The sequence below is a fragment of the Bufo gargarizans genome, chromosome 11 (genome assembly GCF_014858855.1).
Source record: "Bufo gargarizans isolate SCDJY-AF-19 chromosome 11, ASM1485885v1, whole genome shotgun sequence".
NCBI classification, from domain to species: domain Eukaryota; kingdom Metazoa; phylum Chordata; class Amphibia; order Anura; family Bufonidae; genus Bufo; species Bufo gargarizans.
Window position 1 is genome coordinate 27,278,036 of NC_058090.1, and position 144,179 is coordinate 27,422,214.

The 144,179-nt window shown below is 45.5% G+C and overlaps 2 protein-coding genes across 3 annotated transcripts; one reads left to right on the top strand and one right to left on the bottom strand.

The window, feature by feature from the left end:
- Positions 1-3,399: 3,399 nt before the first annotated feature.
- CKB (creatine kinase B) lies at positions 3,400-14,212 on the bottom strand. The gene is made up of 8 exons (XM_044271647.1): positions 14,106-14,212; positions 11,911-12,115; positions 9,860-10,014; positions 9,266-9,398; positions 6,549-6,720; positions 4,609-4,732; positions 4,234-4,423; positions 3,400-3,778 (listed from the first exon to the last, which is right to left on the bottom strand). Exons 2-8 carry the CDS (start codon positions 12,101-12,103, stop codon positions 3,600-3,602), a joined length of 1,146 nt encoding a protein of 381 aa, XP_044127582.1. The 5' UTR covers positions 12,104-12,115; positions 14,106-14,212; the 3' UTR covers positions 3,400-3,599.
- On the top strand, positions 12,359-58,843 carry TRMT61A (tRNA methyltransferase 61A). Of its 2 annotated transcripts, none has more exons than XM_044271649.1 (4): positions 12,359-13,682; positions 32,498-32,843; positions 40,766-41,032; positions 58,401-58,843. In XM_044271649.1, exons 2-4 carry the CDS (start codon positions 32,513-32,515, stop codon positions 58,733-58,735), a joined length of 933 nt encoding a protein of 310 aa, XP_044127584.1. In that variant the 5' UTR covers positions 12,359-13,682; positions 32,498-32,512; the 3' UTR covers positions 58,736-58,843. The 2 variants fall into 2 exon arrangements, with proteins under 2 accessions (XP_044127584.1, XP_044127583.1); XM_044271648.1 differs by lacking the exon at positions 12,359-13,682 and adding an exon at positions 26,159-26,253.
- Positions 58,844-144,179: the final 85,336 nt, after the last annotated feature.

The following is a 144,179-nucleotide window of genomic DNA, read 5'->3' on the forward strand; positions in this document are numbered from 1 at the left end:
AAACTACACCTCTCAGCATGGCCCTTTCACTTCTATGGGAGTTCTGAGAACAGCCAAGCAAAGTGTGCATGCTGGGAGTTGTGGTGTCACCACAGCTGGAGTGCTAGAGGTTGCTGAAATCTCTTCTACACAATGGATGAAGCTACTCGGGAACAGATGATCAGCTTGGGTGCTGAGCGTTGGACGCCGGCCGATCTGATTTTGATGGCCTAAGCTGAGGATAGGCTGTAATTTGTAAAATCCTGGACATCCCTCTAAGATAGGCCATCAATATGGGTTCCGTACATAGCGTCGGGGGCCCCCCACCAATCTGATATTAATGGCCTGCGAGGCGGGAAGGACTGTCATGGACTGCGATCCCTAGGTCAGCTCTGGTTCACTACAGAGCACTAAGCCTGGTCCTCCCCGAAGAGAGCGTTAACCCGTAGACCAGGGGCCCCCTATGCAAATAAAACTGCATGCACTCTCTCTACTGCTAAATGATGAAAGTTGGGGGGGGCTAGCCAAAGCTCACCTAAGGGTCCATTCACACGTCCACTAGTGTTTTTTTGTGGTCCGGGCCAGCCCTGTGATAGAAATGCCTATTCTTGTCCATGGCTGCGGACAATAGGACATGCTCTATCTTTTTTGCGGGGCTACGGAACGGAACTACGGATTCATCTTATGTTCCCCCATTGAAATGAAGAATGCGGACCCAAGACTCCAGATGTGTGAATGGAGCCTTATTCTTAGCAGTCCATGGTGTGCCCATCCATCAGTCACTGAGTGTGTTAGTGTTAAATCTTTTATAGAAAGTATGGAGTAAAAAGGTTTTTTTTTTTTTTTTTTTCATATGGCCCCCATTGCCTTCAGAGGCTCTTTACAGCCATATTGTATATGTTGATATATATATATATATATATATAGGTTTTATAAGGGTAGGGTACAATATGTGAGGCCTGGGCCTAGGGCAGCAAAGACTAAGTAGGGGCAAGACCTCTCCCTAACTCCCAGGGCAGATGTACTTTATCAATATATTGTGTTGTGTGTATACATATATAAAACATGTAAATATAATTCATTATAATGATACATCCACCCTGGGAGAGGATGTATCTTGCCACCATTTAGTCTTTGCCGCCCTAGGCCCAGGCCTTACATATTGTACCCCACCCTTTTAAATTCTATATAATTCCACTAAATCTATGGGCATCATTGGGGTTAAGAGGAGCACCTATTCCCTTAGACGTACAGGATAGAGGTCTGAGCAGTCTCGCCCGCATACTTAGAATCGTGTATATCAACTAAGGTACCGGTAGTTAAATATTAACAGGTAAACAGATGCATATTGAAAGGGATTTCTGACCTTGGGACATTAACATGATTTCCATGGTAACCACCCATGGCAGACAAATTCATTTTATGGAGCAGATATTTTTGCTGTACTGCGTTGTAGAACAGAAGAATTGTGTAATTATTATGTGGGTTTTTAAACAAGGTATTTTATTAGGATTTTGTAAACTTCAATCACAATTAGTGGTTAACACATGTTAATGGAACTTGAAGGAGAGGAACATCCGCCAAGCTGGTGACATAAGCCGGACAGGACTCAGCAGCTAAATTATTGCCATCCTTTATCAAGAGGATGGTGGCATGGACTGAAGCGAGGGACAGGAGGAACCTGGACAGTTAACCAACATGAAGCTACAGTGTAACCTGCACTTGGGTCTTCGATAGTGTCGAACTTGACTTTCCATGGCTCACACTGGTGGAAATGGTGGTGAGGTCCTCCATCTCTACAGAAGATCTGCTCATCTATTTTCTGATTTGCAACCTTTGTTGTAACTATTTCACACTGAAGATGGGGTTGTCTTCTATTGGACCTTTGTGCCCATTATTGTGTCAGTCTGGGCCTAACTTGAGGATCCTCTGGTCAGACAGTCCAACCCTGGTATCTGTTAGAGGACACTTTCCATAGACTGCTCAGTAAGATGGAGTGACATCTTTAGGGCTCTTTTCAGATAGTAACATTTATAGGTGGCCCCAACATTGCCACCCAAGTTATTCCTTCCATCACTTGCTATATTGCAACCCCTATATTGGATATTAAACACAAATTTAATTCTTTATCTTTGGAACTGGAATCTTTATAGATGTCCATGGAAGGACACATTTGTCATTTTCTTTGGACACAAGTCTTCCTTTCCTACCAGCTGTATATGATTTCTGTTCATGTTGGTATTAATTGGTACTGACAACAAAGCCATTCTGGAAGGAGATCTAGGCCAGTGATGGCTAATCTCTGGCACTCCAGTTGTGTGTTGGGGCTACGACTCCCAGCATGCTCCATTAATTTCTATGGAGTTCTGAGAACAGCCAAGCAAGTGTACATCTTGGGAGTCAGTTTTACCACAGCTGGCATGCCAGAGGTTAGCCATCACAGATCTAGGCACTTTAGTGCCAGATCACAGCTAGGTTTGCCACCAGAGCCTTGACTCTTAATAGCCTGACTAGGGCAGCCACAGTGACTCAGTAGGACCATGGGAAGTTCAAGTGTTGTGTTTACATTACGATACATCCATATTTATGAATAGATTGCCAACCTCCCTAACCTCATTCCAATATGACTATCGAGGTACAGTCTGGTGTCCCTGATGCAGGTTTGGAAGAAAGTGGATCATAATAGGAGAAAGAGTATAAAGGGCAAGTGAAATTTTTGAATTCACTCTTGGTTTTGGTGTCCAAAACTGCATTATGAAACCTGACCGTACCCTCATAGTGTTCCTACAGTAGAACGTATGCGTTGAGCCCTGAGAGCTGAAAAAAAACACCACTTGTGACTCCAGCCTTAGTAGAAACTTAGGATTCTAGCTCCTGGGAACCCCACAAATGTAAAGAGGGAGAGGTTCCCATTGATAATTATTCGATCATGGGTTCTTGAGATCCACCATGGCTGCTCATTGCATAGAGACAATCTTTACGTGTCAGGCTAAGAAAATTTCTGCAACTTAAAAGTTCAGACTATCCGTCTGACTAGGATTGTTTATGTAGAATATGCCTCATTTATCTGAAAAGGGTTTTAAGAAAGCCATTGAGATCCAGGTTTCCCTCATGTGAATATGCCTTTACAGGTTTCGATATGCCCGATGCTTGTACATAAGCCACCGATAGAGGTGTCTGCAAGTGGCTTGTTTCGCTCACTTCCTTTCAGAACACATGTATGCTTGGTAGAGTGTGTGTAGGGGCTAGTCCGGAGAGATTGCAGCTGGCCCAAGCAGAATTTGTCCAGCAGCCATCTAAAATGTATGGTCATCTTAAGATGTTGGCACCGATTAATCAGTCCCCATTCTATAGAACCCCTACTCAGGTGCATAGAAAGATTTTTCATGTCATGGTGGACAAAAATAAGACAGAATCAGATCAAGGCAAGACCAATGTTTATTGTCTAGTTTTCAGTAACATTGCAGCCATCAAGAGAAAAAAAAATAAAAAAACTCTAAAACAAATTCCATGAACAGATGGAAGACATTTCTACACTGGTACTAAGCAGGAGTTGGGTCCCAAGATTTCAGTGAGGCTATTGATCCAATAAATTAGAAAGCATGGCCATTAAAGTGCATTCATTTTTGTGCTGGGATGAGGTCATCGATGGACTGGCCTTTCTCCAGCTGCTTTTCCATCTCGATTAGGAGCTTCACACCATCGATCAACATCTGAACCAGTTCTACCTCTGAGAAGCCCAGACGATCAGCATTTGAAACATCGAAGATTCCACCGACAGCTGCTGTGTCCACACCACCTTGTGGGAAGAGAACAGCGAGGGTTAAAAAGGCTCTGTGCCCAGGAAGAGCTGGCCTCTAGAAAAAGTTTAGACACAGAAAATGGGGTGGGGGGCAATGGTATGGTCCAACACCTGCCTCATCATACAGGGTAGGACCAAGCCACTCTGTGTACCCTTGCTCCCTTTTCTTCCTCTGCCAGCCCCTCTCTCCTTTTCATAGTCAGGGGCCGGTTCCTGCATAGTTGTCATGCCCGCCCTTGGTGCTCTTTAGTTTTAATCTATATGCAAATGAGCAGTTCTTTTTCTCCAGAATAAAGCAACAGATCACTAAGTGAAATGTACTATTACATTCATCTTAGCTAGCCCTAAAAGGTATTGGCCTAGATTTACTAATCTTAAAGATGGCATAAGCTTAGACCAGAACAGATTTATCACAGGGACATGTAAAGGAAGACCTGACATAACGTTGTTACCTGTTCCTCTCTTCTGCAGTCTCAGCCTTTTCAAGATTTCACCAAACTTTTCATGCTTGCTTAGATTTGGCAATTTAATGTGGACTCCAGCGCGGAGACCAGTTCCGAGGTTGGAAGGGCAGGTCAAGACGTAGCCAAGGTGCTGATTCCACATGAACTGGTAACCCTTGTTCTTAAACAAAGACTCAATCTGTAAAGAAGAAAGTCAAGCGTGAGACTTGTATGTCATCTAAGAAGAACTCAAGAGGTCTAGTGTTTGTCTACCATTTTTTAAAACGGTTTTCCAGGATTACATCTACTCTCGCTGAATTTAGGCCTATAATAGACCATTAAATGTCCAAGGAAATCTTAAATATATAATGTTTAATCACTTACAGTGGTCAGGCCATCGCAGAACCTCTTGAAGACTTCCTTCATGTTTCCACCCTTCTGCATAGAAATCACACGAAGGTGATCCTCCTCGTTGATCCAGACCAGGAAAGTCTTGTTGTCATTGTGCCTTTTAATAAAACACATTACTTAGAATAAATGCCAAAAAAAAAGGGACTGGACCCTTAAGCTACACCAACCATGAGGTCCAGTAAGTGTAATCCTCCTTGTATACATCACTGCCATTTAATTGCAGGTACTGCCAAGCACTACCTCTGCCATAGCCGAGCAACCATACCACACGTTAAAATGTCCTGACCTCTCCCTGGAAGTTGTGAGGAATCTCAGGTATCTATCTACTACCTGGTTTACTTAATGTTGGCTTCCTTGGATACCTGGGTATCCCAAAGGAAGCCGACTGTTGAGACCCTTAGTGGTTACCAGAATGGGGAACCCCAGTGCGTTGGAGGTCCTACCAGTGGCAAGACCATAGCTAGGAGAATGTTGAATGGAGCAGCATTCAAGCACAGTGGCACCTTCTTTGAATGGCGCATACTCAGCCTCCACTGCATTCAAACCCCTAGACACAGTCAGAGCTTGGAGGACTGGGTGTCCCATTCTGGTGATCGTCAACATTTGGACCCTCACCTATCCAGTGGATAGATGTTAGATGCTTCTGGCCAGAATGGAACACCCCCTTTAACTTGCCTCCATGACTGTGGCATTCCATATTCGGTAGATGCCCTCAATCCCCATTGTCAGACAGAATGGTATTTTAGCTGGCCATAATTGCCTGGAGACATCTGCAAGCTCACCAACACTGACTACTTCTATTAGAGGGGTTTGATATTCATCCCCACAGAACTTTGGTCCAAATAAAGACACCTTAAAGGGATTGTTGTAGATTAGAAAAAAAAAAAAAAAAAGTTCTTCCAAAAACAGCACCGTTCACTTGAGTGGTGCTGACCTGCAATACCAAACAGCCCAGGGACAAGAGTGGTTCAGTTTCTAGAAGAAAGGAGCCATGTTCTTCTCATTTCATACATCCCTCATCCACAGTATAGGGATATGTCTGATTGCAGGGGGTACAAACGCTGTGATCCAGCCAAGTACAAGAATAGCCACAAGCGCTCGTCCATCTCGGTTAGTCCCATAGAGGTGCAGCCACTCCATTTGAAGGGGAACATAGGGTTCCCATTCTCATAAGCGTGGGCCCCAGTGTTTAGACACCAGCCAATTAAGCACTTATCCAATGTTTGTCATAGGACAACCCCTTTAAGCACACCTCAAGACTGCTACTATAGGCTACCCCTTGTTCTGACCGGCTCATCTAATGCCGTTGCTGCTGCCGCCATTTGCCTGTGCAGCTTCTAAGCAGAATGTTTCCGTGTAGGTCAAGGTGCAGGTATGGACAGAAGATCAGATTAGGCCCTTATCCAGGATTTAAGCAGCTTAATGTGACAGCTAGCGAAGAACAAGATGGTAAGACAAGAGACAGCTGATCGGGCATCACCATAACCGACTTGAGAAAATGCACAGCTGTAATCAGACTCCATCCAGGACACAATGGCTGAATGCGGGTCCACCATGCAAGGCGATCATTGTGAAGATAAGCTCTTGGCTCAATGTGGGGGCACAACAGAGGCATGAAACATTTATGCACTTGATAATGGGAAGTGCACACTTACCTACATATATGCCCATGGGTTGAAACTAAAGGGTAATCACTAACCTACAGAACATATTTGCACATTAGTTGAAATTGGGGAGGTACACACCAACCAACATATTTGTCCATGAGTTGAAATTGGAAGGGGGTGCATCCTAACCTACAAACTTCTCCATGGGTGCCCTTGATTGCCATGCTTCTAAAAAGGTATAATTTTGAGTAATGGGCAAGTTATGGGACTGCCCATAATGTTGACACAACCATAGAAGATACCTACCAGATACCCCTGGCATCAGGCCAATCCCGGGCCATTCCAGAGGCCAAAAGAAGAGGAGAGACTGGTTTGTCGAAGAGGAAGTGATCGTCGATGAGCTGCTGCTGCTCTTCATCAGTCATGTTCTTGAGGGCGTAGTATTTGCCTTTCAAGTCACCATCCAGGCTAGCAAGTGCTGAAAAAATAAAAATAAAACAAGTTGACATAAGAGTCAATTTACTTCTCCAGATCTAGAAATACAAGTCTGGGGGGAAAATAAATTGTTCCTTCACTGGTTTATGTCTTGTAACCTCGGTGCCACCCATTGACGAGCCGCGGCCCCATGAGCTTATTCTGCCACCCCCTCTGCTTCCTGCAGGGATACAAGTGTTCATTCAGTCTTACGCCATGCTCCTGGGCCGCAACACACGGCCGACTGTCTAACACACGGCTCATGAGGCTGCTGCCAAAAGACATTTCATACTGAGGTTTTCACTGTTTGCTCTACTAACAGATGCAGGTGAAACCGGCAACAAGGCGAGATCCACGTACACGTGACAGAAGGGGGTTATATGCCAGCCACTAACAAATGACTGTACATTCATGGACACCAGGACTGCCAAGTAGGGATCCCTATGATATCCATGTGCCCTCAAAGAGCAGGGGTTGTACTGATGGGAAAGCCATGAGTATTACAGGCCTGGAGGTACTTCGATACCTCTGTAATGGTCGGTGAGGGCTAACTTGATAACACTACCTTAATTTATAGCCCTTAAAGACCACCCTATTAAACCAGGCTCTCTGTCTGGTAGTGTTATCATGCTGATTAAAATCATACCTCCCTTGTGAAAATCTGTTGCGGTGTTCCTGAGAAGAAAAAAAAAACACCTACTCTTTGTGTAAGTGAGGGCTACACTGCACTGATGGTCGGGGCCTGGTCCCTCAATGCGGCCCAGATTTTACTCCTACAGTCTCTACTCTGAGAAAAATGATGTTTTAATATATGCAAATGAGCCTCTAGGAGCAACAGGGGCGTTGCCGTTACACCTAGAGGCTCTGCTCTCTGCAACTGCCGCTCCCTCTGCACTTTGACAGGGCCAGCCGGCGGTTGCAGAGAGCACATTACGGTTGTGGAGACACATTACGGCTTCAATGCAGTAGATGGGCGCACTGCAATAACTAAAGTATACAGACAAGGCAGAAGGACCTCAATTATGCACCCTCATAAATGGATGGAGCTTCCTAAAGGGCTTTCACTATAGGGGAAATGAGGGATAGCTCTACTCATTTCTATGATGGCAGGATACATGCAGCCCGTTTCACACATGTAGATGTTCAGCAGCACAAGATAGGATCTGACCAGACAAGAAATGTAACTTTCAAAGCTGCAGCATCTAATAAGCCATCCCAATAAAAGCATAGCATGCATTGCCGTTTATATATCATCCAATACACAGGTGGCAGGATAGGGATATTGGTCTGCAGCCCATCTAGTAGTGTGGCCTCCACAGTCTTCTTTCAGAGTACAAAACAATGACATGCCATAAACCTAAAGACCCAGAGGCATGGCTCACTTCATCATAGAGTTGAAAGGGCTTGTCCCACAAAGACAACATATCCCCTATCCACAGGATAGAGGATAGTGTTTGAATGTGGTAGGTCTGACCGCTGGGGCCCACAAAGTCCATAAAGAGCAGACTTAAGTGGGTTAACAGTGGTTGAAACATAGCTGCTTTCTTCCAAAAACCTGTGAGTTGGGGTTGTCCCATGATAACAACTTATCCCCTAGCCAAAGGACAGAGGACAGTGTTTTAACGTGGTGGGTCCGAACGCTGGGGCCCCCACCAATCACTAGAGGTTAGGTTTCCCCCTGTTTGAATGGAGCGGCAGACTCACCTATGTGTCCGTCACGCCATTCAACTCTATGGGGCTGCTGGAGATACAAACCTCATAGGGTTGAATGGAACAGCTCCATTCAAGCAGGGGAACACAGGCCCCCAGCGGTCAGACCCACTTCGTTCAAACATCATCCTCTACCCTGTGGCTGGAGGATAAGTTGTTGACATCTCAACTCACTGGTTTTTGGAAGAAAGCAGCCATGTTTCCTACTACTATTTAACACATTGAAGTCTCCTCTTTATGGACTTCATGGCCCATTCTTAGGAGCTGGTACCATTTCCCTGTGAACCAGTGCTGAAGCACCAAGTACTATGCTGCCTACTATTACTGGTAGAGGGAACAGAAGTTCCAGACATCTTTAAGAAACCTTTGCAGAAGCTTTCAAAGAGAATCCTCTCTTCTGAACTGGATGACAGGGACCTATAGCTACTGCGTTCACCATGTCTGGCTATAGGTTATACTCCTATATTACAGTCAGATGGAAAGAATGCTTTTTTTAGGACGAAGCCATGACGCACTTTGCTCCTTTACCATATACAGCCAGGTATTCAATAGGGTTTGCTTGTAGGAAGACGCCTCCTTAAAAGGTCTGCTGCAGCACACGACACCCGAATCTTGAATCTCCAATGAAACTGAACACTTTCCAACCCTAGAGCCGTCTGCCATTGATACAACGCATCCCGGCATCTCTTACATCCATGACCCGCTTAGTATTGCATTTTGTCTTATTTACAGATTGTGCTCATGGAAACTTTTGTCACTGGGCACGTGGAAGGATCACAGAAGCAGAATGTCTCATTAAAGCAAGGCTCACTATTACTTATTCACAAGTGAAAGTCTACCTTCAACAGAGAGTTTCTCAATGGCTCGTCTTTCCCCGCGGCTACAGTGAGGTGGGAGGCAGAATCCACGAATGCTCCTGCCGGTTCTGACACGTGAGCTGAGAACGTAGTTTGGGTCCAGGTCATCACCACCCTGAAAATAAAAATAAAAAATAAAGTTATGTCATAGTCACTCCAATATATTGGGATCCTAATGAATAACCTGTGCAGACCCTGCTTGGACATGAATGATTTTGGACACCTGCCCAGGAACAGGTCGCAGAGGACCACGATGGACTCCACACTCTGAGACCAGGATGACCGCTTTTTAGGTTATAGATGTGCTGACACCAGTCATCAGCTGTAAACTGTTGAGAATCCTGGCAGCAAGTGTTCTATTTCCCTGCAGCGCCACCACAGGGGAAACTAAGCATTACACAATGACCATTGAAATTTGGGCAGGACGGGTTCTTCAGAGCTAAAGACTCTATGGCCACTGAGGATCCAGCATAGATGATTCTCCTGTACTAACTCACAAATGCATTTCCTCAAGCTAGACATCCTACAGTTTTCTGCTGAACCCCCAATACAAGATGAAAAATGAATACTACTTACCTTTAAATTTTCAGAATTTAGGTCTGTTTTGTGCTGGTCTGTGGGCTTGTAACCCCCATGTCTGTCCTCAATGATGGGGTCAAATAATTCTGGGAACACGTCATAACACTCCTCATCCCCAGCAACACATCCCACTGTCATAATATAAGGATGGCCTACACAAGTACAACAGAAAAGTGTTATGAGGATAAGCTCCCCCCTAGTAAGTCACTAGAAGAAGGTTCCCCCTCATAAAAAGAATGACTTGTACGAGGGCATCCAGAAGAAAGTAGGACAGGTTCACCATTAACGATGAGACCATTTCTACACATTAGATTAGAGAATAAGTAGTAATCATAACTGAAGACCCCAATAAAGGACAGTGTGAAAAGTGTTTCATTAATGTGAAGTTAGAGTATAGGATAGGCCATTAATATCTCATCAGTGGGGGTCCGACACAGCCCATTCCCCGATCAGCTGTTACCTGGTAGCTTCACCATTCCATCCACTGCTGTTCAAAAGGCAGGTGGGGTGTCAAAGCCCCCACCAATGGCATGTTGATGGCCTCAATAGTAAAATCATGGAATACCCCTTTAATTCTAACAAAAGGATCCACAGAAAAATGGGCTTCACACAGACCATCCATTAGTGGACCATTTGTAAATTCATCTGCATTCACCATCCAGAACACATTCGAGTTTCCAGTCATCCGTCTTAAAGAGGCCTAAAGAGTTCCTTTTAAAAAAAAAAAATTTGCTGCTTGGTCTGCACATCCTATTTTGCAAACTTGCAAAAAAGCATTATGATGGACAGTGGCCACCAAATCCATAGGGTTAATTACTTTGAGGGAAAGCAACAATATAGGATGACCATGGGTTGTCTCATCTCTTCCATAAAATGTAAGACAGACAATAGGACAAGCGAGACACTACAGAATATATTCTAAAAACTTTGAATATGGGAAATGCTAGCCACGTGGGCCCAGATAACTTGACTTGTCCAAATGGTTGTAGGCACCACCTAAGCGCCAAGCCTCCCAGAGGATCCAAGTCCATTAGATATCCTACAAGGTGACTAGAATTTTGAAAGTTCTAATGGCCGAGAGGAGGTGTAACTTGGCCCTTGTGTGACTACCTAATCCAAAAGGCAAGTCAAGAGTCAGGAGCAACCTAACATTAAGGACAACCGATCTTAAAGTATAAACTGTATGAAGGGTTCCAGTGCTTCCTTTTGGGGTCTCCAGTCATGATGAGGTCTGCATTTTCCATTACTTGATTGAATATTTAGAAATAAAGGAAAACCATGTTGGATACGTCACATACATACAGAAGATAGAAAGCCATTTCGATAGGGGTTAGTACAGATGTTTACCTCACCTTCATAAACGTATGGCAGAAACATGCTACACTACATTGGAATATAGCGATGGTCACACTCTAGGCCAGCAAAGACCCGTCACGTACGCTATACGGAGGCAGCCATCTTGTTGACTGCACTGAATGCAACCAATAGCTTCACTAGGGACTAGTGACATTTGGCGTCTTATACCTTGACATTGCCAGGTAAGGGCCATCAAATATGGACATAATAGCTGCCTTCCCTGTGCAGAGGTCACGGGTAAAATTTTGAAGTTATGCTGAAAAGGGCATGCATGTTTTTACCAGGATTATCCACCCCAGTCTGTATGAAGTCATCCAGCGTGAAGCCACTGGGGGTCATCCTGCGCCTCAATTTATTGTACATGTCAAAAGTTAACACCTTGGCCATATGATTGTTGTGACCACGGAGGTCAGGGAATTCTTCCTCGGCGGAAAGCCTCACAGTGATGGGCTGGGCCATATTGGGTTTACTAGAGTGAGAATAAACACTGTACAATGGTAACATCTGTTCCCCTGGTCAATAGAAGTGCTGCCACATTTTAAGAAAATGCAAATTACGAAATGCCCGAAGAAAGGTCATGGGATGGTCCTTTTAAGCCTGCAATGATGGGTTTGAGCACTTCCAGTGATGAGAGTGAACAGATGGCAAAGTGAATGAGAGGACAGAAGGAGAGCGAGATAGAAGCTCTTTACCTGGGTTGTCAATCCCAGTCTGAATGATATCATCCACTGTAAATCCACTCGGCGTCTGTCTCTCCCGCAGTTTTCCGTACAGTTCCTTAGTCAGCACCTTGGCCATGTGATTGTTGTGGAGGCTCAAGTCCGGGTACTCATCCTCAACGGAGAACTTCAGCTTCAGCTGGTTGTGGGAGTTGCCGAAAGGCATGATTGTACTCTACTGCAAAAGATTATGGGGAACAAAGGGTAAAACTTTCACAAGTCCGTAACATGACTTTTACAGTGACCTTGGGAGACATTACAATGGACGCCATTTTGACCAAGCAGAGACAATACGGTCAACTTGACACTACCTACCCAGGGTTGGGCTGAGCCACCCGAGTATCAGAGGAACCTCTGGTGGGCCCAGCCTCTGATACAATAGCTCACCCCCCCCCCCCCCCCCAAATAAAAATAAAAATTGGGGATTGCCTTTGGAGATGATCACCTGCCACTGGAGTCTATTTCTTTGACATAAAACCAGAATTTATTGATAATATAGGAGTTAGACCCTAAAAATTAATTCCTCTGGTGGCTCCAAGGAACTTCAGTCTGGCACTGGACCTACTATCGTCCCCCAGCAGGAACCGGAATGCCAAGATTTATGAGGGTCAGCGATTACTAACCATTTTGCTCCCGTCCCTGCCAAATGACTACAAATTCTGTCCTGCTATTCTAATGACAACGGGAAAGCTGGGTGACAATATGGCTGCCATTGCAGCTTGCACAATAGCGGTAGTCCCAGCTTTTCCACAAATACCCTTTCCCTATACAACTGTATATCTATCTTCAGGACTCCTAAGGACAACACTTTCGGAAGCTGTAGTTAAAGCGGCCCCCCGACTTTCCTATGTAGCACAGTTTAAGGTAGGTGGTAGAGAAATTCCATTAAATTTACAGATTGCATGTCAATGCACAGTCTATGGCAGGGATGGCCAACCTGAGGCTCTCCAGCTGTTGCTAAACTACAACTCCCAGTATGCCCACACTGCCTACGGCAGGGAATGGTGGGCGTTGTAGGTCGGCCATCCCTGCTCTATAGTACTTAATCTGCAAGTCCAGGTCTGGTACCGTATATGGAGATTTATAGATGCACAGGCTGGGGAGGGCGAATATTGAGCTGATGCAATAAATGGATTGTGTCACTTTAAATGACTAATTACTGACTGTAGTGTCATACTGAAGGTTCTGCTGTTGGCAGGGTCAGGATGAAGGCAGAAGGTCTTCCAAATACCCCTACAAAATAATGTCACTGCAATAATCAGTCACCCCAAATGCTGCTGGCCCTAAGCCCACTTGCTGCACCACTGATATAAGTAGTACCAGTAGGGGGCAGTGCAGACCTGGGACAGTGGAGAGAAAAAAAAACTTGCATTAACTCTTTCACACAATATTCCATGTATAGACATTTCTGTTTGCACAAAACTCCCTCCCTCCTTATGAGGGTCAGCAGCACATTCCTGCAGCAAGGGAGTGATAGACTGCAGCAATCTTCACCCTGCAGCAAGTCTCAAATCTGTCAATTTACAGAAGGAAAGAAAAAAAAAATGTTGTAAAAAGGCAAAAAGCAGCAACGCCCCAGTCTGGAGAAGGGACACATCTCAAGGGCATGCGCTATGATGCACAGCTTCCCTGTTTGTGAGCCCCAAGAACATCCCATCACAAGCTTCCTAGCACTAGGACCACCCACCCAAAGCATGGAGATCCTGGGGTCCCCTGCTAAGGATCCAAGCTGCTGCTGATGACTTGTAAGTGAATGACTCCTTAGATTTCAGGCTGAAAAGCAAAGGATATGGAAATATCTGACCTCATCATCTTCAAGAAACCATTGCTAGATCAGAACCCAGCGCACTGATACATTGTATCCAGGACAGGACAGCAGGGAATGCACCATAATACATTGTATCCATGTAATATAACAGCATGGGATGCACCATAATACATTGTATCCATGTAATATAACAGCATGGAATGCCTTATAATACATTGTATCCATATAATATAACAGCATGGAATACACAATACATTGTATCCATGTAATATAACAGCATGGAATACACCATAATACATTGTATCCATGTAATAGGACAACAGGGAAGTCAGACTAATGCCCTGCATCGTATGCAGAAGAGGAGCCACAATGATCAGCAAGGGGCAGGATGGTTACTTACCAAGGATTTATGTTACTGGAGGCAAATAATTAAGGACCCTAAATGACTTCAGGACCAGCAACTCCCCAGACCAGAAGGGATGTGTGTGAGAGAGGGCTCCCAAGCCCTTTATATATCAATGCCAGGCCAAGCAGCCATTGGCTGATATTTATATTCCATTCATTGGATTGGTAGGCTGGCAGAGGGAAGTGTCAGCAAGAGCTTCTAATCAATGCTCTTCCATTTTATCAGAGCTGGAGCTGTGCACAGTGCAATGTAAGGAACACTCTGCAGTGTAGCTATAGGGGCGATGCAGATACGTGCAGCCATTATGTACTGTGCACAGTGCAATGTAATGACACTTAGTGCATTATAGCTATAGGGGTGATGCAGATAAGTGTATCCATTATGTACTTTGCACAGTGCAATATAAAGACAGTGCACTACAGCTATAGGGGCGATGCAGATAAGTGTATCCATTATGTACTGTGCACAGTGCAATATAAAGACTCTGCATTGTGGCTATGGGAATGACGCAAATAGATGCACCTGAGATGGGCATCCATGATCTCTATAGAGTATTCACATGATGGACAGAATATTGCACTATGCAAATACTGTGGGTGCGGAAAGGGGGCTCATGTATAAAATGCTCCGATTGTGAATTAGGATTGTTTTACTTAAAAATGGCTCCTCAGAAATTCTGCAAAATCGCAAGCAAATGTCTGTGATGCAATATTGCATGAACTTATAATGCACTTAATGCTTGAGATTTTGTCAGTGTAATGTCATTTTACCAAATCCTACGCATCTATACAAATGACACCTCACTATTTTACTGACAACATGCAGAGAACTAATTGCAACCCTACTAGAAATGCCCTAAAGTTGCATTTTGAATCAATAAAGTGGAGATTCTGTCTAATAGTTGTAGTAGATGTAGGGATTAAATTACCACGGAACTCAGAAAGGAGGATTAGTGCAGTAACATCCAGTGTGGTCCAAGTATGTATTACATGCAGATCGACAGACACTTCTAATTGGATGTTTTGGTCACACAGACCTTTCCTCATAGATTCATAAAAATAACCACAATCATTCCCACCAAAAATGAATAAGTGTAAAGAAACAAAAACACACATAAGGGTACTTTCACACTAGCGTTTTTCTTTTCCGGCAGAGTTTCGTCACAGGGGCTCTATACCGGAAAAGAACTGATCAGTTTTTTCCCCATGCATTCTGAATGGAGAGTAATCCGTTCAGTTTGCGTCAGGATGTCTTCAGTTCAGTCGTTTTGACTGATCAGGCAAAAGAGAAAACCGCAGCATGCTACGGTTTTCTCTCCGGCGAAAAAAACTGAAGACATGCCTGAACGCCGGCATTCAAAATACCGGAATGCCGGATCCGTCCTTCCGATCTGCGCATGCGCAGACCTTTAAAAATGAGAAAAGAAAAAAAAAACGGATCCGTTTTGCCTGATGACACCAAAAAAACGGATCCGGTATTGCAATGCATTTTTCTGACTGATCAGGATCCTGATCAGTCTGAAAAATGCCTGATCAGTCTGAAAAAATGACATACAGTTTGCCTGATCAGGCAGTCAGTTCAGGCAACGGAACTGCCTGCCGGAATCAAACAACGTTACGCAAGTGTGAAAGTACCCTAAAATAAACCACTATTATAAAATCCCATACAAATGAGAATCGAGGGACCGCCATGGGGTCGAAACTTTGCCCCTCCATAGGAAAATGCCTACATGATTTTTTTCCAAGAAAACTTTTGCATATACACCTACATTATTCCAGCAATAGGCTCGGATTTAGCTCAGTTTTATCGATTACATTTTTTGCATATAAGAGGACCCGAATCCTCCATTATGGCTTTCTTCGACTTCATCAACAGTGTATACCCAGAGCTGAGATTGAAGATTGTATTACACATGCCGATTTTTGGGTAGATGATCACTAAAGAGCGTTCACAGTAACTATTATTCACTTTAGCGATCTTCTGATCACATGTCCCATACACCGCAATAGATTACTATTGCATTCCATGAGATTCTCAGACACTGCTGAGCCATGCCTCGCACATGACATTATGGGCCGTTAACCACGGCAGGCCCGGAAACCTTCAGTAAGTGGGGGCTTGCTGCAGGGGCTGCAATCAGAAGGAGCATCCTCACAGATGGCGTGATCGCTATTGACCTCATCAACGCTGATCCGGTCACTGCGGCTGCCGGATGTATTAGACAGGCGACACCCGCCAGATATGGAGAGGGCTCGGTGCAGCAGCCTGCTCCATACAACCCCTGCACGCTAATGACGTACATGTACTGCATTATGTGTTAAGCGGTTAATAGAAAACATTTGCCCACCTGACAGGCTCTAGTTCAGCTAGATTTGCATGTGTGATGACACTATCCCTTTTTACCTAAAATCCATCAAGTCATTTGTAGAAATTGGCCCTGTAGAAATCTCAACAATTGCTTTCAACCCCTACGATAGGTGCATTCCTATGCCTGGGGTGTGCACAGTGTAATCAAAGCGCATCATTTTTTTACACCCATATACAGGACATTTCCATATTAATGGCTATTATACCTGTGCGTCTACATTCCTAGTATACATTTTGAAGTGACCCAAGCGATACGTGAAGTAGATGAGTAAGATTACTTTCACACATGCGGCAGAGTGATCCAGCAAGTAGTTCTGTCGCCGGAACTGCCTGCCGGATCTGGCAAAACGTATGCCAACTGATGGCATTTGTAAGACTGGTCAGGATCCTGATAAAAATGCCTGATCAGTCAGAAAAATGCATTGAAATGCTGGATCAGTCTTTCCGGCATTTCAATGCACAGACCGGAAAGACGCATCCGGCATTTGGGTATTTTGAATGCCGGATCCGGCACTAGTACATTCCTATGGGAAAAAAAATAAATAAAGGATCCGGCATTCAGCCAAGTCTTCCGTTTTTTTGGTCGGAGATAAAACCGTAGCATGTGGCGGTTTTATCTCAGTCCTGATCAGTCAAAAAGACTGAACTGAAGACATCCTGATGCATCCTGAACGGATTGCTCTCCATTCAGAATGCATTAGGATAAAACTGATCAGTTCTTTTCCGGTATAGAGCCCCTAGGACGTTACTCTATGCCGGAAAAGAAAAACCCAAGTGTGAAATTACCCTAAGGCTATGGCTAGGTTTTCCAGTAGCGAATTCCCGGAATGGGCCAGACAATAAAAACGCTGCGTGCATATTTGCTGTGTAGCGGCCGAGCAGGTGGCAGTAACCGGCAATGCCAGATCTGCAGAGCCGGAACTGCCTGCCGGAGAGGCAGCTGGGTGGGGACTAGCCCAAGCTTCCCTTTTCAGGTATTGCCAAGTGGGGGGTTTACTACACCCCCCCCCCCCCCTCCATCTTTATTCTTGCACAACCCCTTTAAGTAACTTAAGACGCTGGACCCGCGATTTACTTGACGGTCCATTGATCATATTTACAGTGAACCACATTCGCTTCCACTATAACCACTTATTGCAGGTAACTCCCCCGGGAGCGATCGCTCATACAGTAATCCTAGGCTATTCTTCTGCTTCTGTTCACATTAGTCTGTTCTGGCGGTGCATAATTTACCGCTTTCTGACTGTTACCATTACATTATGCAGGGTGTGATATCTCGTACTGGTAATAGGTCTGTCCTCCCAAGTTATCATCTCATATGTACTTTACATCTATGGAAAGTTATCAGAGTGCTTTATTTTAATTTTATATGTGTGTGTGCTTTGTTTCTTTACACTTATCATTTTGCTGGGAATGATTGTGGTTCTTTTTACGCATCTAGATCTACGGAGCCGAGGAAGGTCTATATGTATGACCGAAACATTCATTTATAAGTGGCATGTAATATATACTTGGACCACTCTGGATGTTCATATTTCAGTCAAAGGGCATCTGTCAGCAGTTTTGTCCCTATGACACTGGCTGACCTGTCACATGTGCGCTCGGCAGCTGAAGACATCTGTGTTGGTCCCATGGTCATATGTGCCTGCATTGCTGAGAAATATTATGTTTTATTATATGCAGATGAGCCTCCTAGGAGCAACGGGGGCGTTACCATTACACCTAGAGGCTCGGCTCTCTGCAACTGCCGCCCCGTCCGCATATTGCCAGGGCCAGGTATGATGATGTTTTCCCTACCTGGTCCTGTTAATCAAGGTGCAGAGGGGACGGAAGTTGCAGAGAGAGCAGAGCCTTGCAGACGCCTTCAGTTGCCAAGCACACAACAGTTTCATAGGTACAGATCTGCTGACATATGCCCTTTAAACACGTTTGTATTGAGTAAGAATTGCCATGGTACTTTATCCTATGTATATTTGCTGTGCACACCCTCCACAAGCGCCTCTATTTACTTGGAAGCGCAGCGGTCATTTGTAAGAACGTCGTGGTGGACAGCCGATCGCTCATGTCCTTGAAGACTACATGCATCAATACCTTACATGAATGTCTAAGGTCACAGCGTATTGTTACTGCCTTGACTAGCGCATGAAATAAGAGGGATATTGTCCATAGCAACAATTTTACCTTTTATAGGCTCAAGGACCCTATAAGCAAAGCAAAGGGATTCCGGACCCTATGGGCCTGGGACTCCACGTGCTGCCATATGGCACCCCTATGCATCACAGGGTTGTATTCTCACAGATTTATACACATGTATAAAAACAGAGGTACAAGTATGGGTACAACTCTGATCTGTCATATGGCACTGTATATGGGACCTCATCACCCATCAGGGCTCACAATCAAAAATTACAAATTAATCAGTACGTGTTTGGTGGAAACCCATGCAGCTTGTTACCCTTGGTCAAAGTTCACCCAGGACCCCAGCGCTGCCAAACCACTCAGCCTTTATCCTGCCCAGTTATGGGATCATATTAAGAGCAAAGAATGTACTTGGTGAAAGCGCTATTTAAAGAGGATCCCATACATTTCTTATGAAGTGGGATCCTAATGCAATAGTCTATTGACATGCATGACCCTGGAGAAACCGGTAAGATAACTTCCAGGCAGTGTAAAGAGAAGACATCAACTTTGCAAAAGTACAAAGAAGCAGTAACCTTAAAGGGGTTCTGCACTTTGTTTAAACTGATGATCTATCCTCTGGATAGTTAATCAGCATCTAATCGGCGGGGGTCCGACACCCAGGACCCCCGCCGATCAGCTGTTAGAGACGGCAGCAGCGCCGCGGCCTTCTCACTGTTTACCGCCGGCCCAGTGACGTCCCCACTAGTATGACCTAGCCTGGGCACGGCTAAGCTCCATTCAAGTGAACAGAGCTTAGCCGCTCCCAGGCCAGTTGATACTAGTAGTGACGTCACTGGGCCGGTGGTAAACAGTGAGAAGGCCGCAGCGCTACTGCCAGCGCCGCTGCCTTCTCAAACAGCTGATCGGCAGGGGTCCTGGGTGTCGGACCCCCGCCGATCGGATGCTGATCTATCCAGAAGATAGACCATCAGTTAAAACAAAGTGCAGAACCCCCTTTAAGGAGCCTAGGAGGGCATACAGCGCCCAGCGGAATAAAAGTTGTTTTCCTGAGATCTTATCTATTGGATAAATTAGCCAAGGACATCATTGGAAACCAGATGACTTCAGCTATGAGATACTGCTGGCGATTTTGCGGTGACAGGTTCCCTTTACGGTCTCACTACTTTAAAGGGCATCTGTCAGCAGTTTTGTCCCTATGACACTGGCTGACCTGTTACATGTGCGCTTGGCAGCTGAAGGCATCTGTGTTGGTCCCATGTTCATATGTGGCCGCATTGCTCAGAAAATTATATTTTAATATATGCAAGGTTGCCTCTAGTAGGAGGGGCGATGCCGTTGCACCTAGAGGCTCCGCTCTCTCTGCAATTTCATTGACTTCAGGAGAAGTCCGGGCCAGGCGTGAACACATGGAACAGGTCAGCCAAGTCTGCTGACAGATGCCCTTTTAAAGGGGTATTCCCATCTCAAACACTGATGGCATATTCAGTGCTTGATAGGAGCAGGTCAAAGAGGGGCTTTTGATCTTCGGGGGGGGGGGGGGCCTTTCAAGTAGACACCCCCACGTGACCAGACCTTGGAGGAAAGCATACTTATTTGCTACCCACCACTGGGTTCAACTTCTTCGCTTCCATTGTATCAATATCTGGTTTGCCGCCTCTGCCGCCAATGCCTGGCCACTGTGGTCTTCCCAATAGGTCCCCCGAAGATCAAAAACACCATTAATCTCCACTAGTGCAATGTTTGACATGTCTATGTATGACAGTTGCTTTCTACAAGCGGAGGAACACTTTAAGTCACAACTTCCATCTGTTTAAATCATGCTCATCGTGGGCAGAGCTTAGTTCTCACCGATCGAATATCATCTTTATCTGAAACAGTGGCCATATTTCATAACGATGTGCACAATGGAGATAACAGCAATGGTTGCGGCAATGTAGAAACTATACTGTAACGCTGCAGTTTGCAGGGAAGAACTACTGTACATACAAACACTATGAGATACTTTTCTTTACATGTTAAGCATAGTTTTCCTTTAATGACTCATTATAATAAATGTAATCCCACATTGCAGAGGACGGCTCATTACCAGAAGGGACTACTTACCTTTTCCACATATATTAATAGCACGTACATCCAAAACAGCAACTGCCCTATTCCTGTATGAGGTTGGAAAAACTGAGCCGCCAGCTAAAGAGGACGTGATGTGCACAAGTTGCAAACTTTTACACAGTTTGCAAATTACTTTGCAACCATTACAAAAAAAATTACCCATCGGAAAACATTAAAGGGTTTCTGTCACTAGACTTTTCACTATTAAGGGCTCTTTCACACTTGCGTTCTTGTCTTCCGGCATAGAGTTCCGTCGTCGGGGCTCTATGCCGGAAGAATCCTGTTCAGTTTTATCCTAATGCATTCTGAATGGAGTGAAATCCGTTCAGGATGCATCAGGATGTCTTCAGTTCAGGACCGGAACGTTTTTTGGCCGGAGAAAATACCGCAGCATGCTGCGCTTTTTGCTCCGGCCAAAAATCCTGAAGACTTGCCGCAAGGCCGGATCCGGAATTAATGCCCATTGAAAGGCATTAATCCGGATCCGGCCTTAAGCTAAACGTCGTTTCGGCGCATTGCCGGATGCGACGTTTAGCTTTTTCTGAATGGTTACCATGGCTGCCGGGACGCTAAAGTCCTGTTTGCCATGGTAAAGTGTAGCGGGGAGCGGGGGAGCAGCATACTTACCGTCCGTGCGGCTCCCAGGGCGCTTCAGAGTGACATCAGGGCGCCCCTCGCGCATGGATGACGTGATCGCATGGATCACGTCATCCATGCGCATGGGGCGCTCTGACGTCATTCTGGAGCGCCCCGGGAGCCGCACGGACTGTAAGTATACCGCTCCCCACTACTGCTATGGCAACCAGGGCTTTAATAGCGTCCTGGCTGCCATAGTAACACTGAACGCATTTTGAAGACTGATCCGTCTTCAAATGCTTTCAGTTCACTTGCGTTTTTCCGGATCCGGCTTGTAATTCCGGCAAATGGAGTACGCGACGGATCCGGAGAACGCAAGTGTGAAAGAGGCCTTAACTGGCTGACATTAGCGATGTGTTAGTGTCAGCTGCACCTAACGCTGATATTCTTGTGATTATCCGTGCCCCCGTTACTGCAGAATTCTTACTTTTATAATATGCAAATTAGCCTCTAGGAGTGGGGGGGGGGGGGCGTTGCTCCTGCTCCTAGAGGCTCCATCTCCCACCTCATTACACACCCTCCAAGTCTTGATTGACGGGGCCAGGCAGCGTTCGCATCCTCCTGCCATCCCTGTGCGCTGGGGAAATCTCGCGGTGTTCAGTATTCGGTGCAGTGAGGAAAGGACGCTTAGGTGCAGGAGCAACACTGCAGGGGCGTCGCATGTGAGGGCCGGACAAGATGCAGGTGCGTTGCAGGAAAATGCGCGATTTTCAGAGCGAGAGCAAAGCATTTTAATGCGTTTTGCACGCACGAGAGAAAAATCGGCATGTTTGGTACCCAGACTTCTTCACAGAAATTCGGGTTTGGGATTGGTGTTGTGTAGATTTTATTATTTTCTCTTATAACATGGTTATAAGGGAAAATAATAGCATTCTTAATACAGAATACTAAGTAAATTAGGGATGGAGGGGTTAAAAAATAAAAATAAATTAAACTCACCTCATCCACTTGTTCGCGCAGCCCGGCTTGTGGAGCGCAGTGACGTCAAAGGTCCTTTTCCTCCCAGGTCCTCAAAGACAGAAGAGATGCCGGGCTGCGCGAACAAGTGGATGAGGAGAGTTTAATTTATTTTTATTTTTTAACCCCTCCACCCCTATTGTACTATGCATTCTGTATTAAGAATGCTATTATTTTCCCTTATAATCATGTTATAAGGGAAAAATAATAAAGATCAGGTCCTAGCAAGCGTGAAAATCGCACCGCATCCACACTTTCTTGCGGATGCTTGCGATTTTCACGCAGCCCCATTCACTTCTATGGGGCCTGCGTTGCGTGAAAAACAAATAGAGCATGCTACGATTTTCACGCAACGCACAAGTGATGTGTGAAAATCACCGCTCATCTGCACAGCCCCATTGAAATGAATGGGCCCGGGTGCAATGCGTTCACCTCATGCATTGCACCCACGTGGAATTCTCACCTGTGTGAAAGAGGCCCAAGAATTCTGCAGTAACGGGGGCATGAATAATCACAAGAATAGCAGCGTTAGGTGCAGCTGACAGTAGCACATCGCTAATGTCAGGCAGTTTAATAGTGAAAATTCTAAAGGTTGCATAAGACTTAAGGGGGTATTCCGGTCATTAGACTATTCCCTATCCACAGGATAGGGGACACCTATTAGATCGGTGGGGGTCCTACCACTTGTACAACACTCAGCTATTTCCAGAACTCTCAGAGATAAATAGTCAGTTGGCATGCTCGACCTGCTGCCCTGTTCATTTTGGGGGCTCCAAGGGGTACAGAGTACCTATTCATGTGATCAGTGGAGGTCTGGGATGGGGGTCTGAATGAGTTTAGGGGTCTGGTCTTGGGTCTTCCTGAGTGTAGGTGTTTGATCCGGGGTCTGAATGAGTTTAGGGGTCTGGTCTAGGGTATGAGTGGGTTTAGGGGTCTGAATGTGTTTAAGCGTCTTGTCTGGGGTGTGAATGAATTTTGGCGTCTTGTCTGGGATGTGAATGAATTTTGGCGTCTTGTCTGGGATGTGAATGAATTTTGGCGTCTTGTCTGGGATGTGAATGAATTTTGGCGTCTTGTCTGGGATGTGAATGAATTTTGGCGTCTTGTCTGGGATGTGAATGAATTTTGGCGTCTTGTCTGGGGTGTGATAAGACTGAGTTTATGGCTCTTGATTGGGGTCTCACTGAGTTTAGGGGTCTGGAGTCTGAGTGAGTGCGTTTAGGGCTCTTGTCTGGAGTCTGAGTGAGTGCGTTTAGGGCTCTTGTCTGGAGTCTGAGTGAGTGCGTTTAGGGCTCTTGTCTGGAGTCTGAGTGAGTGCGTTTAGGGCTCTTGTCTGGAGTCTGAGTGAGTGCGTTTAGGGCTCTTGTCTGGAGTCTGAGTGAGTGCGTTTAGGGGAGTCTTAAAGTGAGGAGGAATTAAAACTGGAAAACCAGAAAAGCACAGCACCCACCGCCGCTGTGGCACCATCCCAGCTGGCAGCAGGACCCAGCAGCCAAACAGCACCCCTGCTGCCTGACCATGCCATACCTAGCACTGGGCCCCACCAACCAGCCAGCAGAAAACCAGCACAGTGGCCCCCGTGCAGCACCGCACCATGTGAACAGTTGTCAAAGCTCACCTACTCTGAAGCTCACAGGAACTCCAACTGAGAGCATGAGAGGCTGATTTAACCCCTACTAATGGATACTAGGCCAATTAAAATCACCTGGCGTATGTGCTATTTAGTGCTGGCTCCTGCAGCAGTAGCAGAGAGATGAGATCAAAGCATAGAAGTGGATGTGTGGTTTAGGCTATGGTTACATGATGGCAATAAGTTGCGCGGCAGATAGGCCCACACAACACCTTTTAGAATGGCAGTCTATGTTGTTGCACTGCAACATACTGTGACTCAACAGTTGCAGAAAAATCCATCGCAAATTGATTTTCTGTGACTGTTGTGTTGCAGCGTGACACCATAGACTGCCGTTATAAAAATTGTTGTGCGACATTGGTGCAACAAACTGTCGTGTAGACGTAGCCTTAGGCTAGGTCTACACGACGACATTTTGTTGCACCAATGTCGCGCGACAATTTTTATAATGGCAGTCTATGGTGTCGCACTGCAACATGCGACATGCTGCGACTGCGACGCGACAGTCGCAGAAAATCCATTCTTCTGCGACTGTCGCGTCGCAGTCGCAACATGTCGCATGTTGCAGTGCGACACCATAGACTGCCATTATAAAAATTGTCGCGCGACATTAGTGCAACAAAATGTTGCGCGACAACTGTTGCGCCCTATCTGTCGCGCGACAAATGTCGTCGTGTAGACCTAGCCTTATTTCTTGTCTTTTCTCCCTTTGTCACTTGTATAGAAATTCTGTCCCTGGATCAGCGCTCCTTCCATACGCCAGGTGATTTTAATTGGCCTAGTATTCAGTAGTAGGGGTTAAATCAGCCTTCTCATGCTCTCAGTTGGAGTTCCTGTGAGCTTCAGATGAGGTGAGCTTTGACAACTGTTCACATGGTGCGGTGCTGCACGGGGGCCACTGCGCTGGTTTTCTGGTTGGTGGGACCCAGTGCTAGGTATGGCATGGTCAGCCAGCAGGGGAGCAGTTTGGCTGCTGGGTCCTGCCGCCGGCCAGGGATGGCGGTCGCCGTGCAGCGCTGCGCCAATGTTGGGTTAGGACCCACTCATAGAGGCAACCTTGGCGTGGTGAGTGGGCTTATGCCTTTTGATCAAAATGTACACTAATGCCTCATTCACCATGTAGCATAGGAGGCGGTACACATGCGCTATTTAGTGCTGTCTCCTGCGGTAGTAGCAGGGATGAGATCAAAGCACAGCAGCTGGATATGCGATTCATTTCTTGTCTTTTCTCCCTTGATCACTAAATACCCGTCTGCCCTATAGGCTGATTTTCATTAGTATAGCTATAAAGCTGTGGCCTACTCTCCCTGTATGAATTGGAGGCCATTTGGCACCAGGTAAGGTGGAATACAGAGTGGGCTCAGCATGCTAGTGGAACCTGCATTCCTAGAACAAAATGGAGGCTGGCACCAAAGAGGTATCATATAGGGTGGGTTCGGCATGCATGAGGAGCCTGCATCCCCTGAATATAATGTGGGCTCAGCATGCATAGTGGAACCTGAATGTAATGGAGGCCAGTATGGCACCAGTTGATGTGGTATTTAGTGTTAGGTTCCCGTCTTACAGAGATTACCTTGACGTTTGGCAGACGGGCCCAAATAATTTTGTACAAAATGATTTGCCAAGCATCTCAAATTTATTAGCGTAGCATTTGCACCAGAATACTTTCTATTATGTTGGCATTATTGTACTTTATTTGGTTTGCGGAGTGCTGTCGCATTGTGTATTTTTTTGCCTTTGTGCTTTCAGCAACGCGCACCTGTGCACTGGATGTGCTGACTGACCCCCAATTTTTCTTTGCAGTCTATGAAAATGGAATATGCTGTGACTGGTTACATTGAGCAACTGCTTGAGTTTCCTTTTTGCTCCTTTTTTATATAGTGTGTGAACCTCACAGTAGAAAATGAATGCATTCAAAAAGGGCAGTGGTTGTCTGGCCAATCGGAATCCCGCTTTCATTGCAACCAGTCAAGTTGGCGAAATAAAAGAAGCAATCTGATTGGTAGCCATGGCCATTATTACCAGTAATAATCATGGGCGACTGGTGAAGTCTGGCTTAGGGAGCGTACAGTTTGGAGAGCCATTGTCTGTCACATGAGCCGTTCACTCTCATTGCCATCCTTACACACACACATACACACAAGTACTATAGTCTGGCCGCGTCTTCGCAGGCAATGAAGCTGCTTACGTCATCAACACGCGACCCGGAAGCGGCGCCCACGTGGGTGACAGGGAGACAGAAGCTACAGCTGCGGCGCTGGTCACCATCCGTGGCGCTTACATTACGGTGCTGTCTTGCAGGTAAATCATTGGACTGTCGCTGTCTATAGGGAGATTGCTTCTCTTACACCTCTACCTGCAAGCAGCACTTTGGCTCACCCGTTATTGGGGCGCTGCATAGACGTGCCCATTCATTGCAGCGTATTCTTTTCACATATTCTACTCCTCCCTGTTTATAACCTGCAGATGCTGCTTTTCCCGCTATTTCCATTATTATTATGCTGCTTCTTGTGACATTGTTCACGTTTTAGGGACTGAACTTGAACAGGATGGGGATTCATTCAGTCAAGACTGAGCTGATGGGAGTAATCCTCCTCCAGCAGAATCTTCCCATGTAGTTTATGTAACTTTTGACCTGATGGTTTTTATTTTGTAGGAGTGACATACTTTGTCTTATTCGCAACATGGTCTTCTTCAAAACAACCAAGTCAGGCCATTATAGTTGGGGGAGTAGTACTAAAGGGCGTATTTGTTAGGGGGGGGGAACACAAACGACTAACTTCTTCATTGACACCCAACAAAATGACACACGGTTGGTTCCTCAGGTCTTTCTTTACAATCAGCCATCATGTGACCATTGCGGCCAATCCATGGTCACCTGCCGTACTGCTGCCATCATGGCTCCCATCGCAGAGCAGTGTGACTGCTGAGATTGGCTGCAGTGGTCATGTGCTGCCTGCTGGAATAATAAAGACTTGGGGGACCACATGTCCACTGAAATGGTGGACTGTTTTATATATATATTTTTTAATATAGCACTTGCCGCAGTTTTTATTTTTTCAAAAGGTCAAATAATCCCTTTAGGATGGAGCTACATGGCGAATGTTGCCGTGACACATGACTAAAGATCGGAGAGCTGCCAGCAGCGCTATGAATGAATGTGATTGGGGTTCATGTTGTGACCCACAAGTTGACATGATAGTTGCAAAAAATCAAAACCTGCAGGATCCCTGGCAACTGTGGTAGCGGCAAACTGTGGACCCCATTCAATTTCAGCCATTGAGATGAGCGCTACTCTGCAATCTTTGGCTACGTGCCATGTCTCATGCTCAAAGTCGCCATGTAGACCCAGCCTTAAAGGGGTTCTCCAGGAATTGAAAGGGGTTGGCCCATCTCAGACATTGATGGCTATATCTAGGATATGCCATCAGTGTCCGATAGGTGTGGGTCCTACCTCCGGTACAGGCTGCATGGGCACTAACCACTGTTCACTGCAAAGGGCGTTCTGAAAATAGCAGAGTCCTGGTTTGGCTATTTCTGGCAGTCCCATAGTGGTCAATGGACGCACTTTTTTGCAGTGCGCTGTCCATTCATCATTATGGGACTTCCAAAAACAGCCTGGTGCGCCCACTCAGCTATTTGCAGAACGCCCATATCCTTGAATGGAGAACACGTTTTTGCTTGTGTGTTGTGGCCTCCTTCACTTTGGGGGTCCCATTCTGGAGATAGGAGCAGGTCCCAGAGATGGAACCCTGACATTGATGGCATGTCCTAGGGATATGCCATCAGTGTCTGAGATGGGAAAACTCCTTTAACAGTTGATGGCCTATGGCTAGGATAGGCTGTCAATATCTAATTGGCGGGCGGCCGACACTTAATAACCCACGCCGATCAGTTGTTTTGGAGTAGCTCTGATGCTGGAATCTACTGAGCTTTGTTAAAGAGGTTGTCCGGGCTTTTGAATATTGATGACCTATCCTCAGCAGCGGGCAGGAAGAGACGAGGGAGGCAGCACGTGCACTCTGCGCGCGACGTCTCCCCATAAAGCTAATCGGCGGGGGTGCCAGCCGATCTGATATTGATAACCTATCCTAAGGATAGGTCATCAATATTAAAAAGCCAGGACAACCTCTTAAATGGTGTAGTGGACAGAGCTGGTTTACTGCAGCACTGCTGCCATTGATGTGTTTGGAGCGTCAGAGCTACTTCAGAACAGCTGCTCTGTGGAGGTGCGGGGTGTCAGACCCCACCAATCTGACATTGATGGCCTCATCAAGGGTTAGAGATCATCAATTGTTAAATCCTGGCGAACCCCGTTAACACTGTACTAAATTCATCAAGATGTCATGCGTCCTCTTAATAAATTTGGCGTAGGCTAAAGACAAGCCTAGGTCTAGGTGCCGCCTGCCTGTCTATATGCCTTTTGTGGATAAAGGATGCCGGATATCCAGTTCATAAAGTGATGTCAATCATTAGATGTTCTATTTGAGTGATGGTGACAAGTAGAGAAATCTGCAGGGGGTACGAATGGTGACCTCTAGGGTGCAGAGGTCTGTTATCTGTTGGTGTGTGATACATAATAGGGGAAGCAAGTGCTTGCGGCAACTGTCCTCTCCTCCTTATAGCTCTCACTAATGGGCGGCAGCTAGACGGGAAGATGAATTGTTTGCAGCCCTTTTGAATGATGGTTATTTCTGTAGAGAAGACGATTCAGTCTTCATTGAGAATCACATAGAACAGGGATGCCCAACCTGCGGCCCTCCATCTGTTGAAAAACTACAACTCCCAGCATCCCCAGACAGCCTACAGCGATCAGCCTACAGCGATCAGCCTACAGCCGAGCATGGTGGGAGTTGTAGTTTTACAACAGCTGGAGAGCCGCAGGTTGAGCATCCCTGACATAGGACGTATGTGTAGCTGCTCAGTTGTGGCAAAGCTACAACTCCCAACCTGCTATGAAAGCCACGGTACAACATTCTGCCAAATTGAGGAGACCATTGCATGGTCCCTTCACTCCTGTGGGAGTTTCTGAGTTCTTACATTGGGGAGTAGTATTAAAGGGGATATCTCCGCATCGCAGAAAATTTGAAAATGACATCCCCTCCCCCAAAACTACTCGGTTCTTCAATATCCCCCCCGATCCAGCACAGACGCCCAGGTGGTTCCCCAGTCTTTGTTTACAAGCAGCTGTCGTGTGACCATTGCAGCCAATCCGTGGACTCGCGTGACGCACTGCTGCATCATGCTCCCATCAATGTAGTCCGGCATTACTGCGTGCCAATGTGGGCATGCTGGGAGTTGTCATTTTACAACAGCTTCAGTGCCTGAGGTTGCTGACCCCCGGTCAAGGTTGATGGTGACTCGCCAAATTGCCTTTTGTCCCGGTATGAAGTCCCACTACTTTTGCAACGTTTCGGCTCTATGCTTGAGAAAGGCTCCAGCATAGAGCCGAAACGTCGCATGTCCTCTTTGGGTAAATAAAGATTTTTGTACTTTTTTTATATTATGGAGTGCTGCCCACTTTTTTGACTTTTATGCATTGGACTTGCTATATCCTCATTGGGCCAGTTGCACCCCCCTGTATTTTTTGCCCCATAAGACAGACCCCTAATGTTAATCGGACCTCAGATCAGACCCCCAGTGTTAGGGTGCTTTCTCACAACCGTGGTGTTTTGCGGTCCGCAAATTGCAGATCTGCAAAACACTGATACCGGCCCGTGTGCGTTCCGCACAGCCGCCACAATAATAGAAAATGCCTACTCTTGTCCACAATTGCGGACAAGAATAGGACATGTTCTATCTTTTTTGCGGATGGATGCGTACCCGTTTATACAGTCGTGTGAATGGGACCTTAATAAAACCTCAATTCAGACCTCAGATCAGCATTTGTCTTAGGCCTCCTGCACACGACAGTTTTTTTTCACGGTCCGCAAAAACGGGGTCCGTGATCCGTGACCGTTTTTTCGTCCGTGGGTCTTCCTTGATTTTTGGAGGATCCACGGACATGAAAAAAAAGTCGTTTTGGTGTCCGCCTGGCCGTGCGGAGCCAAACGGATCCGTCCTGAATTACAATGCAAGTCAATGGGGACGGATCCGTTTGATGTTGACACAATATGGTGCAATTTCAAACGGATCCGTCCCCATTGACTTTCAATGTAAAGTCTGGAGTTCTTTTATACCATCGGATTGGAGTTTTCTCCAATCCGATGGTATATTTTAACTTGAAGCGTCCCCATCACCATGGGAACGCCTCTGTTAGAATATACTGTCGGATATGAGCTACTTCGTGAACCTCAGATCCGACAGTATATTCTAACACAGAGGCGTTCCCATGGTGATGGGGACGCTTCAGGTTAGAATACACTACAAACTTTGTACAAGACTGCCCCCTGCTGCCTGGCAGCACCCGATCTCTTACAGGGGGATATGATAGCACAATTAACCCCTTCAGGTGCGGCACCTAAAGGGGTTAATTGTACTATCATATTCCCCTGTAAGAGATCAGGGCTGCCAGGCAGCAGGGGGCAGCCCCCCCCTCCCCAGTTTGAATATCGTTGGTGGCACAGTGTGCGCCCCCCATCGGGCCCCCCCTTCCTCCCTCTAATGTAATAAATCGTTGGTGGCACAGTGTGCCCCCACCATCGCCCCCCCTCCCTCTATTGTATTAAATCGTTGGTGGCACAGTGTGCGCCCACCATCGCCCCCCCTCCCTCCCTCTATTGTAATAAATCGTTGGTGGCACAGTGTGCCCCCACCATCGCCCCCCCTCCCTCTATTGTATTAAATCGTTGGTGGCACAGTGTGCCAACCACCATCGCCCCCCCCCCTCCCTCTATAGCAGTAACATTGGTGGCAGTGTGCGGTCTCCCATTCCCCCCCCCCCCCCCCCCCCCCATCATTGGTGGCAGCGGAGTTCCGATCGGAGTCCCAGTTTAATCGCTGGGGCTCCGATCGGTAACCATGGCAACCAGGACGCTACTGCAGCCCTGGTTGCCATGGTTACTTAGCAATAGTACAACAGTAGAAGATTCATACTTACCTGCTTGCTGCTGCGATGTCTGTGTCCGGCCGGGAGCTCCTCCTACTGGTAAGTGAAAGGTCTGTGCGGCGCATTGCTAAAGAACTGTCACTTACCAGTAGGAGGAGCTCCCGGCCGTTCACAGACATCGCAGCAGCAAGCAGGTAAGTATGAATCTTCTACTGTTGTACTATTGCTAAGTAACCATGGCAACCAGGGCTGCAGTAGCTTCCTGGTTGCCATGGTTACTGATCGGAGCCCCAGCGATTAAACTGGGACTCCGATCGGAACTCCGCTGCCACCAATGATGGGGGGGGGGGGGGAATGGGAGACCGCACACTGCCACCAATGTTACTGCTATAGAGGGAGGGGGGGGCGATGGTGGTTGGCACACTGTGCCACCAACGATTTAATACAATAGAGGGAGGGAGGGGGGCCGATGGTGGTTGGCACACTGTGCCACCAACGATTTAATACAATAGAGGGAGGGGGGGGGCGATGGTGGGGGCACACTGTGCCACCAACGATTTATTACAATAGAGGGAGGGAGGGGGGGGCGATGGTGGGCGCACACTGTGCCACCAACGATATTCAAACTGGGGAGGGGGGGGGGGGGGCTGCCCCCTGCTGCCTGGCAGCCCTGATCTCTTACAGGGGAATATGATAGTACAATTAACCCCTTTAGGTGCCGCACCTGAAGGGGTTAATTGTGCTATCATATCCCCCTGTAAGAGATCGGGTGCTGCCAGGCAGCAGGGGGCAGTCTTGTACAAAGTTTGCAGTGTATTCTAACTAGAAGCGTCCCCATCACCATGGGAACGCTTCTGTGTTAGAATATACTGTCGGAAATGAGTTTTCACGAAGTGAAAACTTAGATCAGAAAAAGCTTTTATGCAGACGGATCTTCGGATCCGTCTGTATGAAAGCAACCTACGGCCACGGATCACGGACACGGATGCCAATCTTGTGTGCATCCGTGTTCTTTCACGGACCCATTGACTTGAATGGGTCCGTGAACCGTTGTCCGTCAAAAAAATAGGACAGGTCATATTTTTTTGACGGACAGGATACACGGATCACAGCCTCGGCTGCAAAACGGTGCATTTTCCGATTTTTCCACGGACCCATTGAAAGTCAATGGGTCCGCGAAAAAAAACTGAAAACGGCACAACGGCCACGGGTGCACACAACGGTCGTGTGCAGGAGGCCTAATAGGGCAAAAAAATACAGCATATGTATTTTGTGCATAGCTTCTATGCGTCTCCATGGTTACAGACTACAAACATGCCCTGTGTGTAGTCTGACCTAGCAGTCATGCGTTACACCAATCCCTCTGTCCACTCTTTTTGCTATCCTACAAGAAAGGACAAATGGAAGGTAGTTTGTTTGTAGTCGTGGAGACGCATAGGTCTGCCTAAAAGCTGTAAACATGAAAAGGTAGCTCTTTCATCAAAACTTCAAAGAGCGGAAAATGTTACTTTGGAATTTTTGCTCATTACCTGTTTTTCTATTCAAATATGTTTTTAGGGTCCAGCAATCGGCATGAGTTTTGCGGAGTACAAGGAACTGATTCAAGATGGAGACACGGCTATTGTGTTTTTGGGTCACGAATCCATGTTTCCAGTGACAATCCAACAGGGGGGCCAGACCCAAACGAAATATGGAGTCATCAGACATTCCACCGACCTGATAGGGAAACGTTACGGCTCCAAGGTGACCTGCAGCAAAGGAGGCTGGGTATATATCCTGTATCCAACCCCGGAGCTATGGACCATGAACCTTCCTCACCGCACTCAGATCCTCTATTCTACTGATATTTCTATGATCACCATGATGCTGGAGCTGAAGCCGGGATCAGTGGTCTGTGAGTCAGGTAAGAACATTTGTCTTTTATTTTTTTTCATATTGTGACATTTACGAAAATGATACATTCTGAATTGTGATTGAACCAGCAACTCGTAGGTTTCCATAAGTCACGTTGATGCCACTAGTGGTGCCCATACGTGCACAGTCACTTCTGCATCAGGACCTGTTTGTACATGACATCAGATGGTGGAATCTAACTATGGACAGATTGCTTGATACGGTCGTGTGATGTCATGTTATCACCCTAGAATCTAAACATTTGAGCTGCGGGTACAGAGGGACAATGACAAAAGGGCTTTACATTCCCCCTTCAGGCACGAGCTGCAGTAGAAAGGTACCGCATGAGCCTGAGCTGATGGGACACCGTACAAATGGGATCTGCCCGCTCTCCTGACGTCTCTGTTTTAGGAAACCCTTTTATCCCACCATAAAATAACCTAATTTCTCCTAGAAATGTATGAATAGGTTGATGTTACCAGTTGGAGGCGTGTCCCTGTCCAGTCGGTACCGATTGTTTTAGACTGTGCCAGGACACGCCCCTTTTGACAAAGAGAATGGTCACTATTTCATGCTCTTTTCCCAGGAGGAATAACAGAGGACGGGCACAATGTAACATTCTTGGGAAAAGATGCTTCAGAATTGTTAATTAATGGGGGAGACAAGTATTCAGTAGAACATGCATGTCAGGAGAGGTGCCAGGTTCTCCTTAAAGGGGGTTTCCACGATTTTTATATTGAAGGCCTGTCCTCGGGGAAACCCCGCACCCCTTTGCCGATCAGCTGTTGAGTGGCTCCGGCATCAGAATTGCACAACTCCATCCATTGTGTAGCGGACAAAGCTGGTAACCACAGAGCTGCCAGCATCCACTAAACTGGAACTAATCTGAAACGGCTGATCGAGGGTGTCAGGGGGAAAGCGTGCCATGTGTTGGATTGCCGCTGATCAAATATTAATGGTCTGTCTTGGACAACTCCTTAAAGCCTCCTGCACACGGCTATTTCCATTTCATGGCCTGAAAATCTCAGAGCCACAAAATACGGATGTGGTCCGTGTACATTTAGTTGTAGACCCTTTGACTTCCATGTGCTTTCTGCACCCGTGTGTCCATTCCGCCAAAAAAAGTGTGGACTGCGAACCCATTGAAGTCAATAGGTCCACAAAAAGGGTGGTATGCACACAGGCCGCATCCTTATTTTGCGGATTGCAAGTCGGACACTATCGTGTGCATGAGGTCCTAAAGGGGTTTCCAGCCTTGGAGCTGACGACCCCTGGCATCATCCCATGTGCCCCTGAACATAAAATGCCCACTCGCCTGTCCACGGTCTGGCATGAAGGGAGCAGCGGTGGTCCCACAGACAGGGGATTAGTGTGTTGTTTTTTTTTAAATATAATGTTCTGGGGGACAGAGGAGGACCCCAGGATCATCATTAATTAAGCACGTTCAGGGTATGCCATTAATTTATGAATTTACAGCCCCCTGACGTGTTCCGCCGTGTCAGCGCCATTCTTCACCTTCACGGACTTCATCTTGATAATGGGCCGCAGGATGCAAACCTCACTCTAAGCCGCTGTTCAGAGAGCTTAGTCCGGACACGTGATCTGCTCTCCGCTCGAGGCCACAGATGGTATCTCAGCGGCAGCACAGGAGCATTTTATTCGGGGAGCCGGCAGCGGGCTTCGGATCCCCGGATTAACCCCTCAGCTGCTGGTGGGAAACAGCTGGCACTGATTAGCGGTTATATGAAGTCATATCTGTACTGCTCGTGTAGGTTCTATCAGTGCCACGTGCCCTTGAGTAAGTGGAAAATTCCTGTATGCCCTCCAAGTAAGAATGGCGTATGTGGAGAGTCACAGAATCCTGTTCTCCAGTCATCCGGTCTACGTGCCTGATGGCAGAGGACAATAGATCGCAGCAAATGGAAAGATGTTGTACTGTTGCTTTAAGAACCAGTATTGAACGCTTTGGTACCCTAGGTTACACTGGTATCGTCTGTTACAATAGTTTGCACAACAGTTACAACCACCATTGGCAGGTATTTTAGTTCCAGTAGGAGTTGTCTGATAAGTCTTTAGTCTTCAAAGACCCTTACTGTAAACCAGTGCAGATGCTGCTCACAGCTGGGGCTTTGCTACAGTTGTATCCAGCGTTAGGCAAGCCCCTGTGACCTAAACACATCAGCTGCCCCAATCTCTGTCCTGTCCGGGTTGTTACAATGCATCAGCCTGGAGCCTATGCTTTAGGGCTTATGCACACGACCGTTGGTGTCCCGTGCTGTGAACCGCAAATTGCGGTCCGCAATGCACGGGCACCTTCTGTGGGTCAGGAGCATGGGGATCGCAGACCCATTCACTTGTCCGCGATCCCTCCGTTCCCCAAAAAGAGCATGTTCTATCTTTTTGTGGTGTGGAGGCACGGAACGGAACCCCAGAAAGCAGCGCTTCGGTAGTGTTCCGTTTCGTGCTCCCGTTCCGCATCTCTGGATTTGCGGACCCATTGAAATGAATGGGTCCGCATCCGTGATGCAGAATGACAACGGAACGGTGCCCGTGTATTGCGGATCCGCAACGGTCGTGTGCATGAGCCCTTAGGCTGCGGCTACAAGGCAAGCATTGGCCGCGGCCAAGGTCGCCCTGTAGCACCCAGAGTTAAGTGTCATGGCTTCTGGCATGATTTCTCAAAAATGCGGCTCAACCTGAGATTTTCTTTTCCCAAAATTTGCAAAATCTTGACTTTAGGCATTTTTTATCATTAAGTCAAAGATCATAGGCTTTTATTTAAACTGGGATACTGTGGTAGCAAACCCTCAGCTGTTAGAAATATTGGGTCTGTGTCAGTTTTAAGCCTCTGGATTTAAACAAGGTCCTGTTAACTGACAGCAAGCAGCTATTTTTATTATACAATGACTCCAGACATGCCTGGTTTAGTAAATACGTGTATTTCCCATAAAATAACAATTCTGGAGCATGTTTGTGTAACTCTGTACTTTGATAGACAGGGCCAGGCAGTGTCAGAGAGAGCAGAGCCTCTAGGTGTAACGGTAACGCCCCCGTTGCTCCTAGAGGCTCATTTGCATATATTAAAACATCATTTTTCTCAGCCATGCGGGCACATATGAACATGGGACCAACACAGATGCCTTCAGCTGCCAAGCGCACATGTAGCAGGTCAGCCAGTGTCATAGGTAAAAAACTGCTGACAGATGCTCTTAATGTTCCCAGCTGGCCGTCATAAACCTTACTCTTCCTGAAATCTGCCTTTCCTGAAAGTGATGTTCTACCCCTTTTTAAAGTGATTTATAATTTTATTTTTTTTAAATGAAAGGCAGCTCAGGTATTCGAATAATAATTCCAAATGTTCTAGTGCTGCTTCTCCGTTCTTCATGGCTGCAGTGGTGACGGCTGGTACGGCACCGCTGCAGCGTCGGTGGGGGGGGGGGGGGGGGGGCATTGGATCAGTGGTGCTGGACTGGAAGGGATTTGGAACAGTGGGATCAAGTGAAAATCATGCCTCCCCCCCCCCCCCCCCCCCCCCTTGGATTATTTATTTTACTAAATGTCTTAAATATAAAACAAGCAATAAACTATTTACACAAATCATTAATGATCACTTGCAATATTGGCAAGAGTTTAAAGGCTGTGTACACCTTCAAAGCCAATTTTTTCATGATTGCTTTTTACTTATTTTGGGCTAAAACACATTTAAAAAAATAAAATAAAATATTGAGCCGTTTTGTCTCAAAGGGTTAATTTTGTCTAGCTGTGTGACTGTCATCTAATAATAATTTACTGAGAGGTCATAAACACTTTTTAAGCCACATTCTTATAAGTAAGATAAGAACTGAGCTATAATGAGTGCTTCTAATGTCGGAGATAAGGAGCCTGACGGAAGAGAACAAAATTTCGATCCTGCTACTAGAGGAACTCAGGGCTCCATATTTTTTATAGAGACCAATTTAAAAGCATATATTTTTTTATTTTATTTTTTTAAGCTCAAAATGGGTACAATGCAATAATAAAAAAAATAAAAAATAAAATTACTCCCAAAGGTGTACATAGCCTTTAATTAAGAAATTCTGTGAAATAAACTAATAATCCAGGGAGACATGATCTTTACATTCAGTTACCCTAACCTTGCACCAGCGGGCTCGTAGGTGGTATTGGAGGACGCCTTGCTCGGCGCACAGTACGCAGCGCCTCGTGTCACTCGCACATTGTTCTCAAAACAAGAGACAAAGAGAACGTGACGAGAGCTGGAGCATGGATGGGAGACAGCAGACGCTCTCCTCCACACACTGAAGCGCCTTTTAGTTTCAGCCATGGTGTTAAATTCCATGGATCACATCTGCTTTGATTTATCAGATTCCTGTTCTTGCCAAAACCTACCCCAAATCTATAAATAATCCCCCCCCACCTGATGAATAGAGGACGTGCTGTATATTTATTTGTTACTAGCAGGATGACCAGGCTTTGCACGGGTATATTTTGACTTTCATTCAATGTTTGTGTGTGTGGTTAAGAGATATCCACAGTATCCCCCTTAACAGTGACCTCCACAGCATCCTGCCCCTTCACAGGGACCACAATGGCCCTCCCCCTTAATAGTGACTTCCACAGTGCCCCATCCCCTCACAGTAACCTCCACAGCATCCTGCCCCCTCCCCTTAACCGCGATCTCCACGGCATCCTGCCCCATCCCCTTAACCGTGAGCTCCACGGCATCCTGCCCCATCCCCTTAACAGTGAGCTCCACGGCATCCTGCCCCCTCCCCTTAACCGCGATCTCCACAGCATCCTGCCCCCTCCCCTTAACCGCGATCTCCACAGCATCCTGCCCCCTCCCCTTAACCGCGATCTCCACGGCATCCTGCCCCCTCCCCTTAACCGTGAGCTCCACGGCATCCTGCCCCCTCCCCTTAACCGCGATCTCCACGGCATCCTGCCCCCTCCCCTTAACCGTGAGCTCCACAGCATCCTGCCCCCTCCCCTTAACAGTAACCTATAACAGTGAAGAAAAATGCCAATGAGTTGTTATGGAAACCTGGTGTAACTGTGTATGTCAAGACGGGAGGGCATGCGAGCTTCTATTGGCTAAGGGTCATGTGACTGTGTATGGCAGTCAGGATATGAGTGAAGCTGTGAGCTCCTATTGGCTAATACATTTTTAGGGAATGTCTCAAGAATATCTATGAAAACCTTCCCGGACACCTGATGTACCTATGTGCCAAATGTGGTGCAGATCGGTCCAGGTGTTTGGCCGTGCATAAGGAACAAACAGACAGAATTTTTTAATATATATTGTCTCCCATATGCCAGCTCGGCTATTTTCGCCGGTCCCATAGAAAATGAATGTAGGGTGGCTACACATGCGCAGTGCGCCCTCCTTCACTTGCGGGGCTCCGTTCTCTATATAGGTGCGGGGCCCCGCAGCTATAAGACAATGGGGGCATATCCCAGCGATATGCCCCCATTGTCCATGATGAGTCAACCCCTTTAAAGGGAAGGTCCACCTTTGCAACTGGTTGAAATATTTCTTCTTGTTCCAATGCATCTAAAATAAAGAAAGAATAAATGAATAAAGTAACTCTGCAAACAGTATTAATTTACAATAATTTTGTGTCTACGAATCTGACACAGTTCTATGTGTCGCCATGGTACCAGACTACAAATAAACCCTGTGTAGTCAGATCCTTCTGTCATATTGACCTCCAGCTCTCCTACTAAATGTAGGTCACTATGAAGAAGGGACAGATGGGATTGTAGATGGTGGATCAAACCACAAAGCCTTTGCTTGTAACCATGGAGACCCATAGGTGTGCATAGCATGTAGACTCAAAACGGAACAATTTAAAAATTGTTTGCAAAATTGCTTAATTTTTAATGGCATACAGTAAAACATGTTGGTTCTTTCCCTTAATACGGGGTTGAGACTGGATTAAAGCATCTGGCTTTTTCCAGAAACAGCGCCACGCTTGACTATGGGCTGTGTCTGGTATTGCAGCACAGGGCTGAGCTGCAATACCAGACAGAGCCTGTAAACCACAGTGGCGCTCTTTTTTTTAAAAAAAGATACTTTTATTCTTACAAACCTTTCTGTGGCTTTAGTATGTATATAAGAGGTGAAGGCTATTTAAAGAGGGCCCGTCCCCTCCCCCTGACTTTTAGCGACTACTTGCATTCCCCATGTAATAAGGATTCTGGACCATCTGTTCTTATGACTCTATTTTGTGCCATTTCTGTATTATTCCTACTAGAAGTTTATGAATGAATTGCTAGCAGTTTGCAGTGAAGGTCCAGATAGGTGTTACCCGCTGGGGGTGAGTCCTTGCACAATCTGACACTATCCAATCAGTGCTGCCAGTGTCAGACTGTGCAAGGACACCACCTCGACTGGTAACACCCTTCTGGACCTTCATGGCAAACTGGTAGCAATTAATTCAAAACTTCTAGCAGGAATAATAGAGGATTGGTACAAAATAAAGTCCTAAGAATAGATGCTTCAGAATAATTATTACATGGGCAATGCAAACCATTACCAAAACGGGCGTGTCAGGAGAGGGGGCAGGAATATAAACAGTTAAACTTATTTTTTGAGTGACGTTTTGTACGTGTTTTATGTTGTATTTCATGGCGTCTGACGAGCGCAATCTGATCTGCTTTGCCCTTTTAAAAATTGATGCAGCGGCACGTAATAAATCCGGCAGCAGCCTCAGACATCACGTCTCTCCTTTATAAAGGCAATTTTTCCCTAGACATAGCGCGGACGTTTGTGCTTTGACGGAAACTGTATAATTTTTAACCGTTGCGATCCCAAACTGTGCGGTGCTGATGATGGAAAGGAAAGGCTCTGGCTTGGTGTTTGATGAATGTCAGAATAGTGGATCCCTCCTCTGTACAGGTTCTTTTCAGGTCTCTTTTCCTGTACTGTCTGTCAGCAGGAAATAAGTCAATGCACTCGACCGTGTCCGGTTTTGCGGGCGCATATGGCGGATCTGCAAAATACGGATGTTGGCCACGTGTCATCTGCATTATTATTTTTTTTATTTATTATTTTTTTTTTATTCCATGGGTCTGTCGTCCGCATCTTGCAGACATCTTTTTGCGTAACGGCCCTACGGATACGGAAAGACCACGGATGATCCATGTGCTTTCCGCATCCGTATGTCCGTTCCACAAAACGATAGCACATGTTCTATACTCAGCTGCAAAATGCAGACCCATTGAATTCAATGGGTCCGCAAAAAAGGGTATCCGTATTTTGCGGATCCGCAGTTTGCATACTGCAAAATACATACGGTTGTGTGCATGAGGCTGAAAGCAGACACAATACCTTGTGGGAGAAGCTCAGCTGAACGTAATGATGCCTTTCACTTAGCGATCCATTGCTTAATTTTGGAGAAAAGGCATTTTTAATCCATATGCAAATGAGCAATTAAGTGCACTGAGGGCGGACCCAATCCGCTCTGTGCACCCTTGCTCCTCCCGGCTTGGCAGGGGGAGGCGATGTGATTATCCAGGAATACAGCCGCTCCTTTTCAGTTTCCACCAATGTTACATCGTTTACCAGGTTTCCGACCTGGGCTATGGACAGGATGTCGCTTCCGCTGTGGGCGGGGCCAGAGGTGCTCCTCCTCTCCCTGGCACATGCGCAGAGAGCAGTACAGTATACACTGCCATTGTATACCTCTACAGTGATATGTTATGGCCTTTCATCAGATCCTCCCATAGTATATCTCTAACGTGAACGGACCCTAAGCTGGACTAAAAATTGAGGGTTTCCTGTAAAAATCTGAATGGTTCCATTCACCAACAGCAAGCAGAGCTCTTGAAATACAAACCATATTAGAAAATTGCAGGAGGGGGCAACTTTTATTATTATTTTTGCCTTATTTCCAGGGTCCCAGTTTCACCTCCTCTTTGTTTTGTTTTTAGGTACGGGCAGCGGTTCCCTTTCCCACGCGATCATACGGACGGTGGCCCCCACAGGACATCTGTATACAGTGGAGTTCCACCAGCAGAGAGCGGAGAAAGCGATGGAAGAGTTCAAGCAACATAAAGTAGATCATCTGGTCACTGTGAAGAACCAGGACGTATGTAAGAATGGATTCGGGGTGTCCCACGTGGCGGATGCCGTCTTTCTGGACATACCCTCACCCTGGGAGGCCATTGGTCACGCCAAGGATGCATTGAAGACTGAAGGTAAAGCTTATGTTCTGCTCTTAAAGGGGGGGCCTCTTCCAAAAGGAGAAATGTGGTTGTCTAGATATTGCAAGATATTCTGATGTGGATTCTGCCACAAATCCACAGACAAAAAAAACCCCACAACATCTTGTATTCCTGAGACTTGTAGTACCACCAACATTGAGATCCTATGCAACTCCTATAGAAAATAGAACAGTAAGGCAGATGGGACTCTTTACTCACTCACAGTGGAGAGTTGTCGAATTTCTGGCCCCCAAGTAATATTCCACTTAGATTAAGTGATCCCCCCTATGCAAAGGACATTAGATTGGTGAGGGTCCTACCGCTTGGACCCCCAAAGCTCACGAGAACGGGGGCCCCCGTACCCCCCTGAAATGAACAAAGCAGCCCATCGGACATGTGCGCAGCCGCTCCTTTGATTTCTATGGGAATTCCGGAGATAGCCGGGTGCCGTACTTGGCTATCATCGGGACTCCCATAGAAATTAATGGAGCGTCCATGCGACTGGCCTCTCCATTCATTTAAGGGGGATGCAGAGGGTATGGGGACCCCCCCTTCTTGTGATCCGTGGAGCTCCTACTGCTGATGGGGGATAACTCAATCTAACCAGAATACCCCTTTAATATATTGTGCATGTGTGTTACTGATGTGACATGGAAGGGATGCAACGTACGTCGCCTCTCCTTGCATGCATCCCCCATGTAATAACAACCCTGGAGTTTCTATTCTTATGACTCTATGTTGTGCTATTCCTCTACAATTCCTACTAGAATTACCAGCAGTCTAGAGTCCAGCTGGGTGTTACCAGTTGGGGGGTGTTCCCCTACACAGTCCGACAGCGGCAGCACTGACTGGATAGCGTCAGACTGTGCAGGGAGACCCTCCACCCCAACTGGTAACACTCAGCTGGACTCTAGACTGCTGGCAATTCTAGTAGGAATGATAGAGGAATGGTGCAGGCAAAGAGTCCTAAGAACAGATGCTCCAGAATTGTTATTACATGGGGAATGCAAGTAGTTACTATTGCAGACATGTCAGGGGAGGGGTCCTCTTGGGTATTTCCTCTGACTGTACCTCGCTGCTGCTGATCATGGCCCTAGCTTTCATGCGTGGCCCTCAGCGTGCACAGGATCATGGATTTCCTAGTCCTCTAATACACCTCCCAGCACATTTATATTCTGCTTTCTGGTAATTATACCCTGAAAATAGGTGGGTATAAATAGGCTGATGCTTTATAAAGCGCTTTAGCTCTGCATTTATCCTTGGTTAAAGGGATATTCCAGTTTCGGCTAAATATTTTCCCGTATACTTTCTGTGTCTATTTCAAGAGCTCTGCTTGCTGTCGTCCAGTAGGAACCTTCCAGCCGCTCGCAGTCCAGTTATCAGAGCAGTGTCTTGCAATGAGCCACGCCCCTGTGTGTCTATCACCTGTTTTTTAACTGCAGTTAGATGAGTGACAGCAAGCGGAGATCTTGAACACCACACGGAATTGATACAGAAATACACAGAATAATCTCTATTTGCTGAAACAGGATCTTCAGATTATTTTATTCAAAGGGCAATTCTGGCAACAAGAGCTCACCCCCCTATCCACTAGGCAGGGGACCCCCATCAATCACGAGGAGGGGGGTACCCCATGTGAATGAAATAATGGTAGAGCGTGCATACTGCTGCTCCATTCAACAACTATGGGACTGCCAAAGATAGCCAAGTACAGTCTGTTATCTCTAGGAGTCCCATTGTTTGGAAGGAGCCGCGCGCATGCTCGACCACCATTCCATTCAAAGAGGGAGCCGCATTGTTGTCATTAACAGGGGTCCCATTGGTTGGATCCCACTGAGCTAACGGTATTCCCTACCCAGGGGACTTGTTCTTGCCAAAATACCCCTTTAAAGGGGTTGTCTCATTTGAGACATTGGTGCCATATTGCTAGGATATGCCACCAATGTCCCACCTCTCCAGAATGGGTCACCAACAGTGAAGGAGAGCGCACTGCGCATGCGCGGTGTGCTCTCCCTATTCATTTCTATGGGCATTCCGAAAATAGCCGAGCGAGCGCACTTGGATATTTCCGGAATTCCCATACAAATGAACGGAGACTGCACTGCGCAAGCGCAACCACTGCTCCATTCACTTCTATGAGGCTTCCGGAAATAGTCAAGCCAGCATTCGGCTATTTTCGGAGCTCCCATTGAAATGAATGGAGGGTGCCCGCGCATGTGCAGCTGCTCTCCACTCACTTCAGAGGTCCCGTTCTAAAGATGGGAGTGAATCCCAGAGGTGGGACCTGCACCTATCTGACATTGGTGGCATATCCTAGTGCTGTGCCACCAGTGTCTCAGATGAGACAGCCCCTTTTAAAAACCAGTTTAAACCTCATCGGCCTTATTTTTCTTGCTGTATCTGCCCGAAATTAATCTGTATTGATTCTGGTGAGTCCGTAATGAAATGTTTTCCCCTAATGGATGCCGTCTGCTGGATATAAAAGCTGATTTTAGCCGGGCTGGAAGTGGTTCTTATGAAGAAAAACCAGATTATGCTGCAGGGATTTGGACTATTACTGGGGATGTGCAGTATGGCGGCTGTATTCTGCTCACCATGGACGGGCTGCGTTTCTGCACATTGCGCAGCGTCTTCTCCTTCTAGGTCTGTCCTGCACGTCCTGCGCCCTTCTTGGTTCTCCGCAGGATTGCTTTCCCCTGCAGCAATGTTTTACCTGTACGTACATGACATGCTAATCGCGCAGAGAGGCAGACGGCGTCTGGCGCTTTATAAATAAGTCACGTACCTGGCTGTATTCAAGGAACACTCAGAATTTAGAGCGTTTCCCCCTGTGAAATGAATGAAAACTGTCCGTATCTGGGAAAGCTTTGTGACGCCCTAAATGGCGTCAATGGTCGCTTCCGCTGCAGTTGTGAACCGCCCCAACAAATATCGCTGCCTATCCCGGCATTCAGGAATCTGGCATAGGCTATAGAGCAGCGATCTCCAACCTGTGCCTCTCTAGCTGTTGCAAAACTACAGCTCCCATCGGGCATAATTGGAGTTGTTGTAGTTGTCAGAAACTTCCTGCACTCTGGTCATTGTTAAACTACAGCTCCCAGCATGCTCTAGTCACTTCTATGGGAATTTCTAGGACACCCGAGCATGACTGGAGTTGTAGTCTTGCAACAGCTGATGAGCCATAGGTTGTGGCACATTGCTTTAGAGCTGGGGGGGTAATCAACCTCCAGCACTCTATCGTTAAACTGCAGCTCCCAGCATGATCCAGTCACTTCTATGGGAATTTTTAGAACATCTGAGCATGACGGGAGTTGTAGTTTTGCAATAGCTGCCACAGGTTGGGGAACGTTGCTATAGAGCAGGGGGTCAGCTACTTCTGGACCTCCCAGCTGTTATTGAACTTCAACTCCCAACGGGCTGAGTTCACTTCTATGGGAGTTCCAAGAACAACTGAGCAAGTGCGCATTCTGGGAGTTGTAGTTTCACAACAGGTGGCGTGCCGAAGGTTTAGGTCCTCTTCTGTAGAGCTTTCATTTCCCTTCTTCTCTCCTACTGTCAATTTAGTTATCTGTTCATGAGCCACAGGGCTCTGGATGAGCAGTACTGGGGGGGATCCCATTCAGTTAGGCGCCGTGCAATGCTACATGCATGGAGGTCTCAAGGAACAGCTTGCATGCAGCACATAAGAGGTTACTGTGTTTTTATCATGTCGCTCTTGTGATTTTATTATTTTTTCCCTTTTTTTAGGCCTCATGTACACGACTATGTATTTTGCTTTCCGCAAAAAATACGGCTCGCGTCCGTGTGCATTTCGTATTTTGCGGATTGGAACAGCTGGCCCCTAATAAATAAAACAGTACTATCCTTGTCCGTAATGTGGACAATAATAGGACATATTCTATTTTTTTGCGGAACGGAAATACAGACATACGAAAAAAACGCAATGCACACGGAGTAACTTCCGTGTTTTTTTGTTGCGGACACATTATAATTAATGGTTCCATATACGGTCTGCAAAAAATCAGAACGGACAAGGAAAGAAAATATGTTCGTGTGCTTGAGCCCTTATGTGATTTCTGACTCGCGGCTCTGTCATTTGTAATGGCAGCCCCCACCCCTCGCCCACATGCAGGGCTCGGTGACGTGGAGGGAGCAGCTGGTCAGCTTTGCAAACCCTGTTTAGTCTAATGCTGGATGGATGTGTGGTCTGCGGAGCGGGGAGGTTACGCCATTTCTTACAAACCCTTGTTCTGCAGCATTCTGCACCTCGTTATTAGGAGTTCACCTGATTATAGTGCTCTGAGCCAAGATGGGGGGGCCAGCCGGAGACTGGCGCTGCGGTGTGCACTGCGTTTTTCCTTATTATAATGTGACCTTTCTCATTTACATCGGATCCCAGCACAACTTGCTGGAATTTGACATCTTCTGCTATAGGAAGTGGCTTGTATGGCGCAGATTTCAAGGGTTTGTCCAGTTTATAGTAAGGGGTGCTCAGCTGCTGATCCATCGTGTTGTAATCTTTTAAAGGGGTACTCCCATCTTATGTGTCACTAGGATAGGCCATTGCTTTATGACCGGTAGGTATCCGACCCTTGGGAACCCCTCGCCAGTCACGAGACTGAAGGCACCGCCGATTCAGGACGATATCCCCTTCACAGTTTTTCCCTTTATTGAAGGTCGCTGCGCTGCCAGGTGATCAGGGCGGCGCTGTGCAGGGAGAACGGTAAAGGGTTAGATGGGTTAAATCCGCACTGCGACCGCTTTATTCTCAGGATTGGTGGATATTCCAGGGGTCGTCTTCTCACCAGGAGGCGGGGGGGGGTCCGCCACTTGAGCACATCTCAAGAATTAAAAAGATATATTACTTTCCGATGATAGGCTGATCATAAAGCTATCATAGCGAGCGAGTATCCCTTTAATTCCCCATAGACATAGAAGCACTTGTTCAAACTGATCCGGCCAGTGCCGATCCTGAGTTATTACCTGTAATATTCGCCAGAGCTGCATTCAAAATTCTGCTGCTTGTCATTGGAAACAGTCAACGGGCTATCTCAGCTGAGTTGCTAGAGACGTCAGATTACCGTACACTGTCTGCGGTAAAGAAGACCCTTATAGGAATTCCTGGAATTGAAGCAATGAATGCTTGGAGAGTTCAGCTCTGAAGGCTTCAGAATTATGAAGGTGGCTGATGATTGTTTTATGGGAATTCTCCAGGTCTTCTATAAAATATCAGATGTCTGCAGAGGCATAAATTATGTCATTAAATTCAATGTCCCATAGCCTGTGAAGTCATTTCTCTGCAGTTTGTGTCAGTGCCGGGGATTAAGCGTTTTAGCAGGATCATTACGTCACCGGCATATGCCGCTCCGCTTTACCCTCTTATCCCGTTAACCCATTGTCCTTTAACATGGCCGCAGACATTTGTCTCGCCCTTTGAGCTTGTGAGATTCTGTTTCAGTCCCAAACTCGTTGGTTTTATAAAGCAATCCCCTGTCTTAAGGGGGTTGTCCACTTTCTGCCTACATTTCAGAAATAACTCACCTGCACAGGCGCTGAAAGCATTGGATTCAGGGAAGTGACGGACAGCCTGCGCCTGCTCTTACTGTAGAGTACACAGCTGCCATCTTGGTAAGGTATGGAAGGCGCATTTTGTTTTACATCGGTACCCATGGGGTGGGGTTCTAATTACACATTGGTGTATGGCAGGGATGCCCAACCTCCCAGCTGTTGTAAAACTACAACTCCCACCATGCCCTGCCGTAGGCTGTCTGGGCATGCTGAGTATTTTAGTTTTGCAACAGCTGGAGGGCCGCAGGTTGTCGACTACTGCCCTATACAGAGGATAGGGGATAACAATCTGATCAGTGGGGGACCAGTGAGAGTCCACTGAATGGGCTGCTGTGGAGTGTGGCCAGCACTGGGAAGCTAAGGTGCACCAGCCCGCCCCTTGATGCACTGAAGCCCTCATTTGCATAAATAATAAGTCCTCTCCCCCCCCCCCCCCCCTCCCCCTTGAGAACCCCACAACCAATTTCACAAGACAGATATCATTATAATGAGCAGCATCAACCCGACAGGGCAATAGATCCGGTGCAATAGGATTGATCCTGCTGACGTCTCCTGTTTTAAGGTTTCCCATTGTTGCAGTTTGGGGCACAGTTCACCCTAAAGCCCCGTCCTCTGTAAATCACCAGCTAGGTCATGCTTGAAGCGGCGTTGAAAATTTGTCATTATTTTCTCCAGCGGAGTCACCTCCTGGGGCGCAGCTACCCCCTTGTTAAACTCTAGAGCTGCAGAATGCGCCAAATTAATTCCTTGTTAATCTCGTTAATTAGCTGTGTTGCGAATGGCAAAAAAAAAAAGAAGTGTCTGCAATCCTTATGTCAGCAAGTGCTTGAGCCGTGCCTGGCCTCCCCCATCCCGGTGAGATCACTGCAGGAGCTGCCATCTATAATGCTGTGTCATAAAGTATGTGCCGCATGAGCACCGATGACTAGAGAGATTGTCTAAGGGTGCAATTTTTGGTGCAAAAAAAAAAAAACTGCTCCAGATATTCTCTAAAAGTCTATGGGAAATTAATATTGCACACAAATGTTTTTTGGGCTTGTGACATATTTTTTTTCTAATTGGTACCTTTTTTATTATGACGTGTTTTTAACACAGCACGTTAAAGCAATGGTGGTTTTTTTTCACCTCCTTCACCATAGGGTAAAAAAGCCTGGAAAAAAATAAACCCACCATCCACACATTTGTTTTGAAAATATTTTTATTTTATTTTATTTTTTAGCAATGTGCAAAACGCCGAACTAAATTTAGGCCTTAGGATAGTTTCACTATTATGATTATTATTATTTTTTATTTTTTTTTATAGAGGCCACTGCAGCCAGATGTTACATCCTAGCCAATGGGAAATTATAAAAACACCCTGCAGATGCTGCAGTTTAAAGAATGCCATTTTAATTTCATGGCGTTTATACAACCCCAAAAAACACCAAAACGGAGACACTTTAGCCTAAGGCTGCATGATTATTTCTGCTACCCGTCTACTGAAATTCCATATTGCAGTGCCAGGGTATCAGACTTTCTGGATTAACAAATGCCAGATGAAGGGCGTTAACTCTGAATACTAACTACCCATATTTTTCGTCTTATAAGACGCACCTGCCCATAAGATGCAACTAGGTTTTAGAGGAGGAAAATAAGAAAAAGAATATCAGACCCCCAACTTAGGACCCCTATTCAGACACTAAGATAAGACCCCCATTCAGACCTCGGATCAGACAAAAACAATAAATCAACTTGCCTCTCCTGCCGTCCGCCGCCGCTACGGGGACCCAGCTCCTGTTCTTCCTGCCACGCGCACAGCATGAGGTCACAGTGCTCTGACGTCTTCACGCTGTGTGTAGTCACAGCACAGCGAGTGGCGGACCAGGAAGCGGTGAATACAAAGCCCGGGGAGCGCTGAATTCACCGCTTCTCGCTCCTCCTGTACTAATGAGCGCTTCCATAATGGAAGCGCTCATTAGTATTCACCCCATAAGACGCACTGACATTTTCCCCCACTTTGGGGAGGGGGTGCGTCTTATAGGGCAAAATATACAGTATATAACTATAATAAATGGATGGATCTGTGGTATAGGTAAGCAGCAAGCACCGCTGATCTCTGCAGGTGTTAATCTCCTCACCGTCCTCTCCATATTTCCGGGGATGGTTTCATCATTTATCTGTGCTGTGAAAATGAAGGAGTAACCGGACGTTGTCCCCACTTGCTCCTTGGCTTCCATGCTCAGCAGACATCTTGGATTGGGGACAGGTACAGATGCAAACTCATTAGGATAAGATGCCAGCAGGCTGCATAGATGACTGGCGTTGGATTGAGGCTCGGTGTTTGGCAGCTGCTGTGAATACACTGCAGTGTGTGCCTGTACCTGGCAGCCGCTGGCACGGCAGATTATACAGAATACATGGCTGCCTTTTTCCCTCAGCGCCTCCTTCCCAAATTACTTGTCATCTCGGAGGGATCCAAATCGCGGAGCTGTCAGCAGACTTGTGTGTACTCCCTTCATCCAGGCGGATAAGTCTTGACAGTGACCCCCGGGCCGCTCATCACCTAGGATGGCATTCACATTTGAAGACCAGAATAGCACAGCACGCAGGACTGACTGACCCCGATTATAAGTCAGTGGGGTGGTCGGGTGCCATTAGTATCCAGCATATGGCACTGCAGATTATAGGGCAGATTTATCATTAATATATACCACTGCACTTTTGCAACTTTAATGCCATGTGAGCAAAACAAATTTTACCCAAGTGGCTTTCTCCGCCAGCCTTGCCACTTTTCCGAAAAGTCTCTGGTGTAAAAGAATACTGAGCTCTTTACTGGCACAAGGAACGCCGGATACTACGCCTAACTTATTACGTGGCGTACACCTCTTCATAAATTGGGCGCAGCATCTGGCAGCACGCCTCACAAGTGCAGTCGCACCATGTGCCCGCTACCATTGCTTGAGTGCCCGACAACAGTGACATGCATGTGACCAGAAGCAGAGGAGACGGGAGTTTGGTGCTAGAACCGGGGCACCCATGACGTGTCATGAAAAGGGATTTCAGAGATGGCCTCTTTAATCCAGACTATGAAGGTCCAATCCCAAAAAATTATTTTCTTCTTTTTGCCGGGTGGACATTGTGTGGCATTTGCCATCAGAAGAATCCCACTGAAGTCAATGAGGTTCTTAAAGGAACCGGAAAATGTGCCCGTGTAGCAGAGACCTTTCACCTCTGCTGTATCCTATCTTCTGAGCGTGGAAGGTGGTGGTGCCAAGAAGGCTCGGGTCATGGAGGCCAACCTGATGTTATATTTCCAGATATAACCACATGTGTCCAGTGCAGAAATGCCCTCCATGCACCACACAACTGCTCCTCAGAGCTCAGTGACCACCTTGACCGGGGCGTTGCAGGTCCGATGGTGGACCACACTTACCCGGGAGACAGACGTTCATGTAACTTCACATATGCGCAGAACAATATTATACTGCTAGACATATTGGGCTTTGTTCTGAAATTGCTGCGTGGGCAGCGACGTGTAGGGTTTCTATAATGGAGGGAAAAATACATTTTCTATGATAAGCGAAAGACGACAAAGTGAAAGACATGTATCCAGAACCAGACCTGATGGGGGGGCGCTGTATAGGATTAGAGAAACATGGCTGCTTTCTTCTAGCGCCCCTCCTGTCTGCAGGTTGTATGTGGTATTGCAGCTTAGACTCGGTCACTTTAATGGAGCTGAGCTTAAATCTCAGACACTACCCATGAACAGGTGTGACACGCTTCTAGAAGAAGGCCGTCATGTTTTTTAATGTGCTTTTTCAGCGGTCACGCATTTGCAGGACTAGGAATCATCAGGGCTTTTACCGAATTACTGCATATTCAAGAACCGTGTTGGCTCCATTTAGAAAATGTCGTCATCTGAGGTTCTGTTTCCACTGATGTAATAAATGAGAATCCCAAGGAGGCCATAGACAGTGGGGATGGTTCACATGAATGCAACGGGCCCGTCTGTGGCTTTAATGCTATGTTCCTGGGATATAGGGATATACCCATTGATTCCCCCCCCAACTCGGCCAACCATGCAAGTGTTCTCAATTACAAGAGGGTTATAAGCCACTGTCATATACCTCTAGTGGTGGCTTATCTCTCATGGGACAAAGGATCAGACGTGTTGTAATCCAACAGTCCAATCCTTTTATTCCCTGCAGTCTGTCGCCGAGAGGGACACTGCTCTATTCGTAGTCTGTGGGACTGAGTCAAGCACTGTCTTCAACAATCTCAGACCATCCTCTAGTGACCGAATAGAGGTGTACCACACGTGTGGCCACTGCTCCATTAACAGGGGACATGGAACCCCCATTCTTATGATTGTTGGGGGGTTCTCAGCACTCGGACCCTCGGTGAGCATACATCAGTCCTCTATCCTGTGGACTACATGCATCTCCGTATGACAGGCACCCAATGGACTCCAGATGCTGTTGTGCAGTGTGGCCCTTTATTGTAAGTTTTAAAGGGGCTATCTCTTAATTAATTTTGACCTATCCTCAAGATAGGCCATCGATATCTGATCGGCGGGGGTCTGACACCTGGGACCCCCGCCAATCAGCTGTTTGAAGAGGCTGGGCTCTCCATTTCCTGGATAATCCCTTTAATAATGCCGATTTATAAACGATGTGCTTTGTTCAGCCGAGCGCGTACATATTTTTATTGTGGAGAGGAAAGAGACGCTGTCGGGCAGCTCATCTCCGGGAAGAACAAAAAGATCGGGCATTGACTTTTAACACTCCCGATCCTTCTCTCCCCTGACATCATCTGTCGAGGGAGAACCGGAAGCTCCACATACACATTAGATTCTCAAACTGCCAAATAACGGCGCGTTCAGCTCACAATAGTCTTTTTGGGGGGGGGGGGGCTTAAGCTTTGGAATAGGCCGTCATTTGTAGCTCTAGGCCAGCAAACCTCTATGAAGAGTGAATCCCTTCCCCCAATATTCTCATCCGAGCACACTTGAATTTCGTTCAGGACAAAGAGCACATTGTAGGTTGACATTAGGACGTTTCCTACACTGCATGTAGCGGTTGTCAGACTGTAGGTCGTCTGCTGTTAACCTTGTCGTACACTGGGGTAGACCGGCTGTTCGCTTGAGTCTTTGTTTTGTGAATGGGTTTCATCACATGGGCTTTGTTCACACAGGGGGTGGTGGCCCCCTAACCCAAATTTTCAGCTGAATTAAGCAGGTTATAACCCCTGATCTTTCCACCTCCCATTGTTTGTTCCTGTTTTAGTCCTAGACGCTGTGCTCATGCATCCTTAAAGGGAACTCTCATGAAGCCAAGTATTCTGTTGGGTTGTCTTTAATTGGAAAAACATGGCTGCTTTCTTCCAGAAACTGCACCTCAACTGTCCATGGTTTGTCTGGAATTGCAACTCGGCGCCACTGCAGTGAACAGGGCTGAGCTGCAATACCACATACAACCTGTGAGCAGGTGGGGCACTGTTTTTTGCTCATTAGCTGTTGTGCAGTATCTCCAGCACCAGAACTACACAGCTTCATCCATTTTGCAATGGATTCCCCCCCTTCCCCATGTCTTTTTCTGAGGATAGGCCATCAACCTAAAAGGACACTTCTTTAGGACTCTTTGTACCTCCAGGGTATCTTATTTGCCCCAACTATAAGTTTCTTTGAGATAAGAGTATCTCCATCGTAAAGTTTTTATGGTTTAAATTCAACTTTGCAACATCCCAAGTGTTAGGAATAACTGGACTGCTCCCATGAGGTCACCACTTGATGGACACTTGGACTGTTCCAATACCCATGAGATTGCTGGGATCCTTCATTCAGTGCACAATTGGACTGTGCCTATAATAGATTGTTGGGGTCTACCACTTGGGGGACAATTAGACTGCACCTGTACTCAGGAGATTGGTGGGATCCACCACTTGGGTGACACCTGGACTGCTCAAATACTCATGAAATTGCTGGAATTCACAACTTGGGGGACAATTGGCCTTTTCCAATACCCGTAAGATTACTGGGATCCACCATTCGGGGGACAGTTGGACTACTTCCATACCTATGAGTTTGTTGAGGGTCTACCACTTGGGGGACATTAGGACTGCTTCTATACCCATGAGATTGTTAGGTTTCACCACTTGGGGGACAACAGGGCTTTTCCCATAACCATGAGGTTAGTGGGGTCCACCACTTGGAGGTTAATTGCACTTCTCAAATACCGATAAGATTGTTGGGTTCCAACACTTAGGAGACAATAGGGATGCTCCCATAACCATGAGGTTCCTGGGGGCCCACCAATTGGAGGATAATTGAACTGCTCCCATGCCCATGAGATTGTTGGGCTTCTCCACTTGGCAGATGCTAAATTTCCAGTAATGGAATTCACAAGTCAGTGACAAATTGGTTTTCACCCTCCTAATAGTAGTGGTCCTTTCACATATGAGCTAGTTCCCAGTCTCCGTTCACGGGTCTAACTGGACCAATGTCCTCTGGAACAGTCTGGAATGAACGTGACACGTCACCGATGGAATTAAAGGGTTCATACAGGAATAAAAAAATATTAGGGCAGATTTACTAAGATTAGTTTCACATCTGTGGCATTTACGTCTTTCTGTCCTGGTACTTACAAATGGAAAAAATAAATGAAACTGAAGCACCGGGTCTAGGGTAAGGCCACCAACTGGGTCCTGAAAGATCCCATTCACTGTGGGGTCCGTTGGGTATTCATTATGGTTTTCGAGTTCATAACTTTACAAAACATTTTCTAGTTGGGTTAATTTCAGATTATATTTTGTTATCACTTTTTTTTTTTGCTTGATCAAAGTCACAGCACATTTACAATGTTTTGTACTTGGTGCTTTTCAGCAGGAGAGCAAAGCTGTGATGTTCTCCACAATAATTTCTTTGATTATTTCAGCTACAAATCTGCAGATTAGACTTTGATCAGAAGCTCCCGCTAACCGAAATGAACTTGTTCGACCTTGCTTGAGCTCCTTCTAAAACCACGCAGAAGACAAAAAACAAAACTGCCTCCCGTTTTCATTCTAGGTACCTGGGTATGGAAATAGATCATGGAGGGTGGGGGGTTGCAGCATCATGATATGGTTTTGTAGACCATGTCTAATTCATCAGTGAGAACAACTTGTACTAAAAATCTCTTCCCAAAGACCCTTCACACTGTACCCGGCCACGAACGGCACATGCCCCGATTTCACTCATCACTAGTCATCATATCTGTGAAGGTCTGACACCTAGCACCCCCACGATCAGCTGTTTCGGGCAGCCACCAGAAGCAGAAGGCTCCAGCCACTGTCTAGCAACCGGCCCGGGTACTGCGGCTCAGCTCCCATTCTTCGCCACAGTGGATGGAGCCTTCTGCTTCCATTTCTATTCACTGTATAGTTTCTGGTGCCCAAAGTAGTCGATCGGAGGGGGTGCCAAGAGTCGGAGCTCCACCAATATGATATTAATGATGACCTATTGTGAGGATAGGTCATCAGATTGGAAAACCCCTTTACTGTAACATCTGACTGTGGAATTTATGACCCCCCCCCCCCCCAAAAAAACATCACAAAAATAGCGTTTTCCTACAATTCACTATGAAACCAACCTTACACCCCAATAGGTCACATCATTGGCCTCATGATGGATGTATACGTAAGACCGCTGTTTCCGCCCACAGTATCCCCCCTTTTTAACCATTTAGTTTCAGCTCGGCCACGGGTATATTACTAGGCGAGGACAAGTGGGGCGTTAGAGACAGGAGGTGACGCTTATTTTGTTAATGGGTGGTTAAAACTTTGGTTTGTGCAGCCCCAGAATTTTTATTCAAATTTTTTAGAAATTTTAAAAAAATGCTGGGAAACTTGATTTCCAGTAGCGTTTTCTCCTCCTTTATAATGCACTAGATGTCTGTGGAGGAAGCATTGATTAGATGCCTCCATATTTATGAAGACTGAAGCCATGCGTGGAATCCCAATGCTCTCTCAGCTCTGCGTTTCAGATCCGCTTGGCTGCTGAATTATTCCTTTCTTGGTTTGTTTTGTGTAGGATTCTAATTATCCTCTAGCAATAGATGTCTGAGCTTCAGATTTACGGTGGCGCTGGCCGCGAAAAGTAATCAAGCCGGGCTCACACGGCTGTGTTTACAGGACATGCCGCGACAAAGCCGACTTCGTACTCTTCATTCGAAGATGATGATATTTAAAGGGAAAGTGCAGTGACATCGAAAAGTTGCCTGTAACGTAGTGCTTATGTATACATATTCCTTAAAGGGGTGTTCTGGTAACTTCAAGTTATCACTAGTGTTGAGCGAACTTGTGTTTTAAGTTCGGCGTCAAGTTCAGCTTCGGGTTATTGCAGAATCCCGTTATGGATTCTAAATTCTGTTATGGTCCGTGGTAGCGGAATCCATAACGCGATTCTTCGATAACCTGAATTTTAGACGCCGAACTTAAAACACAAATTCGCTCAACACTGGTTATCACCACTGGGACCCCACAGGACCTCACAAAATGAATATCGCCGCAGGTCCAGCATGAGCACTGCCGCTCCATTCATCTCTATGGGACCTTCTTGAAATAGTTGAGTGCTGTACTCGACTATTTCCGACAGTCCCATAAAGATGAATGGAGCTGCAATGCCCATGCTGGACCTGCAGCTCCTCACATTTTGGGAAGGGGGCTGCGGGGTACATTCTTGCTTTTAGTGGTGATCCCAGAGGTAGGACTGTCGGAAATAGCGCTCAACTTTTTCAAGAAGGTCGCAGAGAGATGAGTGCAGCGGCAGTGCTCATGTTGGACCTGTGGCGATATTCATTTTGTGGGGTATGAGGGGTCCCCTACCAATCAAATAGCTAGCCCTTATTCTGTGGATAGGGGGGTATAACTTGAAACAACCAGAATACCCCCTTTAAGTTAGTGGCTATAATGTTTCCCCATTTACAGTGGATAAAGACTTCACAATTTTTAATATGTAAAGAGACAGGAGACACATTCGTGTACGTGGCTTGGCGGGAGAAACGTTTTCAAGCTCTTCGTTCTCGAGAAATATGGAAACCTAATATAGAAAAATTTTGATAACTGGGGAGGCTTTTTTTTTTTTTTTTTTTTTTAGCGCAAATGGTCTTTAAAGATCCGTCCCTCTCTTGTACACTTATGGCATATTCACAGGATGCAGATGCAGGCCCCAGCACTTGGACCCGCACTTATCTCCCCCCAACCTCAGTCCTGTCTGGTGAGGAGAGGTGACCATGTGCATGGCTTTCTCCACTCATTTCTGTGGTTATCCAGAACATCTCTTGCTCTGGAGGACTTTGATTGTCCATTCATTACACAGACGGGCAGCTCATATCAATTGGGACTGTTTTAAAGGGAACCTGTCATCAACTTTATGCTGATCTCACTCAGGCAGCATAAAATAGTGACAGAAATGCTGATGTCAGCGGTGTGTCACTCATGAGCTAAAAGTAAGCGGTTGCCGAGAACCAGCATAATAATCACTGCAGCCCAGGCCTTGAAAAGAGTCAAATCTACCTAAGAAGAGTCCTGGTTATTCCTAATCTCCTGCTCTCGCCCATCTGCTGATGATTGGCAGTTCTCTCCTAGAGAAGAAGGGAGAAAACTAGGTAAAGACTGTCGGTCATCAGCAGGTGGGCAGGAGAGCAGGAGATTCATGAATAACCAGGACTCTTCTCAGGTGGCCGGGACTCTTCTCAGGTAGATGTGACTCTTTTCAAGGCCTGGGCTGCAATGATTTTGATGCTGGTTCTCGGCAACCGCTTACTTTTAGCTCATCAGTGGCACACCGCTGACATCAGCATTTCTGTCACTATTTTATGCTGCCCTCAGTGAGATCAGCATAAAGTTGATGACAGGTTCCCTTTAAAGGGGTTCTTCCACGATTGATAAAAAAATTAAAATGAGACATCATATAGTACCTGGCAATCTTTCTAACAAACCTAGAACCAGCCTGGTACCTCACAGGGACGGTCTCCACATAGATTGGTCTGCTAGATTCTCTCCAGGCTGGCATCTCGCAGGGCATGTCCTTTCTGTGGGGGAAGGGAGGGGGCGTACACTTTCTATAGGGTTGGCCTTTCTTCTGCAGCGCTCTTCCTGTAACTGTCACAGCTTCTAACAGTGGATATGGCTTGTGGCAATTGTAGGATGCAACTGAGCATGTGCGACCACTTCATTAGGTGAATGTGCACATTGCTATACAGATTGAATACCAGGGGGCGCCGTTATAATGAATTTCATAGAATATCTTACAACTGGAGCTTTTTTGTTACAGTAAGTAAATTACAAAAGTAACTAGTTTTTCATGCTGAATTATACCGTTTTCTTACTGATGATCTAACCTTTAGATCGGTTATCAGTATCTGATTGGCGGGGGTCCGACACCTGGGATCCCTGCTGATCAGCTTTTTGAGAAGGCAGTAGCGCCGTCGCCGTCTCTCTGCTTCTTGAAGGCCAATGACGTCACGACTATGATGGGGCTGAGCTCCACCAAGGCCATGCGACATGGTCGTAGTTCTCCTATGGTGGCGCTGCTGGAAAATTGAACACTTGCAGCCCGTTCCTCCATAGATTACAGTTATAGCTAGGAGTCCCAACAGTGGGACCCCCTTTGATCGTCTTAAGGTTTTTTTTCAGAGTCTTAAAGCTTACAATGCTATAGAACAGGGGTCAGCAACCTTCGGCACTCCGGTTGTTGTGAAACTACAATTCCCAGCATGCTCCATTCATTTCTATGAGAGTTCTTAGAAGAGCAAAGCCAGTATGCATGCTGGGAGTTGTAGTTTTACAACAGCTGGAGTGCCGGGGGTTGCCTACCCCTGCTATAGAGTAACAAACTCTCCTTACCGATTCCCCCCCACTCTCTCTCTGTATCCTGGCCTCCAGCAATGACATTTCAACATCTGTATATGATTGGCTGTAGTGGTCACACGTCTGTATTGAAGACCAGGATACAGAGACTGGCGGGGGTCCCAGGAAGCAGCGGGTATCGATAAGGGTCAGTATCACTCAGTTTGTTATAGCTTTCTAAACTTTTGGTAAAAAAAAAATAGATTATCAAGGTATCCATCTATTGAGCAGGGATTTTCTAAAATGGAGATCTCTTTTAAAATCAAGGTACTCTTCTAACAAAAGAATGGTCTTAAAGGGCATCTGTCAGCAGTTTTGTACCTATGACACTGGCTGACCTGTTACATGTGCACTTGGCAGCTGAAGGCGTCTGTGTTGGTCCCATGTTCATATGTGCCCGCATTACTGAGAAAAATTATGTTTTAATATATGCAAATGAGCCTCTAGGTGCAACAGGGGCGTTACCATTACACCTAGAGGCTCTGCTCTCTGCAACTGCTGCCCCCTCTGCACTTTGACAGGGCCAGACGGTAAAATGTCATCACACCTGGTCCTGTCAGTGCAGAGGGTGTGGCAGTGAGAGCAGAGCTTCTAAGTGTAATGGTAACGCCCCCGTTGCTCCTAGAAGCTCATTTGCATATATTAAAACATCCTGTTTCTCAGCAATGCGGGCACATATATGAACATGGGACCAACACAGACGCCTTCAGCTGCCAAGTGCACATGTAACAGGTCAGCCAGTGTCATAGGTACAAATCCGCTGACAGGTGCCCTTTAAGTGGACAACCCCTTTAAGCCACATACATAAAAAATGCAGTAGGAGCTGAATTTAAAGTTCTAGATACTACAAACTTTAATCATGTCAGTCGATCACCCCTAAACATTGTAAGAACCCGCCCCCCTTTAATTTGTCTTTTCTTCTCTGTTCCAGGTGGCAGACTCTGCTCCTTTTCTCCCTGTATTGAGCAAGTGCAGAGGACGTGTCTGGCCCTGAATGAACACGGATTTGCAGAGATCAACACTTTGGAAATTCTCCTCCGGACATACGATGTACGGACAGTCAGCTTGCAAATCCCAGATTTTGGAAAAGCCGTAGAAGAGAAAGGAAACCCCGAGAGTGGAGATGCATCCAAGCCAGTCTCTGGGTCCCAGCAGGGCTGCGCCTTGTTGAAGAGTGGCATTTCACCCAGAGAAACCGTGGGTCATACCGGGTACCTGACCTTCGCCACCAAGAGTTTAAGCATTCCTGTAGAAATCTGTCATTAGGAAGCTCCATATATAGTGTCGTGTGACCTGGGATGGCAGAGACTGGTGTACAGTCGGGGGCGTTCCCCTCTCCCCCATGGACACCAGCGCGCCCTTTTTTTTTTTTTTTTTTTTTTTTTTTTTCCCCCAGTGTGCATAATAAATAAAAAATGTTTTTATTTTATCATGCTGCCCGTTTCACTGTAATTGTGGGATAAACCCATAGAAGATTAATATAATCCTTTCCCTGAGGTTGTGTCCTGTAGTGGGCTGCATTATATTACATGGCAGATGGCATTTTTTTTCCCCTTATGTGATTCTGTAAATTGTGCCGTAGGGTGCGGTCCCCGATACAGACAGATCTAGATCCTCGCCGCGCTGCATTGTGGCTAGTAGGACTAGTGCACGTATAATCTAATATGATTCGGACTTTGGACAGAACTGTTTAGCCACCAGGATGTGCAAGCCTTGCTTTTATAAGTCCTTTTACAGAGCAGGATCAACCCTATTGAACAAGGCCGGTAGGGGTGATCCAGCCGATTAAAAGGATCCCTGTCTTGTGAAGAGCATTTGCAAAGTTCCCAAGAAAAATAAAAAGTTAAACTACTTTTATTTGGTTGGGGGGGGGGCAGAGCTGAGGAGCCCTGATGGTCTGGGGCCCACCTCTTGGTGCAGCGAAACCTTTGCATAAAGAATACGTTTTTTTGTGTTTTTTTTTATTTATTTATTTTCCCCTCAAACCCAAACCAATTTTAAATCTGCAGGATAAACCCCTGCCGTGCATGACTGGTTTAATAGGGTCGGTCCTGCTGACTGCTGCTCCAGCTTTACCTCTCCAGTAGTCAGATTTGAGCTCACCTTATTAGAATGGTGCCCCCCACTGTACACATACTAACTTTGTCTTGCACTTTTCCCTCTAGTCACTGTCACTCTCCCCCTTAGTAACAGCCGTTTAATCAACAGGATCAACCCTATCAAGCAGAATGCCTGATTTTAATACAGTTGATCCTTCTGACGGGTGCCTTTAAAGCTTCTAAGTAGTAAAAATGGTGTCCCCTACTCTACCCTTACTAACTTTGTCTTGCATCTTTTTCAGTCGGCCTCCCCGTTAGGGCTCATGCACACAACCGTATGTATTTTGCGGTCCGCAAAAATTATAGATGACGTCCGTGTGCATTCTGTATTTTGCGGTACGGAACAGCTGGCCCCTGATAGTACTGTTCTATCCTTGTCTGTAATGCGGACAATAATAGGACATGGTCTATCTTTTTGTGGAACGGAAATACGGACATATGGAAACGGAATGCACACAAAGTGACTTTATTTTAATTTTTTGTTTGTTTTTTGCGGACCCATTGAATTGAAAGGTTCTGCATGCAAAAAAACAGAACGGACACGGAAAGAAAATACGTTGTGTGCATGAACCCTTAGTCACAGCAGTCATATCAATTTTAATCAGCAAGATCAACCCTCTCAAGCTGTATGACTGGTTTAATAGGGTTGACTCTGCTGACGGGAGCTATGTAAGATTCCCTCCTCTCCCCAGTACTCAGATTTGAGCTCGCCTTAGTAGTATGTGCCTCCACGTCCTGTCTAGTAGTAAAATTGGTGTCCCCCTTCACACTCTGCCTTAGTCACAGCAGAGGTACTCTCCTTTCCACGTCCCCAGTAGTCACAGCGGTCACCCCTTCTCCTTCGCTAATCACAACAGCCGTCGCCTACTTCTCCAGTAGTGCCCATTGCAGCCTGGCACCTGGGTTCAGTCCAGATCAGATAGATTTTTTTGCTGTTTGTGCGGGCGTCACGTCAGATTCAGTGCTGCATGTCCTGCTATGTATGGTATTGCCCCGACCTCCACGGTATACATTCTGTACTCCCCAGATGTCGCCTTCAGGACGCTGAAGGTTCTGGCTCTGATTCCGTAGCCGCAGGGGGATCACCTTAGCGTCTCTCCTTCCTTATTTAGTGACAGGCCTTGCATTATAGCCTCATAAGGCATCGTTCTAGGATGGCGTTTCTCCATATTAGTGTATACAGCATCCCAGAAGCACAGGATTTCTCCAGCCTGGGACCTGCACAGCGTCAGTGTATAGTGCTATTCTCCAGAGGGACGTGTACGCGAATATTCAGCAGAACATCCATCTAGAGCTACATAGGGGTATCTGATGTCCTTGCACACTAGTGATGCCCCCTACTCGAAATAACACTCATTAATGGGCAGGTGGGGCAATAGTATGGGATGACGGTGCCAGTTTCAGCGTTGCTCTGAATATAGCGTACAGCGTGACTTTTTTTCTTTTTCTTCTGGAATACATGAGAATGTAAAACGCTGGGGCAGATTTAGGCTACATGCACACGACCGTATGTGTTTTGCAGTCCGCAAAATAAAACTGATGCAACCCGTTTTTTTTGCGGATTTTGCAGGGCCATTGTAACAATGCCTAAAACGGACACGAATAGGACATGTTCTATTTTTTATTTTTTTTGCAGGGCTACAGAACGCGGACATACTGATGCGGACAGCACACAATTTTGCGGACCCATTGAAATTAATGGGTCCGCATCCTATACGCAAAAAAAACGGAATGGACCAGTAAACAAACAACGTTCGTGTGCATGTAGCCTTAAGGCTGCACACCAGCCGATTGTCGGGCAGATCAACGCTGATAAGTGTTCGCAGAAACTCTAGTTAGCAATGATCTGGCAGTGTAATACTGCCGCAGATTACCCCAATGAGCTCATTCTATGGTCAGTCGCAATCTTTCAGCAGGTTCAAAAATCATCACTTGCCGGCAGCAGATTGTGCTGTCTAATCACGACCTGCTTCTGGCAAATAATGATCAGTATAGGAACGAGCGATGGCATTAGCGATCACTACTTTCTGTACTGGGGAGGAGATTGCTGCATGTAATAGCAGCGGTCTCCTCCACTGACGAGCAGGCGATTGCTGGGAAGTAATAGTTTCCTTTCCGACAATCGTCTGCCTGATCGCCTGGTGTAATACAGCACTTGCTGTTGAAAATGCAACAGGTTTTTTTTTTTTTTTTTTTTTTTTTATATATAATTGGGCCCAAAAAACTGGTGTTCATGCTTTGCTCAGCATTAGGGTACTTTCACACTAGCGGTTTTATTTTCTGGCACTGAGTTCCGTCAAAAGGGCTCAATGCTGAAAAAGAACTGATCAGTTTTATCCCCATGCATTCTGAATGGAGAGCAATCCGTTCGGGATGCATCAGGATGTCTTCAGTTCAGTCATTTTGCCTGATCAGGCAAAAGAGAAAACCGTAGCATGCTACGGTTTTACATCCGGCGAAAAAAAGACTTGCCTGAATGCCGTCATTTTTTTTCCCATAGGAATGTATTAGTGCCGGATCCGTCCTTGCGCAGACCGAAAAAAATAAATGTTGGATCCGTTTTCCCGGATGACTGATCAGTCTTAAAAATACCTGACCAGGATCCTGATCAGTCTTAGGCTACTTTCACACCTGCGTTCGATCGGATCCGTTCTGAACGGATCCACTCATATTGATGCAGACGCTGGCTCCGTTCAGAACGGATCCGTCTGCATTAATACTTAGAAAAATTTTCTAAGTGTGAAAGTAGCCTGAGCGGATCCGTTCAGACTTTACATTGAAAGTCAATGGGGGACGGATCCGCTTGAAGATTGAGCCATATGGTGTCATCTTCAAGCGGATCCGTCCCCATTGACTTACATTGTAAGTCGGAACGGATCCGCACGGCCAGGCGGACACGCGTTCAGGTGTCCGCTCACTGAGCGGAGGCTGAGCACTGGCAGGCGGATGCATTCTCAGTGGATCCGCCTCCACTGAGAATGCATTAGGGCCAGACGGCTGCGTTCAGGGCACCTGAACGCAGGTGTGAAAGGAGCCTTACTAAGGCCATCAGTTGGCATACGTTTTGCCGGATCACTCTGCCGCAAGTGTGAAAGTAGTCTTAATCGGGTGTTTCTAACCTTTTTATTCATTGTCCGACAAGGGCGTGGCTTAATTGCATCTTCGCGTGCCAAAATTGTGGCGCATTTTTGGAGTAAAGGTAAGCCAACTTATAGGTGGTGTAAACTTAGACTAAGAGCAAATTCGCACGTTGCGGATCGCGCATGGTTTTTCCATGTGGATTTTTATCTGGAAAAAACAACAGTGTAACACAGTACAAGTAAAGTGCGGAAATTCACCTGCTGGGTGGATTTTGAAATCCGCTGCATGTCGGTTGTTTCTGCGGATTTTAAGTGTGGATTTCACCCATTGCAATGATAATGGTGAGACTGGGTCAAAACCGCATCAAATTTGCAACAAAATCTGCAAGTAACACAAGTGAATGCTGGAGCAGATTTGGTGTGGAAACGCAGAGAAATCAGCACGGAAATGATATTGTTTGTAAACCTGCAGCCTAAGGGCTCCTGCACACGAACGTATTTTCTTTCCATGTCTGTTCCGTTTTTTTTATTTATTGCGGACTGTATACGGAACGATTCATTTCAATGGGTCAGCAAAAAAAAAAAGTTACTCTGTATCCATTCCGTATTTCCGTTCCGCAAAAACACAGAACATGTCCTATTGCTGCCAGTATTACGGACAAGGATAGTACTATTCTATTAGGGGCCAGCTCTTCCGTTCTACAAAATACGGAATGCACATGGACGTCATCTGTATTTTTTGCGGATCAGTCTTTTGCGGACCGCAAAATACATACGGTCGTGTGCATGAGCCCTAAGGGTGCAACAGCCACAATGATAAATGTGGTGCAGTTTAAAAGGTTTTTTTTTTTTCAGATTGGCCTATCTTCAGAATCGTGGGGTCTGACTCCCTGCACCCCCACGTTCAGCTGTTGGAAGAGGCTGTGGCACTCCAGTGAGCGCTGCAACGTCGTCCTGAGCCAGTGATGTCATGTTCATCGGTCACGGGGCCTAGGCGCAGCTCTGTCCCATTCAAGTGACTTGGGCTGAGCTGTAATACCATGCACAGCGCCTATCCTATGGATGGTACTGTGCTTTGTGAGCTGCAAACAGGCGCTGTGGCCTCTTCAAATAGCTGATCAGCAAGGGTGCCGGGAGTCGGATCGCCACCGATCACATATTGATGGCCCGTCCTGAGGGTAGGCCATCAATTTAAAAATCTCTGAAAACTCCTTTAACACTTTTTTTTTTTTTTTTTTACAGCATTAGCAATCCGTTTCTCCTTTGTCTCTTCAGTTAGTAGCAAAAATAATACAGTTCTGAAATGTGGACAAAACTTTGGCACACTGACTTAAATCTGGCACAGTATTTACAATACACCAAATTTATAAAGGTCTCAATCTTTTTTTTTAAAATAATGTTATGATTAGGATTTGTATTCTTAGACCGTGCAAAGTCAGACAGTATTAGTAAATCTGCCCCTCCGTACGGCGCACACAGATACAGTATGAGCAGACTGTGGGTGCTGTTTTAGGGTTACCCCATATGGCAGAAAAACTTAAAAGGGAGTCTGTCCCCAGGAAATTCACTGATAAACCAGGCACAATGCCTTGTAGGGCTAGCTCAGTTGAATGCAATGACTAGTGTTGAGCGAATCGAAGTATCCGAAGTGGACTTCGATCCGAATTTCAGAAAAAAATAAAATCAATCCGTCACAAAGCCGAATTTCCTTGCGCTTTGTAGTAACTTATCAATTTTTCCCTGAAATGGTGGCTGCAAAAAATAAGTAATAACTCATTCACTTGCTTGCAGAGAGGTCGTCCGCTCCGGTCTTGATTGAAGAAAACCCGCCAAAGGACCTGCGCTGAGCGGAATGACGTCACCACGGTGGGAGCGTGCGGTGAGATCACCTTGCAAGCCTGGCGTGATCACGTGGTGACGTCATCACGCTCGCCGCAGGTCCTTTGGTGGGTTTTCTTCAATCAAGACGGGAGCAGACGGCCTCTCCGCGAGCAAGTGAATGAGGTATTACTTCCCTGAAAGGCTGAATGTGAGTGACAGATGCCGTGATGAGCGTTGAACGCAGCATCTTAGGGGTTAAATGGCGGCACGATCACCTGTCCCCATCATTGCACCAACTCCATACAATAGAATGTAATTTCTGACGAAGTAATTAGTAACTAATCAAATTTCTTGTCGAAGTTTGGCAAAGCAACAGAATCTCATTTTTCAAAACTTTACTCATCTCTAATAATGACACCTATTGCTTCATTCCAGAGAAAAAGTACTTTAATCCTTGTGCAAATGAGCAATTAAGTGCACGAAGGCCAGGCCTCATCGTGTCTGACCTTTCTCCTGTGGTGAGTCCCTTCCAGTAATACATGCTGCATGTGAGATCTGTGGATCCAGGATGCTGCTCTCTTCATTCCTGAATTGATTTCTTCCTCTCCGGCCCATGAGTGATCTACACTCACTGATATGGGGTGTTCCCTGGGCGCACCTACGCAGATTGATTGGACTACGTCAAAAACGGATGGAGTGGCCTGCAGGACTTTCCTTGTGCCTGTTGGTTTGTGCCATATGTATTTTTTGTGTTACACTATTTTTCTTTGCAGGAGCAAAAATTGTAGGACATTTTTAATAAAAACTATGTACAAAGTCGCTTAATTTTAGGATCCAACGAATATTTAATTTTTTTTTTGACTATAGCCTTTATAAAACCAATGATCAATTGCATGTGGCCTGTAAACTGATTATAGACCAGCATTGCACTTCTCATTTCCGCAGAAATATTCTTGCAGGCTGGAAAACGTATCATGTAATAAAATTAGACATGTGGACGGCACTATAACCCATAGCAACCAGGTTATATTTATTCTATTACGTATATCTGATCTAACCGGAGCCATACCTATGGCTGATCCTCTGATGTGTCACCCACTGCAGCCCCTTCTAGCATCTCACTCTTATCGGATTCGCCTCTAGGCCTTGCTGTTTATTGCAAAAAGCAGATTATTATTTTTTTTTTGTACAGAGCAACATGAATAGAATTGTAAAATCTTTTATTACATCTGATCGCTGTTCTATTCCGGCCAATTTTCAGGAACTGAAATGAGGTGGTGACCGGAGTTATATAACGGTAGATGAAGAGGCCGAAACCCATTAAATACAGAGGGGATGGAAATCTGGTTATGCAATGCAGAGAAGAGGCTTCACCTGACCGGGCAGTGTGTTATATAAACCGGGATTATTATGCACTGCGGTCATCCTCGAGTTAACCTCTCCTCTTGCAGGGGAGGGGGATCACCGCATCCTTTCCTTTGCAGCCCTGCATAGAAATGAGGCGGTGGGGTACACCTGAGGTAAAAGACTTTTTGCATAGAGGGTTTGCTTGTAAAGAACAGCATAGATAATGTTCGAAATATATTTCTAAATACTAAATTTCAAAATATTTGCATGCATGAAATAGGCCTGTTAACTACTTGGATATTCTGAGAGACTGCAACCAAGCAAATCGGACATCATATGGTACATGACAGTCTCTTTCTAACAAAGCGAGAACCAGCCCTGTACCTCACATGGATCCAGAGATCTCCCCATTCATTTCAAGGTGGCAGCTCAGGGGGTATGTCCTTTCCGCTGCAGCTCTCTTCCTATCACAGCTCAGAGGACGCGTTGTTTCTGCCGCAGCTCTCTCCCTGTAAGGTTTCATGCACACGGCCGTATATTTGGTCCGTGTCTGATCTGCATTTTTTTACGCGTCGCACATGGACCCATTCATATCTATAGGTCTGCAAACAAAAACACGGACAACTTCCGTGCGGCGAGGGCGACACACTGTAGACCAAAAGTAGGCAACCTCCAGCTGTTGTGAAACTACAACTCCCAACATGCATACGTGCCCCGCCCTTCTCAGAACTCCCATAAAAATCAGTGGAGCATGCTGGGAATTGTAGTTTCACAACAGCTGGAGTGCTGAAGGTTGCTGACCCCTGTAGTAGAACCTGTCCTATTGTCCATTTTGTGGACAAGAATAGGCTTGTGGGTCCTGAGAAAATTGCACGAGGCCTAACTATCACAGCTTCTAACAGAAGTCCTGTCTGGTGGCAGTTGAAGGGTGGAACTGAGTATGTGCGTCCACCTCAGATGTTACCGAGGTGGACAGAGAAATAAGGAAAAGAAAAAACAGCAGGTGGCACTCTACAGATAGATTTTATTAAATAACTCAGTTGCTATATATTTTTAATTCTATGCAATTGTGAAAGCATTCAGATCCAGGTGCTGGTTTAAAAAATGCCGATTTTTTTTTTATAGGACAACCCCCTTTTATCTGGTACCATTAAGCAAACATATGCAACTATGCCCATGTGTAAGCCAGGAAGGGACCATATGGAATACTTGTGCCGTTGTGCAGGGTCTGTGCGTGATAAATACCCCCAATTGGTCATAATACTAGCCAAAAGTCACATCAAATAAAAAATGGGCCTGAGTGAATCTCCCGACAATGGCACCTGTTAAGGGGTGGGATATAGTAGACAGCAAGTGAACAATTGGTTCTTGACGTTGAAGTGATGGAAGCAGGACACATGGGCAAGCAGAAGCTTCTGAGCGACTTTGACGAGGGCAAAACTGTTATGGTGCTGTGTTGTTGCAGACCAGTTAACGTTCCCATTCTGACCCGTCTCTTGCCAAAACCACCTGTGGTGGGCATGGGAGCCTGGACAATGGAGCAATGGTAGATGAAGGCCTGGCCTGATGAATCACATTTTCTCGTCACTTTGAAAAGACATTGCACCAGGATGTACTATGCATCCTAAACATTGTACGGTAGTAGAGGCAAGTACCTCCTTCATGGCAACCATATGTCCTAAGGGCAGTGGCCTCTTTCAGCAAGATAATGCCTCGGACACTGAAGGATCTAGAGCTAATGTATTGTGCCCGATCCCACAGGACACCTTCAGAGGTCTTGTGGAGTCCATGCCTCGATGGGTCAGAGCTGTTTTTGGATCACAGTAGAGACAACAAGAAAAATATAGAATAGGGAACTTGGACCTCATAGGCATTGGGGACCTTTGCCATGGGTATAAATGACCATCTACATTCCTCATGTTGGAAAGACCAAACAGCAGCACAATCGGGGAATTAGCAAGAAGAAACCCTATGAGGGAGGGTCCTCAAGCTGAAATGAACTCAGGACAGACCTGCCAAAGGCTGCATGTTCGGAACTTCTTAGGCTACTTTCACACTGGCGTTTCTGGGTCCGCTTGTGAGATCCGTTTCAGGGTTCTCACCACAGCTGGAGTGCCGAAGGTTGCTGATCCCTGTGCTAGAGCGTAGCTGAAATATCCATCCTGCCCACATAGTTCATACAATATAATGGTAGAATGTATTCGCCTGTTCTCTGAAATTGTCCGGAAGCGGATCTTAAGCCTAGAAAATCAATTTGCCCAATGCATCCTAATGGTCCGGAGAATCACAGTCCAGAGATATCAATTGTCTTAGCTTTTTGCTAATGTTTTATATTTTCTACTGAAATTCCTCAATAAAATATTGCTATTTACCAAGGGCCGGAGTACAAGGCTTCATGTACGTGCACTTTGCCCCTGTACAGGAGACATTTGGGTGTGTTTGTTGATTGCATTGTCTAGATGCGAAGTGTTTGTGGTTAGAAGTTTTCATGCTTCAATTAATCTACACAAAGCTCTCAACCAGGCTGAAAGTAGGGCGACATATGATATCCGAATTACCGTGCAAATACATCTGATGGGAATAGGTTTAGGGTGCGGCCACACGTGGTGTTAATGCTGCGGATTCTCCGTCTTACAGTACATGCAAAGTGGATGGGATTTCGGGAATCACATCCAGACGCTGCACAATTTTTTTTTTTTTAAAGTGTATAAACTGGTTTGCAATCTATGTTAGTGTAGAGTTAGTATGCTGCAGCTGCAGGAAAGCAATGCTGCTGCAAATACCAGCCCGTTTCAGCCAGATCAGCTTTGGATTTTCCATTGTGAGCATACTCGCTACTTGTGGCTGTACTCTAAGGCTAGTGTCCTAAGCCATCTTCGGCAGGGAACAGTCTCCTGGATCTCTCTCCATTGCGGCATAGCCAGAAGCAACCGTATCGTCATCCGGCCCTATTCACTGTTATGGGGAAAATGCTCGCAGCAGTTTAAGTCCAGCCGCTTCTCGCCATGTTTGCCTGATCTCTGTCAATCCCCATTCCCTTACGTCCAAACAGCAGCACAACCGGGGGTATTACTGCCCCTGTGAACAATCAGGACAGGTGGAACTTTTATTAATTAAGTCAAACAAAGTGGTAATTAACCAGGAGTGCCCCCTATAAAGCCCACCGCAACACACAGACTGCGAAAATTTGAGAAAACCGTTTTCTCAGGACCCTCTAGCCAAAAGGTTCCTTAAGGTTCCGAAAGACTACATCCCAGGATCCTGAGCCCTATACCTCAGTGGGATCTGTCAGTCGTGCTCAGGGGGTTATGCTCTCCCCCCTTTGAGCCCCTTAATAGTGTGGATTTAAAGTTCCTATCCTGGAAAACCAGTTTTTTGCTGGCTATTACGTCAGCAAAGAGAATCTGAGAATTGCAGGCCGCGGTGGAGCCATACACACTCTTCTTGCCGGATAAAGTCCTCCTGCGTTTTCTCCCAACCTTTGTTCCTAAAGTTCCTTCCTTCCACAACGTAAACCAGGTCATTTCTTTACCGGTTTTCTATCCAGCTCCAGTATCGGAGCAAGAACAGGTGCTTCAGACCCTAGATGTTGCCAGAAGCATGAAGGTATACTTAGAAAGAACTAAAGACTTTCAGAGATCCGAGAATTTGTTCATTCTCTTTGCCGGAGGGAACAGAGGCCTTAAAGCTTCCAAACCGACATTAAGCCGCTGGATCAAGGAGGCAATCAGAGTAGATTTTGTCGCTCAGAGGTTGACCAGTTTGCATTATTCCTTAAAAAAAAGTCTAAGTCAAAACGCATTCATCCAAGCCTGGACGGATCCGTTTGGCTCCGCATCGTCAGGCGGACACCAAAACTCTGCAAGCTGCGTTTTGGTGTCCGCCTCCAGAGTGGAATGGAGGCGGAACGGAGCCAAACTGATGCATTCTGAACGGATCCTTATCCATTCAGAATGCATTGGGGCTGAACTGATTTGTTTTGGGCCGCTTGTGAGAGCCCTGAAACGGATCTCACAGGCGGACCCAGAAACGCCAGTGTGAAAGTAGCCTAAGAAGTTCAGAACATGCAGCCTCATAGGGTTTCTTCTTGCTAATTCCCCGATTGTGCTGCTGTTTAGACGTAAGGGAATCGTTAATTTCTAACGATAATTTGTTTTCCCTTAGTCCTAGCAGCAGCACACGTATATCCCTCCCTCTAGATTTTTTGTTGTCTTTAATACTTACTATTTCGCACAGTCTGTGTGTTGGGGGTGGGCTTTATAGGGGGCACTCCTGGTTAATTACCACATTGACTTAATAAAAGTTCCACCTGTCCTGATAGTCCTAACAGCAGCACAACCGCTGGTATTACTGCCCCTGTGAACAAAGGGAAAACAAATTATCGTTAGAAATTAACAAATATAGTAAATCAGGCTGGCGAGTGTCAGGTAGCGTCCGGAAATGGCGGATCCAAACATCTCCAGCAGGTTGTTCCTTGCTGGGATCGCCAGCCGGAGATGCCTTACGCTAGTATGAAACCAGGCTTTGGCCTCATACTCACGTTTATTTTTGTGCCTTAAATCTGCAGCTTAATATAGTACCTGCTAGGTAGATGAGCGTTTCAAAATCTCATCTACATGGTGCATACATTTTCCACCCGGAAACTGACCTGCGGTGCAAATTTCAAAATCTGCAGCACGTCCATTATTTGTGTGGATTATCAGGGCAGATCTCACCCTTTGCAATGCAAAGGGTGACATCTGGGGCAAATCTGCATCAAAATCCATCAGAACTGTATTTCGCTACTTATCATTCCAGCCTTCATCAAATTAACATTGCTCCTGAGTCAAAGGTGCATGTTGGTTGAATGGTTTAGCTACATCCTACACCATGACATAGATAAGCAGGGAGGTAAACCACACAAATATGCTTTGGTATCCCCATTACGTGACAACATGAACAACCTCTACATAATGTGGTGCATTTGGCTGCTGAAGGCATCTATGTTGGTCCCATGTTCACATGTGCCTGCATTAGTGGGAAAAATGATGTTTTAATATATGCAAATGAGCCTCTAGGAGCATCGGGGGTGTTGCCGTTACACCTAGAGGCTCAGCACTCTCTGCAACTGCTGCGTCCTCTGCACATGATTGACAGGGAAGGTGCGATGACATTTTCACGGCCTGGCCCTGTCAATCTATGTGGAAAGGGTGCAGAAGTTGCAGAGAGTGTAGGGCTTCTAGGTGTAACGGCAACGCCCCCGTTGCTCCTAGAGGCTAATTTGCATATATACTTACACATCATATCTCTCAGCAATGCGGGCACATATGAACATGGGACCAACACAGATGCCTCCAGCTGCCAAGCGCACATATAACAGGTCAGGCAGTGTCATAGGTACAAAACTGCTGACAGATGCCCTTTAATACATAGGTACTTCAAACTGGCAAAAAAGGCCATATACAGCAAACTTGACAAAAAATATCAACATATTGAAATGCAGTGGGATAAAAAAAAACTACTTTCTTAAAGTAGCTGCCTCCTTAAAGGGTTAATTTATTAACGAAGCATGTACTCCAATAACTCTAGGGTTTTCCAGCTCTCTTACTAGCCCCACACAAAAAAAATGTCCGTCACAAGCTCACCAGGGAAGGAAAGGTTAGTTTGGGGGTAAACAACCAATATAGCTGCTATTACAGCTCTCCTAGGCTTTGTCTCCGAGACTCCAAAGTGGTAAATGTGTCTTGTTATGTAGTGACCCCTTCTTCTGCTATGTATCACTGTATAATGAGACAGATTAGACATTCAAGATTTTAAGACTTGAGTGACAACCTCTTGTAGAAACTGTACCAACCGCCATATTGGACCAAGCTTTCCCAAGGACAGCCAGCTATAAGATATGATCAAATAGAATGTTTTAACCTGATGGAAGAGGACCTTAAAGGGATTCTGTCACCAGTTTTAACCCCCTCCAGATAAAAATAGGGTTATGTTCAGGGAGCTTTACTGATTCCTAATGTGGTCTTATAAATGTAATCTGCCTAAAAAAACGCTATTACTAACCTGTCATTCATAAAAATAAGGTGCCCAAGGGGATGTAAATGGATCCAAGATGCCGCCCGCACCCGCGTTCGTGCCCAGATCCGCCTTTCCTGACCTCAGCGCCGCCTCATAATCCTGTGTGACGCCTCCGGCTCTCCCTCCCTCCCTCCTTCTGCTCTAACATCTCGCGCGTGCGCACAGGTCTCTGCCTGATGCGCCCGTGCGGACTTCTCTGTTCACTCAACCTCCTGATGACCTGCACACTCGCTCCATGAAGCCGAACGGAGAAGTGCGCATCAGGCAGAGGCCTGTGCGCACGCGCGAGATGTTAGAGCAGAAGGAGGGGGGAGGGAGGGAGAGCGAGCCGGAGGAGTCACACAGGATTATGAGGCGGCGCTGAGGTCAGGAAAGGCGGAGCTGGGCACGAACGGCGGCGGGTGCGGGCGGCAGCTTGGATCCATTTACATCCCCTTGGTCACCTTATTTTTATGAATGACAGGTTAGTAATAGTGTTTTTTAGGCAAAATGACCCTACAGATTACATTTATAAGACCACATTAGGAATCAGTAAAGCTCCCTGAACATAACCATATTTTTATCTGGAGGGGGTTAAAACTGGTGACAGAATCCCTTTAAGGACAGAGGTGTAATTAGAAGGTCCTGGGCCCTCCACTTATCATGTGCCATTTATAGTACTGGTTCATTTGTATAGGACAGGAGGCACCTTTTTGGAGCCCGGGTGCCACTGCTACGTTGCTTAGCCCTTGGATTCTCCATTTTTTTTTATGTTTTGTAACATTACAACTTTCTGCCTCCTATTTAACCGAGCATTTATCTTCTTGCGTAAGTGGTTTATATTTGCAGATCTGGGACAACCAAGTAGGTCAGGTGACTTAAAGGGGTTGTCCAAGATAAATAAGATTCTCGGACAACCCCTACAATGTCTTAAAACTAAAAAAAAAAAATATATATATATATATTCACCTGTTTCTCTGCAGCGCTGGTCTGGTACTCCCGCTACTGCAGCCAATCACTGTCCCTTAGCAGTGTACACCTGAAGACAGTGATTGGCTGTAGCGGTCAGGCGCCTTACAGTGGTCAGCACTTTACCACTGCAGCCCATCACCATGCTTGGCTGTAGACTGCTGGGGAAAGTGATTGGCAACAGCGGTTACATTCCATATTAAAGGCATGTCACTTCTCCTGTTTGAAAACAGACAGCAGCGGGACCAGCGCCGCAGAGAAAGGCGCTGGAGTAATGAATGAGTGTATCAATTTTTTTTTTCAATTTTAAGAGTTGTCCAAATTATCTGGGACAACCCCTTTAACAATTAGTGCTATTTAATGTGGACGAATCTTGCGTTATGAAGGTGCTCAAGATCGACAAAAAAATAATAATAATAAAAAGAACAGAAAAAAAAAAGGCACCTCATTAATGCTCAATATGCATAATATTCTGGAAAATTTACCTGTGTAACTACTAAAGCAATTACACGGCTTCATAATTTTCACAAATCCATTTAAATGTATGAAATATGCAGTAAACGAGACAACGGATGTAAGTAAATCGCCGTCTTCTCCCCTGATGTGCAATTAGTGATGAGAAGATAAAATGCTCGCATTGTTCTCCTGGCTTTTCTTCGCGCCCTGACACCCGTCTACCAGATACGCTCCTGACCTAATTGCAAAAACTAGTAGCATTATCCCTGAACTTGGAGATGCTTCTATTTATACACAGGAAGCGTGTGACTGCAATTAAGTCATCCGTAATTTAACCATTAGCAGTTTTATCTTTGTCGCAGAAATAAAAAAAAAACTAGGGTATGTGGATTGCGTGCGTTTTTTTTTACTTTCCTTCATGTCTGGTGATCCTCCAAAACAAAAACGGAAAAAAACGGAAACGGATCACGGAACAACGGAACCCCATTTTGCGGAACGGAACACAACAACGGTCGTGTGCATGAGGCCTAAGGGAGCATTCGCACGACCGTGTTGGCTTTGCGGTCCGCAAATCACGGATCCGTGTGTTCCGTATGTCTTAAGTTATCCTACCGTTTCCGTTCCGTAAGTCCGTATAATACTGACGTGGTGCTTCCATGTGTCATCCGTTTTTCACGATCCGCAAAAAACTGAAATGGGACTGAAATGGGGTTTCCTAGAATGTTTTCAGTCCAGGGGTCCGCAAAAAACGGATGACATACGGATGCATTTCCGTGTGCTATCCGTTTTTTACGAACCCAATGACTTTCTATGGGGCCACGGACCGCAATTTGCGGGCAAGTATAGGACTTGTTCTAAAATAAAAGCAACGGACACACGGAACGGACAGCACACGGATGACAATGAAAGGCATTCCGCAATTTTTGCGGACCTATAGAAATGAATGGGTCCGTGCATTGTCTGCAAAAATTGCGGAACGGACGCGGAAGAAAAACATGGTCGTGTGAAAGCTCCCTAAGGCCTCATGCACACGACCGTGCCGTTTTTTGCGGTCCGCAAACCGCGGATCCGCAAAAAATGTAAGACGCCCGTGTTGCCTTCCACAATTTGCGGAACGGGTGTCGGCAATATAAATGCCTATTCTTGTCCGCAAATCGCGGACAAGAATAGGACATGTTATATTTTTTTTGCGGTGCCGCGGAACGGAGCCACGGATGCGGACAGCACACGGAGTGCTGTCCGCATCTTTTGCAGCTCCATTGAAATTAATGGGTCCGCATCCGAGCCGCCAAAACGGCGGCTCGGATGCGGACCTAAACAACGGCCGTGTGCATGAGGCCTAATACAGTACCAGCAAAGTTTATGGGATCTGACAAATGTCATGTACACTTTGCTTTTTTGCTTATGTGCGGAAATTGATCCGTGTGGATTTTGAAATGTGCAGCATGTCCATTGTTGTTGCGTTTTTCATGTGTGGATTTCACCCTTTTCAGTGGAAAGGTGAGATGTGTGGAAAATTTGCACCAAAAAACGCATAAATACTGTACAAAAAAACTAAATGGTGCAGAATTCCACGAATTTCCATGGATTTATGTGCATTTTTGCAGCATATCCACACCAAAATCAGCAATGTCTAACAGCGTTTTTTGGAGCGGATTTGATGCTTCATTGGAGAAGGGTGAAATCCACAGCTAAAACCAAAAACATAATTGACACACTGCAAATTTTGAAGTCCGCACAGCTGGTCAATGTCGGCACAGAAAAAAATCCGTAAAGTGTACATGACATTTGTGTAATCTCATACACTTTGCTAGTACTGTACTACGCTGCGTTTTTTTCCGCAGGGGAATCTGCGTGGAAAAACCACATGTATTCCGCAACCTGTGCATGTGGTCTCAGGCTGGGTTCACACCTGAGCGTTTTACAGCGCGTTCCTACGCGCTGTAAAACGCTCAACAAGGAGAAACCAATGATTCCCTATGGGAATGGTTCTCACCTGGGCGTTTTACAGCGCGTACGATCGCGCTGTAAAACGCCTCAAGAAGTACATGAGCTTCTTTGGGGCGTCTTGTCGCGCGTTCCCGTACATAGACTTTCAGGAACGCGCGACAATGGGCGTTTGCTTGTCTCTGTATGCGCGATTGGAAACGCCGGTACAATCGCGCATACAGAGCGCTCCTTTCAGAACGCTCAGGTGTAAACCCAACGTTAGAGGGTGTTCACACCACGGCTTTTACAACAGACAGCTGAAATTCTGCTGTAAAAACCATCATGTGAATGGCCATTTAGGGTCGTTCTATGGTCGAAATGCACAGAATTTTTCCAAAAATCTCAGTGACGCTATAGAAAAAATGGCGGAGATGTTTCTGTTGTAAAGGGGACATTCACATGATGGTTTTTACAGCGGAATTTTGGCACAGACAGCTGCGCCGAAAAACCTGACGTTCACTTTGTCTTTTCTGCCTACCGTACATCTCAATGGGCAGCAGCGCTGAGGATCCCGGAGTGGCAGCCATGGCCACCCTGAGAAGTGACATGTACCTTTTCGGCAGGGCCACGTCTTTAAGCTGCCACTCCGTGATATTCAGCGCTGCCTCCCATTGAAATGAACGGGAGACATAAAGGAAGCAGCTGCGGGTGGGTTTCCAGCAAAATTTCGGCCAAATTTTCGCTGTAAAAGTTGTCGTGTGAACGTCCTCTAAGGGTATTTTCCCACAGGGTGGATATGCTGTAGATTTTCCGAAAATCTCATTGACGCTATGGAAAAAATGTTGGGGTTGTTCCTGTCGTAAATTATTGTGTTTCAACTATGTATCAGGCAACTTCACTTCAGATCCAAATACAATAATCAAGATTTAGGGCGTAGGCCGGGGCTACGCGGCAATCTTGGCCGTGACACCCATCGTACAACTAAAGAGCGCTGTGTAGCAGTGCAGCCATTGACCTGAATGCAGTTGCAGCTTGACTCACAAGTCTCTGTGACCCAGTTTCAGATTTTTTTTGCAATCCTGGGGTTGTGGCAAATTACAAGTCATGCTGCAACTTCATTCAGTTCCACGGCTCTAGATTGCAGAAAAGTCACAGGTAAGTCGCTGTCACACAATTTACATTGTGGTCTATGGTAGCAAAGTCTTGAGCTATCAGTGCCATGCGACCAAAAATCCAACCGTTACATCGTAGTCATGGCATGTCACGTGTTGCACTGCGACACCATTGGTAATCATTAAATGCAATGTTGCACGATTTTCATGTCACGTGACACATGTCTGTGTGTAGCCCCAGCCTTATAAGGGCTCATTCACACTACTGTGTTTATGTGTCCGCACCTGCTCCGCAATTTTGTGGAATGGATGTGGACCCATTTATTTCAATGGGGACGCAAAAGATGCGGAGAGCACATTGAGCTGTCCGCACCCGTACTTCCGTTCTGCGGCCCGCAAAAAGATAAAGCATGTCCTATTCTTGTCTGTAATTGCGGACAAGAATAGGCATTTCTATCACAGGGCGGTATCAGAGTTTCCCGGATCCGCAATTTGAGAACCACAAAACAAATATGGTCGTCTGAGTGAACCCTTATTGAGATGTGTGCAAGTTTTTGCCTTCATTCTCTTCCATAAGCATATAAAGGGTTATATTAACCGTAGCAATGCATAGGATGATATGTGTGTGGATTTTGCCACTGATTCATTGCAGATTTGCTATAACATCTGCAGCAAAAAAATTTTTTTTACTATATATGACTATCCACATGTCCTGGTCATGTCAGTTTTTCTTTTTTAACCCAATTTTTCCTAAATGGCTAGTTGGGTATAAACCCTTTGTTCACAGTTGGCAGATTTCCACAGAAATGTCATCCAAATGAACAGAACAGCTGTAGAATTTCCTGCAACAGATCTGCCAGGTGTGAATGAAGGCCTAAATATGGAGGTGTGAATGAGGCCTAAAGCTTCAGGCAAAGTACACAAGTGCATGCAGGCTTAGTGGTTGTCATGGCCACCAGTCAGCGCACCACAGCCAATCAGCTCACTGCTTCCATTTTCTAACCTGTACAAGTAAAATGAGAGACAAAATTTGATTGATCGATATTGGTCTCCCTATTTTACCTCAGAATTAAGAGCAAAATATTAGTAAAATACATCTGCGTGGCAGTGACTTAGGTAATAAAGGTCACATTTGTGGCTGTATATTCCCATATTTAGTGTGACAGAAAAGTGATCTCCATGTCATATTTCAGCTTGATATATTGGATGTTAAGCATATTTTACACGTGGCTTTACATCAAACAATACAATAGGGGACATATATATATATATATATACATACATACATACACACACACGTGTTTCTTACAGCAACCAATTACATTGCTGCTTTTATTTTCCAATATGGGAAAGCTGGGTTGTGGTTGGTTGCGATTATTGCTCCGATGTGGCAGATTTCCACAATGTAAACACATTCTTGTGTGGGAAAAGGAAGTGACTACTCCTCCAGTGCGGTGCACGCTGTGACACGTCACATTTTACATGTGACAATGGCGTCACACATAGGGGAGATTTATCCTCCTCTCACATCACTTTCTGAATAGGGTGAGTGACGTAGGTGCGGCCATTGGTGGTTTTTTTCACCCTTGCATTTATTTTCCTCATTGCCTGGTGTTTTTCTCCCATAGGGCTAAAAAAAAAATTGGGCCGATTTAAAAAAACTCATGTGCAATGTGTATTGGCGTTTTTTTTTTTTTTTACTTTTCTTTAACTTTTAAGCAATGCTGTAGAGCCCATACAGCTCTACAGAGAAAGTGGCATTATGGGGGAAGGGGGCACATACTTTCTTCACACTATAAAGGTGAAAAACACCATAAAAATGTAAAACCTAAAACAGTATTAAAAAAAAAAAACCTTGATTAGACTGGGCTTTTGTTAAGGTTTCATTTTTTTGGGCCCAAAAAACCTGCCAGGGACAAAACTGAAGGAGAGTTATCAAAACTGGTGCACACTAAAACTGGATTAATTGCTCATAGCAACCAATCAGATTCCACCTTTCATTTTTCAGAGCTCCATTGGAAAATTAAAGGATTCATCTAATTGGTTGCTATGGGCAACTTAGTCAGTTATGATGAATCTCCCGCTCTGTATGTGGAAAAAAACATAATGTTGGCTTCACACATAAAGGGAAATTTTTCAAGCTCCCTGCGCCAGAATGGTGGCTCCAAAAAGTCGCCAATTTTTCTGCTGGAAATGGCGGCCGGATCGCAGTGCCTTAAGATGTGGAAGAAGCCTTTGACTGGTGTAAGAAATAGTGGCCCAGATACTGATCCTATAAGCTTAGATATGGCTAAGGGCTTGTTCACACGACCATTTAAAGCCCGTGCCCGTGCTGTGGACTGCAAATTGCACGGGCACCATCCATGGGGCAGCCGCATGGGGATCGCTGTTTCATGCGGTGTAAATAAACACAGCACGCGGGATTACTGCACAGGAGTCATGTTGGTAACATAACAAAGATAGGAGCAACTGCCACAAACGGAAAACAGGAAACAGGAAGTGGTGCACCAACATAACTTCCATAACATCTTCCCCTTTTTTAGTGTTAATAAATGAACATTGTAAGTTTTGAAGAGAGATAATAATGCATTTGATACTCTATAGGTTAAGTCTCATAGGTGGATTTGAACATCTGCCACTACGGGTGATGACTGGTCCCTGGGCTCTTATCACCTCCTACTGGCATGTCCTGCGCGTGGCTGCTGGTAGATGTACTAGCTTGCTCAGGATTGCCAGTACCATTGGTCTGTGGCCCCCACTCTGTACATTCTTCACAGTCAATGGGCACACGTGTCCCTGTTATACCAAGCGAGACTGGCTTATCAATGAGATATTGCGACATAGGTTTTTCTGCCACTCGTAAATGCACATGATTGCGACGAAAGAGAGTTCCGTCAACGTCCACTAAATACGAGCGTGGTGCAACTTTTTTCAAACAAGTACCCATTCTCCAACGACCTGTTCGGTCCCCAGGTAAGGGTTTTAAACGGATTTGTTCTCCCATAATAAACTCTGGCAGATCCTTGGCCGATGTATCATATTGAGCCTTTGACATTTGTCTCTTTAAACTTTAACTTTTCTGTAACACCTTGTACCACACAAGGTTCCAGAAGCTTATTCACTGCCGGTAAGGAAGTCTTCAGCCTCCTTGACATCAGTCTTTGTGCCGGACTACTATCCATGCCTTCGGTTGGAGTGTTTCTCCAATGCAAAATGGCTTTCCACGAGTCTTTACCATCACTGTGTGTTCTCTTGCATAAGTTCTTAACAATCTTTACAGCTGCTTCAGCTTTGCCATTCGCCTGTGGATGACGTGGTGAGGAAGTAACGTGCTCAAACTCCCATTCCATTGCAAATCTTCTAAATTGCAAGCTTGAAAACTGAATGCCATTATGTCACCCCCAGTTCTGTGAGAAGGTCTGGCAGATGTTCTTCTCTACCTCTTGCATGACGTTCTTTGTTTTGGTTTCACTTTGTCATCTCCATTCCTTCTCCCAGGTGTCACCTATTTAGACTAATTGTCTCCCTTTATATTCCCTCCCATACTGCCTCACTTTGCGGTTTATACTACTTCCTGGATGAAGTGTTCACTGCTGGAGGCTGCGGCTGCTGTTTGCTCAGATAAGTATTTTCATGTATTGTGTTTCCTTGCTGGCTTGATTCTAGGTGACCCTGACTCTGTCCATATTAAGTGCAGGGAGCCGGTGGTCGTGTCCCCTCACTATTATAGGGTTTTCAGGTGTCACACAGTATTCGGTACGTGGGCATGCAATCGTCTACCATAGAGACCCTTGTATGAGCATAGCAGTCAGGGAGAGCTCTAGGGGTTTATACGGCTCACCCATATGCTCCTTAGTTTGGGATCAAGCCAGTCGGATGTTTATTTATAAGTTCCAGCTTTCTGCAACATCATCCGTGACACATTATCAGAGATCACTTTATCTGGTTGGCCATAACGGGCAAACTGAGCCTTGCACTGCTTAATTGTGGTTTCAGTGGACAAATCAGGGAGAAGGTCGATTTCCCAAAAGTCCGAATAGTGGTCAACTAATATACGGTATTCTTTGCCTGCGTAGTTGAATAAGTTCATACTGGTGATCTGCCATGGACGTGTCGGTATCTCGTGCGACATTATAGTTTCCTTTTGTTGGAAGTGGGCATATTCATTGCATATGTGACATTTACTGACAAAATCTTTGATTTCACCCTGCATGTTAGGCCAGTAAAGAGTATCACGAGCTTGTCTGTAGCATGCTTCACCTCCAATGTGGCTAGAGTGTATTTGTGATAACATCTCCTCTCTCAGCGATTTAGGCACTATGACCCTTGGGCCTTTGTACAAGATACCATTTTGTACTCTGATCTCATCTCTGAAGGACCAATATTCCCATAGAGTTGCAGGAATTGCTACTTTATCATCTGGCCATCCACTCAAGACAACAGATTTCAGAGCTTGTAACGTTGCGTCACCGTCAGTGTGTTGTATGAGTTGCTGCAGACGCTGAGCAGTGACATTAAGATAGTCGGCTTGATTGATGTCCGCAAAGAAAGAAAGAAAATTTAATGGGTCCGCGATCCGTCCGTTCCGCAAAAAGATAGAGCAAGTTCTATCTGTTTGTGGTGCAGAGGCATGGAACGGAACCCCAGAAAGCACTCCGTAGTGCTTCCGTAGTGTTTCGTTCCATGCTTCCGTTCCCCACCATTCCGCATCTCCGGATTTGCGGACCCATTAAAGTGAATGGGTCCGCATCCGTGATCCGGAATGCACACGGATAGGTGCCCGTGTATTGTGGATCCGCAAATGCGGTCTGCAATACGGCAACGGGCAGCACACATTCGTGTGAATGAGCCCCAAGCCATATAATTTAGGGCATACATAGCCAAATTTGTCAAGATGGCACCAGTTATGGCATACCTGACGAGCCCCTTCCTTATGCCCCTGTCTTTGTACATACTGTATGTAATTACAAGTACATGTCATTTGATGAAACATGTCATTTATTTTTTAGAAATGTACGGAATCTGACAGGAAAAAAAAAAGCCTCCTTATAAGGTCTCCTGCACACGGCCGTGTTTTGCTGGTTCCCGGCCATGGGCATGCTGCCATTTTTTTTTTTAATTGCTGCAGAAATGTCATATCCTTGTCTGCGAAATGGACAAGAATAGGGCATGTTTTTTTTTTTTTTTTGTGGGGCCGCAGAACGGACATACGGATGTGGACAGCCCACGGGTGTGCTGTCCACATCTTTTGCGGCCCCGTTGAAATGAATGGGTCTGCATCTGATCCTCAAAACTACGGCCTTGTCTATGAGCCCTAACTGGGAGGCATACCCAGCTACTGGAAAGCCCTATGCATTTTTAAGGGTGGCCTTTTATGGCTCTGTATTATTTAGAACTGCAATAGTATTATCTAGAACTTCAGCCGTATGTATGGAGCGGTATTATTTTTCTGGAGAAATCTAATCAGATATCCCCTAGTCCTCTGTAAAACTCTCCGTTTCTCCTTTATACTGGATTCGCCTGGCTCAGGGCCGCACCACACCTTACAGACGTAGATTACCTCTACTATAATTGGTCAGTGTTAATGTTTAACGTTGTTTTCCCCTATTATCTCGGTTTCTTATCGGCAGTCGTGTTCTGTATAACCCTTTTCATGGCTTACAGACGCCAGAGTTAGATTTTTACTTGTTCAGACCTTGTGAACCTGAAATGTCATTGAAATATAGCCTGCGGGATTAGACTTTGACCCGTGTACGCAGGCCTGAGTAGAGGCGGGTTTGGCATTTTAGAAGCCCCAAGAAAAGTTGTTTCTGAAGAATCTCAGCAGCACTGCTAAGCTCCACCTCTCTCACGGCACCAAGCTCCGCCTAAGTTCTGCCCCTGAGGCACCGCTAAACTCCACCGCATCAGCCCATTACGCCCCACTCTCAGCTTAGCAGTGCACCCTGGGCAATTCTGCTGCCGCTCTACAGCTGGGAATTGCCCCTAGGGCCCATGTGCAGCTCAACTGACCCCATAAGTGGCATGTTTGCCCCTTTAGTCATTTTTTTTTTCAGCCAGCCAGCAGGGGTCCCACTCTGACCTCGGAGGCTTATACAGCGCTATCATAGATAGAAGTGAATTGTGGCGGCACACCCTCGCAGTCTTCTATACTCCATTGGCTACAACCCAGGAAGACGGTATACAGTTTTAAACCGGGTATATTTTTTATTTAAATGGTAAATTTTGACAAAATCACATACTATAAAAAATGAATAACCGCTAGATTGCTGTCTGCAGTGGTTGATACATAACTTATGATGCCTTAGGCAATTTCCGCTACCTGTGAATGTAAAATTGTAAATTATACATCAAGGATGGAGATGCATAATTATACAGGGGCGGACGACAACAGCAGAGGGCCCCAGTGCAAGAACAGTATATGGGCCTCTTATTTGTGAGGTGCTACTTTGATGACTGCAGGTTAGTAGCTATAGACCACCTCATTCATAACCGTCCAGAATATCCAAAAATAGGGTGTAATTATATGATGCCACCCAGAGAAAAAAAACATTCCTGTTCTGTGTCCATGCCATTTGACTAAATAAAGCAGCAGTTTGTGCTCCAGAGCTGCTCTTAAGGTGGCCAGACACATTAGATGAATGCCGACCGAACCCTCTGATTTCAGCAGGACCAGCCGACCATCTAATGTGCATGGTAAGGGTCCATCCTTTGTTCTCCTAGTGAGAACACATGTATGCTCTGCAGAGCGGAGTGTGCACGTGTAAGGGGGGGGAGACTTAAAAGCCCAGAATGATCAGGAATTTAAAAGAATGAAATTCAAGTTATATTGAACCTTCTCCTATAAAACTATATACGAATCTGCTCAGATCCTCCTGTTCCATAACATGTTTTCTGCTGATTATTTCGCATTTATTTTTCGCATTCAAGGTTCCCTCGAAAGTAGTTTTCCGGGAGTTTAATACTGATGGTCTAACGTCAGGATAGGCCATCAATATCTGATCAGTGACAGCCCAACTCCTGGAACCCCCACCGATCAGCTCAGGTGCAGAGCTCTGGTCGTTCCTAGGCTAGTAACGCTAGTAATGTTTATTGGCTAAATAGCCTATTCGCAGCTCAGTTCCATTCAAGTGAACGGGCCTGGGCTTCAATACCAAAAACAGCCACTATACAATGTACAACGCTTAGCATGGTCAGCTGTGAGGAGGCTGGAGCGCAGCGACCTCTTCAAACAAATGATCGGTTGGGGTGTCGGGAGTCAGACCCCCCACTGATCGGATATTGACGAACTATCCTTAAAATAGGCCATCAATTTAAAATTGCTAGATAACTCCTTTAAAGTTGTTCTTCAGCCTACAGATATTGTTCCCCTATTCTACGGATAAGGGCTTGTTCACACGAACGTGCCGTATTTTGCCGTCCGCAAATTGCGGATCCGCAAAACAATGATGCCTCCCCAGTGTGCCTTCCACAATTTGCGGAACGGAACGGACGAATAGAAATGCCTATTCTTGTCCGCAAATTTTTGCGGGACCACGGAACGGAGCAACGGATGCGGACACCACACGGAGTGCTGTCCGCATCTTTTGCGGCCCCACTGAAGTGAATGGGTCCGAACCTAAGCCGCAAAAAAAAAAAATCATCTCGGATGCGGAACCAAACCACGGTCGTGTGAATGGGCCCTAAGTCATCAATATCAGATTGGTGAGGGTCCCACATCCGGCATCCCCACAGATCAGCTGTTTTGGTCTGCCGCGGCGCCATACGTTAACAGTGTACGTAACAGAGCAGAAGCCTCCATACCCTGTGTAGCTTTGGAGCTGCAGTGCCCTGGCACAGCCTCTACACAATGTATATATCTGTCTACCTCCAGCTCTGCACACTGTATAAATCCTGGCACCACGGCAGCCCAAAACAGCTGATTGGTGGGGGCGCTGGCTGGCCCACCTCCACCGATCTGATACTGATGACATATCTTAAAGGGGTATTCCGGATAATACAGGATAGAGGATAACTATCAAATCGGTGGGGGTGCTACCGCTGGGACCCCCACTGATCACAAGAACGAGGTCCCTGTACTCCCTGCAGGATCCTTGCTGCTCCCCTACAATGATCGGAGCAGAATTCTGTTATGCATTCTGTCATAGAATTGCGCTCTGGTCCGTGGTAACGGAATCCATAACGCAATTCACCTTTTATCACCAAACGAAGTGTGAACGAATTTCATAAGAGGAAATTCGCTTATCTCTAGTGGCCAGCATTAGGCCTCCTGCACACGACTGTATACATTTTGCAGTCCAAATAGGTCAGTGGTCTGCATTTTGCGGACATTTTCTATCTTTTTACGGAACAGACATACAGATGCGGAAACCACATGGATGAATGCAACTGCGCAAAAAATGAGGATGCAACACGGACGGTGTCCGTATTTGGTGGATCCGCAATTTGCGGACTGCAAAATACATACGGTCATGTGCATGAGGCCCTATTGTAATAACATATTGGCCGTTGTAATCAAAGGCACACATTCTGGAAGTTGTGTTTTGTCACCTGGTCACTCGGACGACCGAGAAGTACCCAAACTGTTCCCTACTATTCTGTCTGCCAATCTTATGTAACACCCCTCTACCATTCTATGCAAAGCGTGAGATACAAAAGCCCACCCTGATAGCTGACGCTAACATAAGGGTTTTCATTCTTTCCAATGGAGCCAGCTGTCAGGTACACCTCTACGTCACAGCAGACAGCACATAATGCCAAGATGACAAACTCAGCCCTGCTACATCTGTATCAGCAGCCCTTTGTAAACCGTTGACTCCTATGGGCTGCATACTTCAGGTTTAGCACTTCTTTAATGAACACGACTTACTCCACGTAGGAAAAGAACAGAAAACAGGATCAATGTCATAGGATCAATGCTGTGGGTCAATGTGTATTCAATTAGCTGTAATAAACTTGTTTGTTCCTGTAATTTCTTACTAACAACATGTCCTATTAGTTTCTCAGTGATCCATGGCCTACAAGGCGGCCCCTTCAGCATGTAAAACGCTTTTCACCAGAGCCAGGGCCGGCGATGCGGAAAGCCACATTACTTCACGTTGGTAAGGAAATGCGAGGATGTCATTGTATAACTTTGGAATGGTCGCCATGGTGCCGGAAAGCGCAAGATGCAGAATTTTGTTTATTCCGCTCTTTTAGGCTCTTTTAAGTTGTTTTGTGTAGATGAGGTAAATGTTAGTACATAAAGTCAACAGGATACAATTGGGAATTCTGGCAGCCAATGGGAGTCTTGTGCTCTTTATTTTACTAGGAGGCCGTGTCTGTGGTATAAAAAAAATAATAATAATTGTCGCCCACGATGATCGCTTACATATTTATTTTCAAGATAGCTGTTGGAATAGGATTGGGAAAAACAATGCGCTGAATTTAAGGAGCCAGTTGTTCTAAATTTGTAGAAGCTTTCCCTGATTTTCAGAGACAGTACGGGACCAAAAATGGATGGGGCTAACGCAAACACTGCCCATAAGTGGGTGGTCTGAGCAGGTTGGGCCATTTCCAGGGCGGGGCTTAGATGCCCCGAATTTACTTACTAAAATGTTGGTAAGTATGTACTTCCACAAAAAAAATATTCTCTGGCTATTAGAAAAGTACATGATGTAAATTGTAGTGAAGGTAGCCGTTTTTGTAGCGGTAACTATAGTTGTGAGTTAGCCACGTCCTTCTGGTCCGTGGATGTGTCATGTGACCGACAACTTATGTGTGAACAGGAAGTCAGTGACTCCATTCATTCCTAAGAGACTGACATGGAGGCTCTCATAGGAATGTATGGAGAAACTGACTTCCTGTCCAGACATAACATGCTGTGTCAGCTGGAGAGTCAGAGTGTCAGGTCGCATGACACATCCAAGGACCAGAAGGAAGTGGATAACTCATAATTAAAGTCGCCGGTAGAAAAATAAAAAATATTATCTTCACTACAATTTACATCATCTTCCTTTCTAATGAGTCAGAGAATATACATTTTTGTAGGGGTGCTTCTTTTATCCTTTAGACCACTTCCCACCTGATATTACACTACGTGCAGAATTATTAGGCAAATGAGTATTTTGACCACATCATCCTCTTTATGCATGTTGTCTTACTCCAAGCTGTATAGGCTCGAAAGCCTACTACCTATTAAGCATATTAGGTGATGTGCATCTCTGTAATGAGAAGGGGTGTGGTCTAATGACATCAACACCCTATATCAGGTGTGCATAATTATTAGGCAACTTCCTTTCCTTTGGCAAAATGGGTCAAAAGAAGGACTTGACAGGCTCAGAAAAGTCAAAAATAGTGAGATATCTTGCAGAGGGATGCAGCACTCTTAAAATTGCAAAGCTTCTGAAGCGTGATCATCGAACAATCAAGCGTTTCATTCAAAATAGTCAACAGGGTCGCAAGAAGCGTGTGGAAAAACCAAGGCGCAAAATAACTGCCCATGAACTGAGAAAAGTCAAGCGTGCAGCTGCCAAGATGCCACTTGCCACCAGTTTGGCCATATTTCAGAGCTGCAACATCACTGGAGTGCCCAAAAGCACAAGGTGTGCAATACTCAGAGACATGGCCAAGGTAAGAAAGGCTGAAAGACGACCACCACTGAACAAGACACACAAGCTGAAACGTCAAGACTGGGCCAAGAAATATCTCAAGACTGATTTTTCTAAGGTTTTATGGACTGATGAAATGAGAGCGAGTCTTGATGGGCCCGTGGCTGGATTGGTAAAGGGCAGAGAGCTCCAGTCCGACTCAGACGCCAGCAAGGTGGAGGTGGAGTACTGGTTTGGGCTGGTATCATCAAAGATGAGCTTGTGGGGCCTTTTTGGGTTGAGGATGGAGTCAAGCTCAACTCCCAGTCCTACTGCCAGTTTCTGGAAGACACCTTCTTCAAGCAGTGGTACAGGAAGAAGTCTGCAAGGTAAGAAAAACATGATTTTCATGCTGGACAATGCTCCATCACACGCGTCCAAGTACTCCACAACGTGGCTGGCAAGAAAGGGTATAAAAGAAGAAAATCTAATGACATGGCCTCCTTGTTCACCTGATCTGAACCCCATTGAGAACCTGTGGTCCACCATGAAATGTGAGATTTACAAGGAGGGAAAACAGTACACCTCTCTGAACAGTGTCTGGGAGGCTGTGGTTGCTGCTGCACGCAATGTTGATGGTGAACAGATCAAAACACTGACAGAATCCATGGATGGCAGGCTTTTGAGTGTCCTTGCAAAGAAACGTGGCTATATTGGTCACTGATTTGTTTTTGTTTTGTTTTTGAATGTCAGAAATGTATATTTGTGAATGTTGAGATGTTATATTGGTTTCACTGGTAAAAATAAATAATTGAAATGGGTATATATTAGTTTTTTGTTAAGTTGCCTAATAATTATGTACAGTAATAGTCACCTGCACACACAGATATCCCCCTAAAATAGCTAAAACTAAAAACAAACTAAAAACTACTTCCAAAAATATTCAGCTTTGATATTAATGAGTTTTTTGGGTTCATTGAGAACATGGTTGTTGTTCAATAATAAAATTAATACTCAAAAATACAACTTGCCTAATAATTCTGCACTCCCTGTATACTTGCCTACTGTCCTGAATTGTCCAGGAATCTCTACAATGCATTAACACTAGGAGGAGGAGGATGCATATGGATTCATATTGCTCCCGCTGATTTCAATGGCAGCTGTATAGATATGTATGCAGATTGCTCCCCCTGGTGGTGGCTGCAGACAACCAGAATTGTATAATTTAAAGAGGACTTATCAGCTATTGGGACATCTCTATTAAAGTAAATTATTTTATTCTTGAGAAAATAGCTATTCTGGATCATATTTTTTCAATACTCATTCTGCATTGCACCATTCTTCTGTTATTCCTCCTAGAAATGTATTAATTAACTGACAACAGGGTGGTGGTGTGACCTTTCACAGTCTGACAGTAACAACACAGAGTCAATTGAAAAGATGCTCCAAAATAGATATAAGTGACGCTTGAAATGCCAACTTCTAGCTGGTGTAGATTTCAGATTTTGGTGAAAGCACCCGCCTAGATGCACCAAAACTATTAAGGGACATATCCATCTTAATAATTTGGGCACATCTCATACCAGCGCAAAAGCCAGTCTTTCCCCCACAGCATTGGACAAATACACAGGACCCCTAAAAGTGGAGAGGCCACTGCTGCTCTCTGCTCTTCCTGTGCTGTGTAGTTTATCTTACACAGTAGGAGACATTACACATGACACTGCTTTGTTCTTTTGTTCTGTGTAGATTCTTTTGCATTGGACCTTGAGGGAGAGGCCTTCACAATTTCCCCAGGGGATGCCTATACATATTTTAGTTTTTTTTCATTAGGGCTTTGCAGGATTATAATGCGGGAGGCAAACATACCTTTAGCGAGCCACAGGCTGCACTGTTGTCTGTGGGAGGATTTTTTATGCATGAATGCAATATTCTTCTTCTTCATACACATAATGCATGGGATTTACAGATATATGTATTTTTTTGTACAGTTACTAAAAACAATGGCATAAAAACAATTACAATAAAAACATTTTATTTACTCTTCATTAAAGGGGTTCTGTACCTTTTTATTATTTATGATCTATCTTTTGTATCATGAGCACCCGGGACCCCCGCCGATCAGCTGTTTGGCGTAGCATTGCCGCCTTCTCGCTGTTTCCTGCAGGCCAGTGGTATCACGACTATGTATATGGCTTGGGGCGCGGCATAGCCCCATTAAAGCGAATGGGGTTCAGCTACTCCCAGGCCAGTGAAATTACATCACTAGCCTGTGGGAAACAGCAAGAAGGCAGCGGGGCTACTCCAAGTGCGGGTGACTTCTCAAATAGCTGATTGGCCAGGGTCCTGGGTGCCTTAACCATGTTATAAGGGAAAATAATAAAATCTACACTACACCTCACCCAAACCCGAACTTCTGTGAAGAAGTCCGGGTTCGGGTCTGGGTACCAAACATGCCTATTTTTCTCACACGCGTGCAAAGCGCATTAAAACGCTTTGCACTCGCGGGGAAAAATCGCGCATGTTCCCGCAAAGCAGCCGCATCTTCTCCCGCACGTCACCCGCAATGCCCGTGTGAACCCAGCCTAAGCGACACGTGGCCACCAAGGACAGAGAATGGGTGCAGTAGTGCACGTGACGACGGACAGGACTTCGCGCTTCTGGACCACAGGGGACCGGAGGCAGCAGGGACGACCGCCTTGTCACTGGAAGACTTCACTGGTGAATGTCTTTTTTTCTTTAGGCTAGGCACTTTTTGGGCCATAAGTAAGTTGCCACTTTTTGACCATTTTACCTTTGATTTTAGTAGGTAATGGTTTTGATTTTAGTATCAACTCATCTATCTTCAAGGAAAAATAGTTTTTACATATTTAAAAACCCCAGTGTATAATTGCGCAATTCCATTTGTAATTCTGTCTCTACCCTGGCAAACGGAAAGAATCAAGATAACGGCGTAAATGATTAACTCCTATAAATGCTCTAGTCCCTTTGTAGCAGACTCTCCCTAGATCTATAAGTCCGATTTGCTGGCCTGTAAGGAAGCCTTCCCGAGGATCACATGCAGATATTTGCATAGGTCAGGCTCTGAATGTCAGCAGTAAATTGCTGTATCCTCAGGGGCTTTGAAGTGCATTGCATCCTTTCTGTCCGCTGCTTGCAAATGTACCAGGAGATACAGAAGACTAAGTGGAGTGGGGAGGAACTTTTGCTGCAGGAGAAACAATTCCATTTATAAAAGGCAGACAAGGCGGCTTAACCTTCAAGTAACCTTGAGAAGCCACCATCTGCAGCTACTGGGCCTAATATGGTAAAGGGGGGTAGATGACAACCGGAGCAGTGCTCTAGAAGACCAGACGTAGCTCTCATTATGTGCTGTGGGAAAAGAATGGCTATCCCTGCAAACTGCAAAGATTTTTAGACTGGTAGTAGATGCCAACATATGCTGCTTTATGGGATAGATTTTTTGACCATGAGCCATATGCTTTGTGCTGCTCCCATTGGCAATACTCCTGTTGTGAAATGCAGCCTTGGCAATATGGATGTCTGCCATTGTAACTGACCGCGGCTTCATATCCTAACTGTAGGGGGGACTATGGTGTCCAAGTTGGCTTAGCAGTGAATTTGCCATTTAAGAGAAAGGCAGTGCTGTAAATGGCAGCTGATAGATGTGGGGTCTGTTATGGAAATTTTATTATGCAGACATTTTATCTTAGGATGTGTGTGTGTTTTATAGATTGTCATCTGTCTCCCTGTGTCGGATTTAGCCAGAGAACACTCTAGCACTAGCAGAGGGTACTTTGGCTGAATCGGGACCAGTGGCAAAACCGTCAGTATGAAAACCTTCTCGTGGGCTTGGAGCGCTATCCCTTTCTGGATACATATCTGCTTTTAAGACATGCATATCTGCCTTGTCGGTATACTTGTACCGTATACTGACAATAGCCGTAGCAATGCCTCGCAGATAATCTCAAACCTATGAGAACCAGCAGAATGATCTTTATTAGATACTGATCACTCTGGAGCAGTATTAAATGAGGTCCATGCTGACAGTGATGGGGGTGGGCGGCCACCTGGCTGGTCGGGTAATGGGCATGACTCATCCTTCCTTATACAGGGATGGGGTGTGTCCATTGTCTGCCCAGCCACATTGGCTGCCCCTTCCTGTCCTTTGATATGTCATCACTTCCTGTATCCTTGTCTTGGGCCAGCCCCTTGTACACCTTTTTGTTTAGACAATAAAGGACGGACTGGGCATGGAGGAGGGTGGAGATGCTCAGGAGAATTGAATCAAGATGGTAGCATTTGGGTGGTTCTCTGGCTGTAGCTGATGGAGGATGGAGTTGCCTTTTCCTTACACAAACTTTGATGCGAGCTGATTGCAACTATTAATATTTTACTACAACAGGTCCTAGTATAGATTTTACATTGGGGGGTTACACTTCAGTGGGCAAGGCAGCCTGGAAAAATAATGGGTCTTCCAGGTGATGATTTAGACAATGGATGCTGCTTTGTTACCCCAACTTTAAAGGGGTCGTCTCATCATGGACAATAGTGGAATATCGCTAGGATATGCCCCCATTTTATTATAGGTGCGGGTCCCACCACTGGGACGGCACCTATAACGAGAACGGAGCCCTGCAAGTGAAGGAGGGCGCACTGCGCATGCGCAGCCGCCCTCCATTCATTTTCTATGGGGCCGACGAAAATAGCCAAGCGCCGACTCAGCTTTTTCAGTCGGCTCCATAGAAATGGATGGGAGCGGTGGCTGCGCATGCGCAGTACGCTCCCATTCACTTCTATGGGGAGCCGGCTTGGTGGTGGCCGGACCGGAGTCCTCCAGCCACCACCTTGCGGGGCTACGTTCTCTATATAGGTTCAGGTCCCATAGCGATATGCCCCCATTCTCCATGATAAGACAACCTCTTTAAGGTTGTCTCCTGTCTAAATCTGATTTGGATTTCTAGGACACTGACAAACCCATGTCAAACTGTGTAAATAATGAGAAACCTGAAAAGCCACCTTTTCCCTCCCATGTTACACTCAGTGGTGGGGATTTGGAAGAGTCCTCACAATGAAAAGTTGGTGGACACCAGGTTTTATTGGAATTGGACAATTTATAGGGAACCTGTCGCCATGAAAGTGCAACGTAAGCTACAGGCACCAAGTAAGGGTCCATTCACACGTCCGTAGTGTATTGCAGATCCGCAATACACCCAGCCAGCACCCCCATAGAACTGCCTATTCTTGTCCGCAATTGCGGACAAGAATAGAACATGTTCTATTTTTTTCGGGAGCCGCAGACCAGAAGACACTGTGTGCTGTCCGCATCTCTTTCGGCCCCATAGAGAATGAATGGTCCGGATTTGTTCTGCAACGTTGCGGAACGGATCCGGACCCATTCTACGGACGTGTGAATGGACCCTTATAAAGCCGGAGGAGCTGAGCAGACTGATATATAATTTTATGGCAAAAATATTCAGTATAACTGTCATTTCATTCATGTAAATTCCTTATCATTCTGGGATCTGAAGTCTAGGAGGCGGTCCTATCAGTGATTGACAGCTCTCTCTGTATACACAGTCATAGAGGGAAGGCTGCCAATCACTGATAGGACCGCCTCCTGGACTTCAGAGCCCAGAATGAGCGGAGATATAAATGGATAAACTATAAGTTATACTGAGTACTTTCCCACAAAAAAGTATATCAATCTGCTCAGCTCCTCCTGTTCTATAACATCCTTACTCCAGTTCAGACACCATTTTCAACGTGACAACTATTTTTGGGGGTCTCAGTGTTCAGACCGCCACCGATCTAATCTTTTAATATGTCCCTATAACATGTCAAAAGTTTATTGAATGTACAGTGCTACTTTAAAGGGAATCTATCGTCCTTTGTGAGAACAGCATAAACGGATGGCAGATTCCCTTTAAATCCACATTCAGTCCATACAGTGAATGATAAATATTCTTTGGACCCAACCCTGTACCTCAACTGGATCCAGACATCTCACCATTTATTGCTCTAACTGCCCTGCTAAATGTATTTCACGTTGGCAGCTCAGTAGGCATGACCTTTCTGCTGCAGCTCTCAGGGGACATGCCCATTCTAAGGGGGTGTGTCGCTTCTCAGGGGCATTTCCATTCTCCTGCAGCATTAACCGTGTAACTCTGCCAATCAGTAGAAAAAAGAGACATAGATTGCACATCCACATGCATTGATCTATTGATTCTCAGCATAATTTGTAACTCTGTACACAAGGCACTTTGTATACGTTTTGATCAAAATACATCAGCCCACTCACCATATCAAGGTGTCCTCTTATGAGTGGGTCCCTACTCTACTTTGGCTGACCACCGCCCCTGCAACACAATACCTTCAAGAGGCGAGAGGCTCTTGAGGGTGGCTTGGCCCTGCAGAAGGGGTGTTGTTGGGCTGCAGGGTCTTGCTGCCTGTAGGTGCTGTGTTGCAGTGGTCACCATGTGGCTCTGAGCCAAAGTAGAGTATGGACCCATTCGAAAGAGGACACCTTGGTGTGGTGAGTGGGCTTATGCATCTTGATCAAAATATATACAAAGTGCCTGGTGGACATGTTTATAAATTATGCTGAAAAGCATTAAATCAATGCATGTGGATGTGTGAGCCGTGTTTTTCTTCTACAGATTGACTTCATGTAACTATCACAACTTCTAACAGTACATCCAGCTGGTGGCAATTGAAGGATGGAACTGAGCATGTGCGACCGCCTAAGTGATGTTACGGAGGTGGACAGGGAGCTAAGGATAAGAGAAAACAGCAGGTGGTGCAATACAGATACATTTTTTAAATAAATAGTGTGACACAGTGAGAGGTTTTGTCTAGGAAAACAGGTATTTTCCTCCCAGCATGTGCTGCAGGGCTGATTTACAGCCAGATGAGGTCAAATACCGGACCAGATTTTAAGTGCCGGGTTTTGGCAGCACCTGGCTGTCCTTAAATAGGCAGCTGGGCTCAGAAGCCAGGTCTCTGTGTTGGGATCTGGGAGCCTTGTGTCTGGATGAAGGCTTGCTACCTGTTTGGCGCTGCTATGGTCAAGGACTCTTTGAGGCAGAATTGCCGCATGGTGTGAATTACCACCAACGCCGCAAGGTGACTTTTTGTTTAAATATAACTGCTTGTTTTGTCACTTGCCTAAAATGTGAATAAAACACTGAACTGTTTGATCCAAAGAACTTGTGGTTGCCTCTATACTGCGTCCGCTAATCCTGTCTACCAGAGCGAGTCCCCACAGTAGCTATACTAAAGCTTTAATGATATGCCATTACAAAAGCCTCCGATTAAGATACTGCTTTGAAAACTGTGGAGCAACCCCTTTAAGAACTGTAACTAAAAGCTATAGTTTCTGCAGGTAAGTATGAAGCTCTTGTTATAGGGTTCAGTGACGGCACTTAGATGTTATTCCTGACATCCTCACATGTATATCGCTGCAGGGATTTTAGTCTACTTCATCAACTGCTTTTTAAACCCATGCTGTGAATAAAATGGTGTCATGTCAGTGTCTTCAAGGCAATTACTGTCAAATGACTCACATAGCCAGAACACGCGCTATTGTCACTTATATAATATCACCTAACGGACAGTACTAGGTGTGGGGAATCATTTCGCTATAATAGGTCATGGCAGGGAACAGTGTTCTTGCATGGAAATGGACTCATGAGTTGATAACTTCTTATGCATCTATAACCTATGCGTGCTCTACGAGCTCAGAGGAAGAATAACAGCTTACAACCGCCTCCTAGTCCCTTATAGGATCCATTAGCTCAAAGGCGCTCCTGACATGTGCAAAATCTGTATCAGAGGATACATTTAAAGGGTAAAAAAAAAAAAAAGAAAGCTTCATGTGAAAGTCCACCTTCGAATACCAATTTTTTTTAATCCAAAAATCCAAATTATTCTGTGCTGATTGATTTCTTAATATGACTATGGCGGTACGAGCTTTGTTTATTACATTGACCTCAATAGGAAAACAGTATGCAGTAATGTAAGCGCCCTCTGGTGGTGTCTGCAGGTAGACAGAATGTTGTTTTTTAATTCTGCAGAGATTTTAGAAAACTCAATTTCATATACTGTAATTAATATATGGTAGCATAGCATATATATGCATAATATATTGTAAAAAGACATATGTCGATGCAGTTCAGCCTGTTATCTTGCAAGTTGATCGAGAGAAAGGCAAAAAAGCCATAAGGTAGAAGCGAATTTTCCACATTTAAAGGGGGGAAAAATCCTTCCCAACTCCAATCAGAATAACTCCCTGGATCAATGACCTCTCCAGAAGTCTAATAACTATAACCTGTAATAATATTACACTCCAGAAATTCATCCAGGCTCCTCTTGAACTCTTTTAGTGAACTCACCATCACCACCTCCTCAGGCAAAGAGCTCCATAGTCTCACTGGTCTTACCGTAAAGAATCCTTTTCTATGTTTGTGTACAAACCTTCTTTCCTCCAGACGCAGAGGATGTCCCCTCGTCACAGTCACAGTCCTGGGGATAAATAGATGATGGGAGAGATCTCTGTAAGGACCTCTGATATATTTATACATAGTAATTAGATCTCCCCTCAGTCATCTTTTTTCTAAAGTAAATAACTCTAATTTTGATAATCTTTCAGGGTACTGTAGTTGCCCCATTCCAGTTATTACTTTAGTTGCCCTCCTCTGGACCCTCTCCAGCTCTGCTATGTCTGCCTTGTTTACAGGAGCCCAGAACTGTACACAGTCCTCCATGTGTGGTCTGACTAGCGATTTGTAAAGTGATAGGACTATGTTCTCATCACGGGCATCTATGCCCCTTTTGATGCAACCCATTATCTTATTGGCCTTGGCAGCAGCTGCCTGACACTGGAATTTTAGTGAACAGCAAACTTAACTGTAAAAACCAAAGTCCTTTTCCATGTCAGTGTTATCCAGTGGTTTACCCTGTAGTATGTATTGGTAACTTGCATTATTCCTTCCCATGTGCATAACCTTACATTTGTCAGTGTTAAACCTCATCTGTCACTTCTCTGCCCAAGCCTCCAATCTATCCAGATCCCTCTGTGGCAGTATACTGTCCTCTTCTGTGTCAATTCCTTTACACAGTTTAGTGTCATCTGCAAAAATTGCTACCTTACTGTGCAATCCTTCTACAAGATCATTAATAAATATATTGAAGAGAATAGGACCCAATACTGACCCCTGGGGTACTCCACTAGTGACAGTGACCCAATCTGACTGTGTACCGTTAATGACCACCCTCTGTTTTCTATCACTGAGCCAGTTACTTACCCACATACAGACGTTTTCTCCCAGTCCAAGCATTCTCATTTTATATACTAACCTTTTATGTGGTACAGTATCAAATGCTTTGGAGAAGTCCAGATATACTACATCCATATCTTACCTCCTCATAGAAACTGATTAAATTAGTTTGACATGACCAATCCCTGATAAAGCCATGCTGATAGGGTGTTATTCACTTATTTTCATTGAGATACTCTGAGATAGCATCTCTTAGAAAACATTCAAGCAGTTTACCCACAACAAGTGTTAGACTTACTGACATATAGTTTCCAGGCACTGCTTTTGACCCCTTTTTGAATATTGGCACCAAATTTGCTAAGCGACAATCCTCTGGAACTCTCCCTGTCATTAAAGAGTCCTTAAATATCAGAAATGAGGATTTGTCTATGACATAACTTAGGATACAGTGTGGGAGTGCCATCTGGCCCCAGTGATTTGTCTATTTTAATTTGGATTAAACAGTGCAGAACTTTGGACCTATAAAATGATTTCGTGAACAATCACGTTAATTATAACACATTTAAATGTTTTAACATTTTCTTATTCAGTATATATTTATATTGTTTGTAAGATCTCTGCCTGTGTATGCTATGTGCATTTAGAGGCTAAATGAATGACGCCAGTCCATCTTCACTTAAAGATCAAATGCTGTGTCTGAGATGGCCAAACCCCTTGCGCTCATATGCAAGTAATTAAAATTTTCAGAAAAATAGCTCTACTGGATACTAAAATAAAAAATGAGATACATCATCTCATTAAATACTTTCAAGAGAATATATTATAAGCCGGTGCAGAGTCTGACTCAAAAAATAGTGACAGATGCTCTTTCAAGTGGAGTAGCTTTCTTCTGCTGTTGCCAGGTAGCTCATTCCAAAAGCCTATATGACTAATTGTTTTGGTTTATCAAAAATAATGTGTAAAACAAGCGTATGCATAAAAATCAGTGGCTTCTGAAACTTTCTGTGATATATCAACCTTGGAAGTCCAAACTGGCCTGATCGCCCTTATTGCATTACTAGTTAATATAAACTGACCCACTATAATGCTGCACGCCCTCTTCTTCCCTCCAGTTTATTTCTAGATTTTGTCTCCAGAAATATCAAGGTAGCATCAATACTTGCTACCTAGTAATAGCTGTGAAGGTGGCTATACACATTAAACCCACAGATTTCGGCAGGACAGGCCGCCCATTCAACATGTCAGAAATGCCCGTGCATGCAGTGGGCTCCCCCTAGTGGCGGCTGAAATGCGTTGACTATACGTCAGGAAGCAATTAAAAAAAGTGTTTTCCCCTTAAAGGGACTGTCCCATCTGAGACATCAGCATGTTCCATAAATGTCCGGTAGGTGCACCTCTGGGACCCACTCCTATCTCCAGAACGGGGCACCGTCACTTCCAGCTGGGAATTGAGCTCTGACTCTCCGGGAATGCGTGGCCACCTCTTCATTTTCAGCTGGCCATGACTGGGCCCCATTCAGGAGATAGGAGTGGGTCCCAGAGGTAGGACTTGCGCCTATGGGAAATTTATGGCATACAATAAATGTCCCAGATGGGTATACCCCTTTAACATCATTTATCACCCATACGAAGAATAGGTGATACATTATTGTCATTGGGTCAGACCCCAGTCATGAAACATCCTGTAGATCGGTGATAAATGTTGTCGTGAGCCAACCCCTTTAAGAGTCAACCTTCCTCACCATGTCCCCCTCTATGACAGGTACACATTTAACACCCTCCCCCAATTTGTCTCCATCACAATGTACATGTTTGCAAAAAAGATATATAGGAGCAGCAGTGTACGCAGATATGAGATCTCCTACAGAAACATCAGGAGCTGCACTTTTGTAATGTCCAGATGATTGAAAATGCCTGGCCAGTCTGACCCCGGCAGTACTAATTGGATAGGGTAAGACTGGGACACATCCCAAACTGGTAGCACCAAATTACTTTTATTCATAAACCTTTAGCAGGAATGACAGAGGAATGGCGCAGAACAGAACTAAAAGAATAGACGCTGCAGAATTGTCATTTCATGTGGAAGACAAGCAATTACTAAAACAGAAATGTCAGCAGAGGTGACAGGTCCTCTTTAAATGCAAGTGCTGGATCCTGAATTCCACCTCACGCTGGGTTTCTTGTTTGATGCCAGAGATCGCTGCATAGCATGGAAATAAGAGGCAGCTGAGCATCGCCTGTAATGTGATAATGTACTGCATTTATGAATTCCAAAGCAGAAAAACACACAAAACCCACAAAAATTACATTTTCATTAGTTATCCTGTAAAATCAGCTATGTTTCCATAAAACGAAGGGTGAATCCCGCTGATCCAAGCGTTAAGGAAGTGTCATAATACTGCAGCGTCATTCAATTCTAAGAGGCTGACTGTCGCTAGACAGACCTTGAAGGCTTTAAAGGGGTTGTCTGCTTTTGTAATATTGATGACCTAAGAGGTCATCAGTATTACAAAAGCAGACAATCAATTTAACCATTAGATGTTTATGGCCACCTCTTCACCCCCTGAAGACCCTCCTACACCAGGTCATTTCAACAAACTAGGTATATCTAGGTGCTCTCCTTCTACTTATCCAGACATTCATTTGTGACTGATTAATGCAAACAGAAGGAAAGGCCAAGTCAGCTCTTTCAGCATACCTCACTGGCTGAGAGGTCAGTGGTGAGGAGTGCCTCTAGGGCATACAGAGGCACCCACTAACATGTTACTGTGCAGGTACCCCCCTAGTCACCAAAAAGTCTGGGTAGTGTACAAATAGTAAATAGAAAAATGGAGGAACAGTGACAAGGGGAAGGCTAAAGGATGTTGTGAGAGTGGAGGGTGTGCAGCAGCAATTCGACATGCTGTGGAAGAGGAGGGGAAGAGAGGGTGATGCAGCAGTGAGACTTATGCTGTGAGAGAGGAGGGGAAGGAGAGGGTGCTGCAGCAGTCATACTCTGAGGAGGGAGAAGAGGGGGTGCTGCAGCAGTCAGACTCATGCTGTGAGAGGGGAGGGGGAAGAGGATGTGCTGCTGCAGTCAGACTCGTGCTGTGGAAGAGGAGGGGAAGAGGGGGCGCTGCAGCAGTGAGACTTATGCTGTGAGAGAGGAGGGCAAGGAGAGGGTGCTGCAGCAGTCAGACTCATGCTGTGAGAGGGGAGGGGGAAGAGGATGTGCTGCTGCAGTCAGACTCGTGCTGTGGAAGAGGGGGGGTGAGGGGGTGCTGCAGCAGTGAGACTTATGCTGTGAGAGAGGAGGGGAAGGAGAGGGTGCTGCTGCAGTCAGACTCATGCTGTGAGAGGGGAGGGGGAAGAGGATGTGCTGCAGCAGTCAGACTCATGCTGTGAGAGGGGAGGGGGAAGAGGATGTGCTGCTGCAGTCAGACTCGTGCTGTGGAAGAGGAGGGGAAGAGGGGGCGCTGCAGCAGTGAGACTTATGCTGTGAGAGAGGAGGGCAAGGAGAGGGTGCTGCAGCAGTCAGACTCATGCTGTGAGAGGGGAGGGGGAAGAGGATGTGCTGCTGCAGTCAGACTCGTGCTGTGGAAGAGGGGGGGTGAGGGGGTGCTGCAGCAGTGAGACTTATGCTGTGAGAGAGGAGGGGAAGGAGAGGGTGCTGCTGCAGTCAGACTCATGCTGTGAGAGGGGAGGGGGAAGAGGATGTGCTGCTGCAGTCAGACTCATGCTGTGAGAGGGGAGGGGGAAGAGGATGTGCTGCTGCAGTCAGACTCATGCTGTGAGAGGGGAGGGGGAAGAGGATGTGCTGCTGCAGTCAGACTCATGCTGTGAGAGGGGAGGGGGAAGAGGATGTGCTGCTGCAGTCAGACTCATGCTGTGAGAGGGGAGGGGGAAGAGGATGTGCTGCTGCAGTCAGACTCATGTTGTGAGAGGGGAGGGGGAAGAGGATGTGCTGCTGCAGTCAGACTCATGTTGTGAGAGGGGAGGGGGAAGAGGATGTGCTGCTGCAGTCAGACTCATGTTGTGAGAGGGGAGGGGGAAGAGGATGTGCTGCTGCAGTCAGACTCATGCTGTGAGAGGGGAGGGGGAAGAGGATGTGCTGCTGCAGTCAGACTCATGCTGTGAGAGGGGAAGTGGCGGTGGGCATGCTGTGAAAGTGAGACTTCTCTAATGAGAAGGGAGGGTGCCTTGTGTGACCATGTCTTGGAACAGGGCATATGGACAGGGTGTAGTTTTTACGAGACTGTTCTTTTACAGGATTTGACTCATTAAGACAAGCCCATTAAAAGAGAAAAAAACAAACAGAAGAACATTAGCCACACAGTGGTCGCTGCAGGGGAAATGCGCGCCCAGCTCTAACCAGGAATGTTCTGGGAGAATGTCTGACTCATGTGATGGTGTGTGTAGATCTAGAGAACATGAATGGTATTCAGCATGTGTGCCATCCCAGACTATTACGAGAATGGCATACTATACATACTTTGTGTTGCACTTGTTCTTCCTCCGTCTGCACATGCCAGGCATTTCTCTCCCATAGAACAGGTGTAACAAAATCTGTGTCTCGTAGAATAGAAATAAAAACAATGGACGTATGAAGTACATTAAAGGTTCAGATCCAGTTTGTAGCAGATAATACTACTGCCTACATGACAATTCCATATTATACTATTGCTATAGGAATTCACATCTGTGGGTGGGGATATGGCTATAGTGGGAGTCGAGGTTGCAGAAGGACCTAGATCCCGGACAATGAGGGGGGTCACTTCTATGATCCTATAAGGTAATTGCTATTTATGCAGTTCCATAATATACAGTATTATTTGAAGTGACCCCAATCTGGAGCTTCAGGGTGCGACCTTATTAGAGGGACTGTTTATGGACTTGGGGAACTGACCTTCACCAATGGGCAGAACCGAAATCGAACTGCCTAGCAACAGGCTCCAAAATCGTTTAATAGCTCTCTGCTTTGGTAGATTGCAGTACAGTCACCTAAAGGTCGGTATGACCACTGATGGGCACAAGCACTTCTGGACCCAAAATTTATCCTGGTAAAAGGGTACACTTGCTGTAATGCAAATCAGTTCCACTGGTGACCTTTATGTTGCTTACACATAGCACCCAGTTCACAAGCAGAGCTGCAGTATAAGGGAGCATTCACACGACCGTGCTTTTCTTCCATATCCGTTCCGTAATTTTTGCGGACAATGCACGGACCCATTCATTTCTATAGGTCCCCAAAAATTGCGGAATGCCTTTTATTGTCATCCGTGTGCTGTCCATTCCGTGTGTCCGTTCTTTTTATTTTAGAACATGTCCTATACTTGGCTGCAAATTGCGGTCCGTGGCCCCATAGAAAATCATTGGGTCCGTAAAAAACGTATGTCATCCGTTTTTTGCGGATCCCTGGACTGAAAACATTCTAGGAAACCCCATTTCAGTTTTTTGCGGACCGTGAAAAACGGATGATACACGGAAGCACCACGTCCGTATTATAAAGACTTACGGAACGGAAACGGAAAGATAACTGAAGACATATGGAACACACGGATCCGTGATTTGCGGACCGCAAAACCAACACACAGTCATGTGAATGCTCCTTAAAGCATGGAAGGTGGATTTAAGACAACTTCAGGTTCCTAGTAAGGTAATGCAGCTCTGCTGCTTTGCAATGTCATGTAGCAGGGGGTCAGCAACCTCCGGCACTCTAACTGCTGTAAAAAACTACAACTCTCAGCATTCACCATTTGCTTCTATGAGAGTTCCAAGAACAGCTGAGTAAGTGTGCACGCTGGGAGTTGCAGTTTGACACGCTGACCCCAGTCATATAGTAACACTGAGGACTACGAATAACCTCTGTGCACATTCCAATGGATGTGACATCAGATGATTGACTGCCAGCTCTCATCCTTAGGGCTCATATACATGATCGTGGTTTTGGTCCACATACGATTCGCATTTTTTGAGGATTGGATGCGGACCCATTCACTTCAATGGGGCTTAAAAAGATCCAGACAGCCCATTCCGCATACCCGCAAAAAAAATAAAACACGTCCTATTCTTGTCTGTTTCGCGGACAAGAATAGGAGATTTCTGAAGGAGTAAAAAATAAAAATGTCCGCAGGCTTTCGGACAATATTCGAGTTTCCGGATCCGCAATTTGCATACAGCAAAAACAGCAACGGACGTGTGCATGAGCCCTTATTAAGACAATTTTTTTGCTCTTGCACCATGCATAAAAAGATTTAAATATCGTCTCTTCTACCAACTCAGCAGAGGCTGTTAGTTTTCGAGTGGAAGCTTCAGGGTCCCCTCTGACAACAGGAATAGTGTGACAGATCAGTGGAGCTAGGTAAACTCTGACAATGTCACCTCTGGACAAACCATTTACCCTTGAATCTGGCTCATAGAAGAGATGTCCCCAGCTTATTCTGCAGGGAGTGGTTGAAAGTCATATGTCTGGACAGATTATCGAGGCTATAATTCCGCAGCTGTCATGTGACTGATTCTGCCTAACGTTTATCGCCTGTGTATACTTGTAAATTGTTTGCTTTGGCAGAAGTCCTGTGTTACTGAAAGAGAACCTGTCCCCTCTCCTGATATGTCCATTTTACTAAATACCTGTATTTCCCATAAAACAACAATTTAGGGGTATCTTTTCATGGAGCTCTGTGCCAATCCTATGTTATTCCTCCTAGAAATATATAAATAAACTGGGTGGTACCATTCCTATTGGATGGAGCAGTTGTCGGGTCTGGTCTGAAAGAGTGGTTTTGACTAGCTGCAGTAGTGGGGGTTGCATGCGAGGAGGAGGTTGCAAAGAAGTTTGTGGGGGGAGGGGAGCGTTTTGACGTTTGCTGTGGGGCCCAGTCCGTTCTAGTTACGCCACTGTGACAAGGGAAAATAGCCAAGACAAATATCCATCTGTAGACAGCTGTCTCGGGGGGGCTCGCCCCTCATCAATATGGAGAAGGAGTCTGGCTGGCTGAGTGCAGTGCCTTGAGTGTAGCTTAGCCAGGGTAGTGGTTCTCCTTAAAGAGACCAGCTCTGTATGAATACTTTAAATCCAGAGGGAAAAAAATCTGCTGGCTGTTTGCAGCTGAGTTGAGGAAAACAGCTTTGTAAGCAGACTGATAAAGCTTGTGTTTGGGAGCTTGCAAGCCTGTTTTTATCTAAAGTGTGTTTTGTCTTAAGCGTGTGACTTGAGATTAAGTGGCTTTAGATTCAGGGACTTTTGGTGGGAACTGGATTTATTCACTAATTGTTCAACAACTTGTTTTTAGCAGATCTTGTGCAATGTATGCAGTCCTTCAGAGGCCGATTGAGGGTGCATATTGCTGTGCAAAATGTGAGTAAATTGCACCTTTGGAAGCCCAGATCCTGGATCTCAATGAGATAATTACAACACCAAGATGCCTTGAAATTATAGAAAGGAGTTTGCTGCTTATTGAGCAGATGCTCACTGGGGTAGATGTGGGAGAGGGTGGCAGTATGGGGGTGCAGAAAAGGGAGGTAGCTGGCTTGGTTACAGAAGTCAGGGTAGAGGGAAGAGTGTCAAGGAGGCTAGACGTAATCTGACACACAAACCTCAAAAAGTTTGCCAAATTGGCAGATTAGAGGAATGTTAGTTCAGGATAGCACTGTTGTAGCAAGATACTTTCTCTTTCAGTCAGGGAAATGTCATCTTCAGCAAGGAGGGGACCAGGAGAGCAGGGCAGGCCAGGTGATGGTTGTGGGAGAGTCAATCATTAGGGGTACAGATAGGGAGATCTGTCGTAAAGAATAAGATCAGGATCGTTGAACGATGTGCCATCTTCCTGGCGTTTGCATTCGACATATCGCAGATCGAGTTGATCGATTATGTGGAGGTGCTGGTGAAGACCCAGTGGTCATGATGCACATTGGCACCAATGACAAAAAGTTAGAGGTAGGTGGAGGGTCCTTGAAAATTATTTCAGGGACTTAGGTCACAAGCTCAGGGCAAGGGCCTAAAAGGTAGTATTTTCTGAAGGCTCATAGCCAAGTATTAAAACTAACCCTAAACTTTTCTTCAAATATATAAAAAGGTTAAACCTCAAAGTGCTAGTCCTTTAAAGAGTGATGATGGAGGAGTAAAAAGTAAATCCATTAAAGGGGTTTTTGCATTTTTTTTATACTGATGACCTATCCAGAGGACCTATTCTCTGGATAGGTCATCATTATCTGATCTGCTGTTTTAGGAGACCGTGGCGCTCTGGTGAGTGCTGCTGTTTCTTCACAACTTACCAAGCACAGTGCTGTACATTGTATAGGGCTTTGCTGGGTATCACAGCATAGCCCTGATGACCGATGAACATAATGTCACTGGCCTAGGGTAAACTGCGAGAAGGCTGTGGCACTCACAGGAGAGCTGCAGCCTTTTCAAACAGGGGACTTGGGTGTAGGAGCCCCACCAATCAGATACCAATGATCTATCCAGAGGAAAAGTTGGAAAAGCCATTAAAATAATTTTTATCCACTGTATTTACTAAGGAAGATGTAATACAAAATGAAATTCTGAGTGTCAAAGTAAACTCCCCATTAAATGTGGCCTGACAAATCACTGGGTCCAGATGTCATACACCCACGTATCCTAAGAGAATGAAGCAATGTAATAGACACTTATTTCTGATATTTCTGGACTCTAAAATGACAAGGTCTGTTCCAAAGGACTAGCGCTTAGCAAATGTGGTGCCAACATTTTAAACGGGATAAAAAACACAGTCTGTAAAGTATGGGTCGACAAGTCTAATATCTGTTGTGGGGAAACTGAAGGTTTACTAAGAGATGCTATACTGGAGTATCTCAATGAAAATAAGTGTATAACACAGTATCAGCATGAATATATGAGGGATCGGTCCTGTCCAAGTAATCTAATGAGTTTCTATGAGGAGGCAAGTTCTAGACTGGATCAGGATACGTAGGTGGATGTCACATATCTTGACTTCTCCAAAGCATTTGACACTGTACCACATAAAAGAGAATGCTTAGACTGGGAGAAAATGTCTGTATGTTGGTAAGTAACTGGCTCAGTGATAGAAAACAGAGGGTGGTTATTAACAGTACACACTCAGATTGGGTCATAGTCACTAGTGGGGTACCACAGGGGTCAGTATCAGAGGGGCCACTGTCACTAGTGGGGTACCACAGGGGTCAGTCTTGGAGGGGTCACTATCACTAGTGGGGTACCACAGGCTTCAGTATTGGAGGGGTCACTGTCACTAGTGGGGTACCACTGTGTCTATGTAGTTAGCGGTAGTCTCAGTATATGGTAAGCCTATATATCACTGTGTCTCTTTATATTTTTTTGTTATGTTGGTTCTATTTCACAGTATCGATATATGGCGACACATGTATCGCTGTACGGGTATTTAGAAGATAATTAGTGCAGCTAAAAAACCAGGAAGTCACCTCACCCCACACCAGCATGCGAGACAGTGTGAATACATCCCCTGGCCAGGGTGACATCCAAACTCTGGCCATTGATGATCCTTCCTTCCTTCCGATCAACAAGATCGTCCACATGAGTCAGGATTATCCCACATTCGATACCACCACGAGGGATGTCAACCTTGACATGACCACCAACCATCCGAGTGGTCAGGATGAAACCGCCCTCCAGAACATCATCAGTCACCCCATCCCCCCACCTGTTTCCCCGCTATTCAATATTAATAATATTTCCACCTACAGTCCTTCAGATTCCGGCTCAGAATTGGATCCTTTTTTAGCCTTACCATCCAATCTATCCGAGAATCCTCCGTTAAATCAACTCTCCCCAGCCTCGACCCCCTCACGGTCCACCCTTTCCAGCATCCAACTCCTCACACCCTTGTTATCGCAAAACATGGTAGTTCGACCCAGAATACCCATCCCACCACTTCCACGTCCCCAGGAAAAAATAAGCTAATTTCTACAGTCCAATCAACACACCGAAACAGACCAAAAGGAAGGGAAGAGAAAACGGAGGAGACGAGGATGTAGAGGAGGACCGAAATTCCTGCGCCTCCAAAAAAGCGAAACCGCGTCCTGTCCAGCCTCCACCAACTCCCCCAATACTTTGAAATCCAAGGGTATCTTCAATCTATCTAAATACGTCCTTCAAATGGACGAAGTAGAAGTACTCAGTAAAGGCCTTTCCTTTTGCCCCACCAGTGGACCGGACATATTCGAACTATTCGTAGACCTGAATCGTTTCATTCGTAACCTTACCCTTCAGCGACACTATACTGTTAAAAACCGCTACTATTCTAAACCCCCCATCAACGTGCCCCCAGAATTTGACACACATACAGCGGAAAACTTGGATTTGGAGGATGAGGATATTAAACTACTCGTTGATGAACTCGTCAACACCCCCATCCATTCATCACTTAGACCCAAATCCTCCTTTTACCCCATAAATAGTAGAGGGCCACACCTCGAGACTTTCTACAACTTGGTCCTCAATGAGTTGAAGACCACGTTTTCCCCCACTAATAGGGAACAATCACCAGATTACACTCACAATCTGTCTAGTGAACAAAGGAAAGCGATCATTAGGTTAGTCAAAAATAATAATATTGTCATCAAGAACGCCGATAAAGGGGGTGGGGTGGTTATTATGGACTCTGAATACTACCACAAAGAGGCCCTAAATATCCTGTCGGATACAAACTACTACCAAACACTTAAAACTGACCCGACAGATCATTACAGGAAAAAATTATTTGATTTGATACAGGTGGGACATACATTGGAAACACTGAATAAGCAAGAAAATAATTTAATTTTAATAGAACACCCGTCCACCCCTTATCTTTATTTTCTCCCGAAGATCCACAAAACATTGCTTAACCCCCCCGGAAGGCCTATCATATCCGGTATTGATTCCTTAACATCTAACCTCTCAGCTTATGTGGACAACCTCTTACAGAAATATGTTGTCCATCTCCCAGCGTATCTTAGAGACTCGAGCCACCTTATTACACTATTGGATGACATAGCCTGGTCAGATGACATGTTCTGGGTTACCCTTGATGTAGCAGCACTATATAGTAATATTATTCATGAACAGGGCATACACGCAGTCGACAGGTTCCTTTCAGCAGATCCATTTATGCCATCAACACAGAAAAAGTTATTTTGGACTCCATCTCGTTTATCCTTAATCACAATTATTTTAAATACGACAACACATTTTATATTCAACAACGAGGCACGGCGATGGGGACAAAATTTGCCCCATCCTATGCCAACTTGTTTATGGGGGCCTTCGAAGACACAATTGGCCTCATACACCATCCCAATATATTGTTCTATAGACGTTTTATTGATGACATAATTTTTATTTGGAAAGGGGAACGTAATATCTTAGACCAATATATTTTTAACCTTAGTTCCAACAATTGGAATCTGGCCTTCACTGCCCATGTAGACGCTAACCATGCCACATTCTTAGATCTGGAGTTAACGATACAGGATAACCAAATCAAAACACATACACATTTTAAAACAGTTGATGCTAACAGCTACCTCGATTATAAAAGTTGCCACTATCACAAATGGAAACGAAACATCCCATATGGTCAGATGCGAAGGATAAGAAGGAACTGCTCTAACAACCAGGTGATGCAGAAACAGCTGGAACCCCTCAAGACTAGATTTTTAGAAAAGGGCTACCCAAAAGGCCTAATCGACGACTCACTTAAAAAAATAGAGAGAGAAAATCAAGCTGACTGTCTGATATCTATGAACAAACAATCCAAAAGTAATAACTCGTCTACAACACCACAAAGAGAGGATGAGAATAAATATAAATATAACTTCATAACCCGCTACAGCTCAGCACACCACAAATTCAGGGAAATACTAAACCGCCACTGGTCCATCCTACAGAAAGACCCCATCTTGGGCAGAGTAGTGGCCAGTAAAACAAACGTAACTTTCCGTAGAGCAAAGTCACTTAAAGAGATGGTAGCTCCATCATGTCCAAAACTTAGTGTATCCGCCAATACTATCACCACCATAAGGACCAAGAGCAAGGGTTCCTTTAAATGCGGGCACAAACGGTGTAAGTGCTGTCTAATAATTAGTGACGGGCTACAGGAAGTTGAGATCACCGCCGAAAAGGAAAAAATCACACTTCGGAGCTACATGGATTGCGGCACATCCAATGTAGTATATATGCTCGAATGCCCTTGCGGACTTCAATATGTGGGCCGGACAACCCAGAACTTGAGGGACTGGATAAATTCCCACCGCTCCAACATCACCCAAAAATATACAAAACATAGTGTATCTAGACACTTTGCAGAAATCCACTCCGGCGATGCATCCCTCCTGAAATTGACCCCTATTGAATGGGTCCCCAACTCCTTTTCACTATTGTGCCGCAAAGAAATGTATTGGATTTTCCGTTTTTACTCCCTTACACCCCTTGGCCTTAACGAATGTCTAGAACATAATAATTATTAGTGACTATTAGGAAATTTGAAAGAAGACTAATTTTCATAATAATTTTTTATAATAATTTTTATACAATTTTTTTTATTATATATATATTTATTATTCTGTATTATTTATATATATATATATATATATATATATATATATTTTTTTTTTTTTTTTATTATTATTTTTTTTATATTACCATATTTTTTTCTATATTTACCATATATATTTATTCTTTTATTCTTTAATTCTCCCTAATAATCATTATTTATTATATCGCAATTATACTCATATAGCCATCATTCACGATGTAATTTCCCAGGAACACTCCATATATAAATACTTCAGAATACCTACTACACCCTTTCATCATAAATACTTTATAATATTTTTTGTTATAGCACCTATGTCATTTGTCCTTCTATACATATTCCGATTTGTATTCATTTATACATAGTTGGCTTTCCATGTGAGCCGACCCCCAAATGTCTATAGTCCCCATGGACTCCCTATTCTCCCTTCTTGTTTGGGTTTCCTTTGCTTATCTCAATTGATGCCTCTGCGTTCCAGTCTGGAACACACAGACATCTGCCCATCCCTGTCCTGTCAAGCGCCCCGCCCCTTGGTGCGCTCCACACAGCATCTCCAAACGGCATCTCCAAATGGCCCCACCCCCGGCCGGCACCTTCCCCTCGACTCCTCCTGTTCATGCGTTCCACTGGTGGAACGCATGACGCACATCCGCCCAGACCCGCCTCCCCACCAGGGCACTTGCGTTCCACAGTGGAACGCACCAGGAATCGATCTTAGCCTGATAGAGGTTCTCAGGCTGCAAAACGGGGTCAGGCATTTATAACTCCCCTCTTAATATACTCTGGAATACATTAGGGCATTATATATAAGTGGATTATGCACATTGGATCGCTAGGGGGGAAGAGAGGACCGGAGGCGACGCTCCACCCACTTCCGGTACCCGCCAAAACTCTCGGTAAACTGTCTTTTGATTGTTCAATTAAGATACCTATATATATTTCTGGCTATATGCACCTTATGTTATGTGTTTTTAACCAACACTGCTCTTGAGAAAGGGGAAGATACCCCGAAACGCGTCGAGCTTTTATCCATTTATGCAATTAAAAACCCTCCATTTGGAATCCTGACTATCATCATTTGGGACGTGGAGGAAAATTTATACTATCTGACAAGCGATCTCGGCGGGGGAGGAGCAGGTATAGGTGTATTTTGCTTATCCTATATCGCCCTCCCTGGTGAAGTAAGTCGCCTTCTGTTTCTTTCTCATACATTTTATTTTATTTTATTTTTTAGCTGCACTAATTATCTTCTAAATACCCGTACAGCGATACATGTGTCGCCATATATCGATACTGTGAAATAGAACCAACATAACAAAAAAATATAAAGAGACACAGTGATATATAGGCTTACCATATACTGAGACTACCGCTAACTACATAGACACAGTGATATATATGCCCCTGCAAGATATCGATACTGTAAAGTAGTAGCACAAATCGGAGTAACAAAGTAGCAACTCCCCACAAACTTACCACACCACCCTTATCTGAATAATTTTTAATTAATATTTTTTTTATTTTTTTTTTTTTTTTTTATTTATTTATTCTTTTCTCTTCACCTTGGCGCCCCCCACCTTTTTCTTCTTTTTTATCTTCATACTACCTTGCAGTGCACTGACGTACACTGCTTCAGGGTGCTGCCTCGGTGAATGCCCACCAAACCATTTATATCCCATCCCTAACATTCCACCACTTCTAAATAGTCCTCCTGGCGCTCCAGCAAATACTTTCCCTCTTCCCCTTTTTACTGCGGTTAATTCCCTTCTCCCTTTTCCTTTTTTTGTCTTCAACACTAGTGGGGTACCACAGGGGTCAGTATCAGAGGGGTCACTGTCACTAGTGGGGTACCACAGGGTTCAGTATTGGAGGAGTCACTGTCACTAATGGGGTACCACAGGGGTCAGTATCAGAGGGGTCACTGTCACTAGTGACTTGGGAATTTTAGTTGACAGTAGTAACCAGTGCCAGGCAACTGCTGCCAAGGCCAATAAGATTATGTGTCTTTTAATAATATGGGCACGATGTATGCCAGCGTATTACTTTATTAAGACTGGTATAAGAAACCCACTTATAAATTTCCCCTTATATGGGTGATAATTAGAGAAAAAAAGATGCAAAAGTCACCTTAACAGCATAAAAAGTTATAGCTGTTTAACCAACACAACAAAATCAATAAAAATGCCTGTAAGTAAATATGATGAGGTAAGAGATGAAAATAGAGTACAAAGCCACATATTGTTGTCACTGTAGTGCGAAGTAAAGGTGACCGACACAGCCAGTCTCCGGTGGAAGCAAAGACATGGCCATGAAAAAAACATTGTTGTTTATGGAGGAACTGACAACTCTATTTAAAGGGGCTTTCCAACTTTTGAAAGAAGGAACATAGTTTATCATATTGTAAAATAAATGTGTCATTTTCCTGCAACACTGGTACAAGGGCTACCGACCTGCCGTATTGTCACTGGAGCACAAGTTGTGCACCAATGACAATAAGGCAGGTTGGTAGCCTTTGTACCAGTGCCGCAGGAAAATTACACATTTATTTAACAATATGAAAAACGACGTTCCTTCTTTCAAAAGTTGGAAAGCCCCTTTAAATAGCGCTGCCTATTCCACCCATCACCCGCTCATAATCCCTCGCCCCTGCTGTGCCCATCGCAGAACCTCCCCCCCCCCCCAGTACTATGCCTGTACCTGTGCCAAACCCAATTCCGAGCACGATCGATTGTGTCATATTTGGCGAATAAAGCGGATTCTGATTCCATAAGCCTTCAGAACAGCATCAGTTCTTCTAGGTACACTTGCACACAGTTTTTGAAGAACTCAGCAGGGAAGTTGTTCCAAACATCTTGAAAAACTAACCACAGATCGTCTATGGATGTAGGCTTGATCCAATCTTTCTGCCTCTTTATATAATCCCCGACAGACAGGATGATGATGATGAGATCAGTGCTCTGTGGGGGTCATATCATCACTTTAGGGGCTCCTTGGTCTTCTTTATGCTGAAGATGGTTCTTTGTGACATTAGCTGTATGTTTGGGGGTAGTTGTCCTGCTGCAGAATAAGTTTAGCGCCTCCTTGATGATATTGCATGATGTATAAGTATCTGCCTGTATTTCTCAGCACTGAGGACACCTGCGTTATCTCTGTGGCATCATATCATGGTGTGCATTATTCTTGTGCTCTGATATTGCTGTGTCCATTATCCCTGTACAGTGACATCACTGTGTCCACTATCCCTGTACTGTGACATCACTGTGTCCACTATCCCTGTACTGTGACATCACTGTGTCCATTATCCCTGTACTGTGACATCAGTGTCCATTAACCCTGTACTGTGACATCACTGTGTCCACTATCCCTGTACTGTGACATCACTGTGTCCACTATCTCTGTACTGTGACATCACTGTGTCCATTATCCCAGTACAGTGACATCACTGTGTCCATTATCCCAGTACAGTGACATCACTGTGTCCACTATCTCTGTACTGTGACATCACTGTGTCCACTATCCCTGTACTGTGACATCACTGTGTCCACTATCCCTGTACTGTGACATCACTGTGTCCACTATTACTGTACTGTGACATCACTGTGTCCACTATTACTGTACTGTGACATCACTGTGTCCACTATTACTGTACTGTGACATCACTGTGTCCATTATCCCTGTATTGTGAAATGACCACTAAATCTATACTCTGACATCATTGTGAGCATTATCCCTGTACTGTGATATCACTGTGAGAATTATCCTTGTATTGTGACATTATTGTGTGTATTACACCTGTACTGTGCATTATAACCGGTACTATGACATCACTGTGTGCATTATCCCTGTACTGTGACATGACTTTATGCATTATGCCTGTATTGTGACATCACTGTGTGCATTATGCCTGTATTGTGACATCACTGTGTGCATTTTCCCTGAACTGTGACATCACTGTGTGTATTATCCCTGTACTGTGACATTATTGTGTGTATTACACCTGTACTGTGCATTATAACCGCTACTGTGACATCACTGTGTGCATTATCCCTGTACTGTGACATCACTGTGTGCATTATCCCTGTACTGTGACATCACTGTGCATTATCCCTGTACTGTGACATCACTGTGTGCATTTTCCTGGTGCATTAGAGAGGCCAGTAAATTGTCTATATTCTAAAAAAGGGGTCATGGTGGAGTGGGCCCCCGTTCCAGGCGTTACCATAGCCCCCATGGTTACTAGTTACACCCCTGCTCCTTAATAGATGTGCTGGTATTTGTACCATTGTCCTGTATGAAGGATGAAAACTGAAGCAGATGAATGAAGCACATCAGTTCTGCCATTAAATGTATCGCAGTGAAGGATACCGCAGCACTAGTGTGAACAGGATTTTACCTCTGCACTTGCAGTTTCCTCATCAGCGATATCCATCCCCAATTGTTTGAGTCATAAATTTATCAGCAGTTTATTAAGGAAGCCGCAGCTGACATCAAACAGATACCCGTCTTGAACTTCTCCTTTCCTCTGATTTTCGTGTGATGATTCACAGTTCTCCGGGATCCGTCTCTCTGGTCTGTTTTCAGCTTCATTTTCATGCATGAATAGAAGTTTTTCCGTCCGCCCACTCACAGGCCTCAGTGAGAACACAGTATACAGCGTTCAGCAGCTCTGTACATCTTGTGTACCGAACCTCCTACGGCATGTGCAGTGACGTCAAAAAAACCTGATTGTTTCTGTTTTGAAGCGAATTCGAGATGTGATTCTCCACAGTATTGCAACGCTGTAAAAAATTAATGTTTTCTGTATAAATGGTAGGTGGGATTCATTTCCTTAGGTGGACCCTAGGAACCCCAGCCCCCGGACAGCTAACAAAGTGGAGTTTGATCCAAATTTCAGGAAAAATTTGATTCACCATGAATCCGAATTTCTTGGAGCTTTGTGGTAACAAATCCATCTTTCCTGAAATAGCGATAAAAAAAAAAATACTTTTTTCACGGAGACGCCATCATGACCAATCAAGATGGCCACAATGGCCTATTTACGAGTAAATGGATGAGGTATGTATTTTTTTTAACCCCTGAAAGGCCTCAATGCGATTGTCAGATGCCACAATTAGTATTGAACGCGGCATTTGAGGAGTTCATTGACAGGGAGCAGCGCGATCGCGTTTCCCCATCATTGCGCCCGCTACATACAATGGAAAGTGATTTGTGAGGAAGTACTGAGTAATTAAACAAATTTCTTGTTGAAGTTTGGCGCAGCAGCCATATCTAATTTTTGAAAACTCTGCTCATCACTATATACAGGTTATTATTATTATACACAAAAATAGTCCTTCCCCTGGGGGGATGCCAACAGTCCAGATTTTGGTGGGGTTTATGCAAATACCTTCCTTAAAGAGAACCTGTCAGCGGCAAAAACCACCCCAAACTGCCAGCAGTACCTTCAAGTAGCCGGCAGTGTGTTTCTAATGATGATTTTCTTCCTGCAGTCAGCTACTTGAAGGTACTGCTGGCGGTTTGGGGTGGTTTTTGCCGCTGACAGGTTCCCTTTAAGTGTGTGTTTAGTAGGGGGAGATCTTGGATGTTTTGGGCGTATGTCCCAATTTTTGTGTTAAAGGGTTTGTGCAGCTCCACTATACTGATATTTTATTGTATGTTTCTGGCTATTGTTATCACTAAGTATGTAGATGGCAAAGGTTGGCAAGGAACAGGGCTAACCACCCAGTTCCTCCCCTCTTGGTAGGGGTACCCTGGGCCTGCTTCATGCCAGGACGGGGAGTTCCTGTCCAGAGACAGAGAGAAGAAGAGGCACAAGCCAGAACTCCTGTTACAGATTGTCCAGAGTGATCACTTCTCCAGACACTGCTTCAAGGTGAGGGACTATAGCAAAGACACCCATCACCCAAAAGGTTAGTGACCTAAGTGCTAAATTGCCTGCATCCAACCTCCATAATTCTGGAACTGGAGAAGATTTGCACTTGAAATCTGCTGCTATTGAATGTATTTGAAGTTCTACATTGCACTTAGTAAAATGACTTTGGGACACATTTATTAAGAGCGGTGTTTTAGACAGCGTTTCAGAATTACCTGAAGCGGAGGCAGCATGTATGAGCAGTGCCCTCTCCTTTACTTTCGAGGGCCACGTTCTGGAGATAGGTGTGGGTCCCAGAGATGGTACCGGCACCTCTCTGACATTGATGGCATACCCTAGCAATATGCCATCAATGTCCCAGATGGGACAACCCTTTTACGGATGGTTGTGATTAGGGATGAGCGAATCGACTTTGGATAAAACATCCAAAGTCGATTCACATAAAACTTCGTTCTAATACTGTGCGGAGCAGGAGCTTGGAACCGAACCCGAGTTCGGGAAATGTTTTTTTTTACAGTAGAAATTGATTTCTGAAGTTATTATGCGAAGTCTCGCTCCTGCTCCGTACAGTATTAGAACGAAGTTTCATCTGACGTCCATTCGCTCATCGCTAGGTGTGATCTATAGGACCAATAGCTCTTTACATAATTAGGTGCAGTAGTTTTTTTTTTAGTCTATACAATGAACAACATATTTTTCAGGAACCTTTTACTACTCGACCGATGTGCTGATCTGTGCACTGTGCTCTGAGAATGGTTAGATTTCATTTCATTACATCATATCACATTACAATTAAAGACCATGAAAAGTGACCCAAGGTAATATGTCTTTTATATTACCAGTCATGAACTTCTGGAAATTGAGCGATAATTCTCAGAGCTCTGCCAGCAGAGTGCAAAGAGATTAGATTAATAATTTAAATGAGGTGAATTAATTTAAATGAATTGAGAAGAGGAGATGCAGTGACTGCGAGACTACAAAAGAATGAGATTGCTCTTTCCTAGAAAACAATACAGGCTTTGCGCTGTGATGAGGGTGAATGAAAGCAGCACAACTGCAGGTAATATATGCAATGTTACCGCAAGCAGATTTGTCCCTAGGACACTGGCTGACCTGTTACATGTGCACTTGGCAGCTGAAGGCATCTGTGTTGGTCCCATGTTCATATGTGTTCACATAGCTGAGAAAAATGATATTTTAATATATGCAAATGAGCATCTAGGAGCAACAGGGGCATGGCCATTACACCTAGAGGCTCTGCTCTCTCTGCAACTGCAGCGCCCCTCCACTTTGATGGACATGGCCAGGCAGGCATGTTGAACATCCAAACCTTTCTTCCCCCAAGTTCTGGCAGCAACTTACTCCTATCTGCCCATTGAAAACACATATGTACTGCTCAAAGCCAAGCATGTACTATATGTATATTGGGGAGTCAGGACAGATAGCTGGCTCATTCTGATGGCAGGTGTATGGGCATCTTTACTCCAGTATCCCCATTCATCTGCATGGGAGTACTTACATTCCAACAGCCTAAAACATTACATGAGGGGTTTAATATTTAAAGGGAACCTGTCATGTGGATATTTGATTATAATCTAACTAATTATATACAATCATTAACTAATAAAAAGTACCTTAGATGTATTCACTTTCTGGTGTGACAGATGGTTACCTCATAATATACACACAAAGATGCCGCATGCTGCATGCTGATTTGAGTCCAGCATGATGGTCATTGAGTCCAGCGTATATTTAATTCAGACCCTTCTCTGCCTGACCTGACCTTGGACTGTTTAACGGATTTCCCGTACCCTGGCAGACCTGACCCGACTGTGGTATTGCACAATCCCTGTGTTCCAGTCCGGTGTCTCATGGACCCTGTGGGTCATCAGTCTACTGAACAGAGACTTCTCCAGTAAATAGAGGCCTAGTGGTTCCTCTGCAGTGGGGTCCAAATCCCTGTACAGAGGTTAAAGGGTGAATACTGAGGAAGCAGGGGCAGTTAGATAACACCCTTAGGAATAGCCCTAAGCGAAATCTGTTCACGGATACATATCTGCTCTGTTATGACACCTCTTTCAAAGGGGAATGGTAACCCACATAAACTTCCAATAGGAATAATACAGAAACAACACAACATACAGTTCTAAAAAAGATGCCATACAATTGTCATTTTATGTGGCATACAATTATTTACTAAGACAGATGTCAGTGTCCTGCTTTTGGCTTCCAAAACTGCATGCAGAAACCCGACTTTGTGACTATGCCCTTAAGCTGAAGAGGACATTTTAGTCTATCTTCTCCCTTTGGCACGGTCTTGACAGATAATTCTTGCACCATGGGAGTCAGGGGTGAGGGGATTTTTGACACCTCAAGTTTAGATGAAGTGTGAATGGAGTTGTCAGCTGGAGGCGGACAAGGGCAGATCTGGCTCAGATGTGTATGTATACAGCATATAACAAAGGCCTGTAAAGACTTCACCCAGCTGCTGCCCTGTGCACACCAGAATGATTGGCAAGATTCTGCAATGGGCACTGGCTGTTAATACTGTGCAAATGATCCACGTCCTTGCTGTGCTATACTGTGCGGCGTCTAGAAATAAAGTGGACTGGTATTAATGTGATGGTCAATGAATGTTCCAAAGAAATTACTGCAAAGTGTCTAGGGGTGTTCTGAAAAATCCCAAATGACTGTTAGATTTTATAGCATGGATGTGATTAAAGCACAGATCAAAGATGGTTTATTTGGCCATCTAACTGGACAAGTCTCATGTGACTTATTTTCGATTGTCTTCTCTATGTCTCTTGGCCCAGTTCTCTACGGCTACTTTCACACTGTTCTGGCGGGGGAACAGCCTGCTGAATCCGTGCTACCGCTAGTGCACCGTGCCGCTCCGGCCCCATTCACTATAATGCTGCATGCTGTAGTTTTTTTCAGTCCACCTCTCGGCATGTTTGCCTTACTGCGGCCGGCGGCACGGTGCACTAGCGGTAGCACGGATCCGGCAGGCTGCTCACCCGCCAGAACAACCTGCCGGAGAAGGCTACCTCTAGTGTAAAAGCAGCCTAAGTCGACCCTCCCCGCGCACGCTGCATTTTGCTGTACTCGCTATACAGCAGCACATACAGTACCTGTCACATCCGGTGCCTCCAGGTGACGTCTGATGTAGATCTTCTCTGTCATCATCTTCTCCACTCGGTCCAGACAACTTCTTTCAGCTGCACCTCGTCTCTGCAAAGTGTGAAACACAGACATCTTAGCTTCCTCACATTTCTATAATCATCCCCCAACCTGGAGTCCCACAGTGTTCTCCTGCTGCTCGCTGTGCCCCCCAATACCCCCAAATACTATCCTGAATAAAAATGAGTGCTGTACAGATAGCCCCCCCATAGTAATAGTGCTCCTCATAGTCCCACTAATAGTAATTCCCTTCTAGAGTGTCCTCATTAGTAATCCTGCCCCCTACAGTGCCCCCAACAGTAATAATGCTCCCCAAGAGTGCCTCCATTAGTAGAAGAGCCCTCCAGTATTAACAATGCCCTCACAGACCCCTCAGTAGTAATAAGGCCCCCATAGTGCTCTTTGTAGAAATAAGGAGGATCTATAAGTCACTCCTATAGAGCCCCCATTAGTAATAAGAACGCCTAATGTCCCCTGAATTTAAAATGCACCCACAGTGCCTCCAGTATTTATATTGCCCCTCCTGTTATAATGCTCCCCCTGCAGTGCCCCCTGTAGTTATATTCCTCCTCTTAGTGTCCTCACAAATTATAATTCTTCACCCCCTCCACCATATAGTCCCATGTAAATAACACTATTTCTCCCCCTCCGCCATAGAGTACCATGTAAATAACATAACACAATCTCTCCAGACCCCTCCACTATACAGTCCCATGTAAATAACATCCCTCTCTATCTAGAGCCCCCTCCAATATCCAGTCCCATGTAAATACCGTCCCTCTCTGTCTACAACCCCCTCCAATATTCAGTCCCATGTAAATAACATCACCCCCTCTCCAGCCTCCTCCAACATACAGCCTCATGTAAATGAAAACGCCCCCTCCCCAGCCTCCTCCAACATACAGTCCCATGTAAATAACATCACTCCCTCCCACAGCCGCCATCAACATACAGTCCTATGTAAATAACATCATTCCCTCGCACAACTACCATCAACATACAGTCCCATGTAAACATCATTACCTCCCACAGCCGCCATCAACATATAGTCCCATGTAAATAACATCACTCCCTCCCCCAGCCACCATCAATATACAATCCCATGTAAATAACAAATCACTCCTGAACATTTAGTCCCATGATAACATCCCTCTCTTCAGCCCTAACATACAGTCCCAGTTAAATAACCACAACTCCCAGCATTGCTCTGCCTCTCCCTTCACTTTCCTCTCCTCATGTAGCAGACATCACCACAGATTCTTCCCCAGGACTTCTCCTCTTCACTGCGGGCCTCTCCTGCACTGGTCACATGATGGTGACATCATCGCAGGTCCTTCTCAACCCCTGTCTTCTGCACTGATCATGTGACCCGTGTCATCACAGGTCCTTCAGATCTTGCAGTGCATTATATTCAATTGTATTGCCGTCCTACGGACGGCAATACAGTTGTATCTGTCTGGCAGGCAGTACATTCGGGGCCTGGGACAAAACATCAGGGGCCCAGGCCCAAAATGTTTTAGCCTAGCAACGCCCCTGGTTCCATGCATTGAGCATGTGTCAGTGAGAGCACCGGTCCTGACCTCCTCAGGATAGGTCATCAATATCCGATTGGCGGGGTGGTCCTACACCCAGCACCCCGCCGATCAGCTGTATGAGGAGATGGCGCGCACGATGTGCACTTGCCATCTATCTTCTCTCTTCCTGCTCTACTGCTGCTTTGCCATAGACAGCAGCGGTGAGCAGAGATGGGAGACAGCACGTGCACACTGTGTGCGCCATCTCCTCATACAGCTGACCGTCGGGGTGCCGGGTGTCGGACCCCGCCGATCTGATATTAAGGACCTATCCTGAAGATAGGTCATCAAAATAGGAGAGCCCGGAGAACCCCTTTAAAGCCTCATTCACTCGGCAGTATTCCACGAACGTGTGCCGTATTGTTTTCCACGGACAGCACACATCCCCATTAACACATCATTGTTTTAGCACGGTCCGTGGCTCCATGTTTTTAGCACGGATGCATGCTCTATTTTGTCTGTCCCATCACGCCCATTATACTCTATGGCTCTGTGAAAACCACGGATGCAACACAAATAGATGTTTTGTAAATAATTTTTCAGCTGTGCAGTGTCAGTGAAACATGGAGGACACATGGACAGCAAAAAACGGACACACGGACCCAACACAGATCCATTACGGACATCTTCACGGAGGCATCACTGACCACCTTTTAAGCACGAACACTGGTGTGTGAATGAGGCTTAAGATTGTATATAAGGTACGCAAATGAGCTCTTAACAAGCTCTGCCTCTAATACTACCAGATGTAAAGTATCTATTCTACAGTATAAGTCAATTTACAACCTTTTAAGAGGCCCCGAGACATGACTTGGATAATTAAGCCAGCATCATATCTGCAGACAACTGTTTCTGGGTGATTGACCCTCATCAGTGCAAAGCAGAGTTTACTGGCTTAATTGGGTGAGAGGCCTGGGTCAGGATTTGGGGAATACAATATTTTAAGGTGCTCTCCATAAGGAGATATTGAATTCCCCAAATCCTGACTTGGCCTCTCACCCAGTTAAGCCAGTACTCTCTGCTCTGCACTGATGAGGGGTAATCACCACAAAACAGCTGTCTGCAGAGGAGATGCTGGCTTAATTATTATCCAAGTCACGTCTCAAGGCCTCTTAAAAGGTCAAACATTCAGTTTGCATAATGCTGCATTATTCAACATTTCCACAAGTTATTTAGTCTGTTATCAAGTCTGGGTTTTTTAGCATTGTCATCAAGGAGTTGGGGCATCTTTCCGCTTATGCATTTATACAGCTCCTCAACTTAAACAGCGGCTGTAGGAATCTGTATGCAGTGAACGCCCCCTAGTGATGGATGGAGACTGCCAGAATTGTATCTTATTTATGGCTTTGAAAAGTGAAGAAGGAGATTTGGGATTTCTGGGCCCTCAAACGACATTATGCCTGGGGGCGCCCATCGCACTGCAAGCTTTGCCCCAATGCATCTCTAAGCTCTGCCCCGTCACCCTACTCTCAGCTTAGCAGTTGCAGCTTGAGCACTTCTGGTACTGCTCCACAGCTGGAAAGGACTCCCCCGGGGCCCCTGCTTAACCAGCTGCACAGGCCGTATGTCTGCACCATGTAGTCCTTTTTTTCAGCCAATCTCGGAGGTCCTAAGCATTTACTTGGTTTGCGTGGTGGTAAACTACAACTCTCAGCATGCCAGCTGTCAGAGGCTGCTGGAAGTTATGCTCTCATAATGCAAATTGAGGATGTTCTTCTATAAAACTCTGAAATATCCATATTCACACAGGTCATCCTGTGTAACAGCTCAGCTAGTTATATCAAGCAGTGTGGCTGCAAATTATTTCTCCATCGCCCATTCACACACCATTGATCACAGCTGATCGCAGTGAAAATAGAAGATTAATGAGGAAAAGCAGGCTGCCATCCTTCATGTCACACTGTGCCCTTGGCAAGCATCTCCATCGCCTAATAGTGAATTTGGTTTTGTTCCAGGCTTTCTAGATCACAGTTATCTTGGGAAGGATGTTCTGAAGCCCACAATCGTTATGATTATTCAGAAATAAACAAAGCGCCATATTCCTGATCTGCTGCTGAGGTGGTATATGAGTGATGAAAGGCAACCTGTCATCAGGACATCCTTTAGATTAGGCAATGATGTCATGATGTCAAGAAAGCCATTTTTTGTCACTTTACATCATAAAAAGTGTAATAGCAAGCGATCAAAAAGTCATATGCACCCCAAAATAGTTCCAATCAATCAGTCATGTCATCCCGCAAAAATGATACCCTACCTAACACAAAAGCCCAAAAAGTAAAAAAAAACTATGACTCTCAAACTATGGAGACACTAAAACATGTTTTTTTTTTTGTTTAAAAAATGATATTATAGTGTAAGGCCTCATGCACACAACCATTGTTTGGGTCCGCATCTAAGCCGCCGTTTTGGCAGCTCGGATACGGACCCATTAACTTCAATGGGGCCGCAAAAGATGCGGACAGCACTCTGTGTGCTGTCCGCATCAGTGGCTCCGTTCCGCGGGCCCGCTAAAAAAATATAACATGTCCTATTCTTGTCCGCGCTTTGCGGACAAGAATAGGCATTTATATTGCCCGCGCCCGTTCCGTTCCGCAAATTACAGAAGGCAACACGGGTGGCTTCTGTTTTTTGCGGATTGCAAAAAACCGATCGGTCGTGTGCATGAGGCCTAAAACCTAAATAAATAAAAGAAAGTATACATATTATGTATTGCCATATCCGTAACAGCCTGCTCTATAAAAATATCACATGACCTAACCCCTCAGGTGAACACCGTAAAAATAAAAAAAATAAAAACTGTGTCAAAAAAGCTATTTTTTGTCACCTTTCATCACAAAATGTGTAATACTAAGAGATCAAACAGTCATACGCACCACAAAATCATACCAATAAAACCATCTTCTCATCCTGCAAAAAATGAGACCCTACCTAAAACAATCGTTCAAAAAATTAAAAAAAACTATGGCTCTCAGAATATGGAGACACTAAAACATGATTTCTTTTGGTTTAAAAAATGCTGTTATTGTGTAAAACTTAAATAAAAAAGTATACATATTAGGTATAGCCTCGTCCGTAAGAGCCTGCTGTATAAAAATATCACATGACCTAACCCCTCAGGTGAACACTGTAAAAAAATAAAAAGTGTGTCAAAAAGCCATTTTTTGTCACCTTACAAAACAAAAAGTGTAATACCAAGCGATCAAAAAGTCATATTCACCCTAAAATAGTACCAATCAAACTGTAATCTCATACTGAAAAAAATTAGCCCCTACATCTACACCCCTACCTGATCTCACCTGTCAGATGAACATTGTAAATAACAAAAAAAAAAAAGTGTCAAAACAGCTCTTTCTTGTTACCTTGCCTCACAAAACGAGTAATATAGAGCAAACAATCATATGTACCCTAAAGTAGTACCAACAAAACTGCCACCTTATCCCGTAGTTTCCAAAGTGGGGTCATTTTTTTTAGAGTTTCTACTCTAGGGGTGCATCAGGGGGTCTTCAAATGTGAGATGGCAACTTAAAATTATCCCAGTGAAATCTGCTCTCCAAAAACCGTATGGCATTCCTTTCCTTCTGCGCCCTGCCGTCTGCCCATACAGCAGTTTACAACCACATATGGGGTGTTTCTGTAAACTACAGAATCAGGGTAATAAATATTGAGTTTTGTTTGTCTGTTAACTCTTGCTTTGTAACTGGAAAAAATGGATTAAAATAATAAATCTGCCAAAAATGTGAAATTCTGAAATTTCATCTATATTTTCCTGTAATTCTTGCGGAACACCTAAAAGGTTAAGTTTGTAAAAACAGTTTTGAATACCTTGAGGGGTGTAGTTTCTAAAATGGGGCAATTTTTGGGTGGTTTCTATTATGTAAGCCCCACAAAGTGACTTCAGACCTGAACTGGTCCTTAAAAAGTAGATTTTGGAAAATTTGGGAAAATTTCAAGATTTGCTTCTAAACTTCTAAGCCTTCTAACGTCCCCAAAAAAAGAAAATGTAATTTACAAAATGATCCAAACATGAAGTAGACATATGGGGAATGTAAAGTAATAACTATTTTTGGAGGTATCACTATCTGTTTTAAAAGCAGAGAAATAGAAATTTTGAAAATTGCGAATTTTTCCACATTTTTTGTCAATTTGGTATTTTTTATATATAAAAACGAAATATTTTGACTCAAATTTACCAGGGTCATGAAGTACAATATGTGATGAGAAAACACTCTCAGAATGGCTTGAATAAGTAAAAGCGTTTTAAAGTTATCACCACATAAAGTGACACGTCAGATTTGCAAAAAATGGCCTGGTCCTTAAGGTGGAAAATGGCAGGGTCCCGAAGGGGTTAAAGATTACCGACTGTATGCACAAGTATGCTACCCATGTAGCATACTTGAACTAACTTTGCATTAATATACGGCAGTGATAGCGAACCTGTGGCTCTCTAGCTGTTGTAAAACTACAATTCCCACCATGCCCTGCTGTAGGGTTAAAACTGGGCATGCTGGGAGTTGCAGTTTTGCAACAGCTGGAGAGCCGCAGGTTGGCCATCCCTGATAAATGGAGTGCAATGTTTTTTTCTTCCTATTCACTGATGGTCAGCTTTCCTTGTGTGACTGTGTATACAGTGATGGTTGTCAATCACTTATCCTACCCGCTGGGCACCTAACCATAGCATGAAATGCAAGTCATACTGAATATTTTCCCACAAAACGATATATCGACCTGCTCAGCTCCTCCTGTTCTATACCATGCTGCCCACAGATAAGACTGCATTTATAATATGACAGGTTCCCGTTGAAGGGGTTGCCTCATCTGAGACAATGGGGGGATATCGCTAGGATATTCCCCCATTGTCTGATAGGTGCAGGTCCTGCCGCTGGGACTCGCACCTATATAGAGAACGGAGCCCCGCAAGGTGGTGGCTAGAAGACTCCAGTCTGGCCACCACCAAGCGCTCTCCCCATAGAAGTGAATGGGAGCACACTACGCATGACCGGCCACCGCTCGCATTTACTTCTATGAGCCCTACGGAAATAGCCGAGCCAGCGGCAGCCCCATAGAAATTAATGGAGGGCGGCTGAGCAGGCGCAGTGCACCCTCCACCACTTTCGGGGGTCTCTGTTTAAGAGAGAGAACCCGCACTTATCAGACAGATGTCTCAGATAAAAAAAACTCTTAATGTTCTTTATTTGAGCAATTTCATAAAAAGCATCTTGAAAATATTAGAATCTGCATTAAAGAAATGTGTTTTTCATTAGTTTTCTACTAAATAAAACTGCAACACCCACCATATACTGATAATTATGGCACCCTCTTGCACTGTGAACACTAATGGAGTCGAATCACAGTTCAGTTGGGTTTCTTTCAATCTGGATATGGCCCTGCACTTAGTCTCTGGTAATAGATTGTGATAAGGCCAATGGATTATTCCATGGGGCGACATGGAAGTCCGGAGGACAATGCTTGAAAGGCGGTTTCTAAGGCGACCAATGAAGAGCTTAAGAGCATTGCCGCTCATTAAAGATTCTACTTGAGGTTTGAGAGCAGCTGGGGCGAGTACAGGCAGCGCAATCCTCTTCTCGCAGTGCCCTCGTGCTGACACCTGTCTGTTCCTATAATTTATAAGACAAATCATACACTTTGTGAACTTTCTGTGGTAGGCAAATGAGTTGCCATTTTCCCTTTTTATATAAATTGGAGATAAAACCTTAGCAATTACATCTAGTGGGAAGCTGGCGAGGGCTGCGAAGAGGAGGTGGGTTTTTAAAGAAGTAGACCTGTATTGAGAGATTTATTTACTAAATTGTGCATGTTCTCTTGGTTCACCTTATGGGGGTCTTTGGCCAGACCTGCAAAGGGAAGCACATGCACCTGGCTCCCGCTGCTGGGTCCTTTGCTCCCATGCCGCGCTCAAGTCCCCCAGTGTCAACATCAACTTAGATGCTGCTGCAGCCAATGACTGGCCGCAGCAGTGACCTGCTCCCCTTGCATCACGTCCGTTGGTCATGTGACACAGCTTCAGACGGTGATTGGCTGGAGTGGCGTCAAGGCGGATGTTGACAGCAGGTGAACTGAGCAAGGCTAGGCAGCAGTGGTAGGGGAGCAAAGAAGCAAGGACCCAGCGCCATGGAGCAGGTAGAAATGCTTCCCTTTGGAGGTCTGGCCAGATTTTAGGGGGGGGGGGTCTTCCCCAAAACACCCCCAAAATTTGATCAACCTACAAGATTAGAAAAACATGGTCTCTTTGTTCCAAAAACTGCACTACACCTCTCTACAGCTTGTGTCTGGTATTACAACTCTGCCACATGTACTTCAGTAGACCTGGGCTGTAGTACCACACACAACTCATGGACAGGTGTAGTGATATTTTGGGAAAAAAGCACCACACGTGCTATGCTACCAAGTGCTGTCAGCAGTTTAGCATAGTCAGAACTACTGACAGGCTCCCTTTAGTTAATATTTTTGTCTGGAATGAGAGAGATGTTCATGGACAGATAGGTAAAGATTTCATCATGTTAGTCAATTAACTTCCTGCTGCTACAGAAATAATGTGTTCTATTACACCGTCTCCTGTGATGACCCAGTACAGCATTATGCAGCAGGATCATCATACTGAAAAGGCCCCCTCCATTTCTCATGCACCCCTCATTATCTCCTGATGTATACAACGTGTATGACTTGCCGAGCGGTGTAAGGGAAGAGAGGTGACAGCTGCCCTGAGAATATTTCTGGGTGGTTGTCTCTTTTAAGCATACTCAGCACTTTTCTGATATTGCTTAAAGATTTGGATGGATTGAAGAATTTTAATTTTAAAGTCTATTCCAATTATTGTACTTTATGTCATTGTAAGTAGAGAGAGGACTTGCATCCGAGCAGACATCTGCAAACTCAATAACAAATCACATTGCCTTTGTGCAGCTCAGTCCTATTCAAGTGAATGGGACTGAGCTGCAATGCCAAGCACAGACACTATTCAATGTACGGCGCTGTACATGGTACACGATGAAGAGGCCGCAGCGTTCATCTGAGCACTGTGGTCTTTTCAATCAGCTGATCCATGAGGGTGCCGGGAGTCAGACCCCGCCGATCTGATATTGATGACCTATGCTGAGGATAAGTCATCCATATGTATAGTAAGTCCCAGAAAAATTTCCTAAAAACTTGAACAGGAAGGAGCAATCCCATTGAAGGGAATGGTGACAGAGCAGTTGTAATTACACCGGCTTACCTCTGCAGTTGCGATGGTGAGCAGGTAAACAGTGAAGAGAAGGCAGAGCTCGTACAAACCTTGTGATCTCTTCAAACAGCTGGTCAGGTGGGATGCCAGGAGTTTGCCCCCGACAGTCTGATAATCAACAGGCTCGGTCGGGCCCACAGGGGGCCAGGTGAATCCCCCAGTGGGCCCCTATTCCCCCACCCCCTGCACAAGTGGCACATGGTAAAGTAGACTGACATACAGTCAGGTCCATATATATTGGGACACCGACACAATTGTAACATTTTGGGCTCTATACACCACCACAATGGACTTGAAATGAAACGGACAAGATGTGCTTTACCTGCAGACTGTCAGCTTTAATTTGAGGGTGTTTACATCCAAATCAGGTGAACGGTGCAGGAATTACAACAGTTTGCATATGTGCCTCCCACTTGTTAAGGGACCAAAAGTAATGGGGCAATTGGCTTCTCAGCTGTTCCATGGCCGGGTGTGTGTTATTCCCTCATTATTCCAATTACACTGAGCAGATAAAAAGTTCCAGAGTTCATTTCAAGTGCGCTATTTGCTATTTGCATTTGGAATCTGTTGCTGTCAACTCTCAAGATGAGATCCAAAGAGCTGTCACTGTGAGTGAAGCCATCATTAGGCTGAAAAAACACAACAAACCCATCAGAGAGATAGCAAAAACATTAGGCGTAGCCAAAACAACTGCTTGGAACATTCTTAAAAAGAAGGAACGCACCGGTGAACTCAGCAACACCAAAAGACCCGGAAGACCACAGAAAACAACTGTGGTGGATGACCGAAGAATTCTTTCCCTGGTGAAGAAAACACCCTTCACAACAGTTGGCCAGATCAAGAACACTCTCCAGGAGGTAGGTGTATGTGTGTCAAAGTCAACAATCAAGAGAAGACTTCACCAGAGTGAATACAGAGGGTTCACTACAAGATGTAAACCATTGGTGAGCCTCAAAAACAGAAGGGCCAGATTAGAGTTTGCCAAACGACATCTAAAAAAGCCTTCACAGTTCTGGAACAACATCCTATGGACAGATGAGGCCAAGATCAACTTGTACCAGAGTGATGGGAAGAGAAGAGTATGGAGAAGGAAAGGAACTGCTCATGATCCTAAGCATACCACCTCATCAGTGAAGCATGGTGGTGGTAGTGTCATGGCGTGGGCATGTATGGCTGCCAATGGAACTGCTTCTCTTGTATTTATTGATGATGTGACTGCTGACAAAAGCAGCAGGATGAATTCTGAAGTGTCTCGGGCAATATTATCCGCTCATATTCAGCCAAATGCTTCAGAACTCATTGGACGGCGCTTCACAGTGCAGATGGACAATGACCCAAAGCATACTGCAAAAGCAACCAAAGAGTTTTTTAAGGGAAAGAAGTGGAAGGTTATGCAATGGCCAAGTCAATCACCTGACCTGAATCCGATTGAGCATGCATTTCACTTGCTGAAGACAAAACTGAAGGGAAAATGCCCCAAGAACAAGCAGGAACTGAAGACAGTTGCAGTAGAGGCCTGGCAGAGCATCACCAGGGATGGAACCCAGCGTCTGGTGAGGTCTATGTGTTCCAGACTTCAGGCTGTAATTGACTGCAAAGGATTTGCAACCAAGTATTAAAAAGTGAAAGTTTGATTTATGATTATTATTCAGTCCCATAACTTTTGGTCCCTTAACAAGTGGGAGGCACATATGCAAACTGTTGTAATTCCTGCACCGTTCACCTGATTTGGATGTAAATGCCTTCAAATTAAAGCTGACAGTCTGCAGATAAAGCACATCTTGTTCGTTCCATTTAAAATCCATTGTGGTGGTGTATAGAGCCAAAAATGTTAGAATTGTGTCGATGTCCTAATATTTATGGACCTGACTGTATGAATAGGCTGGCCGAGATGCTATACAGTACATTGCCTATATTTGTATAAAGAACTGGATAGTGTGGGCATGTAGTATATGCATGTAGCTTTACAGTGGGCCCCCAGATTGAATTTTATTGGTAGACACTAGGCACCCCTATCCAACACTGGTCATCAATATAAAAAAAGCTGATACCCCGATGCTTTGCATATATTCCCAAAAGCGGTCTATAGTTGGCACCGTTTAGAGTATCATGCCCTGACTCAGCAGAGAGAACTAGCTTTCCCCTCTGAGGGTGGAGCTTTCTAGTTTGTATAGCATCAGCCACAGCCACCTTAGTTTAGCTGTGCTTGTCGTTCAGGGCAGATGCTAGTTCGTTTTGGGCTTTGCCTGTGAGAGAAGCTGATGCCTATGAGCCTGTGTGAAGCTGGAGACAAGGAAAGAGGCTATTTGTGAACGACAGAATCCCTGAGAGAAGGATAAACAGATATCCAAAGACTGTTAAGGATCACAAGGCCATGCACGTTAGGAAGGGATTTGATTGTTACAAAGCATTAATCATCTTAGTAACGTACCAAATTAACACTTTGCAGGGCCCCAGTTCTGGAGTACTGCATCAACCCCTGTAAATACCCTGAAATAACAAAGACTTTGCTGCTTGTGGAAGGATTAACAGTTAACGGCATCTTTCACACTTATATAATGGATTGGCTGACCGTTTGTAGGATTTGCACCCCAACGTGGGCACTGCAATGCATATTTTTGAGAGTTTTGCATGCCTGTGATCATCTTGGAAAGATTGCAAAGTGTTTAAAAGGAGCTCTGATACTACTACTCCTATTATCATCATTATTGCAGTTTGCCTATATACAATTATTGGGAAGACACTGCACTGTGACTTGCCTTGGAACTGTGCCTTGATATCATTAGATGCACTACAACTCCTATTCTGCACTTTAGTAAAGAGAGACTTGTTTATTTTCTACAAAATCGGCCAGGTTACTAAATCTAGCACCATTCGCCGGCCACATCTCCTGCCTTGCACCCATACAACACTCAAAACACCAAGGGCACCCCAACTACTATCAGGCAGGAGCCTCAAACTCAGGGTGTGCCGAGGGCGGAAAGGGTGCACCGTCCTATCATTGCCCTAAAGAGCATCGATATGAGGGTTGCCACTGTGAATAATTATTGCAGCCAGAGCCACTACCACTCCCATCCTCAGCTGCAGTCCTCTGGGGCTTGCGGTATTACGGGAGTTCTTAGTTAACTCCTACAACGTCTTTAATTTTAGACCCGCTTAATTTGGGAACAAAGGTTCAACGTTCACTTTAAGGTTACAAAATAATTGTGCCGTTCCTGAAATTCTTACAAGGACATTTGTCTTCTGCCAAATTATTTGATCCAAAAGCAGGTCATTTCTAGTTTACTTCTTGGATGTTGTGTAATCAGTTGAACACTGCTGAAAGCCGATGGCAGTTTTTTTGAGCAAACCTGTATATGCCCAATCAAATTTTTATGATGTGCGGCCTGCCCTGAATTGTAAATAGCACTGCAGACTCCTGGTGCTTGCAGTTTATTACGCATGGCGGCATTCTCAGGGGCCTGACTTAGCAGAACACAATGTATTGCAGCAGACGGTGATCTCTCATCAGTGTAACTCCTTGCAGACTCGGAACAGCTGGTAACATGGTATTGTCTCCTACAATTTAAAAGAAAAATAAATAAATGAAGCAAACAACTTGGATTTATTCGTTTATTAGATATGAGATTTCCAAAAGTCTGCAAACAAGTAGTTTGGACCTTCATCTGTTTGACATGCAGCTAAATATGGAACTAATATCAGATTGGACTACTAGTTCTTTTATTTACTATCTTTAATATCTGCAGTCACGGGCTGCCTGAGCCCTCCTGTTAGCCACCAGTTAAAAAATCTGATGCTCTCAGCATTAATTTTCGAGCATCAGTCACTTATACTGTAAACATAGCCAATGGCCGCAGGTGCCCTCCTGAATTAAACTAAATTGTCATCCTTAGGACGATAATACAGTTTCATACTGTGACTCAGGCGGCAGTATTTTATGCTGCACTGTGGTATTCGGTTTTACAGAGACAGTATTTTGTGCTGCACTGCGGTATCTGGTTCTGCTGGGGCGGTATATTGTGCTGCACTGCGGTATCTGGTTCAGCTGGGGCGGTATCTCGTGCTGCACTGCGGTATCTGGTTCTGCTGGGGCGGTATCTCGTGCTGCACTGCGGTAGCTGGTTCTGCTGGGGCGGTATCTCGTGCTGCACTGCGGTAGCTGGTTCTGCTGGGGCGGTATCTCGTGCTGCACTGCGGTAGCTGGTTCTGCTGGGGCGGTATCTCGTGCTGCACTGCGGTAGCTGGTTCTGCTGGGGCGGTATCTCGTGCTGCACTGCGGTAGCTGGTTCTGCTGGGGCGGTATCTCGTGCTGCACTGCGGTAGCTGGTTCTGCTGGGGCGGTATCTCGTGCTGCACTGCGGTAGCTGGTTCTGCTGGGGCGGTATCTCGTGCTGCACTGCGGTAGCTGGTTCTGCTGGGGCGGTATCTCGTGCTGCACTGCGGTAGCTGGTTCTGCTGGGGCGGTATCTCGTGCTGCACTGCGGTAGCTGGTTCTGCTGGGGCGGTATCTCGTGCTGCACTGCGGTAGCTGGTTCTGCTGGGGCGGTATCTCGTGCTGCACTGCGGTAGCTGGTTCTGCTGGGGCGGTATCTCGTGCTGCACTGCGGTAGCTGGTTCTGCTGGGGCGGTATCTCGTGCTGCACTGCGGTAGCTGGTTCTGCTGGGGCGGTATCTCGTGCTGCACTGCGGTAGCTGGTTCTGCTGGGGCGGTATCTCGTGCTGCACTGCGGTAGCTGGTTCTGCTGGGGCGGTATCTCGTGCTGCACTGCGGTAGCTGGTTCTGCTGGGGCGGTATCTCGTGCTGCACTGCGGTAGCTGGTTCTGCTGGGGCGGTATCTCGTGCTGCACTGCGGTAGCTGGTTCTGCTGGGGCGGTATCTCGTGCTGCACTGCGGTAGCTGGTTCTGCTGGGGCGGTATCTCGTGCTGCACTGCGGTAGCTGGTTCTGCTGGGGCGGTATCTCGTGCTGCACTGCGGTAGCTGGTTCTGCTGGGGCGGTATCTCGTGCTGCACTGCGGTAGCTGGTTCTGCTGGGGCGGTATCTCGTGCTGCACTGCGGTAGCTGGTTCTGCTGGGGCGGTATCTCGTGCTGCACTGCGGTAGCTGGTTCTGCTGGGGCGGTATCTCGTGCTGCACTGCGGTAGCTGGTTCTGCTGGGGCGGTATCTCGTGCTGCACTGCGGTAGCTGGTTCTGCTGGGGCGGTATCTCGTGCTGCACTGCGGTAGCTGGTTCTGCTGGGGCGGTATCTCGTGCTGCACTGCGGTAGCTGGTTCTGCTGGGGCGGTATCTCGTGCTGCACTGCGGTAGCTGGTTCTGCTGGGGCGGTATCTCGTGCTGCACTGCGGTAGCTGGTTCTGCTGGGGCGGTATCTCGTGCTGCACTGCGGTAGCTGGTTCTGCTGGGGCGGTATCTCGTGCTGCACTGCGGTAGCTGGTTCTGCTGGGGCGGTATCTCGTGCTGCACTGCGGTAGCTGGTTCTGCTGGGGCGGTATCTCGTGCTGCACTGCGGTAGCTGGTTCTGCTGGGGCGGTATCTCGTGCTGCACTGCGGTAGCTGGTTCTGCTGGGGCGGTATCTCGTGCTGCACTGCGGTAGCTGGTTCTGCTGGGGCGGTATCTCGTGCTGCACTGCGGTAGCTGGTTCTGCTGGGGCGGTATCTCGTGCTGCACTGCGGTAGCTGGTTCTGCTGGGGCGGTATCTCGTGCTGCACTGCGGTAGCTGGTTCTGCTGGGGCGGTATCTCGTGCTGCACTGCGGTAGCTGGTTCTGCTGGGGCGGTATCTCGTGCTGCACTGCGGTAGCTGGTTCTGCTGGGGCGGTATCTCGTGCTGCACTGCGGTAGCTGGTTCTGCTGGGGCGGTATCTCGTGCTGCACTGCGGTAGCTGGTTCTGCTGGGGCGGTATCTCGTGCTGCACTGCGGTAGCTGGTTCTGCTGGGGCGGTATCTCGTGCTGCACTGCGGTATCTGGTTCTGCTGGGGCGGTATCTTGTGCTGCACTGCGGTATCTGGTTCTGCTGGGGCGGTATCTTGTGCTGCACTGCGGTATCTGGTTCTGCTGGGGCGGTATCTCGTGCTGCACTGCGGTATCTGGTTCTGCTGGGGCGGTATCTCGTGCTGCACTGCGGTATCTGGTTCTGCTGGGGCGGCATCTCGTGCTGCACTGCGGTATCTGGTTCTGCTGGGGCGGCATCCTGTGCTGCACTGCGGTATCTGGTTCTGCTGGGGCGGCATCCTGTGCTGCACTGCGGTATCTGGTTCTGCTGGGGCGGTATCCTGTGCTGCACTGTGGTATTGCTGGCCCCGCCTACTTCTGTTGTCCTGTCTTTTGTCAATTTGGACCAGCCTCTAACATAAGGCAACTTTTAGGTTTGTCTCCAGGGCCACTTCAAGTTTCCAGTCCGCCCCTGTCCACAGTTCATACTTGAGTTGCCCAACAGTGCGGTGTGATTGGACTTTGGACTAGGTGCCTTGGGCTCTGTTCGTACTGACTGCAAGAATAGTTTGACAGCAGTGCTATTTTTTCACAGTGGAGCTCCGACTTAGGCTGAGCTCACATCTCCTACATGGAGATCTGGCAGGCTATTCCGGCACAGAGCAGCCTGCTGTATTCTCTACTTCACTGCTGGATCCCCATAGACTATAATGAGGTCCAGCGGTTATTCGCTTTGGACAAAAACCGCTCCATGCACAATATTTTTGTTGTCCAGCCGACAGCCGGCATTGGTGCCAGATCAGGCAGCTGGATCTCCTTGATGGAGATGTGAACGAGGTTGCCTCGCTTAGGCAGGCTGTCTGTCTACACCACACCTTGCCATACCTGCAGAGGGAAGTGTATTTACCTGCTTCCGGCTCGTCTGTCCACTGCTGCGATCTCAGGGCTCTGGTCTCCAATAGTCAACTTTCAGAGCGGACAGGACTCACCTGTGCACTTGCAGCCAAAGACTGGCCTTAATGGTAATGTGTAACCCAAAACGGCACATCAATGGATCGCATGCTGCTTGGGACACAGGTCACTGCTGCAGCCAGTCCTTTTCTGCAACGGTGCATGTGACCCCCTGTGCACTCTGGAAGTTAACAAGTGGAGACTAGAGCACTGAGACCACAGCATTTTTGTGGACAGCATTACGGGCGTCTGAATGAGCCCTTAAAAAAACAGCAACAGCAGTACCAGAGCAGCGCCGCAGAGAACGGCGCTGGAGAAACATTACAACATGGCTTTAAGCAATTGTAGGGGTTGTCCAAGATTTTTAATTATCTCGGATCAACCCGTTTAAGGCTGGGACTACACAGACACATTTGGCAGCACATAAATAATGGTAAAGTTATATATTTTACTTCTTGGGATGGTAGCAAGGGTCACTCACCAACTTTTTTTTTTCTATAGGGAAACATTATGGTGGGGAATATATGGCAGACGTAGATTCTCATCTTTAACAGTGAGATGCCCACTTGCAGATTAACCAGCAGCCATTTATATGTATGATATATGGGTACACCCTACTTGTTTACATCTGTTTTGAGCAGCTGCATTTGCTGCCTATTTAGCGCCTGCCAGCCATGCCAACTCAACACACACTGTCGGCTTCAACAAGCAGCGTAGCAATTAAACACTAATAAAGACCTAGGAAAAATAGAGCAGCGCAGAAAGTTCCTCCTTGAAGATTATAGATTATTACGGCAAACAGCAGCCTTTGTTGCCTTAGGTGACGTTTTACAATTGATTGACTTTCTGAAAGCTCAGCAACCGGGAGATGCTCTGCGTAATTGTGCTGCATGCCGAGTACTTCAGAGTATCTTACATGATGAGCAGGTAGCATAATAGCTGAGAATAAGGTAAACGCCGAGATGTGTGCATACTCCTCTATATAAGATTCCAGATTGACACACGGTGGCTCAGTGGTTAGCACTGGGGGTCGTAGGTTCAAATCTGACCTAGGACAACATTGGCATGGAGCTTGTATGTTCGCCCCGTGTTTGCATGGGTTTCCTCCAACACTCCAAAGACATACTGATAGGGACCTTAGAATGTGAGCCCAATTGGAGAAAAAATATAGTAGTGCTATATAAGTGCATAAAATAATAAATAAACTTTATAGATTTAAAGGGGTTTTCCAGCAAATAAAAACCAATAGTAATAGTAAGCATGGCTGTTTTGTTGTTATTATTATTATTATTATTAAAGAGCCATTCATTCCATGGTGCTGTACATCTGAAAAGGCGTGCACATACACAATATAAAACAAACAATAACAACAAGCATTAACAAGACGAGTTACAAACTGGTACACAAGGAGAGAGGGCCCTGCCCGTGAGGGCTTACAATCTACAATCAACCCCATTAGTTTTTTTGTACCCTATTGTGAACCAGTTTAAAAGTAATTGTTATGTGCTGAGCAACCCCTTTAAAACAAGCAATCGATTTGCTAATAGATACCCTTTACAAGTTACAGAATTACATAGTTAATACGGTTGAAAAAACAAAACAAAAGTTCAACCAAGGGATAGGTGGGGATGTGAATTTTAGAAATGGGGAGTGACCCCCAGACATCCAAACCCTTTTCAAAAGTGCCCACTGTTCCTATTGTGACCACGTCCTGAGGTACAGTATTCCACAGATTTACAGTTTGTACAGTAAAGAAGCCTTGTCGCCTCTAAAGAATGGACTTTTTTTTACACCAAACGGAGGCAGTGCTCCCTTGTCTTTTGAGGGGATTTTAAATGGAACAGCTTTTCACCATATTTTTGTACGGCCCATTTATCGTATTTATTGCTTTTTAAGATGCACCTGATAAGACGCATCTACGTTTTACAGGAGGAAAATAAGAAAAAAATATTTTTCATCAGTCCTCAGATCAGAACGCCCACATCAGACCTCAAAACAGACCCCCACATCAGATCCCCACATCAGAGCTCAAAACAGACCCCCACATCAGACCCCCAGATCAGACCCCCACATCAGATCCTCAGATCAGACCCCCAGATCAGACCCCCAGATCAGACCCCCACATCAGACCCCCAGATCAGACCCCCACATCAGATCCTCAGATCAGACCCCCACATCAGATCCTCAGATCAGACCCCCACATCAGATTCTCAGATCAGACCCCCACATCAGATCCTCAGATCAGACCCCCACATCAGATCCTCAGATCAGACCCCCACATCAGATCCTCAGATCAGACCCCCACATCAGATCCTCAGATCAGACCCCCACATCAGATCCTCAGATCAGACCCCCACATCAGATCCTCAGATCAGACCCCCACATCAGATCCTCAGATCAGACCCCCATATCAGATCCTTCAGATCAGACCCCCATATCAGATTCTTAGATCAGACACCCATATTAGGCCTCAAATCAGCATCCCAAATCAGACCTCAGATCAGACCGCCATATCAAACCGCAGATCAGACCCCATCAGACCTCCATGGGTTAGACCCCCCATATCATACCTCATATCAGAAGCCCTTTAGACCTTTATCTCAGACATCCATATCAGACCTGAAATAAGACCCCAATATCAGATTTCAGATCAGACCCACATCAGACCTCAGATCAATCAGAAAGACCTCCATTAGAGCTCAAATAAATAAATGAACCTCTCCTGCTCTGCTGCTACTCTGCAGGTCTAGTCTTCTCTCCTGCATTCACGCTCCCTGGTCTTCTCTAGGTGGTTCTCTGTGTGCAGCGTCAGGTCATAGTGCACACACTACATCATGACATTGTACGCAGTTAGGAGACAGTGCAGCGCAGGCCAGGAGAGTCCCAGGGAGGAGTGAGTACAGGCAGCGTTTGAAGTGCATCATTCACTATTCGCTTTATAAGAAGTACTGCCACCGCCCCCCCCCCCCCCCACACACACACTTCTTAATTTCATTTTTTTTGGGGGGGGGGGGGTATATTTGTTTAGGTTAATCCTGTTCCACCTTAGAGACCTCAAGATTAAATTAAATAAATTATTTTAACCTTTCCTCATATCCAAGACCCTTCAGGCCCCTTATCAGTTGAGTCGCTCTCCTTTGTACTTTTTCCAGCTCCAGGGCATCATTTCTATGAACCAGTGCCCAGAACTGAACAGCATATTCCAGATGAGGCCGCACCAAAGCTTTGTAAAGTGGTAATAATACAGTACATTCCTGCCTCTTTTAATACATAACAGTATCCTGCTGGCCTTAGAAGCAGCTAATTGACATTGCATGCTGTTATTTAATCCATGATCTACAAGTACACCCAAATCCTTCTCTACAAATGACTCTCCCACTGTTACTTCCCTTAGGACATATGATGCACATAGATTATTACTACCCAAATATAGAACTTTACATTAATGTATTCCCATTTTCTCATGAAATTTGCAGCAGCTACTGTGGACGAGCTAGAGGAAAGGTCTATGAAGTTCTTTCACATGGATATTCAGGCCCAGGAGGCCATCAGAAGCCTGTTCACAAATGCTCTGAACAAGGGGCATCTGTGTGTTTGATTGGCAGGAGACGCAGCTCCTTTGTATAACATTGATAGTCTGCTCACGTACTTCATTGTTCAGCAGTTCAATAAATTTGACCTCCCAGACTGCAAGAAATCTCAATGCTTAACAGTCCCTGGACTTACTTTGGTATTAGAAACCTACAATCAAAATGAAAGAAGAGCCCAGGTACACAGAAATGTTTAGATAATACACTGAGAAAGCTCAATTTGATAGACATACAGACAGATACTTTGGATGAATGGATAGATAGATATGAGAGAGCTAGACAGATAGATGGACAGATAATGTTGCAGAATATTGAATAGAACACATATTAAAGCGCATCTGTCAGCAGGTTTGTACCTATGACACCGGCTGACCTGTTACATGTGCACTTGGCAGCTGAAGGCATCTGTTTTGGTCCTGTGTTCAGAACTGCCCGCATTGCTGAGAAAAAGGCTGTTTTAATACATTCAACTGAGCCCCTAGGAGCAACGGGGGCGTTACCGTTGCACCTAGAGTCTCTACTTTCTCTCCAACTGCCGCTTCCTCTGTATTTAGATTTACGTGATAACGTTTACACCTCCTGGCCCTGTCAATCAAAGTGCAGAGGGGGCAGCAGTTGCAGAAAGAGCAGAGCCTGTAGGTGTAACGGCAACGCCCCCGTTGCTCCTAAAGGCTCATTTGCATATATAAAACATAATTTTTTCAGGCTCATATGAACATGGGACCAACATTTCTTCAGCTGCCAAGGGCACATGTAACAGATCAGCCAGTTTCATAGGTACAAACCTGCTGACAGATGCCCTTTAAGATGCAGAAACCAAGACACATTACTGTGCATTACAGGCCTCATTTACATAATTATCTCCCAATCCCCCCAAAAAAGCCTCTCTTTCTCCACTGCCCCCTCCTAGCATAAGTGTCCATGTATAAAAACAAACATGTAATATGGCCCTCACCTAATCAGTTTGCAGTTGCTATAGTTTGTGCTCTCTAGTGTTCATCTATGTTGTGGCTTCATAAAAATGCATCACAAATATTGTGCACCTAGACCAGTGGTGGCGAACCTATGGCACGGGTGCCAGAGGTGGCACTCTGAGCCCTCTCTGTGGGCACCCGCTCCCTGGTATGGTGTACCAGTATGCCTTAGACTTTTCCTGCCATTCATCAGCGCAGGGCTCACTATGAACGGCACAGGCAGCGCACTGAATGTAGGCAGGATATTACAGCTACATGATAAAGTACATGGAAGATATACTATATTGGCATTCAGGTTAAAGTGCGTGTTGGCACTTTGAGATAAATGTGTTTTGGGTTGCAGTTTGGGCACTCGGCCTGTAAAAGGTTCGCCATAACTGACCTAGACGGTTGGACTGGATGTGAAAGTCACATTAGGCCTCTCTCTAACCCACTTTCTGCTTGATACAGGTAAAGCACAGTTACCCAAATCATAATGAGAACCCAATGGGCCCTGGCGTCTGCTTGGGTTGGTCTGACATCAGCCCTGGTTCCAGGGTGGCTCAGAAAAAAAATCCTTCTAAAATTCAGCTCCCTCTGAAAGTGAAGACTGCAAATGAGTTAAACCAATACCAGAGAAAACAAATGTCAGGGATGAGAGAACAGGAATCAATATCTAGAGGGGCACCATCGGCATGCATTATATGTCCACATGACACCAGCAAGAAGGAGAGCAGAGCCATTATTTGCTGGTCAATCTCTTCTCTAGAACCTGTGTACACCCATGAGGATAATCATAGCATGACATTCTCAAGACCCAATCTCATTAACAGACAGTATAGCTTTCTTTTAATATACAGTTGTGTTCAAAATTATAGCAGTGTGTTTTAAAAAGTGAATAAAGCTAAAAATCCTTCTAATAGCTTTTATTTCCATACACACAAATGCATTGGGAACACTACACATTCTATTGCAAATTAAAACATGAAGAAAAATATATCAAATTTGTGTTGTTCCTTTAATTTGTGTTGTTCCTTTAAAAAAAAAATTTTTTAAAAAAGTGATTAGACTGTTCAAAAAAATAGCAGTGTTTGTATTCTTCTTTACAAACTCAAACATTCGCTATATAAACTGAACAATGTTTGAAGATTTTTGATCTCACCCCACAAGTTTTCTATTGGATGAAGATCCGGGGATTGGGCCGGCCGCTCCATAACGTCAATCTTGTTGGTCTGGAACCAAGATGTTGCACGTTTACTGGTGTGTTTGGGGTCGCTGTCTTGTTGGAACACCCATCTCAAGGGCATTTCCTCTTCAGCATAAGGCAGCATGACCTCTTCCAGTATTCTGATGTATTCAAACTGATCCATGATCCCCGGTCTGCGATAAATAGGCCCAACACCGTAGTATGAGAAACATCCCCATATCATGATGCTTGGCCACCATGCTTCACTGTCTTCACAGTGTACTGGGGCTTGAATTCAGTGTTTGGGGGTCGTCTGACAAACTGTCTCCGGCCACTAGACCAAAAAAGAACCATCTTACTTTCATCAGTCCACAAAATGTCTCTTTAGGCCGGTCCATGTGCTCTTTAGCAAATTGTAACCTCTTCGGCACATGTCTTTTTTTCAACAGTGGGACTTTGCGGGGGCTTCTTGCAGATAGATTGGCTTCACAGAGGCGTCTTCTCATTGTAACAGGACTCACAGGTGACTTTAGACCTTCCTTGATCTTCCTGGCGCTGATTGTTGGCTGAGTCCTTGCCATTTTGCCTATTCTTCTATATATTCGAATGGTAGTTTTTCGCTTTCTTCCACGTCTTTGCTTCCTTCTTTTCGTTGCCATTTTAAAGCATTTGCGATCACTTTAGCTGAGCAGCCTATCATTTTCTGCACTTCTTTATATGTTTTCCCCTCTCCAATCAACTTTTTAATCAAGATACGCTGTTCTTCTGAACAATGTCTGAAACTATCCATTTTCCTTCAAAATTTCTGAGAGAAATGCACTGTAACCGACATGTACATTTGCTGCCTTCCTTTCTTACATAAGGGCAATAATTGCCACCTGTTTTTCATAGAATGAATGACCTCCCTCATTGAACTCCTCACTCCAAACAAGTGATTGAACTATAGATAATCAGCAGCATGCATATCATGACTCTTACTCTACTACACCTGCTAGTAAATTATTTGCCATGTAGAAATATCATAACAGGTTAGTTATGTCTGACTGCTATTTTTTTTTAACACAACTGTATATAGCCAGAAGAAGACCAAGAAGAAGCTAGTGTGGTAATGCTGGTGGAATACTGGTGGAAGGAAGGTATATTTCACCCAGATTTCTCACCTGGGTGAAGTAAGTATAATCCAGGGAGTGCTGTGGCCTGAACAAACTTAGTTGTTTAGGCAGGATTCTTTCTGGAAATACGTGGGGCCTGGATTATGCGGAACGGTTGTTAAGGTTGGTAGAGGGAGCAACCGTTCCTTTCCTTCCAGGCCAGTTTGTTGGTATGCTCTGAAACACCTTAAAGGGATTCTGTCACCAGGATTAACGATATGTAGATATTTATATGTGCCCATTAGTCTCCATGCAGTGTTTACAATGATCCCTCTGTTTATGCTCTGTGTGCCTTATATTCTCATAAAAAGCGATCCTATTCATATGAAAATCACCTCTATCAGGAGCCCAAGGGGTTGTCCCACGATCTCCTGGAGCCCAGCCGCGCCCATCGATCCGGAGCCCAGCACGGCCTACTACTTAATTTATTCACTGCACTATCCCTGACGTCAGTTCTTCTCAGTGCTGTAATCTCGCGCAGAGGGAGCCGGCGCATGCGCAGTTGACTCGTCGAAGCACGGGCGCAGACTACAGTGTCCACTGCGCCTGTGCGAGACTACCGAGCAGAGATTACATGACGTCAGGATAGTGCAGTGAATAAATTAAGTAGTAGGCCGTGCTGGGCTCCGGATCGATGGCCGATACTGGGCTCCAGGAGGTCGTGGGACAACCCCTTGGGCTCCTGACAGAGGTGATTTACATATGAATAAGATCGCTTTTTATAAGAATATAAGGCAGACAGAGCATGAACAGAGGGATCATTGTAAACACTGCATGAAGACTAATGGGCACATATAAATATCTACATATCGTTTATCCTGGTGACAGAATCCCTTTAAGGCAGTTAACCTCGTTAGGTTACTATATACAGAGTGCTGAGGCTCACTAAGAGGCCTGCAAGGACAGCACACGGTGCTGTGAATACTGAGGACCAGTGAGCGAACTACATGCTGTGTGAACGTCAGCCTAACAACTGTAGCCTAGGTGAGACAAACTATTTGTGTTATTAGTTAGTCCCAGACGGGAAGGCTTTTGTTTTGTGATTTGTTACTGCAATACTGAAGATCCTGGGTTCCACAAAAAAGCATGTGTTGATGTAACCCTCCTGAAATTGGACCCTAAATAAAAGGTGACGTGAACTTTATATCATCTGTGCCTCCGTGAATGTCCAGAACCATACGCTGCCCCCCTTGCAGGCTTACACTAGTCTTACATTTGAATCTTAAAGGGAACCTGTCATGTGGATATTTGATTATAATCTAACTAATTGTATACAATCATTAACTACTAAAAAGTACCTTAGATGTATTCACTTACTGGTGTGACAGATGGTTACCTCATAATATACACACAAAGATGCCGCATGCCACATGATAATGAGCTGATTTGAGTCCAGCGTGATGTTATTGAGTCCAGCGTATATTTAATTCAGAGCTATAGCCACTCCCCTGCCCACCTGCTGCTGATTCATATGGAAAATAACAGTCAATCAGCAGCAGGTGGGCGGGGAGAGTCAGGAGCTCATAAATATTCATGACTCATCATTATCAGCTGGAGCTTTTCAATACAAGATGTTGGCAGATTGACTGGGTCAATTAAAGAAAGTGACCCAGCATTTTGCTAAGAGAATCAGTCACTTATTGATGTTGCCCTTAGTTAGGACACCATAAAACTGGTGACAGGTTCCCTTTAATTGATTTAATCTTTAGTACATGGACATTGCTGGCATGCCGTCAGATGTACTGTAGCACCTAAATAATACAGACATACACATGGCACTCGCTGATGAGACCTTTACAGCCAGGGACTTGATAGAGGTTCACGTAATGTTTCAGAACTCTTAGCCCACTCAGAACTGCACCAAACCCCCGCATTTCTCACCACCCACCTGTTTGACGTAAATCACCACTCTACACTAAGCTGCTGTGAATCATTAATGGGTACATCTTAAGTGATATGCTGCCATGCCAACAATATACTGAGACAGAATGGCTGCCATGCCAGATGTGAAGCTGGAGAGGTTCATGTGAATGCCTGTGGAAAGGACTGCTTCAATGAGCTCTATAGGACAGTTGACCTGGTGCAGAGCTTTACAGGATTGATTTGCAATGTTTTCCTCATGTAAATGGGATCTCTAAGTCCGGGAGATACCTGGAGCACCTTTCCAGTCAGCATCATTCCTTCAGTCCACGATACTGAGCATTCTAAATCTATGCCCACTGTATACCTGCATTTAAAGGGATTCTCCAGGAATTAAGAAAATGAAAATACAAAAATATTACTTTATTATAAATATATTCCCAAAATACCTTTCATTAGTTATAATGGCTTGTTTTGTCAGCAGAACAGTCATTAGGAGAAATTAAATGGCCGACGTCCTATTAGTACACACAAAACCTGTCCTAATCACACAAGTTATTTCAGAACACAGAGCTAAAGAGCTGCCTCATCCTCCTCTCTGCTGTCACGACCATGGTCATGGTCGTGACTCAGGATCCGCATGCAGTTGCCTGCGGTTTGGTTTTATTGTCAACCACATGGTGAGGGCTGCTGTATGTTGCCTCACATGTGGTTGCCGCTGGTAACATGGTTGTACTTGGCAGTATAGCAGCCTGAGCTGTTGCTGGGCAGCTTGCTGTCAAGTGCATGCGGTAACTCCTGGTTGGGTGTGTGTGTGTGTATGTTATGCACTTTGTATGTCTGGTGTGCACTAGGGGTTATGTTAGGTGTGCACTGTGACACTTCCCTTCACTGTGGCTGCCCGTGGCAACGTTTGGTATGGTGTACATGTGGTAGCAGTGTCCCGGCCTTCTGGCTGACTCCCAGGACATGGTTGCCACGCATGTCCTTGCCTGCGGTAACAGCTGCAGTGTGATGTTCATTTGGACACTTCCCCTTTAAGTAGTTTCACTCCCTGGTTAGTGTTGGAAGGGTTAATTCCCTCTCCTGTGTGTGTCTGTGTGGGACTTGGCCTCTTTGGAGATCTGAAGCTGAGGGGTTCTTCAGCCATGCTTTGCTGGAGACCTCCTCCTGGTAATTCCATCTGCCAGTGGGGGCCACCCTTGTGGTCATAAATTGTTATATATTGTTATACACGATGTTATGAGGATGTGTTTGTGCGTCATGTCTATTTATTGCAGTGTATGGTTTCCTGGCGTCCTGTGTGGTGTGTGTGCTCTGTCTATTGTGTTTGTGGACAGCAGCACTTATACTTGGGTCCCAGGCTCTGTGTCTGTGGCAGGTAGGTGTTACTTACCTGCCATTGCCATATGACTGTTCCTGTCCCCCTTTCTTTATAGTTTGGCCATTTTTAGACTCCATGTCCAGGAGGAACAGGTAGTCTACCCAGCTCCTAGCTTAGGGACTTGCGGAGGGTTAGTAGGGACCCGAGGTTCGAGAGCATGAGCCCTCCTACTTTCAAGGTCGGCTCATGTCGCTAGGAGTTAGGGTCAGATTAGGGAAGCAATAGGAGGTGACCTGCTCCCTAATTCTGTCTTCCTGGCCGAGTCGTGACTACCATCTTCTGTCATCGCACGGCTGAGGATTTTTCCCATCCTCAGCCGTGACATCTGCTCTTCTTGACAGCTTAGGGGGTGTATCCTTTTCCAGGGGGCACATCCTTTCTGCTGCATCTCAAGGGGTGTATCCTTTCTGGAGGGGGGTGTCCTCACTGCTGCAGCTCTCTCCCTGTAATGGTCACAACTTTTATAGTAGTTATGACTGGTGGCAGTCATGAGTGGAACTGAGCATGTGCGACCACCTCAGAAGATGGTCGTTCACACCATTATAATGAAATAAAGAGAATATCTCACAACTGGAGCATTTTTGTAACAAAGTAAATTACAACAGTAACGAGTTTT

Excerpts from the sequence above, each read along its gene's own strand:
- TRMT61A (XM_044271649.1), top strand. The coding sequence starts at position 32,513 with ATGAGTTTTGCGGAGTACAAGGAACTGATTCAAGATGGAGACACGGCT. Across the intron at positions 32,844-40,765 it reads ATCAGTGGTCTGTGAGTCAG|GTACGGGCAGCGGTTCCCTT; the intron begins GTAAGAACATTT and ends TTTTGTTTTTAG. Across the intron at positions 41,033-58,400 it reads GGATGCATTGAAGACTGAAG|GTGGCAGACTCTGCTCCTTT; the intron begins GTAAAGCTTATG and ends TCTCTGTTCCAG.
- CKB (XM_044271647.1), bottom strand. The coding sequence starts at position 12,103 with ATGCCTTTCGGCAACTCCCACAACCAGCTGAAGCTGAAGTTCTCCGTT. Across the intron at positions 6,721-9,265 it reads TGAGAAACTCTCTGTTGAAG|CACTTGCTAGCCTGGATGGT; the intron begins GTAGACTTTCAC and ends TTATTTTTTCAG. Across the intron at positions 4,424-4,608 it reads TCTGCGATGGCCTGACCACT|ATTGAGTCTTTGTTTAAGAA; the intron begins GTAAGTGATTAA and ends TCTTCTTTACAG.